This window comes from Trachinotus anak, unplaced genomic scaffold (genome assembly GCF_046630095.1).
Source record: "Trachinotus anak isolate AG129_WGS33_773 ecotype Australia unplaced genomic scaffold, CSIRO_AGI_Tana_v1 ptg000009l, whole genome shotgun sequence".
NCBI lineage: Eukaryota > Metazoa > Chordata > Actinopteri > Carangiformes > Carangidae > Trachinotus > Trachinotus anak.
The window spans coordinates 7,509,265-7,650,163 of NW_027273860.1; the positions used below are offsets into that span (position 1 = coordinate 7,509,265).

Genomic DNA, 140,899 nt, shown 5'->3' on the forward strand with positions numbered 1-140,899 from the left:
GTCTTCACATTCAGCCCAGGTTTGGTCTAGTGAAAAATATATGGACGAACATAGATAGCAAAGATATAATAAAAGTGTAAACAAGCCACTAAATAATTACTTTACATGATATTTTAGTCACAAACAATATTTTGCCATAGAGGTTCAAAGTATCTTATTGTGTATGTTGGAAAAGAATATTATCCTTATTCTCCTCTCTTCATCAACCATCCTGATGTCCCTGGTGACATTGAAATGTTCTAATTAAAATGGTTATTAATCTGTTTAGTGGTCCATTATACCATAAGAGTACTTTTACTCCAAAACTTTCAACATCTCTACATCTCTACAAAAGAAGTAACAAAGCAATAAATTTAAGGACAAAATGGTTTAAAGTTTTCAGGCTGGCCAGCAAACTGCATAGCCTATAAAAAGTTATCACGTCTTAATTTTGGCTTTTTAGGGTTACACCTAAATCTTTGCTACAAAAGTAGTATGCAATGCAATATCTACCATCTGATCTGTCAGCTTTACCTATTTTGTCTAGTTTCTTTAAGACAATGTATATTTACAGCCCAGCTCATAAGGGAAAAAGTAGCCTATGCTTTGCAGAGTGCCTGTTTGTCCTTCTTCTGTTTCAAAAATAACACAATACATGTATGTGCTCTTTCTAGATTTGTCTTTATGTTAGTTTAGTCCATAACTGAGACCTGCCACTGTGATAATTTAATCAAAATCAGACAAAATTTATATTTTTTTAATTACAGGTAACAGCTCGGACAGAAAAATCTATAACTGAATGAAGCATTATCAAAGGCTAGCATTATTTTACCAGCAAAAATAATAATTTTACCAGCTAAAATAATCATCTTTTGTGTTTGATTAGTGTGTTTCAGCTTGGTTTTCAGTTCTGCTTTGTGTAGTGAAAATTTTACCTGCAGCAGAAATGTTATACTTCTATAGCATAATAATTTTTCATATGAAGACAAAGTCAGATTCATGTAGATAGTCACTGTGTTTTGGCTGGACAATGTTTCTTCATACAATTTAAAGCAGTTCCTATGTTTAAGCCGTCCAGTTGCACACATACAGACAGACGGACCGCAGTATCACCTCCTACGCAGATCTATTCACTTTATTTTCCCACAAGGTTTTTTCTGTAATTTGTTGCTGCAATACATTCATTCAGCCAAGACGAATAATAGTGAAAGCACATAATGCACAGCATTCTTAAGCGGTCAGATCAATAGTGAATGGTAGACCTTGACTGAATGGATGAGTGTGTGTGGGTTTAGTGGGATGATGCTGTCAGTACATCAGTAAATGCATGTTAATTGACTGTGCTGCGTCTTCTTTTCTTTTAAAGCCCAGTCTTCGTGGAAATCATTGCCATCGACTCATTTACTAATTGGTTGCTACTAATCCGAGTGACGTAAAGTGTTGAAACTCATGGCCATGCCAGACACCAGGTAAGACAGCTTGAAAGAAGACAGGAATAGTAATGATGGATATTAAAAATGTATACAGGTGGGGATCACTCCCAAACTCTGTGAATTTGTTCTTGAACACAAATATTAATATTCATCTCTTAAAGATAACTTGAATGAACTGCATGTGCATGGCTTGTTTTGTGGTGTTTTTTAAACCATCTTTCATCAGATTTCAGGTTTAACATGGAAAGGATGTACCTGTACGCTCATTGGTATTCATTCATGAGCAACAACACATCCTTTGCAGAGCCACACTGGTCACCTATTATCCCATGAGGCCATTGTGCTACACTTACTGCAAGCTTAAGTAGCAGGTTGAAGTAGCAAGCTGCTAATGAGGTAGAAAATGTGACAGGTGGACATGGCTTAACGAAACAAAATACTTGACCAAGGAAAGCATTAATGATCACAAAAGAACTGTTTGGATGCATTTTAATGTGATTGCAAATGATTAGAAGAGAGATGTGTTTATCAGTTTATACTTAAAATATTCCAAATAAAAGTTAATGCCTTTGTATGACTTTTAGGTCTTTGTCTTTATTGAAAGTTTAGTCAAAATGTCCTTGTAAGAGGTTAATTATAATTACTTTTACAGCAAAGGTCAACTCATTTTAATGGGGAAAACTGATATTAACCAAGCTCTTCAGAGACCGGATGGAACTTAAAATACATTTAAAAGGAAAGAGACACAATTAGTGGCAAAGGTTTGCACCATTTCTTCATAATCCATGATCTATAACTCCATGACTGTAATCCAAAGCAGACAAGTGCAATGGCAATTTCAAACTTTGCAAGTTTCAGTCTAAAATAATCAGACCAATATGTTATTTTCTGTTGTTTGCCTTGTTTGCCTGTTCATGAAGCTTTTTAACAACTTGTATAGTAGTGTGATGCAAGCCAATTTTTGTAGATGAGCATTTATCTCCAGGCTTTAGTGCTACCATCCAAATAACATGATCCAGTAATTAAAAACAGTGACATTTGAACTTTTGTCTGTTGAGAGAACAGGCTGATGTCCAGCTAAACTCATCAGTTCCTCTTCACACATAATGAGATACTATGCGTCTTCCAGCACAGCCTTTTAAAACTAATTTTTACTTCAAGAAAAGTTCTTTTTTATCGTCAGGATATGTGTCAGTATCCCACATTAAGTATTTTTGTATAGAAAATCAGTATGGTCTTTATTTTATTTTCTGAACTGCCTTTGTTGATGTAAAAAAAAAAAAAAAAAGGTGAAACGAGAAAGTTTTACAATTTGCAGCGTAGATATCCTTCAAAGTATTTGATGCAACCTTTAACCACAAATCTTTGTCAATGATAACATCAGTGCGTGAAACAGCTGTGAACAAAATGCAACATAAGAACACTTAATGGTGACATCTGGACGTCAATCTAAACTAGCAACCATGTCTCATGGTGACTGAATGTTTCATGCGATTTGGAGTAAATGATGAAATGATGAAAGAGATTTTAAGAAAGAAACAGTCTCAACAGATTTATTGACAATTTTTGTGATGAAATAAGGCAACAGTAGATGAAATAGTGAGCAAGTTGAGGATTGAAGTTAAAACAGCTTTTAAGATTCATGAGCCAGTACTTCTTTGCTGCAATATTAGTGGATAAAACAAGCATATTCCATGAAGGTATAACATAGAAATGTATGAAGCATTAGAGCATGACACATATCCCCACATATCTCCATACAATGTAACAGTGCATACATGATATAAGACTTGAGAATCATGAGCACATCCATGTGCATTATACATAGCATGAGAATAACACACGTGCATAAGGCATAATATTGTTTGGATACCAAATTTCAAAACCGGTTTTGTTTAGCATATGTAATTTATTATATCCACAACGTATTGCCGTACAGCATTCAGTAGAGGTTTGAAGTAACACACGAGGAGAATCTATGCATTATTAAATTGTAGCCAAAGGCAGAGAAAATACATATTGTATCTTCTTTATACTCTGACATGTACAGTCCAATCATTACAGACAGCCTCCTCAAACATAATTTGAAATTTGCTACCTGATCTCTGGCACTGTAGGCCACTCACAGTTAATGATTTCAGTCGCAGTGAGCTGATTGAGGATGACAGACTCTGTGGAAACTGGTGACAGTGAGGGAAACTACAGTACACACACACACACACACGTACATACACACAACACAGTGAGATCCTTGTTGCCCAGCAGGGAGGCTGCAGGGAGAGTTGATCTGTTCTGCTCTGCCTCCAGAAATGCCAGCAGGTCAAAGCGAAACAGCTCTGAAATCCCATGTGTTGCATGTGCATTGTGAGAGAATGTATATTACATACAGGCTGTTTGCTGCTTTTACTTTGTGCAGTGACAGAGATGAACACAGGGTACTGCTGTAGACTGGACTACACTTCCTGAAGTTCACTTCAGGAATGAACTGATCCAGCCGACAAGAATTTTTTATGAGGCCAAAGCCTCAAGTGACCTTATTCTTCTGTGTCATAGACCCCCTCTGTTGTTAAACTACTGTAAACCTATCAGTGAGCCACACCATTGCACTGGGTGACATGTTCTTTCATTACACTGAGCTCAGCCACCACAGTTTAGTTTGAGCCACTTCCACACACCTTTTGGTGCCGTAAATATCTACTTGGTCAGTAAATCTGCAGCTCAAAATAGCGCCTCCTGTCTGAGTAATGTTTGATTTAAACTATCTAGCCTTTTTTTCCATCTGTTCATCATTAGGTAACAAATGCTGCTTAATAAGATCAGGTATGTATGCACATGCCCAGTGTCATCTAATTGCGCTGACAGGGATATATGAAAATACTGTGGCCTCTCACGCTGTTTTCTGCTCTTTTATGCAAACCTGGCAGTCAAAACACGGGGGGAAATGTGTCCATTCACCTTGATCGACAATGTGGTAAATGCCAAAGACCAATTAGCCTCCTGTGGCCATCACTGCTGGGTCTTCCACCAACAGAGCCTTAATTCCAATCAAGCTCTCCCTTCCTCAGCCTGACATCCAGTTCAGCCTCAAGGCCATCAGCAGCACTATTGTACTATATCTATAATATGTGAACATTGTTAAAATATAAAATCAGTAAAATATTGTTCCTAGTATTGCGTCACTGTTCTATTTTTCAAGAAAATGACTCCCTGACATTGATGGAAGCAATATTAGCCAAAGGAAAACATAGCACTCCATTAACTCACCATAAAGTGGTGATCTAATCTTTGGACTGATCACGATTGAGGTTGCACTGCAACCTCTAATTAGCTCGTTCCTGTCTGACACTAAGCAAAACTGAGAAGTCTTTCATAGACTATAAATATCCATCAAACAGGAGAGGGTCAAAAAGACCAGACTCTGAGGCTGTGTTAGGTGTTGACTCACTGTGGTGCTGCTTTCTGAGACAGTAGGTTGTGATATCTTATTTGTATGTGCAACCACTACAACCACTTTTCATCATTTTCCTTATCGAGCTTTTAAACTTACAATGTAATAATGTCATGAGAGTATTATGCTTCCTTAATCAGAGGCATTTTCTGTATGAATGAGCAGGATATAACACCAGGAATGCATCATTCACAAGTTTAAACCAAGGGGATATCTAGTTAGGTAGTGGAAGTCTGTTTATGTTGGGGCAGCATTAATTAACCATCACAGAAGGTTCAGTTGGTTGGAATTCAAGATATCTAACCAATTAAAAACAAATCTGTCTCAGTTAACAAGTGTGATGTTTCCAGTATCTGGTCATGCTTGTGTCCTGTATTGATTAGTTACTCTGTTTTCTGTTGTCCAGACTGTTAATAGCAAAGAACTGAGACTGTTTTCCCAGGAAGAACGACAGCATCAGTCATATCGTCACAGCGACATATGTTATCTTCTAGCAACAGTGCTCTGCAGGGACCACAGCAAGTACAGTCAGTACAGTGACGATGTTATAGAGCCGCAAAAGTTGGAGACTGCTGTCTGTCTTTATTATTGTAAGCATGACTATGAAGGTCTTGATTGAGTGGATCTTGTGCCTAAAACTAACCAACCCTTTACCATAGTATTGCCACATCATAAAACAGATTTAATTTTGAACTGTGATTTTTTTTGAAAGATGCAGATAAACAGTGTTTATCTTATTTTGCTTTGTCCTTTGGAGGATTTATTGTAGACATGAATTGTTATCGTAGAGAGACTAATAAATGAGACTGAATATAAGACTTATAAGACTAAAGTAATAGCTTTATTAATGCTTTAAACAGTTGTGAACCATTAATAAGAAGGTTATCAGGTTGTAAAAGATGGCTTATAATTCATTTGTAAAGCTTTAGTAAATGATTTACTACTCTTTGATGGATACTGTCTAATAAACCCTTGTTGACAGACGTCTTCAAGGTGGTGCTTTTCACAGGTAAGAGACAATTTGTACTCTGCTTGTGTGATGTTGTCTGAGCTGAGCAGGAGCACCTTGGTAGCTCTCAATCATGTAGACAAATATTTAACCTGGTTATGACATTTACAATGTCAGATATGCAACATTTGCTGAACAAAGTAGTAAAGCTGTAAGAGTTAACTTCTCAGTCACACACACGGGAACATCTGAAATCAGTTTGATGATCATGATGATTTTTTAATCAGTGTCACAGATAAGCATTCATTGTGCCTGTCATCGTCATCTAACAACTTAAAGATGTTACGTTGCTCAGTGATTCATTTCAACAGAAAGGGAAAAGGGATGAGTCCTGTATGCGTCATCTTCAGTGCAGCATGTCTCCGTCTCCTCCGAATATTTTGATGGTAACGCTTGCAGCATAATGAAACCCTGAACTACAATCTGATTGGAGGATGGAGAGTAATAGACTGCCCTATCATGGCTGTGATTGACAGAATAAATCAGACAGTGAGCATGTGCCTGCCTCTCAGACTTTAATGAAGGTAATGAATGGACATGAGCAAATTACCCTGCCCCTCTCACTGTCATGGCCCTCCTCTCACTCTCGCCGCCCTCCCTCCTTCATCTCCATCTCCATTAGGGAAGATTCAGTGTACCTCATGCAGCTCCACAAGCACCTGATCCATAAGTTACATCGAAGCATCGACGTGGGACCACCATGAACGTATTGAGCATGTGAACAGATATGTTGCTCATAAAAGTGTCAAGGTGTCACAGAGATTAACGGACACAGGGAGACAGACAGACAGCCCTGTCACTCTGAAATTGCGTTTTAAACATGAAACATACATGATTCTTGCATTATCGATTTCATCTTGTCACTTTTCCTGCAAATAACTCACAGCCTCAGAAAGCTCCTCAATAAGTCACCTTAAAGGTGTTTTAATTGATTTAAAATCATGCATTTGAGGAAAGAAAATGCTTAACTTGTTACTTTTTGTCGAATATTAATGATAATAAGTAATAAGATCTTTGCCCAATTAGTTATATCTGTAATTAGATATCTTGAAAATCAGAGGAAGGCTGCTATTAACATATTTACCCCCAAGAACAACACTGCAGCATAATTTGATGTCACATTTAGGCAATTAGTAAAGCAGCTATTTGCAAATTCTTTGACCTCCACTGATGCAGGTTTTCCAGCATTTAACAATGATAACCAGCCTAATGAGAGGAGGTTAAGTATCAGTGTTTTTTCTTGACACTGAATGCCACGTCTCGGGTGTGTGGCCGCTGCCCATGTTTAGAATTGCAAAAACGATTTTTTTCATCACAAGGGAGTTTGGCAAATCTGTTGGTCCCAGCTTAGAGATGAGCTGAACAGTTTGTGGCCTTCACATTTAAACATCTGATTTGACAAAGTTGACCTGGAGCCTTAAGATTAACACGAGAAGTTATGAATATAATGTCTTATTATCCTCACAGTTTTTTTCTCACGCCTTCATTTGCAAGTTTATGTGTTTTAGTAGTAACTTCCACATATCGTGTCTCTGAACCCTTGGTCCAAATGCAGCTTCACTGTTCTGTTTTTGAGATGCTGCAAGGTCGTATCGTAGGTGAAGCTCATTGTGAAGAGCCTGCCAAATGATTTCACACAGAGAAGGGCGCGCGTCATAAGGACAGGAACATTTTTATCGCTAAATCATTTTGACGGTTTTATTCAAATCCTACCCTTAAGCTAAAAATTTGTGAGGCATGTATAACCAGGACGCTGCTAGCAGACAGTGAAGGACTCCAGTCTGTGCCAAGGCCATCAATATACCATGAGGGCCTGTTTCCTCTGTGGCCGGTGGCCAGCTGAGAATACAGATTTCTGTCTGACTATATAGAAAGTGCTGCTTTAATACATACTTAATGGAAATTAACAGGTCAGTGAGAGGAGGTTTAGTACATGGGATGTTGTGTTTGCCATGTTTAGGAAAGTTTTTATGCTTTTTTTTAAGTTTTTATGTGATGAGAGATACATTGGGTTATGTTTTTTTTCTTTTTTTTTTTTAAAAAAAGGCTTATATCTTCAAGGAATAGTTCAACAATTTGGTAAACATCCTGGTGGAGAGTTAGATGAGAAGAACAGTGGCACTGTCATGTCTCTTTGATAAATGTGAAGCTATGGCGCCAGTGCCAGCGGCTGGTCGGATTAGCTCAGCGTAAAGACTGGAAACAATGGGAAACAGCTCATCTGAAACAGTCTGGCACATACTGTGACCTGTTTCAACAAAGCTCCCAGGGACAGAGCTGGGCTGTGAAGAGGGTTGAACATAGTGGCCAAACCAAGTTACTGCAACTTCTGTTGGCCCAAAAACATGGAGGAGTGAGGAGGGAAACATACCATTGTTTTTGTGCTTATGCACCAAGCAAACAACATAAATTGGAGCGTCATCTTTGTCTACGTTATCCAGTTCTCCTTGATATATCCATTATGCTGCACTCTTTCTAGCCTTTGTGTTAAGATAAGCTGAGCAGGTGCTAATATGCTCATTACCCAAAATGCTGATGTATTCCTTTGACAAATGTAAACATAATCCCTCAGCTGCTACAGTCTGACAGGCCTCCGAAACAGAAGTCTGTCATTTCATCTCAGTTTTCCCACAGCTGAAGTGTTTTTTTCAAGGAAAATAAATGAAAAAAAAAGTTGACAATAGTTGACAATACTGCATGTAGACAACAGATTTTCTACACTGTGCTTTGGTATCTTTACTCTGTTTTTGTGCCAAACTGTGAATCTAATAAAGCTTTATACGACTTTCCTAAAGTAAACAAACCCTGAAGAAATGTTGGCCTCTATTAAATCACATTAATGTGTAGCCTGTAATATTAACTGTTGACATGTGGGAGTGTAGTGCTTTAAATTCCATCTTATTTTTGTTACTATTCCTCTAGTTTCAACCTCTTTAACTGCACAGCAATCACAGGTTCTGCCTGCTTTATCTGCGGTGTACAAATAACTAACAGTGCTTAATTGGGTTTTCTTCACCTGGAGATCAAGAAATTTTAAATCACGGAGAAGTATTTTATCACCTTAATCAATTATCAATCCCTTTTTCAGTTACAGCCTAAAGAAAGACCATCTGACAAGAGAAAAGAAAAGGCAGATACATTAAATTATGTACAATGAGACACACTTGAAGCACTGCCAGTTTCTGTAGACACGAAGAGGAAGGATGACATTTTATTTTAGGCTTCAGATATCACATGACGCCATGATTTGCTATAACAAACCCAGATGGTGATTGATGATGATCTACCAGACAAGGAAAATCTGGTCTCAGGATTTCAGCCTCTAATATTCTTCCACTTTCATATAATGGCAAGATTCACATCAGCTCATCAGTATACAGTGAGATTATTCAAGTGGGCTCTGCAGGGGAAAAAGGAACCACAGCTCAGTATTATTAAAATGTCTGTGCGCCTGCATTATCCATAGTGCTGTGAGCTTGTCTTATGAACACATTATGACCATTAAATGAGAGTGTGGAATCATTCAACGTCATTGTTTATCACCAAGAGGCTCTGATGCGGTTTGAGAACTTACTGTAGCTTCATAAACACAAAAAGTTGCCAGGAGTGAACTTTTAAATTCAAGCTTTATAGGGAGATAATAACCTGACACGATGCGTTCGAAAGAAGCATAAATCCTTTCGTAACTTCATCAAATATTTACTCGTTTTCTCACAGTCATCCCTGCTAACACACGACAACATAATAACTGAATTTGAAAAAGAAAAAAAAAGTTATTTAGCTTCCATAGATTAGAACAGATGAGAGTTCGAGCCCTCTTGATTGTGGATCATTGCTCCCTCAGCTGTAGGGTTCCTCACTCCCGTTGCCCATAACAGTAGTGAGCCAGACAGGAGCAATTATTCACCATAAAGCAATGTAGCGCTGGCTGAGAGTAAATTACAGAAAGAGCCTCGACCAATTACCTCTTGTAATGGTGAGACAAATCTCATTTGACACTACAACAGCCTTGCATTGAATTGACCAATAATGAGAAGCCCTCGCCCGTACAAAAAAGAGGGGAGAGAGAAGAGGAAAACACTCATCCTGGTTATGCATCCTCTCAATTAAGAGCTGCATGAAGAAAGGTTTCTGACATAATTACACCAAGCTCACTGAGGCTTTTATTACAGGCTTTTAATGGTATTTTTCCATTATTCCTTTCTGAACTCTTATAATGCGGCGTAATTTACACTACGGGTCAAAATGACAGCTGGTGGTAAAACGCTGACTGAGGGGGGAGTATTTTCTCCTCCAGGTAGATTTTTGTTTGATTGGATACCCTTATGGTATATGAGCTGATGAAATTCGGGGTGAGGTGAGGGCATCGTGCCCCCCTCGTGTCATTAGAGGAGTCATAAAGTCATTCCAGTGCACAAATGAAAATGTCTCCCCAAAAACACACACACCATAATGAGCGCTATTAATAACCCATCTACCCTCTGGATCATGATATTACCTCGGGGTCACATTGTGGTATGAACTTTAACTATATGCAATAGTTATTAGTGGAAAGAGACAATATCTATGTGGAGCTGGAGGCACATTTGTTGTCAGTCAACCTTGTCTCATAAACTTTCCATTAATAAGACAGAATACTTTTCAGCTTTAAATGCATTTACCTACAGTGTGGCCGCATTATGAAACCACTGTTATGTTCTGAGCTCTCTTTCTTTTACTCTAATGCTACATGAGATATTTAAAAAAAATCAGTTTTTGTGTCATGTCATGTTGATTTCATTCTGAATCAAAACAAACAAAGCAGCTACATAAATGAAGGCCTATGTATGTAAGCTTTAAGGTGACGGCCAGTGAAATAGTTAGGTGACAGTTCTTCACTGAGTATGTTGCAGGTGCTGCATATGAGACACCGATATGAAATGCCCATTTGAAAAGAGAAAATTATATAGTACGTACTGTATGTGATGAATCACAGAAAATGAGAATATTCTTCAATCTGAGAGGCTGCACGGGACCAAGCCTCGAGGGTCTCCAACTTGAATAATATTTGAATAATGCTTAATGTGTGTATTGATTCATGGTGAATCCATAAAGTAATGATGCGCTGTGGGTGCAACGTAAGCATGTTCTTAGCTGGTGTGAGACCTGCTAGTAACACTCATTTCTGCTGTGGTGAAAGATATAAAGAGGGGTTAGTGATAAGAATTCATCATAGGTTTATTAAATTACACAGAGTGTATTACTCAGTAGGTGATATATGTCTCAAACAGTAAGAGAAGCAAAAGATCCCAGGAGAAAGACGGGGCCAGTGTGTGTTTGATGAAGTGTCATTTTCATAAATGTGATGCACAGATTTGGTCAGTGATTTTAGAGGAGCACCTGCAATTTGCCACAGTGTGCCCCAGCAGATGTTACCAGTGCCATCAGAGACGTGGGATAAGTCTTGACAACAGGGTTCATTTTTTATGTTACTTTTTCCAGCTCCTTGTTGTTCAATCAAAGTTTAATCATAACAACATTCAGTGTAGTGCTTCCTAAAACACTTTAAGCTCAACCACAGCTCCTCCAGAGACGAATCAATGTGCATTATAATGGACCCATTAGCAATTGTTGTTCACTCCATCCTGATATCTGAATCATAGGAACAGCCTCATAATTACTGACACTTTCTCCTTAATAGAAACCTTTGGCACATAAACTCAAATGACAGAAAAACCTCATTACACTGTTTTAAAATGTCTTTTTAAATCATTAGCAGATGGAGGAAAAAGCCAGAGAACATATCTCTTTTTCCTCTCAGCTTATCTTTTATTTCATGGCCTTTACAGCATGATCATCTATCTAAAAAAAAAAAAATAAATCTATCTATCTGGCATTGGATAATGTTGTCGCTCAAATATATGACATTATTAGATTGCTTCAAATGGAGCACCAGGATATAAGGAAGGACAGAAAGTACATAGGATGACACCCAAGAGTGTTGCCCCTCCAGAAACACTAAGAAAAAGGCTGTAGTGAATGATTCAGGGCTGTCAGCAGATAGACACGCTCAGTCTTTTTTAATAAGCTCAGAGCGCAACAGTACGGCTCACCGTTAGACAGTAATGGTGCTGATTCTGACATAAAGGGTTGTTTGTTGCTTGGCAATGAATTTTTCGGTGTGTGCAGGGGACAAATAAATAAGCATCATCCATTTTTCAAGACTTAAAGCTTCAAGGATTTTTATGAAAGGAATACAACTTTTTCCATCCTCACACATCTTTAAAGTCTCCCGCTGCTGGGTTGCTGTGTTGTTCGTGGTGTTCTCTGTTTAGGATGTCTTATTTTGGCTCCATTTTTGTGCTACAAAAAGATGATGTCAATGCTTTTCTGGTTTTTCAGTCATGTGCTCGGTCCCTGCTGCTTCATCAACACTTCCGCCCTGCAGCATTACCTCAGGAGGAATCTGAGGAGACAAGAGCCTCTTTTTTTCAGGAGCAGTCACTGTCTGCTAAGATGAACTGTGAACAGCTAAAGATAGAGGCTCTATTTTAGTAACTGGAGATATTAAAGATACATATGAAACAGAGGAGAAGATGAATGAGAGCATACTCATTCAGATTGTGGCTGATTATAAAGCAGCTTTTATTAAACACCCTAAGGTTATCTTCAGTCAGTGACCCCGATTGTAATTATGGATGTTTAATTGACAAAGGTTAGTTAGCTGCTGATTAGCAGTCAAGCTGCAAATTGGACCAACATCTGAGAAACAAACCTGCCTCTGTTTTTGGTCATTAACCCACTGACTCATTACATAAATCCATTCAAATCAGTCCACATAGCTTTTTCAGGGCCACCCACCAACATAATAACAAGGAAGTCTGCAGACTAGCAGAAGCTCTAAAATTAGCATCAAGGAAATGTAAACCAAAGGCCCAGAAAAAAAACAAAACAAAAACAAATGTTACTCATTTGGCTGCATTGCAAAGCATGTTAACAATGTGTAAAATCCAAAGAGGGATGAATGACTCATTTACTTAACCCTGAACAGGATAATATTCAAAACAAGCTGTCTAATCATATATGACAGGAAATTAATTTCTTCCACAAAGCAGATTGTAATGGGCATGCAGCTATTGCTCAGCTAATTTAGAAATATGTTAATATGCTTCAGTCATATCTAATTACCTTTCTTATTCATCACCTGTTTATTTATGTGTCATTACAAAAGTGGCCGCTTAAAAGGGTTAAAGGAATCCATGAAATTTTATTAGGCTGCCACTCACTTAGGCAACCAGGAAGACTGATGGAGGAAATTTCCAATGAAGATGAACAGCAGGAGCCTTTCTTGAAATGCCAGCCAAAGGCAACTGCTGCACTCATGTGAAGTAAGAACAATGAATGGTCTTTTTATAGAATCAGTGCAGATTTGACCATGCACATTTATAATGATTAGATAGTCCAAAGATTTACAGTACAGAGCTTTTGTTTTTAGAAAAGACATAGTATGAACCATATGCGAACCGCTGAAACAGGCCGCACATGATTAAAATATTAGCATAACCTTAAAGCGCCCCCGAATCAATACTTTTGTATTAAAAAGGGATGGAATAATTATGTATAATGAAAAAAAGAGGTTGCTTGTAGTGAATAACTTGCAAAGTATGGAAAGCATAGTGTCCATTAAAACATGTTTTGATACTTTAATACATGATCAAAGCTTTTCCCACAAAAAATACAGCACTTTTTGACTCATATTCTTTTAATTTGTTAAATATTCTGCCTGAAATAATGAAATGTCTATTTGTCTTCAGGTAAGAATATGTTTTCAATGGGCTGCAATGGGACAAAAGAATGTGCCAAGAGAAGTGTGTGTACAACTGATGCTCTTTTTTTAAAAGATGACTGAATGCTCTATTCTGGTAGCGTATGATTTATCTTTGCTTGCAGTGTACCTCCTGCAACACGAGAAGACAGGTATATCCACGTCAGCAGAAGTGAGATAAATTAAGTCAACCTCTATCTTTAGCAGGTTTTAAGGCAAGCAGCTGAACTGATTTATTACCACCTTCTCGTTGGTGTCAGATGAATGATGAACGTCTAGATATGAAAACCACCACTTTATGGACTTGTTTTTCTTTCTTTTCTTTTTTTTTTATGACCTCCCAACACAGTGGGCTGGATCATACTGTAATGTGCAGAGAGGTGTGTGATTTAACTGTGTACATATCTGCTAAATCTACCAAAATATCTGTGACCTCCTTCATCCCGTATGCTTGCAAAGTTACAGCCACTGTCCTTTCTCTGTGATGATTTCATGAGGTAATACAGTGTGCTAATGGATAGATCGATACTGTGATGTTAGTGGATGCATATTAATGGCGCCGTGGCCTGTGTGTGTGTGTGTGTGTGTGTGCGCGTGCCCAGTTGAGCCTTAAGACCTACAGTATCTCTAATGATGTGAGGCAAGAATGACATCAGGGGTCAACTGACAGCCCAATAATGAGTACAATGTTCAGTCCAAATCTGGGAACGTGCTCCTCTACCTCTGGCCTTTGAACCCAGACATCCATGACGTCTGAGCCAGGAGAATGCTAATTGGGCTCTGATGTACTGTGCAGTGTCCACAGAGAGAGGGAAGGTGGACGAGTAACATGAGAAACGGGGAAGGGTTTGAGCTGCAGATGTACAGGTTTAAAAAATAATATGAAAATAAGATTCTGTGAATTCATGATTTAGACATGAGTCGTTCTTCACACGGCTTATACGCACCTAGAGGCATTGTTGTTAATAAAAACTACATTGAATGCCTTCAGCAATTAATGCCTCAGCTAGAAAGGTGGGATGAAAAGCAAACATTTCAACCTGATTTCAGCTCTCTCTATTCCCTAGACACTAACAGAGAAGACACTAAGAGACAAACACACACACACATTCTGTAACTGAGACTACTGCAAACAAATCTCCAGCTGCTTGGCCTTTATCAAATACCACATATTCACCCGCCATGTGGTCCACTTCCAATATAAATACAAATACAATCTGTTCAACCTGCGAAATAATGTCATTTAGTTGTTAAATGCTGCTGTAAATCTATGCATGGTGGCCACAAATAACAAAAACAAGATAATGGTCAATTCAAACATATATTGTAAAATGCAGCATACTGCCTGTATATGATATGCATCAATACAACTGCACCCAATCTTTTCAATGTGTGCAAGTGTACAAACCATATCAGGATGTGCCACTGTCCTGTTTCCCTAATGTACGTCAGCTCTCCAGAAAAGCAACAATTTTATCACATCCGGCTGACAGCTCCATCTGACTCTAGGTTGCGTCTTCTGTGTGCTTTGGGTGTCAAGAGATGTGTGACGCAGTGCGTGTTGCACATAACGCTCAAGTCAGCAAACTGGCTTAGTAATGTCAGTTACACAACAATCTACCTCAAGTTTTACCACTGATCATACCAGACTAAGTAAGGCTGCAACTGCAAAACCTCTGAGTGTGTTGAACTGAGCGAGGCTGCCTTTTGTTGCAGAGTTTTATTTGTAGGTGTATAAATTGATTTTTTTTTTTCTTTTAAAAGTTAAATAGACTCACCTCGTGGAGGCTTTTTCATCTTAACATCAAGCTGATTTTTGTAATTTTCTGGCATGAATATTTTTAAATTTAAAGAGATTGGCATAAATGTGAGGTGGTTCATAGCTTCAGCATATCAGTGGAGACAAGACCACGATCTTTCGGTAGCATTGGGCAGTGAACACTAAAAATACAAAAAACCAAAAAAAAAAAAAAAACATTGTTACTGAACTGTAATTATCTGGGGAATTGTCCAATGTCCTTGTTTTTTTTTCCACCTATGGGATTGAACACATGGTGAAATTGCATCATAAGTAGAGAAAAGTCAGAAGTTAGTCAACAAACTAACATTAGCCAGCATTATCAATAAACTGGTGGTCATACCAGACCAAGACAGACTGTAGCTACAAACTGCCTGATTTTATTGAATTGTTTTATTGGTATGGATGTAAAAAAAGGGTTATTTCTTCTTTCAAAATGTATTTAGTCTAACTTTGATGGAGGCCAGAGATTTCTCCATGTTTAAGAATGGACTAAAAGTTGACGTGAATCAGATTCTTCTCATCTCCTCTCATGAATTAGCAAGAGAGAGTTAACTGTGTCACTTAACTGTTGGTTATTCACAGTTTCACTACTATCATATTAGCACTGTAATTGGCCTTAAAAAACTAATCCAACCCAGGGTTGTTTTTCGTGAACCTTGTCGATTTAACCTCAAACCAAACACATCAGATCCTGTTAACTCTCATGGAGAAAATGTCTCCTCCCTCCAAAGCTAGAAGATGATGGAGCCAAAGTCCACCCACATAAGAAATTAATTTCTCTTTCATAGAGGTTTGACATTAAAACAGTGACACACTTAACTGATGTAAATACAGCGATAGTGTTCCATAATGGCTGAACTTTTGCACTGTGCTGCAGTCAGTCAAGCAGGGCCCAGGGGGAGGCAGTGATGAAAGGGCTTCATGTGGATTCCCCCTACAGAAACCTGTCACTCACACAGCCCCCAGAGGAGCAGGGGGGATCCTGGGTTGAAGCTTGGAGTTTGGGCTGTGGAGTTTTGAGCGTGTGAGAAAGAAAGTCTGAGTATTTCTAGCAGTTTGCCAACAGCAAAGTTGGTTTCGACCATAATAGAAACAATGGTGAACAAGGGCATCACATACTGTACATTTCAATATATTTGCTGTTTGATTATATTACTTGTATCTCAGTTTGAATTTGTTTTGGTATAATGTGCTCATATGATAAAGAATTGCAGTTTTCTGTGGTTGAATGGAGTGTTATTGCTTCAAACATTGGCTATTGTTCGAGTAGTTCCAGTTTGAATTTGGGGGTCAATCCTGCTCCCATCTAAAATGTTTGACAGGAAATACTAAAAAGCAAAGACATTAGACTTTTGCACAATAGGCTCTTGGCTTTGTTAAAAAAAAATTTGTTATTGAAAGTGGCCTTAAAAACTGTGCTAAAATACAGAGCTGAATGGGCTTTCTGCTTTTTTCAATGATGTGCTAAAACATAATCTTTAAATTCTCTCTACAATGATCAGAATTTTTTTTACCTTTAGCTACTCATCTTGCTGAGCTGTGTGATTAATTAATGAAAGCATTAGTTACAGTGTGTGTTTACGTCTGTGCAGTTTTATGAATCACTACACATTAGTCAACCTCTGTTTTCCTCGCCGAGAGCCTATTTATCAGCCCCTCCCTGCAACTTGCCATTGCAGCCGGTAAAAGACAACATAGCTGACACTGAAGCCATCTGAATGAAATATATCCAACGTGATCTTTTGGTGCCCAGGAAGGCCACCGGCGCCCTGCCCACTCCCATCGCATCCTCCTGGGAGCGGTTGCATGGCAACAGTGGCTGATTGGGTTAGCAAGGTTAAGAAAGGGTCTGGCACGGGCCGGAGGAATCAGATCACTCCCATTGATCATCTCCTGTGTGTGCTCCTCTGAGAGCTGAGGCCGTGGCCACAAAATCAAAGCCCTGCCATCATGTCTGAGAGGGGGTTATTACGCACACAGGGGAGCAGACTGAGACACGGCAGGCTTTGTGTGGTTTCTCAGTCTGACATCCCATACCGCACATCACAGTGTGATGCTGCAACTACTCACAGTTGCAAGTGATATGATTGTAATTGAAGCCTTAAAAGAGATTTCAGGTACTAAATATGGCAGGTCTAGAGTATTAAGGCAAACTGTTAATGTCTAGAACAGGTCCAGCTCTGCGACAACTTATTATCAGATATTATGAGATATGGGGGATATATTTAAAGTCATTAACTGTCATTTGGACTCACAGACTTGTGTAGAGATAGAACAGTTGAGAGGTGGTGGTATTGCAAATTCCACCCACTGCAACCACAGTGTGGGTAGGTCTCTGGTGTTTGTTTTTTTTTCATAGGGATTATAGCATTATTCCACTTTTAACAATCACATGTACTATGTATATTTGACATCCCACTCCTGCTTTTGGATGAAAACCAAAATAAGCTTTAATGTGGGCTCTGAAGTCTAATAATCAGACTTCATTGCCATTTCATCAACACTGAGGCAATGTTACGGGTAGAAAGTTTACAGAGACTATGATATTAATGTTGTTTATACAAAGAAAACCGACCTTTTTCACAGCAGATATTTTTGACTCGGCACAGCAGGAAAATCACCGGCGTTACAACAATAACATTAACAATGACTCAGTTGCATTATGTGTCACAGTAAACCCAGCGAATACTAGACCCCTACTTGAATGAAATACGGTTGTTATTGATATAAATTGCACCTGTGCTTTTCCTGCTGCGACATGTCAAATTGCCCTGAAAAGTCTGGTTGTTGGTGAAATGTTTGGCTAACTAAACAATGATGCACACCAGAGAGAGAAAGTAGCTAAACCACTTCTGTATGTGGCTATTAAGGGACACAGTGGGCCCCATTGAAAGTTTAGTCACTGTAATTTATTTTTAGCTAGCTAATATTTGCCAGATAGCTAGCAGGCTAAATTAGCTAACTTACAGTGTAGTTTCTGTTGGTCCTGCATTTACTCTTCAGCTATCATGTTCGTTAGTGTTTTCTAACAGGGAACGGGCCCTTATCTCCGTATTTGTTTTCACAATGCAGAGAAAAACAGATAGGATGAAGGACAGAGGCAAAATAATGTAACCAAAATGTTAGCAAAAATGTTTGACAGGAAATTAAATGGCTCTTCCAGGACATGTTTGAATATTGCTTCATATTTGGTATCTTTTCTTTACCGTTAAAGCATTAAAGCCTGTTTTTGCAACTGTTTATCTGGATATAGCAAGAAGTCTTCATCTGCTTGAACTGACCCAGAGCTGGTGAAGGACCCGTCTGCTGGTAAACTGATAATGTGCAAAGGTACAAGACGAACACCTCTAAAATCTGTGAAAACATGGGAATAAATCAAAGATGAGAATTTTAAACTAGACCTTTATGTAGTTTATGTAGTTTATGGGGCATATATTATGTATTTTACTGGCACAAATCTAAATGGTGCAAAAGCTTCACCCCAGCCTGACACCATTTTGGACCATGTAAATATCTATAATCCTTCTCCTTTATATTTACAAAGAAAAAGACGCACATAAAAAACACAAAAGTTATGCTTAGTAATAGCAATAATTGCAGTGAAGGCTTTCTGGGAAAAAGTGCCCCTCCTGCATTCCAGGAGCAGTTGTACCACCTCAGATCATATTTGTATGAATGGACATAAAAATGTACATTTCCGTCTTAAAACATGTGGATATATGTATATATTCCCTCATTTCTGCACATTTGGTTGAAACCAAGCCTGCATCAGCTCTTTTGCTTCACGCGCCGATGTTGTTTTTGGCACAAAGTGAATGTACCAGTGTTGGCCAACTGTTCCACCAGTACTTCAGGCCTTTGGTGGTGACTGCTGAAGTCCCGGAGAGGTGTAAAGTGCAGCGAGGCAGTGTGTGGTGCGGACTGGGTGATCCCTCCCACGTCTCTTTACTCATGCTGTCCCGAGGGGAGGTAGACACCCAGCCAACTGGCGTCACCGTTCTTCCGCCAAAGTGACTGAGTCAGTATGAAAATTGGGGCAGGGACGTGAATCTGTTGGTCTGCCTTTCACCAGCTGATCCTTTGTTTCTGTGGCTTACTGATTTATTTTGCAACATCTTGCAGTCATTGAGCGTCCACATCGGTACAACACAGTAACGCCCACACTGATGGAGAGACAAAAATTAACAGATAGTCCTCTTTTTTTCAGGCTATTATGTGTATACATGTGACTGTGCTTTGAAACTGATTTGCAATATGTTGCTTTGTGGTGTCTGCTTGTGTTAGGTTAGGTTTTTTTGTTACTCATTTGCATCCTCTTAAATGTGTCTTGACGTAAAGACTTATGATGATATTGGCTTCAAAGATAAGACGAAATTTTTGTTGTTTACAAAAATTTATTCATACAAATCTTACAACACTTTTTTTTTTAACATTTATTGACTTGACCTTTGCAGATCGTCATTTGAAGTAGTAATCTAATATTCACTTTCGACACAGTAAATATATATATATATTTATCTTTGAAGAGTATTTCATTTTAGTAAGGCTATTGGCGCTTTCATTATCATACATATAATGTTTCATGAAGACGGGAAACTGATCCTTCCCTCTGTTTTCACAAAAACCTAATCTAGTGCTCTAAAAACAAAGTGCAAAAGAAAGCAGTGCAAGCCAAAACGCTTGACATCTAAGCTGGATGGTACTAGAGATCCTATCAAACGTCTGTGCAACACAAGAACAACAACAAAAGGGTGAAATGTAAGCTGATGATGTGCAGCATTGTAGGGCCACTAAATAGCCATCTGTGATTCATGGCGATTTTAAAGTCGATGCAAGGCACCACAGCCGCAAACTGCTTCCTGCGTCACAAAGCCTAGAGGAGAATGCAAAATTAAAGAAAGATTGATACAACAAACACAAATCGAAAAACTTTACTATGCTGTTTAAAAACTAAAGATCAACTTGGTTTTTTTTCTGCAAAATTGTGTCTGATGTATCGTTATAGTTTCCTCAGGAGCTGGGAGAAAGTGTACGTACTACTCTCTTTTAATGGGATTTGTTATCAGTAAGTTTTCAGTTGGTTTTATAAACTTTGCCTGTTCTCTCAAGCATGTTCTTGGTCTTGGAGCCCACCCTCTCTTCCTGAATTTGCTTTTGACTGATATCTCTCTAACTGTGTTTTGTTCTCATCTACTTTCAGCTTGCCCTTCCTGTTCTTACTCATGTCAATTAAATTGTGTTTATTATGGCAGTTTTCGTGCTACACTGCAGATAAAAGTGATAGAAAACGACCACTTTAATTGTCCAATCACAGTTTTCTTTTTTTTTCTTCGTGTACAATTTAACAGTGGGTTACAAAATCTCCAGCTGGTTAAGTAACAGAGGCTAGACATTAGACTGAGAGCTTCTTGCCAGCAGTGAAGTACATTCAGAGTAATTCTTCAATGGAGGACAAGGTTCAACATACAGGTTGTGTAGAAATGTCAGTGAGGAGAACAGAACACAAAACAACATCTAGAGATGACAGATATATATGTTTGCAGTAGTCAGAAAGCAAGCAAAACCATCTAGTTGGAGTCGTCTGCACAGATGCGGTGGCTAGTGCAATTACTTTAATCATGCAATCTACTGTAGTTTTTACATTGGTTCACATGACAGAAAAGGGAAGCACAATAGACCCAGAAGGTTCAAACACAAAAGTTCAAACTGCCTCATATGTCTCTCACAAAGAACAAATCGATGGGTAAGTTACCATGTAACAAGTATCATTTGTTGGCTTTTTTTTTTTTTTTTTATGCTTTTTAAAATTTGCCTGATGATGCTTTAAATGTTAGTGATACTTATTATATGGGCAGAGAGACATGAGAAAACCTTCAGCAGAATCAGAGGTTTCCAAACACACAGAAACCAGTTGATAGAAACACAAGATTGGCACTTTACATGAGTCAAAGGTGTAAGCTCACTCTGTAAACACTGCGGAAGAAAAGGACAAGAAAAACCTCAAAAGTACTCTGGTCCTCATCTCAGATTTGGGATTTTTTTTTCTTTTTTTTCTTTTTTTTTTTCTTTTTCTTGACAACCGTCCCATCTTGACTTTAAAAAATGGATAACTGGCATTTTGAAAGCCAGCAGGGCTCACATCTGGTCTAAACCAGATCTAATAAAATAGTTTTTGTCATCATAATATCATCCCTGCATCCATAAACAGGATGCTGATAAATCTGTACCTTTCAAATCAATCAGCGGTGATATGTATAACATATCAGTCTAAGCAAAGTCTCTCCACATTCAGCCTGTATGCACGTGGCTATACAGGTGGGGGTAAAGGTAAAATCTGTGAGACTCTAGAGAGACAGGAGCACAAATGAGGTGGAAGAAGAGTTGGATTCGAGTGTTTGGAGCAAGATCACAAGGTTAAGAGTTAAAGGTGAGAGGAAAAAAGGGGAGGGACATGAGACGCCCCCTGCAAGGACATGGCCTCAGGAAAGAGCCTGAAACTCACCGGGAATTCGGGAGAGAACTGTTTCAGCCAATCTCCCAAAAAAGCCTCAAACTCATCCCCGTCCGGGAGGGCTTCAAAGTCTATGTCTTGTAGGATATGGTGAATACCTATGTCTTCAAGGCTGTTGTGAATAAAGACAACTAAACTCTTAATGTCACTTTACAAAAAGCAGCATTCAATACATTGATTGTCTTTTAAACTATTTATTTTCCTCACAATCATATCTCTTCACTAAATGTTTAAAAGACAGGGCTGTTGGAGCATATCGTCATGTGAACAATTGTCTCCCCTCAATAAATAGGTCTAAGAAAAATAAATCAATGAATACATAAATAGAGGCTATTTTTTTTATATAATGAACAAAAATTAGTCCACAAAGTAGATATGTGTCCTCAAGTGCTTTAAGTACAAAATAAAAAACAATATTATTATCAAAATATTCATTTTAATGGCTTACTTCATACATAAATACATGTTTAAGAACACAAAAGCGATCCACTGATTGTTCAGATCTCAAAATGACTTCATCTGGGGCAGCACACACTTAAGTTTTTTTTTGTTTTGTTTTGTTTTTCAGGAGGGGAGGGGAGGATGCTACAAATATGCCAGCCGGCGTCCTTTGTTTCTAATTCTCTGTCTATACCTTTTCCCAAGGACTGCTGCCAGGTATTTCTTGACTGCCATTTGCTTTCGGTAGCGGCTGTAGCTGTCTGTGAAGATCCCGTCTGAGTGTCGCTTGGACAGGGGCTCTGAGCTGTCCTCCTCCATGTTCCCCCCACTGTGAGAGACACAAGAGGAAGGTTTCACTATACAGTCGCACTGAGGCATGTGATGTGCATTCACATGACCTCTGCATGTACAGATTTATGGTGCTGAGGTGAAGCCTCTGGACACTTGAATTTTGATCTTTGTGTCACCATCTGAGAGGGGAAATAATCAGATAATGACAAAAAAAAAAAAAAGACAAGTGCATTGTCATTTTGCAAAAAGAATCCTTTCAAAATGAGCTCAAAGGGGCTTTTATTTTGGAGTCATATTCTCTCTTTGTTTAACTTTCAGCTCATCCCAGGACAATTTAGTGCATATTTTCGATCTACAATATGGCCTGCTCATGAGTAATTGCATCCCTCCCCTCTTCCATCGGGAACCACTGGGACTCAAACCTATAAATTATTCATATGGAAATAAATTTAAGCCTGTGCGGGTTAATTCCTCACTCTGCGCCTTCACGGCACAGCAGCGGGCTCAGAAAATGACACTTCCCAAATCAATCAAGTGCCCGTTTGTGCTCCCCCCCCCCCCCTCCCCGCTTTTTATAGCATTAATAAAGGCTGATTCAGAGGGCGGGGGCGCCAGATATAGCGGCATGCTGGGAGATAATGGGACCACAGACATATACAGTACTACGTATAACAGCGTGAAAAGAAGAAACAAAAACGCACATAGGACAGGAAAACGTTCAATAGAAAAGAAGAGGTGACAACCAAGAAGATGTTCTTACCCTACTCGTTTTGCCATCAGAGAATGCAGATATTTCCTTGCTGATAACTGACCCAGCGCTTTCCTGTAGGCTTTATTAAACATGCCGTCTGCATGCCTTTCCGTTCTGGGATGATAGATAGCCACACAGTAAAGTCACCACACACCCAGCGCAAGAGGCAACAATGTCAAGTAGCTGAGAAATATCTACCTCCACATTATCGGGCCTTAAAGACAGGTTTTTATAAAAGATTTCAGATTATTTCACTTCTCGTCTAATGATGGATTTCCTGAAGGTTTTTAATGGGCCCAAAAAATACTCTACCGTGTTTTACAGTTTCTGCTGAGACCGCTCAGTTTGGCCAAATGTTTCACTTTCACAAGAAAAATATTATTCAAGGACTGTGAAAGACTGGATGACTCCTTCGTTCAGCAGCCAGATTGCAATAAGTTTTTTATTATTATTATTATTATTCTTTTTCTGAAATTTGGAAATGTGCATTTAAGTCCATTCTTCAGGGTTCAGTTTAAAAGACACCAGACTAATTTGACGAAAGAAAAAAATAAATCCTCTGACATAAAGAAAAAGTAAAAGTGATAATGAACTCTTTTCGTGTTGGTACGTTACATTGATTCACACGGGACGGACATGGACAGAATGAGATGTTTAACATGGAGCTCTCCACAACGCTGCGTTTGGGGGAAAACGGAGATGATAGTCACCTTTTCTCTGGTGGGTAATACAAAGTGTAGACGTCGTCAGCGACTGACTGGGGGCTTCTCACATCCATTTGGTCTCTGTCATAATCCAGGGACGGTAAGGAATTTCCATCCTCATCATAAACCTCACTGTCAAGTCTGAATGAAAAAAAAAAATGAAATAGAAATATTAGTCTTTATAAATGTTACTTGTTGCCAGGTCTACATAACACTTCTTTAAATAATGTACAAAATGCATTTTTCTTTCCAAAAAAAAAAAAAGAAAAGTCAGATTTTAAGCCTATTTTTCTATACAGAAACGTTTTGTATTAATTATCTCATCACATTATTTGGTCGATTGGTTGCAGCAGGTCAGATTGAGACACTATACTTCACTGCCTCAGTAGCCTAAATTACATTACAGCCGCTCCCTGGTGAATGTTTTTCCCCAATTATTTCTGTGTGAGCAGCCCTGTCAGATTCTGTTATCCCGTAATCCAATAGGCTTTTATAGCCACAGACATAACTAACTGTGAGGCAGATGTGGTCTTTACTCTGTGCCCTGCTGCTGCTGCTGCTGCTGCAGGTGTTGCTGAATGCAACAACTCCTTCCCATGCATGCCAAAAAAAAATTCAAAAGGAATGAACACCTGAACACTTAAATGATGAGTAAGGGTGTACATACCTAACACTGGGAAAGCTAAGCCCCACAGGTGAGCAGTTGACGCTGTAATGCATTATGATTCCATAGATGAGTAATGCTAAAGTCGCTTTACTAGACATTGTCCTGCTGTAAGAGAAGAAAACGACATTCAGTGAATGCACAAACTACTCAGAAGGATAGTTATTTGATGCACTGAGGCGGATTTTATTTTTTTTCCTGTGATATTTAAAACTTTCGCAACACACCAGCGAGTTTCTGAACACAGAAAACAGCCACACCTGACTTTGTCCCCACTTTTACGCAGCGTAAAAAACCCCGGAAAGTTGCTTCCTCTTACCCAGTTGCGAGACGCTGGACGCGATCCGCTGAAGACCTCAACTGAGATAGGATCTCTATCTCAGTCTCTCTCTTTTCTCTCTCTCTCTCTCTCTCTCCCTTCCTCTCCTCTTCCTCTATTCCTTTAGTGGAGCGCCTTTTCAGTCTTCACTCTTCTTAACCGAGGGTGCAGCTCCTCCGTGCGTCCGCAGCTCAGTTCTCGGGGATTTCTACGTGTGCTCGGTCATGGGCGGAAAGAAGAGCGCCGAGCATGAGTCTGCGGAGAACTTTCCTGCGTCCTGAGACCTTAACTCCTCTTGGTTTTTTATTCATGAATCCGAAAGGCATGCCTTTTTCACTTGTCACGTAGGGAAGGGTGGGAGGAGAGGGGAGGTGGGTGGCTGCGTCATCGCCCCCCCCAAACACACACACACACACACACACACACACACACACACACACACACACACACACACGCACAACACCCCCCAGTCCCATTGGAGTGCATCTTTCTTCCGCGTCAATGAAAGACCCAGAGCCAAGTCATAAAAAAAAAAAAAAGAAAAGAATGGATCTTGGTTTCAAACATTATCATTAATTATATTGTGAATTAATATCGAAATTTGACGTCACGCAATAAATAGGATCACATGGTCTTTGAAGCCTGGTGGGATGGGAGGGAAATTTTTCCTCCCCCTTTTCACCTGCCCACCTCTGTTAAGGCCAGAGGTCAGGCTCAGCTACACAACTAGGATCTGATAGAAGAATCTGGATTCATGAACTTTTTAATTCTGATGTTTTGGTTTCTGGTCCATATGGGCTGACTACTGTATCCCTGTAAAATGCCACTGTCATGTGAGAACCACACATCTCCAAAATATCAACTCAGACTTAATAGATGTAGGATTTATTTCAGCTTCGTCATCATGTCATTTTCAAGTAAAGATGGTTTATTTAACTTAACAAGAAGGGGAATTTTCTCAACCCATAAAAAAAACGATTATTCTGTTTGAGATAAATGGTTTTCAATGGAAAATGCTACTGTCTCGGGAGCTGTCCAGTGCTGAAATACAACCGACAGTTTCTCTGCTGCTTAGGCACCAAAGAGACGTCTCTGAGGCTGCTGACTTTATTGATCAGAATAAGTTTCCCATGTCTTTCCTTGTTAGACTGATCTTCCCAGAGGTCAGGCTCAGTTGTAGAATCAAATACTTAAGTCATGTACAGACTTTGAACCTGAGTCATATGGTTGACGGATGTCTCTTTAACCTCTTTCCTTTCCTTGCTGTCTCTGATTCGGAGGCTGAACTGCTGTATGACACATACAATTCAAACCATCAGTGATTCACTGAATCCAGTGCTGGAAAAATACCCAGAGCATTTACTTGTGTAAAAATACCAACAATGCATCAATAGAAAAAAAACACTAAAGTAATTCCTATTAAGGTCAAAGTACATAAGTTTTATTACCTAAAATAGCACTAATCTTTGCCTTCTTGCAAAATATTGGATACTTTTAATGTATTTGGTCCTCAAACACTCATTTAAATAACCATCTGAACAGTTCAGAGGGGAAATATTTATCTGGTGGAACTGTTACCAACTTGAAAACATCTGAAACATGACACTGCGCCCCAACTAGGCACTGCCTTTGTGTAAGGGGTCACAATCCCAACACATTCAGAACCACTGGTTTAATCTTCAGTATCATCATTTTCTGTTTTTACGTAAAATCCCAATCTGAAAATTAATAAGTAATTACAGTTGTCCAATAAATGTAGTAGAGTACATAGTACAATACTTCATTCTGCAATTTAATGGAAACATTAAGGTACAAGTACCTCAATTCTGTACCTATAAGTGCACTACTGCCATTGCTTGGATCAAAATCTAAATTTAAATCTAAAACAATTTTTAACTTTTGTTTTTCTGCTTTAATTGTCCTCATTTACATGCTGTCATGACTGTGTTTCTGGGCTGGACAGTATTCATTAACAATCCGCTGTGTCCTCTTTCCACACAGGTATAAGGACCATATGTTGAATCTTTAGTGGGTGATTCAGAGCAGTCAATGCTTTTCTGCCTCTGACGTCATGTGACAGTTTGCTTAGCACAAAGAACACTTTACTCTGAATTCTTAAGATGCTGAAGAAAAAAAAAAATTCTGCTGGAGATGGAGTCCTTATCTTGATCTAATAGAGCACTGCACCCAAGTGGCTATGAGAAGAAAGTGCACTGTAGTGTATCAGCAGTCTCCAAGTTTTGGTCCTGAACCCCAGGTAGAGGGGAACGAAATCTCAACAGAGAAACACCATCTGAGAAGATTGCGTGGTTGAACGTCACCTAATACAGAAATGCATATTAGTCTGAACTTATTACTGAAATTAAAGGCTGCATAATCATCATTTTACAATGATTAATTGCAAAAAACTTATTAGGAAAATTGAGTTTATCTACTTTGTTTTGTTCATGGACACTAGAAGATAAAGTTACAAGGACATAATGATTTTCAAATGGTCAAATTAAATGCAGATATAACATTTTAAATACATTGCAGAAAAAAATGTTTCCTTTTCATAACAAAGAGCTGTGTGTCTAGGTGTGATAGCTTTTTTTTCTTTTGGACACTGGAGTGTGCAAAGTGGAAAATAATTATGATTAACATAAGATAATCATATAATCATGATTGCCTGTTGAACATAGTGTAAGTAATCACAATAAAATGATTAGTGATTCAGCTTTGTTCATCTCTTAATATAATTTTTAAAATGTCTGTACTGATGTTGCCAGGATATCAGTTTTTCTTAATCTAATTACTGAGAACATAAATTTGATAAGAATATTTATTGTGTAATCGCCTGATGCTTGACTCATAATCAAGTGCCTTCCTGTAATAATCCTAGGGGAATATTGATAAACCTCCTCTGGTCTCTGCAACCATTTATAGAAGCATTTTATTCTCCTGTTGAAAGTTGATTGAAACGCTTGCTGCTTTTCTGGACACTCTCTTATTATAATAAATGCCCATGTTGATATAACATCAGGATTATTGAGTGAAACTGATTACAATCTGATAAATGTAACATAAAATCCTGATAAGGTAAGTTTTAAAACTGGCACCTTACAGTAACTCATCATTTATGTTGTTAATGTCAATGATATTGTACTGTGTAATATGGTAACAGAAATTTACTGCAGTTTGTTCAGACCCATCTGAACAAACAGCAGCTTCCTTAAATTCACACTGTTTAATACCTTTTGCTTGGAAAGGGTGAGTAATCAAACAAGACCTGCAGTGTGTGAGTGAGATTTATCACACCAAAGAAGACAGGAGGAGAATATATGACTCATTCTAATTTTAGCATTTGTTGGCTTTTTATAGCACCTACCAGTGTTGACATGTGGTGTTAGAAGAGTAGTATTTATGGTTCCAATCTCGAGACTCAAGTGTTTCAATACTCAGCTTTTACAGTACAGAGTGTTGACAGAACATGGCCTTTTATATCTAATTTGTAAGGCGCATACGTGCATGTGTGTGTGTGTGTGTGTGCATGTCTTTATGTGTTTATGGACAAATTTTAGTTTGAAACCATCATAGTGAGGACATTTCTGCATTATGAGGACATTTAAGTCAGTCCTTGTAAAACTTAAAGGGCCTGATTTGAGGGAGTGGTTTTAGGGTTAAGGGTAGAATTAGGTTTAGACTTAGGTTAAGGTTTAGGGTTTTGGATTAAGAAGTTATGTCAATGAGAGTCCTCACAGCTACAGAAAGACCACAAAGGTTGACATTATGTTGTTGGGATATAAATCTGTTTATACAGTCACACTATGGGGACTCTGCCTTTTGGGCACAAGTCATAATTTAATAATTCAGTTTTGGGGTCAAGGTTGCTAGGCACTAATTCCCATGGATGTTTATTGCTGCTCATTGCTCATTGCTGTGAATAAAAACTGTCATTCTTAAATATTTTACATGTGAAAACTACATGTCTTCAAAAGGCAATTCTCATTAGCTATGCATCTATTTTTTATATAATCCTATGAATTTGTAGTCATTTATTTACCAATAATCCCATAATGAAAACTTAATCCTTCAGTTTATCATTAAAAAAACCCAAATCAGGGAAATTAGGAGATACAGACAACAGACGGACAGGGACTCACAACTTGTAAATTGTGTGACACGTGTGATTATGCAATTTGTATAAATGTCATTGACTGAGGTATAATAACGTACATTCTCATTTTCTTTTCACTTATATACTGTTTTTATATTAAATACACAAGATTGCAGAAAGTGTTAATCATCTCTGTAGCAGCACTGGATTTGTTTTTATTTAAAACTGGTTCATATCTAATAAATACTTTTAATATTAATATTATTGCACATTAAATTACAGGGTATGACTGAAAATTGCATGCTGTTGTTTGCCAAACAAGTAGAAATTCCTGGTAGAAATGGCACGATTAAAGCAGGATACGCAATCAAACAGAATCTGTAAAAGAGAGAGGAGAACTGTTGTATTGAAATTGCAGGGCACAAGCTGAAGAGGGTGTAATCACCAGTGCAATAGTGTTGACACTGTGAGTTTCACAGATTACAGACTGCCCCTAACTCAGTGGTACAAAAAGCTGCCACAACTACATAGAAATATTTCATTACTGTATTATTTGGCTGTATTTTTTTTTACTGTTTTTAAACTAGCTTTAATCTCAAACACATGATGCTGACATTGTGGTTTCAAGCCAATAATAGAAAAGGTTTTCAAAATATACAGCAGCCTCAACCAGAAAGTGGGGTTGGAATGAAGAATAGCACATCCTGTTTTTACAAACTGGTATAGGCTAGGAAGAAAAGTGACAACATTACCTCTCTTCTCTCGTCGGAATAATGGCCCACTAAGTACAAATTTTACAATCCAAATTATCATCATTTTTCTTAAAGGTTGAAAAGTTAGGCAGAATTTAGGTTTTAATGGCAAACTTAATCTCTCCAGGGACACACTTTTAACATTTAATTTAGTTTAGGTGTTTGCAGGTATTTATTTTACAATGAGGAAGGTTTTAGTCTAAAATCAATGATGTTGTTTTTAGAAAAAGTCAACTCCATCACTTTAGTTCTGAATGACACAGACAATGGTCACAATTGGTGCAGAGATATTTTGACTTTTAGTCTCTGGTAGACCGTAGGTTAAGCTCCAGAAACACATTGGTATCTTTTATCATACACTTCCTGTCTGATGGATGCCTGTGTTTTTTTAAACTCCACTCCCATTTCTAGCACTGGTATTCTGCTAAATTCTATGTCTCATGTTGACATCATTAGGGTTATTTTCTGAGATGTGAAAAAGCTCCTCTGGGCGTAGGCGCAGGATGAACTGCCACTATGCACAAAAAATCTAGAAAAATTCCCTCCTTCCAAATCATCAATACAAAAGGCCTTGTGTATTTCAATATTTCATCCAATATAACCATAATGTAGCTTCAGTGGAGGGTTGGAACAAGCAGATGTAGTCTGTCAGACTCAGCCTTACTTTGACGCTACTTAAGAAACAATATTAAAAGTCAGAGCCTAATTCAGTTCAATGCAACTTTATTTATCCCTGCAAGAAGAATTGTACCACTCAGGTCGACAAATAGAAAGAGGTGCACAATTGGTATTAGCTAATTATATATGTATATATATATTAAATATATAATATGTGGTGTTATTTCCAACATAAAATCAATCAACCAATCACATTAATCATTAATAAAATCACTCACACACACTAGTGATATTGCCATAATTGTATTGTATCTATAAATGTAATATTCCTAAAGGCCAATATTAATAAAGCTACTTGTACTTGCAGCGGTGAGTACATTGCATCCCTGTGAAATCACGATGCCGTAAAGCTGTCCTTTCACGGCAGCCACACCCTGAAAGGTGAGACCTCCCCGAGCTGCAGATGTGCCCCGACAGCTGCAGCACCAGCCTTACGACCAGCAGAGGGCGGCAGAGCTCTGCGTCTGTGGCTGAAACTGGCACAAGCCGGGGACGCTCCTTTTTGTACGAGAGACCATCCTCCACTCGCCGGGTCGCTCTTCTCCTCCCGGTCTCACACTACCCTCTTTCTGTTTATTTCTTCATGCAGCCGGCTCCCCTCTGCCGCGGCCGTCTCGTCTCCCCCCTGCTGCCCTCGGATCGGCCGCACCGCACGGATCTGTGTCTGCATCTCCAGCTGTGTGGCTCCGGTCCCGCAAGGCAGGGTCGGCCATGTTGTTGTGTGGGGGTTGATGCAAGTTTAGTAGTAGGAAGTAGAGGCTACAAAGAGGTGGAATACTTTAGGATCTCACTTTTTTTTTTTTTTTTTTTGAAATCACTGTCATGCTGCTGCCGGATTCCTCCGCTCTGACCTCTCCGCTGTGAAAACAATGACTGACTGCTCCATCAGCTCCGCCATCCTTAAAGACTGTGACACTTGAGCTGCTTTGATTTAACTTCAGCACTAAATCTGACCACAGTTCCTTTGGTGGATGGATGAAGTGAGGATGAAGGCGGCTCGGTCCCGGTTGGAATAACTCGGATTTCTTTTTTTTTTTTTTTTTTTTCCCGGATCTGATTCAAGGGGGGTGGGGGCGGTTTGTGGGAGGAAAAAGGAGAAAACACCCGAGGAGGACGCGGATATTTGTGAAGGTAAAAGCACAAATTAAAGTGGTCTTTGTCAGAGCTGCAGGAGCAGATGAGGATGGGCCGAAACGCAGCAGCTGCTCGCCTGTCTGATCTGTCACCAACAAAGGAATGAAGCAGACTTATTGTGATGTAGACATATACCTGTCTGTAGGTTGTAGTTTGTACTGCGATTTTTCCTGCAAACCAGGAGCTACTGAGAATTAAATGAAATCATTTCTGTAAAGGTAAAAGACATCAGTGGATACAGAGCATGTGCTTAAAGTCTCAGTGGAATATGAGTGTAACCATATCGGATAGCAGATAAATACTTTAAAGTAGGACAAGGTCATTACTTTACAGTAAAATGCCATTAAATATGTTAAACAGATCATGAGAGATGGTTTAAGCATCATAAACATAGAGGTTAACTTGTCAGTGAAAGATTATGGTTGTAAAAGAAAAGGTTGAAAGTTAAAACGTCAGTAATAAAAGGATTTAATTGTTCTTCTATGGCATTTTTATAAATATTCTCAATTCTGTTTTGACCGATGTTAACAGAGGGTTTGCTCACTTATTGTTCTGATTAAAAGTCCAGCTGACCTCGATGAGACCCAGACACAAGAGGCACAAGTGCCACCTCAGCGTTTCAAATATCTAACCCTGTCTTTGACTCATGTTGATTCCGTTTATTCATGCTGTATCAGGCTGATGAAGAGGAGGAGGAGGAGGAGGTTCAGGCCCTTTTGGTGAGGCCGTCAGTTTGCACAGTCTGAATTTAAACTTACTGATTAAACGGCTGAGTCACAGTTTCTGTGTGTTCCTCACTCTGTGCCGTTGCTTTACTGTTCATCTACAGTAGTTCCACTAATCCGTTTCCACTTCCATTTCCACTTTTAGGGCAGGGACTGGGGAATTGTCCTCATTACCCACATAGTTTTATGAAGCCGACTCTCAGTAAACTCACCGACTGTCGCTCTTAAAGTGCATAGACTGATATGCCCTGTAAAAGATACAGCTTATCCCAAAGAGTTCTGCGCTTCATCTGGTCTGAAACTTCCGGTGAACTAGGCGTGAAGGAAGTTAAAGAGTAACACCAGCATTTTTAAGATATATGTCAGTAAAGTATAGTGTCAGTACGGACAGTGAAAGGGCAGGGACTTATTTATTGTGCATGCACATACAAGTTTCCTGCCTACATGGGCTTATAACACACCGAGAAATACAATTATAGTGTTGAAACATTTGTCAGTCATGAACGTAACTTATTGCATTACATTGCAAACAAAGAGCTTTGTCTCCTGTTCCAGTTTCTCCAAACAGAATCAGCTACACAGAAGGTTCCCTTCATGAAACACAGCTTGCTTCTAATCATCCAGAAGAACTCATCCCATAACATAACAAATCACACAACTCATAAGACTTGTGCGTGACTGCTTGTTCATATCGCTTATCACTACAAGCCTGTAGGTTATACACTTTATTTAAGCCTGACGGTGCAGTGCAGCATGCTATGGTTCAAAGAATACAGATGCACTGATCCAGTTTTCTTTCCCAGTAGCTCCACTAAGGATATCTGCTGACAAGCCGATACCATTGTTATCTTATTTACAAGAGGCACTCGTAACCTCCTCACAAACTGCTGTCAGAGACCCTTTGAGCAAGGCAGCAAACCCCTAACTGCTGAAGAGGCTCTCTAAACAGTGGTTTTCACCAAGAGGCTCTCAGATCGGAGCAGCTGTATGCTATACTCTTTTAAATTCACATTTTAGTGAATAGATTTTTCCAGAGAAAACAGCCCAATCCAGGCTACCGCACGGGGTTTACGGTCACTCTATTAGATGTTGACACTTCAAACACCCAGCCCAGTTACATGCTGACAAACAGATGATTGTAGACACACTGATTCCCAAAGTAGCTCATGTTTACCCAATACTCAGGTGCCAGTATTCAGGTATTCCCATAAGAGCTGTTATTCTAGAAAATGTGTGATGTCTGATGTCTGGCAGCACAATAACTGACACGAGTGCAACCACAAGCTGTTCAGTGAAGTTGAGTGTAGAGATTTCTTTTTACACAGGACCTTGTCAAATAAGTGAAATCATATTAACTCGAAAATTCTTGACAGCTTTCCCCTCAGGACTGAAGTATTGATGGTAAAGAGAGCTGTGGAGTTAGGCTGCTATACTTTGAATAACAATAGTCAAGCACTCATAGTCCGTGCGTTCATTTCCAAGGGGGATCTTCTCCCTGTATTTAGTATTTCTCAAATCAAACTCCTTTACAAGTCTTTCCTTGCCCTCAATTTGTTTTTAAGCCTCGGGATAAGTTCTTGCAACAGAACTCTACACCCAGCACAGTGTAAATCTCATTATGAACCATTTATTGATGTTCCTCTTGACGCTCTGAGGTTTTACATCCATATCATCACACAACATTTCTCCACGCCCCAGTTTTAACCCTTTGGCATCAGAGGAATGTGGTGGATGGTGGCGGGCAGCATCTGTTGCAGATCTGAAGCCCAGTAAAGCTCCAGAGACCCTCCCTGTCTGCAGCCGTGGCGTCAGCTGCTAACAGCTGTCCAACGAGACGCTGGGCAGGGTTTCACTCAGACCTCTGGCTGACGGATGGAGGAACTCCACCATCATACTTCCTCTCAGCTTGTCTGTCTGCCTCTCAGCCAGCCAAACGTCAACTTCATAAAAGTCTAGATCATCTAGACCACAGGGGAGTGGAGGCTGTTTGATCCCGTGAAATACTAAAAAGACTCAAATATATTTTAGAACCATTAGTTTAGTTCATTTATAATTCATGCTCTGCACTTTTAAAATGAGCCTTGCAGTCTCAAATCTAAAAAGGAAAAATCTGAAATACATGTTCAGTCAGTTATAGATAAGATGACACACAGTGTGTACTTCACTATCACATCTTGTACTGTAACTTTACCCATTTGATTCCATCAGTGTTTACATAAACTTTGTAATTTCTTAATGCTTTTGAGGCTGAAACCTAAAAAAATTAAGTTAATCTACAGGGTTTCACTTAATGATAGTTTTCATTATTGATTTATCTGTTGATTATTTAGTGTTGTCTAACCTAAGCAGCTAGTCTTCACATTTGAGGAGGTTTAATCAGTGAGATTTTAGCCATGTGGCTATAAGGGATGGTAATCAGTCTGTCAGGATCACTCCACCATTTTACTTGAGCACAATCCCCACAACCATTAGATGGATTGGCACAATATGTGCAGACATTCATGATTCCCAGAGGATGAAATCTCATTACTTATGTGATCCCCTAAGTTTTCCTCCAGCACGAACATGAGCTCAGCCCCAGCTGTAGCACTGTGTTTCATGCTAATTAGCAAAAACCTATAATGGTGAACGTGGTAAGCAATGTGCCTGTTAATCAACAGCAAGTTGATTTGTCCTTGCAGCCGCGCAGCAGCTTTGTCAACCTTAGCATGTTAGCATTCTGATGTTAGCACTTAGCTTGAACCACCACTGTGCCTAAATGCGGCACCATAGAATTGCTAGTATGTCATTATTGATTGAGCTGCCAATCGTTAACTGTTGATTAACCCTTCAAAAAATTGTTATTTTGTCCAACTAACGTCATTGAAAATGATAAAAGACAGGAAAATGTAGCATATCATCATATTTGAAATGCTGGAAACAGTAACTGATGAATCACAATTAAAATTGTTGTTAATAGATTTTCAATAGATCCACAGATTAGTCAACTAATTGTGTATTCTTTTGAATTGAGCATTAGTAAGACACAGTAAGACTGAAGTTATCTCCTGACCATCAGAGCTGTAAATGCAGATAGTACCTCCCTCAGATAATCCTGTAACTTTACTCATCCCAACTTTGTCTCTGCAGCCTTCTTTAAAATTCTGAAAGCACCCAAAGTTTTTCACTATTCTACTTATCAGAGAGCGAGAGGGAGAAAAAACTGGGCTCTCATCTGTCTTATCAGCATTTTGTGAAGCCTGTGTGGAATTCTCACTCTGTGGTCGGAGCGGGGGGAAGGAAACTGTAGGCAGGTCAGGTGATAAGAAGGGTGCAGGTTTGAATTATAAGTGTAACACAAGAAAATGAAAAGTGTTGATTTCATATCTGTAAGACACACAGAGAGGTGGTTTGAATGGCTGTAGTAAATGTTTTTTCTGCTACAGCTGATGGGGGAAGCTGATTCAGTGTGGTCTGCTTTTGGTTTAGCTCACACAGCTCTCTCCAAGCCTCTGTTAAACAGTTCATATAGGTATGCACTGGCTGAAATCAGGCTTATATGAGCCCACATAAATAAAGTTGACAAGTGAAAACTGAACAAAGACTCTAAAGCTTGTAGAAATGAGAGCATGAGAGGATGCCTCTGAAATAGTCCATGAAACTGCCTATGTTGTAGGCGAAAACAAGTAGGAACAACGGGTCAAGGGTCACAAGAAACCTCAGATGTTCATGGGGGACTTAGTCCCTCAGGGGAACATCTGGATCCTTCTCAGATGTCAACAAATACATTAGTTTTTTTGTTTATTGTGTATTTCATGTGATACTTGTGATGTAATAGCTGATCTCCTGAATGGAAGCTTTCATAATGCATAGGCTGATGTTTCAAAAAAGAAAATCCACTTATTTCAGTAGTTCAGTAAAGTAGAGCTGCAACAATTAGTCCATTCCTCAATCAGAAAATTAATATTTTATAATGTTTTATAATTCCTTTTTGTCATTTTTTGGGAAAAAGGCCAGGATTTCTTGTTTCCAGCTTCTCAAGTGTGAGAATTTGATGCTTTGTGTTATGCATAACAATAAACTGAAGATCTGTGTGTTTTGGACTGTTTGTCAGACAAAAATATGCCATTTGAAGGTGTCAACTTGGGCTGTGGGAAATTGTAACAGGCTTTTTTCTCTATTTCCTGATATGTTATGGACAAACAGATCAGTCAATTAGTCTAGAAAATAATCGTTAGTTTCAGCGTTAGTCAAAAGGCTGCCAAGTGCTCACATTAAAGCATAAAATTCCCTGTCCTAGTTTACTTGGTGTTAACCATAACTTTCCAGTTCAAAACAATTATAATCATTTTCCAAAACGTTGCTGTAGTTATTGTTTTTCAGGGACGCCACATGTGAGCAAGACCCTGAATCCCTACCAGCTATCGGTTCTACTGTAGCTTACGGGTTGATCTGACCTCACTGGAAGAGGAACATAAAACAAAGATAGAATCCAGTCTGTGGCACATAAAACGATAGAGATTGAAATTATTTCCAGGGTTTTTGTGTCCTGATCGCAAATACTTCTGCATTCATTTTTCATTTTTCTGTTGTTTAAAGAAAATGCTTCTGTCTGCATTGACTTGCATTGAAGTCTTACACATTCCTGCATGAATACATCTTTGTTTGCACGATTTCAAAGGATTTCACAGTCAAGACGCCTGAAAAAAGAGAAATATTTGCCTTCAGCTGTAATTATTTCAGTCTGTACCAAATCATGATGCTTTGATTGAAAAGTCAGGCTCGCTTTGTCCTCATTTTGTCTCTATCTGCTGCACTAAAACAATAGTTCCCTGTCTTTCCAAATCAGATAGTGGAAGGAGCTTCTGTATATACATGCGTTTGTATCTTCTGCGGGTGTGATGACATGTAAACTTCCTCCTTTCAACTCTTCACCTTCCTCTCTCATTGTTTCTTTATAATGAAGCACTAACTGGTGCAACTGGAAGTCCTCTTGTGTTTGCATGCGATGTGCTGTTGTAGGTCATGTTATCTTCCTCGGGGCAGTGGATGGGATGTTGTCAGCAATTAGAATAAGTTGCTATAAATAGCAGCAAGGCAGATTTTCCTTGTGGTGTCATGGCTCCGCTGTTGAGGAATGATCTTGTTTTGAGGCTTGGATATAAAAGCCAGTGAGACATTCTAGTATTTAAGATCCACTGCAGCACAGTCTGGCTGCACAGTTTTGGGATTATGTTACTTGTTATGTGATCTCTCGCGTGTGGAATTTTATTTATTTTATTTTTTTTCAGATATTTTCATTATGACTGCTTACCTTTTATGCCCTTAAATGCCATGCAACACACATTATTTTTTGTTGCATCATTTTTCAGGAATCAGGCCGTTGCATTCTCACTTTGGTGCTGTGATCTGATCTGTAGACATGGCCCGTGGTGTCATTATGTGGTGGCTGGCTGATTTAAGCGATATGGCACTGATAGACGGCTAGCTGAGCTGATTCAGAGGCTCCGGGAAAAGCCAGTCTGCATCGTGTCATCACAGCCAAGAGTCCTTAAGAGCCCTCTGACAGAGATCCCTCTGAGCTCTGAGAGTCTGCGCACTGTTTGTGCTTTTCACATGACAAATATTGAAGGTCATTACAGGCCAAAATGGCATGCGCTGTTGTAATCAGGGGTCAGCTGTGTTTCAGCTCCAGGCCCTGGTGGTCACTCCTGTTTTTTTGTGTTCTGCTATTATCCTCTTAGGTTAAATCCTTCAAGCTGGTAGAGCTGCCACTGTCTGCCTGGGTGCCCCCCTCCTTCTTTTATTCAACCAACCTGCTCTCTCTCTCTGTTTCTCTCCATATGCAGTAAATCTAAATCATTTTCTTCATGCACACACAGCCACTAGTGAGAATTTTATCTGCATTATTCTTTTCCACTGCCATTCTCTACTTATCACTCTGGATTTGACAGGATTCTGGAGATTTAGATATTGCATAATATCTGGGTATTAAAAGTAATGATTTGTCACAGGTAATACATATTTGATATTATTTATTCACAAGAGTTTTTTTCATTAATGCAGTAGAGTGCTGTTTTAGTTCAGCTATTAGTAAAGATGGTGGACCATATAGCCTATGTCTTTTTACTGTCAGTAGAAATATTGCAAGGGAGCAGGTGTGTCTGCTATGATGTAAAAAATGCTCTTTTTGTCTTGCTAATGCTTCCATCAACCCATAATAAGGTTGCTTCTAATGGTAACTTTAACTGGATGTTCATTTAATCTATAAAACTGCTTCCTTGTGCTGAAAAGAGGCGGCTTTTCTTTGTGAAGCTGTGACAAGGAAGTGATTTCACGCAGTAAACAACTGAATGACTAAACGTGTTGACTTTCAAATTTAGAGCATATCTTATAGGAAACAAAGCTAACAGTCTACAGCCATGGCCGCAGCTGTGTGAGGCTAAACTTTGGCACCGCGGTTGTTTGAGCTGAATGCTAACATGCTCACATTGAGCACATGCTCACATTGAAAATGCTAACGTGGATGTTTGGCAGGTATAATGTTTACCATGCTTACCATCTCCGCTTCACATGTTAGCATGCTAATATGTGCTTATATGCACTGAGCACAAACTACAGTTGACACTGATGACTCATGCATTTGGTCACAAATCAAAGTACTAAAATTTTGAACCAATAATGGTGCTAGATGAAAAGTTAGTGGATCACCAAAACTTATCACTAAGGGATCTTGAATATGTGTAGCTTAAAGAATTTCGGGCAATTTGTCCACAAGTTGTTGTCAGACCGGCATTGCCATCCCTGGAGCCACACCACTGACTGACGCATCTTGCCCTTAGTAAAACTTTAACTGAAAAATAAAAACTAAAAGTATTGTTTTTTTTTTTGTATAATTATTTGGGGGCATGTTTATGCCTTGCATAAGACTTAACTTGGTCAGTAATGAACTTGAAGTCTCTTTAGAAGGTCATATTTCTACACTGTACATGTAAGTATTTGTGTATTTGTGATGATTTTGGAAGAGTGATGTCACTTTATGAAACGCCTTGTGTCTCATTTTTGAAAGGGAAAATTGTCTCAGTTTAAAATACAAATATTCCCGGGACACTGACCAGTGGTTTATAGCGCGGTAAGTTCACTGCTGACCCGACGAGCCAGTCTCTCCTCTGTCTGATGATGAAATACAAGCCCGCCATCGTTGACTGAGCTACTGCGTGAAGCCCTCTGTTTTCCACGACACTAGTTTTGTTTCAATATTAAAGGAAAGGTTGGCTTGGAAACTGAAAGTCTTTTTTCCATGCCAACATTCTCAACATCTTGGCTCCAGATCCAACTTCGGAGATTAGATTTATTGGCGTGCTCTTTTAAAGCGATTTTTCAGCAATCTGTTTCATTCTGACACATCTCCAGTGACTAGCCACTCATAAAATGGTCCTGTGGAATACGACCAGTGCTCAGCACGAGCTGTAACCTGCAATTTAACCAGTAGTGCGCTTTTATTTGAGCAAAGTCTTCTGAATCTTTGGAAGGCTTCTGTGGTTTGTCCCCATTTTCTTGATTTCCTTGGCAGTTCAGCTGGAGAACTCGATGAACTCTCGATTACACCCCTCCCTCTCTGATGAGGAAAAAAATCCCTCCCACCTCCCAACATCAAGGCAACTGTTCCAACATCAATGAAAGATGTGTTACTGCTCCAGCAGATCCTCTTCTCTTTAACTGATGCATGATTGTAACCCTATAACTCAGTGAACTGCTTCCCAACTGTGCCGCAGTGCTGCTCAGCTGCACCAGGTTTCAGTCTGTTTCACACTTGACATCTTCTCTGCTCTGAATAAAAGCTTCTGTTTCACTTCAGTCCTGTATTGTCTTATTGTATTGTAATGTGTCAGCGCCAGTTATCCAAGACCAACTCCTCAAGCAGCCGCTGTTTTTAACGAATGAAACCGCTGTGATCTCCCTGAGCTCAGACTTCTTTACGAGCGTGTCTGATTGTCTCCACATTTTCCAGGCCCTCACCTCACAAAAGAATGCCCTGGTGACTCCGGCCAAATATTGTTAGAAGAAGGAATGACAATCACGCAGATGGAGACGCACCATTATTTTAAAGAATTTTAAGGTGGTCAGGTTGAGACGTGGGTGGCCCCTTACCCCATGCATATAGGAGCAAGACACCCGACATAAAAAAAAAAGACTACATCAGTGTTTGTAGTCATTTTGTGTGTTTTTCACTAACAATTTGCAGATGAACCAGAACTCTCAGACTCAGCTGGTTGTGTTTTTGTGTCTTTGTGGTAATTATGTACAGTATCTTTCCATTTTGAGTCTCTGCGTACTCATTTTGTATCTGTGGTTATATTTTGTCTGTGCAGTTGTCTGTGCAGTTTTGCATTTGTTTGTAGTTGCATTATGACTTGTTGGAGTTGTTTTGAGTCTCTTTGTAGTTTTGTGTCTCTTTGTGGTCATTTTGAAGAGGCTCTGGCCCAGAGGCCCCCTGACATCTTATGCCTGTGACTGTGAAATCTCTTGATGGAACAACAATGATGTAATATCACAACAATATAAACTGATAATCAGCTTTTTATTCGTGCGTCTTGCATTATCATACTTCATAACATACAGTTGAATCTACATGGCCACATTTGACTTGTGAGTAGCGGATTTAGCATTTACCCATATGTCCCAGTTAACACATGGCTTATAGTCTTAACGGCTGCAACAACAACAACAAAATGATTCACAGGATAATATCAGGTCATTCCATTTTCATTTCTTAACGCATGTTTCAGCTAAGATGTTGCTGTTGTTAATCTCGTGCTTCTCTTGGCTCGTCACTTTATTTTGCATCATAAAGGCAAAAGAGAAGCTGGAAGCTATTTTTATATTCTTCAATCTGCTGGTATTAAATTGAAGGCTTTGTGTTGTGTCTGTCCAGGAAGGGTGAGACGATGGGCTGCATTAAAAGCAAAGAGGACAAAGGTCCTACAATGAAGTATCAGCCAGAGAATTCCCTGGTGTCAGACCCCAACACTGCCGCCACCACGCCTCACATAGGCCACTACGGGCCGGATCCCACCCAGCTACAGCAGAATCAGCCTCCCTCATCCACATCTGCCTCTGGGGCTGCAAATTTTAACCACACCCTCACACCATTTGGTGGATCCTCATCTGCCATAACTCCCTTTGGAGGGATGTCGTCCTCCTTCTCTGGTCCTGTGTCTAACTCATTCTCGGGTGCTGTCTCAAGTGAGTAGTGTTTTATTTTAAGATATTAATGGTCTTTATGGAGAGGATTACCCTCTGAAAGTCACACTTAAAGAACGTGAGTGTTTTTTAATGTTTTAGAATATTTGCCTTACTGCTTTTTGAATGTACTTTTCTTATCTTCCAGGCAACCACTCTTAATATTTCTATTCTTCAATCTGCTGTCTGTGATAGTATTATTATTATTAAGTTGTGGAGACTTGGGTTATTGACCGTAGAGTTGAATTTTTATGCCTCTGCACCAACAACAGCTGTGGCCTTGCGTTTTCAGGTTGCATTAAAGGAAACTGAAAGATGAACTGATTAGATTTTGGTGGCTAAAGGGTTAAAGGTCAAAGGTCAAGGTCACTGTGACCTCACAGAGCACAGTTTTTACCTTTTGAATGTGATTTCTCAATAACGCCCAAATGTTCACTTGGACTCAAAGATTAAAATTGGGGGGTCAAAGGTCACAGTGACCACACAAAAATATATTTGGGCCATGACTCAAGAATTCATACACTAATCAACTGCAGCTGGAGGCGTACAAACCGTGAGGCAGTAATTCAAGTTTATTGTTGTGGTGAAATGAATGGAAATCAAAGGCTGGAAATTCACATTTAAAAGAATAAATCACTTCAGTTTGCTGGGGCAATTGTCAACAACAGTAAATTAAAGTATAAATGTTTTGTATTACAGAAAACAGTAAATGGACTTCAACATGCAAACATACTAAACACTGATCTTAGCTTGATCAGTATGGTAATCCGACATGTCGATGTCACGGCTAATGCCATAGCCATTGTTATTTAAACCAGCTCTTCCTTATTAGATTCAGCGCAGCTTCTGCTATCAACTGTGATCACTCCAAACGCGTCTGAGCATCTTACAACAACCCTGAGAGCAAAGAGATGAGATTGAGATTGAACCCTCCTGTTTAGGTGGGATTTAGGTTGTAATCATCCTCCATGTTGGATTATCTGCTCTCAGAGGGGGGTGAAGGTGGCATTGGTATTTGCTTTCTGCAGGAGATAATGGGATTACTATTGACAGCATTGTTGTCAGTGGTTGGGATATGAATGTCATCTGTCCGGGTGAGTGGCTGCACAGTAGGCAGAATGGGCACGGGACAGAAAGGTGAGTTGACTTCCACTATAATTTACTGAAGTATGTATTGTAATATTTCATTTGAGTGCTTGGGATCTAGATAATGACAGGGAGACAATCTTATCAAAAACTGGTTGATATACTGTGTATATACGGGGGCATTGCTTGTCTTCACAGTTATATTTTCATGCAGGAGAAGTACTCAAGCTATAAAATGACAAGCCAAAGAAAATCAATACGGTCAGAGCTCTCAGACCCTGGCGAGACAGATTTATCACCTTAAATTGGTCTTTAATCAGTCACACACAAACAGACCTGCTGCTTCCTGACTTGTTCCCTCTACACCACCATAATGTCCTGTCCCTGCATCACTGTCTGCTACTGTGTGTACAGTTATCTATTATTTTGTGGGTCTGTTCTTGTGTTTGTAGGTGGTGTTACATTCTTTGTGGCCTTGTATGACTACGAAGCCAGAACATCAGATGATCTCACGTTTAAAAAGGGAGATCGCTTCCAGATTATCAACAATACGTAAGAACCTCTCTAGTTTCTCTCTCAGTTTAAGGGACATTTATTTTATTATGTTTCCACACAAGCAGCGCGGTGATTACGAGATGATGTTCTTTTGAGCGATAATGCTCAGCTGCACCTGTTCAGTGTCTGTCTGCCTTCATGAATGAGTTAGATTGCTACTTGTTTCCCGATGCTGCACAGCACTGCTGGGGACCTTTGCTCTGGCAGAGATGTCGCCTGAGGTTATGGCATTATAATGTAAAGTAGATGTAGATAGTAGAAACATATTTTAAAGACATTTCAACGTTTTTTTTTTTTAAACAAATCTGGAGATTTTTGCAAAACAAAAAAGCTGAGGATGAAACAAAAAGATTTGAAATATAACAGGTTTACAGGTCAAATGTTTTCCATAAGCCACAGAGGTGTATAATGTGTGTATGCTTTTATACAAGGCAGACTTTTAAATTATTAACCGTTTTTATTCCTGGGATCACTCATAGCAGGATATTTAAGTACCTGTCCTTGGTCAAATGTTATATGAACAAACCATTCGTCTCATCTCTCCTGTGTCATTGTCCTCCTGCAGAGAAGGAGACTGGTGGGAGGCTCGCTCCATCAACACAGGGAAGAAAGGCTACATCCCAAGCAATTATGTGGCCCCTGCTGACTCCATCCAGGCTGAAGAGTAAGGCCTTGTTGCTGCCTCTAACCTTATTACTCCATTTACGGCAACTGCACCAGGGCACTAATGGCACTAGCATGATTTCATCTCACATGGCTTGCATCAAAGCACACATGTCTAACATTAACAGCTTCACAAACCTGGAAGAAGCATCATAATGTGATTTTGATGTTCTATGCCAGGACATGTAGTTAATATCTTAATGATTTTCAATAGTAGGCTTCTTGATCTGCAGCTGCCTTTCTTTCATGTGTTTTTGCAGGTGGTATTTTGGTAAAATGGGCCGCAAAGACGCTGAGAGGTTGCTGCTGAATACAGGGAACCATCGAGGAACTTTCTTGGTGCGAGAAAGTGAAACTACTAAAGGTGATGATGGCTTCTTTATAAAGTTGTTTTCTGTCAGTTTCTGGATGTTAGCCTGCAAGCAGTTTAATGCTTGGATGGACGCAAAGCTGAGCACCAGCAGCACTGTGAGCCTGTACTGAAGCACAACAGGGCTTTGAGCAAATGTCTGCATGCTAACATGCTCACAGTGACTATGCTAACTTGCTGATGTTAGCAGGTATAATGTTGACCATGTTCACCATCTTAAGTTCGGTGCGTTAGCATGCTAATGATCGGAGCTGAACACAAAGTACAGCTGAGTTCATGGGAAAGTCATTTGTTTAAAAATATAGAAAAATTAAAATTTTGACTGGAAAATGGCGCTAGAAAAAATATTCTGCGATCAATGATGTTTTTAAAAATCATTCTGAGGAATTTCCCCAGCATCCAGTTTTTGGGAATATTTCAGTGACTATCAGTGGTGAACCAGCCAACCAACACTTACATGTTCTACACTGTCTTTTTGGAGCATTTAAAGCCATAGAAAAAACTTCTCTGAAAGAAAGAGCTTTCTATGTTTGAAATGTAATATAATTAAAAGAAAACTGTGAATTTATACTGCTACAATCATCCCACTTTGCCACTCTTTTTGCACCACAAAGTCAAATCATTAACACACAGATGGATAAAGGACGTTTCTTTTGCCACTTCTAGGCGCTTATTCTCTCTCCATCCGAGACTGGGATGAAGCCAAAGGAGACAATGTGAAACACTACAAGATCCGCAAGCTTGACAACGGGGGATACTATATCACTACACGAGCGCAGTTTGATACATTACAGAAGCTTGTCAAACACTATACAGGTATGTGGTGGACAAAGCTTCCCACTCAGTCTGTTTTTCTCTCTCCTCTCATTCATTATTCATCACAATCTTTCATCACACCTCCAGGAATTATCCTGAAAATTACTCTCAGTCACACCCGCTGCTCTGTGCCACCACGCAGTTTGCTGTGCTACCTACAATGGGCCCCAGAGTGTTACCAAGGGAGATGAATAGCCCTTAATTTTAATAACAATTGATGGTGCGTTTATGATTTTGAGCCTCCCACCTTGTCTTCAGCCTGAGGAGGTTGAGGTTCAGTCGCTACGAAGCCACTTTATTTCAGAGTGACTCTGGAGAGGGTTTTGGTCTGTTAAAATGCAGCTTAATCTCATTTATATTTCATCACAGTTAGCATAAGAGCGTCTAAATTCATCAACATCAAATGGAATGAATCGATGCATGAAAAAGACCTGCTTTAAAACGCTGTATTGAGCTGGTTCAAAGACTCGTGGGTGTGTGTGGCACTGGTGGGTGTAATGTAGCGTTATGATCTCTGTGTCTCACTTTATCGCAGAGCATGCCGACGGGCTATGCCACAGGCTGACCACAGTTTGCCCCACGGTCAAGCCTCAGACCCAGGGGCTCGCTAAAGATGCCTGGGAGATCCCACGGGAGTCCCTGCGACTGGAGCTCAAACTGGGCCAGGGCTGCTTTGGAGAGGTCTGGATGGGTAAGAGCAAGACAGACAAGTCACACAGGAACATGTTGAGAAAATGCTTTCTGGCATCATAGACTTGTTTATTATTCATTGGTAATAATCTAGACCGGGACATACAAAATCCGCCCAGACTTATGTAGGAAATGCAGACACGATGTGCATAAATCAAACACACACAAACACTCCGAAGCCTATATTTATTGTGTCTATTTTAGTCCAAACTTATCCACTTCCTGCAGTAGCTTCCTCTGTTTGTTGTATCCTCTTTATCTCCAGAGATCAACTCAGTCAGGAGGACAGCTCCAGCCAAATTTATGTGTTCCTGGTTGAACTGCGAGCTTGTATCTGCTCATCCCAGGGATATTTTTGCAAGGAGTGCACGCATGACAGCACATGTCTGGGCAATTACAAGAGCTAATTAATGATATTGTCTTGCTCCCAGCCCATTAACAACACTGATTACCCCTGTGGCCTATGGGCTTCTCTCTCCCTGTCTTTGTCTCTGCAGGCACGTGGAATGGCACCACCAAGGTGGCCATAAAGACGCTGAAGCCAGGAACCATGTCGCCTGAGGCTTTCCTCCAAGAGGCTCAGATCATGAAGAAGCTCAGACACGACAAACTGGTGCCTCTCTACGCAGTGGTGTCTGAGGAACCCATCTACATTGTCACAGAATACATGGCTAAAGGTGATACCTGAGAAACATACCCTAAAAAAAACCCACTAAAAAGCAGCAGAGTGGCATATTTGATCAGCGGTTAAACTGATTTTCTTCAGCCCTGGAGAATAACAAAACTCAGCTGTTTCCTGTTACATGACACAGATGAGGTCTATTTTTAAAGAAAACCTAAACAACATCAAGCCTGAGCCCATAGACCTTCCAGGCACGAAACTGATCACGCAGCCTTGGTTTTTCAGGCGCAGCAGTGATGTGAGATATATGCACGCTCATTTCCTTAAAGGAAAAATGTAAATTTTATGGACGTTTTAATTAATACGCAGTACAGATTGAAAGTCCTTGAAAGTCCCTTGTGGTTCCTCAGGGTCTGAAACTGGGATGTTTAATTGAAAACTGCAGTAGTTTTGTGGGAGGCTTTCATAGCTTCAGCTGCAATGCGTTTTTTTTTTTCAGGGTTTTATGAGTAATTAGATTTATGTGTGTAAATGTTAACTCTATGACATATGCCTCTGTGTGTGTGTGTGTGTGTGTGTGTGTGTGTGTGTGTGTGTGTGTGTGTGTGTGTGTGTGTGTGAATGCGTGTCTAAGTGCCTGCAGTTTGTTGATTTACAGTGTGTTGTGATCTCATAGAGCAACTGCTTTAGTATTTTCCACAGTGCCTCTACTCCTCATGCAATATTTCCTCTGATAGACATTAAATGAGAAATATTGACTAGATATCACTATGAATCACATACCAAATTACAGTCACGCTTAATGTAATATTCAGTTTAATTCAAGGGATCTAGGGCTTAATTAAAATATTTAACATGTCATATAGCAGTGTATTGGTATGCAGCTCACTCACAGTCCCTTCAGCTGCACCTACAGTGTATCATGGCTGCACTTTATGACCACTCACTTCTGCTGTTTTTATAGGAAGCTTGCTTGACTTTCTCAAAGAAGGTGATGGCAAATTCTTGAAGCTTGTCTTGCTGGTGGACATGGCTGCCAAGGTGAGGTGACACGAGTGCAGAATTTGTGTCAGTGAATCATAATGTTGACTTTAGAGATCTATTTTAGGCCTCAGATTTTAAAAAAGGAACAACAGCCCCAGGTAAACATGTCTCCCTCTCCCAGATTTGGCACACTTTGCTTTTGTTCTTTCACTTTTACTCTTCTTTTTATGTCTGACAAAGGGCTTGATGTTCGGGGTGTAAGAAGCTAAAAATGATTTACTGAAGCGGCAGTCGTGAAACGCTGTCTAATTCTTTGTTTTTAGATCGCTGACGGCATGGCCTTCATCGAGAGGATGAACTATATCCACAGAGACCTGCGTGCTGCCAATATCCTTGTGGGTGACAACCTGGTGTGCAAAATCGCCGACTTCGGTCTGGCCAGGTTGATAGAGGACAATGAGTACACAGCCAGGCAAGGTTGGTGTATTCACACTCACACATAAACACACACACACAGACATAGGCAGTCTGAGTCACAGGTGAATGAGGTGTCAAGGTAGAAATGGATAGAGCAGCGATCTCACAGCTACGACGACTCCCTGTTGTCTCCTATCATGGTGTGTTAGGCTAATGGTGGAAACCAGATGCTCCTGTTGCCTCTGATTAGTTGTGCTTTTCACGCGCTGAGAGAAATCATCTCTGCTTTGTCTGCTGCTGAAAGGGCTGCATCACCAAATTACTAAAAAAAAAATGTTTTCTCACTCGCTGGTATCTCTCTGGTATTCTGGTATTATGTGTCCACATTTTGAGATTTTTGTCTTTGACATTTCTTCGTCCAACCAACTGCAATGGAGGTTTGGTTCAGGTTCAATAAAGGTTCAAGTCCACTGTCTGCTTATAAGATTTTTTACTGGAAGCAACTGTGAAACTGAGAAAACAGTGCTTGACAACACATGAATTATCAGATGAAATAAACAAGCGTTAGACCAAAGGCAGGCTATTGTAACCAGAGCTACGCTAATGGCTGTGCTACATAGGCACTGTGGCGATTAAGCTAAATGCCAACATCAGTATGCTAACTGGTTTTGTTTACAATGACAATGCTAACATGCTGACGTTGAAGAATGTCTCTCCATGTTAGCTTGGCTTGTTAGCATGCTAACATTTTCCAATTAGCAATGAAGCACAGCTGAGGCTGATGGGAATGTCATTAGTTCAGCATGCATTTGGTCATAAACCAAAGTTTTGGACAAATTACAATTTTGACCCAATGATGGTGCTAGATGAGAAGTCAGGAGATGAGCTGTCTAATAGACCTTGTTCGCCGCAGGAAAAGCACATGCAGGTGAAGAAAATTGACTCAGTTAAATCAAGTGTCCAAGTGAACTGTTAATGTTATCAGTTACATCTGTGCCTGCTTGCCTGCATTATAGGAAAGTGAGAAAACTTTGTTTTTTTCCATATTTTGAGAGAATCAGCTCTTTAAACACAAGCACCTTGACATGGCTCTTTATACTTACTTATCATGTATTCATAACACTGACAGAGACTATTTAACTTGTTTGAATAATGCTCACTACAGCCACAAGTGACAATTAATGGATAAGAGTAAATGTTAAAATGTGGTGTCATTAAGAGTCTCAAATATCAGAAAGTCAGAAAAATAACTCAGTTCCCAGTTAAATTGCAATATTTATCTAAAGTGTGCAAACATCAGCTAACATTAGCCACTGAAAGCTAGTCCTCATATAAGACCAAGTAAGGCTGTGTCACAAAAACCTCTGAGTGAATTAAGCTTAGCAAAGATATGTTTTATTACTCATTGATTCAACTTTTGGAAGAGAAAGGATGTTTTTTGTCAGCAAGTTGCAGTCTCTTTGAGATATTAAGACTTTTCTGTGAAGTGCATTGACGTGTCTGCACGAACCACAATGATGGAATCAACAGGGAAAGAAAACTGGTCTTCATGATGTAATTGTGGGTCACTGTGGTTTCCTGTAAATTAAGCCAGAAATGAACACATACGCCCTCTAGTGGGATCACCTGACCCCCCTTTCCCTCTCCTCTCGTCCTCCGTCACACTCAGGAGCCAAATTTCCTATTAAATGGACGGCCCCAGAGGCTGCACTGTACGGCCGCTTCACCATCAAGTCAGACGTCTGGTCCTTCGGGATCTTACTCACCGAGCTTGTCACCAAAGGCAGAGTGCCCTACCCAGGTAACTGCGCACACACACACACACACACACACACACACACACACACACACACAATGATGTATATGCCAGATGTGGAAGAAAAAAATCACGATGTTGGAGGGTGGTGAGTCATGGCCGTAGTTTTCAGCTTTCAGTCTGTCAGTGGACGTCAAGTCAGAGGATGAAGTAAAGCTGCCTGTCTGACATTGTCTGTGCTGGTTGTTTATGCCTCTGCAGGGGTAACACTGACATCTACACACACATTGATACCTTCACACACACACACACACACACACACACACACACACACACACACACATATTTGGGATTAGATGAGACCATCTGGTGGAGAACGATCAGGAGATTGAACACCACTCTTGTTTATAACCATCTGCCAGACTGGTACTGCCCTGGGGAGCGGCGCCCACAGTGTTCTGCACTACTTTCACACAGCTCAACTTTATATCTGACGTAGTGCTGAAAAGATCATTAGATTAGTCCACCGACAGCAAATAAGACAAAACAAATTTGATAGTTGATTAAAGGAATAAGGAAATTAGTGTAAGGGCTGATAACAGGGGGAAACAGTTAGCCTGGCTCCATCCAAAAGTAACAAGCACCTCAAATGCTCAATAATTTGCACATTATATTTTGTTTGATAAATCAGCAGATTTAACAAACGTGATACAACATGTTACATGTAAATTTGTGCTGCACCACTGGACAGAGCCAGGCAAACTGCTAAGCTAAGCTAATCATCTCCTGCCTGTAGCTTCATATTTAGTGTAGAAACATGAGAGTGGTATTAATCTTTTCATCTAACTCTCAGAAAAAATGCTAATAAATAATTTATTAAGAAACAAAAAATTAATAATGATAAGTATAAATATATATATTTTTTTTAATTTGCAGGTTTGAGCCTCTCAAAAGTGAGAATTTTCCACTTTTCTCATTATATCATTGTAAACTGGACTGTTGATCAGAGAAATTCTGCAGTCTGAATATAGAAGATATCGTGATGGGTATTTTCTTTCATGTTATATACTAAAAAATCATTCTGAGATAAATTAATAAAGAAAATTATCATTAATTTCAGCCATAATGTGATCTTTTGCACGATCCTAGCTACTTCCTGTTAGTGATGATTTTAGCGATGCAGTCTGGACAACAAGTTTCCTTCTCTCATCACATCATTTCTTCTTTTTTGATGACCTAAGCCTGAAAACACTGTGTGTGTTCAAAGGTTAACACTAACAGCCACTTCCACCTCTGTCCCGTCTCCTCCTCCTCCTCCTCAGGTATGGTGAACCGGGAGGTGCTGGAACAGGTGGAGCGAGGCTACCGTATGCCCTGCCCCCAGGGGTGCCCGGAGTCCCTGCACGAGATGATGAAGCTCTGCTGGAAGAAGGAGCCAGACGAGAGGCCCACTTTCGAGTACCTCCAGTCTTTCCTGGAGGACTATTTCACCGCCACCGAGCCACAGTATCAGCCTGGAGAGAACCTATAGCCTGTCTCCACGAGGAGACTGGACGGTCGACTAGAAAACAGGATGATCAGTCGCATGAACCACTACTTGCTCCGCTTTCTCCTTATTCTTGGTTCTGCGTCATGTCCTCCAACGTTTTGTTGTGTTTTCAATTTTTTTTTTGGTTTTCATTCATGGTACTACACAAGTCTTAGCTGTGTGAATTTTTGATTTCTCATGTGGATTTAATCATCATGTACAAAATGACAGACTGTGGATATTCATTTCAGCTGTGTTTTGCATAGACAGCTCATGAACACAGCACTGTGTTGCTGTGAAATAAGCTCTGATAAAGCCTCACAAAAGAAGCAGGTATTATTGAGAGCAGCAGGCCTTTAGTGTGGAGAGCTCACTCTCCGTGTTTCGCTAAATCATAGTCTTTGTGGTAGATTAGTAAATTATGCATCAAAGTGATTAATTATTGATGGAGATAATATGCTAAACTAATAGGGAGAAGCTCTCAGGGTGTTGATGGTCATTATCACAGTCCATTTGACTGATTATTTAAAAGCAGATCACCCAGTTTATTTACATTTTATCAGTTACAGTGCGATTTTTTATTTGTTATAAATGTGTGACTAGAGGAAGACTGACAGCGTCTTATTCCTCTTTGCTTTTCAATTTCCCTTTAAGAATTTATTATTTCAAGAATTTATTCATATCACGTGGACCTGGTTTTATAGCTTCATTTGAAGTCTTTCCTCACTGTCCATCAATGTCCAGAAATCTCTGATAAGACCTTTTTTTTTTATAACAGTTGGTTGTATAATCTCACTGTGATGACTACAGAGACATGCTTACATAAAATCTGTCTGTAAAATGTGTCACCGGGTTTGGTTTTACAGCAAAACAGTTAAACAATGATGAAACTCGTAGACGTGTGGCCTCTTGCCAAGCTGGAATGACACTACACATATGAAACTGCTGCCAACCAAGCCTGCAGGAGGATTTTACCGGCTACAGGCTGAAGACGGAGAACATGAAAGAAGCCTCCACAAAAGTTGGACACGACCATGTTGTCCTCTGAAACGTGACTGCTGAAGAAATCGTGGACCCTCATGCTCCTGTATCCGAGGTGGCTCTGCAAAAAGCATTTGTACAGCAGTGATGACAGTTTTTTCTTTGCATTTTGTTCCTGTATGGACTCATCAGGACATTATTATGAAGGAATAATTGATGACTGAGCTTGTAAAGAAGGGCTTTGTATATTATAAAATCCTCATTTTATATTATTATTAATAATAAAATGGACAAGATTGCATATTATATTTGGGAGGGAGGAATGGGTTGAGGCGCATCTTAGGAATTTGTACAATAAAAATGTGATTTTACACCTTTTTTTTTCCTCTTCTTGTTAGAAATCAGAAGTTTTGATATGTCCCTTTAAGTGTCCACATTAGGCAATGTTTAAACCAATGGCAGGTTGAGGTGGGTGGGATCAACCCATACAAGTCACCTACGAAGAAACAGGGTCTGAATCACAAGACAAACGAAATCTCGGTGACAAAATGTTGCACAGGATCATTGGTCTGACAGTGAGGGATGTGAGATTCCAGACGTCTGTGGAGCAGCACGGCTCAGATGCGATGGTGAGAGAGTTTCTGCAGCTCTGTCTATTCTGCAGATGCACTTATTTCACTCGTATTCACACCGACTCTGTAACTTCCCACACCGCAGCACACTGACCCGGATTATTCAGCCGCATATGTGGTCATCGACACGGACAGCGGGCTCAGAGGCTTCGGCCTCACATTTACTTTAGGAAAAGGCACCGAGATTGGTAAGATTCAAAACACACACAGTGTAGCCAAGGCACTTCCGAAACTTAACACTTTCACGACATGACCACAACAACACGAAATCTTGGTCACATGTGCTGCTGCGTTCAGGAGCTCGTAATAAGCTCGGTTTCCTGAGGCACGAATACAACTTTTTCCAAATTCGGGGGTTTTGCCAAAACATTGTTGACAGTGATTGCCATATAAAATATATGGGCCAAAATCAGCTGATTACATTGAATTGTACTGATAAACCAGTCCTTTAATTAGGCTGCAAATAATAGTCTACATACACGAGATCGCACAACAAAAAGCATGCAACATGAAGCAGAAACATAATACAGAACAATAAACCTATAATGCCAAAATACTAGTTGATAATGAAACATTATGCGTGTATCAGAAGGGTTGTCATGTGTATGACTGTACCTGAAGCTAACACCTCTTTTTTTTGTCTGTCAGTGTGCAAACCCTCTACCTCCATCTAGTGGTAATGTTCGGTAATGTTCGGTCGTGCTCGGTAATGTTCGGTCGCGTTCCGCTGATCTTTGTCGCCTCTTACCGCTGAACCCCGCAGTGGTCGGTGCTGTGGAGGCCCTGGCGGGACTGCTTGTCGGGAAATCCTTGCACGATATTGTGAGCGACTTCCGGGGGTTTTACCGCCTCCTGACCAGTGACGGACAGATGAGATGGGTAACAGCAAGCGCACCAAACACTGACACACAACCTAGGATCAATAAAGTATTTTTTTGAATCTGTTATCTTTATTTAAACTGGTAGGGGTTTTTACCTGATGTAATCCCTGAATGAGATTTTTTTTTATCCTGCCTCCAATTATTCATTTACACTTGTGTTAAAAAGACACCTGCCTTCTGTCTCCTCATCCAGAACATTATACTTAACTATATCCAAAAATAAGGGCCACATATATCCGGTTTGGTTATTGATTGCATTGTCTTTCATCATTTTGTTGCTGCTAGATGTATTTTTTGCTGATGATATTGTTAAGACCCACAGGTCCTCAAATGCTTTTGTTCAAAGCACCCTTGAATCGAGGCTTTTCTAGTAGAAGACTCTTCATATACAAGAAAAAGCTATTTGTAACATGTGGTAAAGATAACAAAATGTGAAAAATGTAGGTTTTGAAGATCCCAAACTGTGTCCCCCCAAATAGTATTTTAACTTTTAGGTCTTCATTTAGCTGTCAGTTTTTCACATACTGTTCCTTTTTTCTAAAACTCCAATTTTGTATTATTTCCAGCGCTATTTATTTCATGTTGAATGTTTTAAGGAGATGTCAAGCGTGGCCTCTTTAAATCTTTTGTCTTGTCTGAAACAGTTGGGACCAGAGAAAGGAGTGATCCACCTGGCCACTGCTGCAGTTCTGAATGCAGTGTGGGACCTGTGGGCGCGGGCGGAGGGCAAGGTGCGGCCATTAGATGAGTCGTTTTGAGAAAAACACAATTTCCTCGACAAGTATGACACCTCATGACTCACAGTCTGTTGTCGCCATTTTCTCTGCAGCCACTGTGGAAGCTGCTTGTTGACATGGTGAGTCGCAGGAGATTTAGATCAAAGATTTATGCCCTGGATGTGGCCACAAGGGAGACGTCATGCTTTATGTGTGTCAGTTCAGGATCCCAAGCAGATCGTCTCATGCATTGACTTCAGATACATCACTGACGTGCTCACAGAGAAGGAGGCTCTAGGTGAGACGGGGTTAGTGGCGTACAGTTTGGGGAAGGAAATCCCTCCATTCTGAATGCAGTGTGGTCAAAGCAACAGACTCTTCCTGCTTCTCTTTTTTAATTTAGACATGCTTGTGAACGCACAGGAGGGCAAGAAGCAGAGAGGTGAGCACACCAAATAGAGTCATAAATTACACGGCTGAATGGGATTTTGTGGAACGAAATTGCCTCTTTAGAAACTAACAGGGGTGCCATTAGCCTGCATAATAGGCCCCTACACTCCATGATTGCTCTATTAAAACACACTTCTCCTCAAGTATTTATTACCTGTGTGGACTCTTTCTTTCGCCTGCTAGAGGATCAGATGCTGAAAGAGGGTTATCCTGCATACACCACCTCCTGCGCCTGGCTTGGATACTCAGACCAGCAGCTCAAACAGGTCCCTGCGCTATAAAATGCATGACATATCAGTAGTTGGACAAGTGGCTTTTTAATGACAGCTGCGCTTTTCTGCAGCTCTGCACAGATGCACTTAAAAGCGGCTGGACCAAGTTTAAGGTGAAAGTCGGCGCCGATCTGGAGGACGACATTCGCAGGTGTCGACTCATCAGGCAAATGATTGGACCAAATAACACGTTGGTAAGTTTGTCCTGAACATTGTTATTTTAGGAAATAACAGCATACTGAAGTGTTTTTTTGTTGGTTTTTTTTTTGCGTCAGATGATAGATGCCAACCAGAGATGGGATGTAGCCGAGGCCATCAGCTGGGTGTCCAGCCTCTCAGAGTTCAAACCTCTTTGGATCGAGGAGCCAACGTCTCCAGATGACATCCTGGGTCACGCTGCTATCTCCAAAGTAAGAGAGAAGTTTGATTTCCCTTTTTTTTTTTCCCCCAGCTTGCTCACGTGTTTGAAGACATGGACAGATTACAAGAGAGTGGGCACAGACATGTAAAAGGCAAGGCAAGGCATCTTTATTTATATAGCACATTTCATAACAAGGCAACTCAATGTGCTTTACATAAAAAAAGAAAAGCATAAAACAGCATAAAAACAAAATAAAACATAGAGTTAAAAGCAGGGGCAAAAAAGTAAAATAGAAGAAAATAGAGTTTTAAGTTCTTAAAAAGAGCTCAGCTGTAAGCACATGAAAAGAGAAATGTTTTTAACCTGGATTTAAAAGGTTCCCCACCCCTCCAACACAGGAGCAAGACACTCAGACTGAAAGAGATACAAAACGCAAAAACCACGTCTATTTGTAATAGTCTGACATGTCTTTCTGATCATTTATTTGTAGTCCATTTGACTTTTTGTAGTTCTTTTGTATCTCTTTTGCATCTTTGCCCATTTTCAAGACTGATAACAAGGTGTTTGACTTGGTTTTTCAGGCTTTGGCTCCACTCGGGATTGGAGTGGCAACAGGGGAGCAGGTCAGAGCCCAAGTTTGTTCCAGGCTGCATACTCTGTCTGATGTTGTGATGCAATGAAATGTCTGCTTGGCTGACTGTTTCCTCTGCAGTGTGCCAACAGGGTGATGTTTAAGCAGTTCCTCCAGGCCTCGGCGCTGCAGTTTGTCCAAATAGACAGCTGTCGGCTGGGCAGCGTCAATGAAAACCTGGCCGTGCTGCTGATGGCCCACAAGTTCCAGGGTAAGAGTTCAAACACGACAACAATCACAGTCATATATGGAGTTCTTAAAGCTGTTTTAAGTCAAAAATATATGCATCAATACATTAATCAATAATACTATTAGTTAAATAATAAAAAATGGCAGTTTAAGTCTATTGCTTTATACTTTCCTCTAACTCCCAATATTTGGTAGAGAAGAGAGGTTTTTTTTTCCTTTTACCTCCAATGAGTTGATCAAATAAATTAAATTATTATTCTCTGCTTTCCCTGTGCAAAATTTTCCATTTTCAGGACCAACCACCACCCTGTAAAGTAGCGGGTAGATAAATGATTTAAATATGTGCTAATACCAAGGAAATGGGAAACTGAGGAGCTGGAATTTTAAATGACTCATTAGAAGATGAAAAGACAAGCAAAGTAAAGTTTTATCAACTATTAGAGGTATAGGAAAGAAAATTATTTTTTTCTTTTATCAAGTGAAAGATCAAAGTATAAACTCCCTTTAACTAAGTGTATTGCTGACTGATGTATTCAGTTATAGTTTCAACCTGTCTGACAACATGGTTATTGCAATTTCCCCTTAGTGCCAGTTTGTCCTCATGCTGGAGGAGTCGGCCTCTGTGAGCTCGTCCAGCATCTGATTCTGTTTGACTACATCTGTGTGTCTGCAAGTCTCAGCAACAGGTAAGAGCAGGATGTGTTGTTGTTCCTGTTTTAAGCTGTTGGCAGTGTCTGAGCAGCACATTATCATCAGCATCACCACTTCCTCTCCAGGATGTGTGAATTTGTGGACCACCTCCACGAACACTTCACAAGTCCAGTGGTGATTCAAGACGCCCACTACATGCCCCCAAAGGTACAGAAGTGTAAAGTACAAAACACAAAGTTAATTGACACAAAAACTCTCTACGTTACATCAGTCGCAGTTATTGCTTGAGACCGTTTGTACACACTACTGTTCTCAGGATCCAGGCTACTCTTGTGAGATGGTGGAGTCATCAGTGCAGAGACACCAGTACCCTGAGGGAGACGCATGGAAGCTGCACATGAACAAATGACAAGTTTATCCTGAAAATGTCACAGAAGGCTTAACGATAATTTACATTGACGAAATCCAGCCAGCTGTAATTTTTAAAACTACATAACGTCTGTTTTACACTTGTCCAATGAAGCAGTTCTGCTACTAGTTTCCAGATGTCAATAAAATTACTTGACAACAAATGTAACTTTTTATTTACAGAAATGCAAAATTAAACACATTTTAGAGGCACTCAATATGTCAGCAGTTCAACTACAGTAAATCCAAGTGTAGATTTGTTTTTCACGCCAGAGGTAAAACTTCTATGAGAAAATGAATAAGAAAATGATTTTAACTCTCAATTTGCCAAAAATCACAAAAAAACAAACCCTTTTTTGGTGATTTAGATAAACTTTAAAAATGTTTGTATGATCTTGGTAATAGAAATGAAAGTCAAGCAGATATACTACAAATGTGGTAAGTGAATCTAAAGCACTATTTTCCTCCACCATGCACTGCATTTATGCCTTATGGCCTTTACAGTGGGACTGTTACACAGCCATCTGCATCTTGATGGTGGGATGGGGGTTGTAGTCACAAATCTCAAAGTCCTCTGCACGGAAATCATCGATACTCTCCACCTTTCTCAGGATCTTCAGCTTGGGGAAGGGGCGGATCTCTCTCTTGAGCTGCAAATTTAGACAGATGAGCTGATGTTCAGTTTAAAATCCAGAGAAAGAGAATGCAAAGATTTAAAAATTGTTTTCACTAACCCACCTGTACTTTCAGAGGTTCAATGTGGTTGATGTAGATGTGAGCATCGCCCAGGGTGTGAACAAAATCTCCAGGCTGAAGGGACAGAATACAAAACACATGACAGCTGAGGTCACGGGATACGCCACAGTGACGTGCGAGCTTCGACATGAAGACACTGCTCTTACCTTGAGTCCTGTGATGTGGGCGATCATGTAGGTAAGAAGTGCATAGCTGGTGATATTGAAAGGCACTCCCAGACCCATATCACCTGAGCGCTGGTACAGCTGACACGACAGCTCACCATCACACACGTAGAACTGGCAGAGGGCGTGGCAGGGGGGCAGAGCCATGAGGGGCAGGTCTGAAAAGACGTGTGCAGGCAGAGATTGAATTTTCTAACTCGTCATTCTTCAACAACATGAGATTTAAGAGAGCTCCAGGCCAGTCTGGGATGATTAAAGTGAAGTTTAATTGTAGTATCTGCCGAACCTTTGACGTTCCAGGCGCACATGATGATACGTCTGTCCTCTGGATTCTTCTTGATGGTGTCGATGACTTTCTGCAGCTGGTCAACACCTTGTCCTGTGTAATCTGTTGAAGGAGGGAATCGGTGACAAGGATCAATAAAGATCTGAAGCCCAGTAATCGTTTAGGTGTGTGTAGCGGCAGCTGTGCCATCTGCATACCAAATATGATCTATTTAAAGGAACCATCATTAACAACGGGATGTACACTTCTTATTTCCTTTGGTAACTGATTAACCATCTCAAGCGAAATGCTAAAAAATTTGTTGGCCTCTCAAATTTGAAATTCTGTTTTACATAATTGTTAACTGAATAGTTTGAAATTTGGACTGTGGGTAAGACATAACAAGACATTTGAAGAAGCTACTTTGGACTCTGGGATGTGGCACTATGATGTCATGCTCAGAGACAGACTGTACCTGCATGCATGTTTGTGTATTCTGCACCAAAGTGCCTCCACTGGAAACCATACACAGGTCCCAGGTCGCCCTCCTCTCTGTCTGTGAACCCAAGATTGTCCAGGAACTCCCGGGACCCGTTGGCATCCCAAATCTTCACCCCTTTCTCCGACAGCTCCTTGGCATTTGTTGATCCCTGTGACACACGTCAAAAAATATCAAAACCTCTGACAGACATGCTGCATGTGAACTTATAGGGTCAGATCTAAATTGCAGAAAAGTCATATTTTCTCAGTGTTTTAGTTGACCAGGTTTTTGAGATTGAGTTCTTGGTGCTCTAAAACATTCAAAACCAAAATATCTACAGTTTTCATAGGAACTATTCATTTGGTAGACAGTGTTCCAAGGAAAACTGTCACTTATTAAAAAAGAATTTGGTGAATTTACCCTTTCAAAAAGTAAATCCTTTCTCACCTTAATAAACCACAGCAACTCTTCGAGGATCCCTTTCCAAAACACCCTCTTGGTCGTTAGCAGGGGAAACTGGTCTACAAATCACAAAAAGAACATGAGCAGGTTATTTGACAGAATATTTTATAGCCTCATATTTGTGAGGTTTTTTTTAAAAAAAAAAAAAAAGATTTGATTAGATGAAATACATGATTCTTTTGTCTTTTTACATGAACAAACAATTGCATTATTATTAAACATTTGTAACCAAGATATGCAGTGGAGATGTAATGGAAAAGTAAATGTAAAATGAATTTGTCTGTGCCCTCTGGTGGACAAACTATAATCTGGTGACACCATTTCTTAGTGAGTGCAGACACACCTTTGGCATTCCTTTACTTCAGCTGTACTGCTTCTATGTCTCTGTTACTCACCTGTAAACCTGTGAGTGGAAACTGATCATACCAGTTCTGTACTTTTACTTTACTTGCGTATTTTCATTTCATTTCCACTTTGAACTCCCACACCACTAACATTCATTGCTGATGGGAAATACTGTACTTATTTAACTTTACTTATTACTCTGCAGAATTTACAAACAAAACAAAATCATAAGACTTGTGCTTTTGCAGAATAAACAACCCACTGTGTATAAATCAGTTAAACTGACCTCAACCTTACCCAGTATTGCATAAATAAGTATTATCCAGCAGTAAATATAATGATATGACTTTCTGAACAATATACTGTTGGTACTTGAGGCAAACTTTGCAGATACTTCTGTGCTTTTCCCTCCAACAATTTCCCATTGCAGGACTTTTATTCAGGAGGATGTTTGGACAGTGGCATTGCTACTTTTACTTCGCAAAGTAGTAGCTAGTGGTGGGACCTGAATAGAGCAAAAACACCACAACACTTGGAGTAAACAGAGTAAAGTTCAAACTAACTAACCTCGCAGACTGTATCTGGCCTGAGCACCGAACACGGAGACGACTCCGGTCCCGGTGCGGTCCCCCTTCCTGCGGCCGTGCTGCATGATGTATTCAACCTGGTCCAGATAACCGCGCTCATCGCAGAAAACCCCAAACGTCTTCTTCTCCGCTGCGGGACTCACTTCTGTCTTCTTACCGCCGTCCTCTGCGCACACCTCCCCGGTGTGTATTTCTGAAGTGGCGGGCATTTTGCGGACGAATGCGTTGACTATTCCAGCGCAAAACCGGCCACAAAAGCACTTTGCTGTCAAGTGTCTGAGTGAAATTTTCCCGGGTGATTTTTAACGCGCCTAATAAAGTTGAAATGTGAAGACCCAACTTCCGGTTTCACAAAATCTCGCGAGATGACAGAAAAAGCCTTGCCACCCCCTTTTTTTTCTTTTTTAACTTTACACAATGACTAGAAATAATATTTCCCTGGCTTTTTATAATATATAAATAATATAGTACTATAACTACTAAAAATAAGAAATCAAAGAATAGTAATTAAATTAAATTAAAGTAATAAATAAATAAACTTAACACAATAAAAGTACAATTAAATGTTACTTAAGAAACTAATCACAAAATGCGGGAAAGAGGAGCATTAGTTAACAGAAGATGATTAACAAATAAGGTTTAGAGGTCTATAAAGTGCATTTTCAAGTTTTTACAAATATCAGCTTGATTGCTGGACTCCATGTTCAGCATCTGAAGGAACAAAATCTAGTCTATGGTTTATTATAGTTTTTTCTGCCCTCCTGCAAACGCCATCTGTTTGATTATAATCAAAAAACTGTTTGATCTATTTATTCTGTCATGACAGAACAAACTATCCCCACAGCTAAATATATATTTGCTCTTATTGTCTGGAAACAGATATCATCCACACTTGTTTGTAAGGTCTTCATATTTTCCAAAAAAAAATTACTGTATTAGAACGTCAAGATTGTTTTGTACAGTTATAAAACATTGTTCCAAAAAGTAAAGTGAATGACTCAATATAAGTTTTACATAAAATGATAATATTTAATTCAAAATTCAGCATATCGTAAATGAGGTCATTACATGGACGTATGACAAGACAAAAAAAAAAAAAGAACACTAGAAAAGAATGATGTGAGTAGAGTGTACACAGTTTTACTGCAGAAATGTTTTAAACCCTAAGGAATAACACAAATAAAAAGAATATAAGCTGTGCATGTAAAGGTTTAGAGGTCTATAAAGTGCATTTTCAAGTTTTACAAATATCAGCTTGATTGCTGGACTCCATGTTCAGTATCTGAAGGAACTCTGTGGATGCTGGAATCACATCTTACTCCATTCCTGAGTAGAAAAGAACCATAAAACCATTTTTAAAGAAAAAATATAACCACAATTTAAACTGATACAGATGTACAGATGGTTGATTTGTACGCGTCAATATTGCTGTGGCTACAGATACCATTGCATATAGATCTATTTAATCCTTTAGTACAAAGTCAATAAAGGAAGAAATTTATCATCATCGTTCTTACATATAATCTATTTTGCACTGTGTCTCAATGAATAAGATTTTGCTTGCAGAAATGCACAGGGATTTGTCACAGTGTAGCTGACAGTTTCACAATTCATTTTGCTGAAATTCAGTTTGGAGCTCTGCCAGGTGACGCTGGGAGCCAAACAGTTTACTAAGACACAGCACTGCCTGGATCAATACCTCTAATCTGCTGTTTATGTAGTGTCATAGCCTCTTGAACTGCATATTGGATGAAGGCAGGGTCATCCACCTCCAAATCTGCTGGGACCATTACAGTAAATGGGGCAGAGTCCAGTACGGTTACAACCACACTGCTGTCTGGTTTAGGTCTGATGTTCTTCATCTGTTCCGGTGGATTCACCTGAAAAGTGAGATGATGTGAAACTGCATTAGCTCGTTGCTGAATGAAAATGTAGATTCTAGTGATGACACTAAACACTGGGGTTTTCAAGTGTCGAAAATGTTTATTTAAAAAGTTTTAGTATTTTATTGGCATGATATTAACTTAAATGAACTTTCTGGATTCTGCCACTCAGAATAATCACATACATTTTTATGCTATATAGAGTTGGGTAAACATCCAATTAACAGGATAGGATAAGGGTTTTTATAGTTATTTTTACATGTAGTTTTCTCATTTTATGGATGAGGTCTGTTATCTACGACATAATTAAAATAACAGGATTAGTTTGAATGATCTTTGCCAAAAATCAAAGACTCTATTAAAGTAAGAAATTCAAACGTTACAGGTAGGATCAGCAGTAATCCTTGTTGAATCATCTGTCAAATAGATGTATTAAAATGATTTTGGCACTTAACAACCCTGATAACGACCTCCTTGACGATTTGTCAGACTTTATCTCATAAATCCTACGAGATAAAGTCTGACAAATCCAACATTACTACAAACATACCGTGATCACATTGAAGATGTTGTGTGGGCTGGCTGTGCTGTCAGACAGCTGGCTGACCCAGCCGTACTTGTCATCCATGCTGCTGAGCCATCTCTGCGTGTCCGCTGTGTGTCTCTGAACCAGCTGCAGCCTGTCATCGTACTGCTGACGGGAGGCGTTCAGCAGCATGTGCATCTCCTCCATCTCAGAGTGCAACTGCTGGACACTGGGACACTCTGTAAGTGCACATACAGATATATGAGCATCGATCAAGGTATGCGTGGTGAAGGTGTACAACCACATTAGTAAGACCTTAATTGGCGTTTGCATATTACTGTGTCAGCATTTAAGGGCCAGATTGAAACATATGACAAATGTAACCGTGTGGTATGATGAGCTGGACAGATCAGAAACCAAACACACAGAACACACACCTCTGAGCCAGTGATTTACCTTTCAAGAGATAATCCTTGCATGTCTCACACAGGTCTTGGAGCTGCCAGCACTCTGATGCTTGTCTGCGGAGTCGTCTGCACATATATCTGCTATGGGATTGACCCAAAGCAGAGAGTGATCCTGTGTCTTCGGAGATATACATATAAGAGCAGATGTTACAAATGATGTTGCTATCATTATTTTATGTGGGAGTAAATGAAGCGAATACAAATGTAGCTACAAATAACATCAGATACCTCTGCCTGATTGCTGAAAATATTCCTCAGCTTCTTGTATCTCCTCAAACACATCAGTCACCGTGGAGCTGAATTCTTCCAGCACATTCCTCCCAAAGTCATAAACTGAATCAAGGATGTGATCCAGATCTGCGGTGGTGAAGAAGCCTGCAGTCGAGCCGCCCTGGATGCCTGACAGCGAGCTGGGTTGGAGCTCTGCGGTGAAGGCCGCAAAAAAGGAATGACCGAGCCTCTGTTGCATCTTCTTGGCCAGAATGATGCTTTGGTTGTACAGGAGGCTGATGTTCGACAGCAGCTGGCTGAACGATGCTTCTGCCTGCAGGAGCTCCAGTTCGGCTTTACCCTCTTCAACCTCATTCTGAGGTGAGCTGGTCCGACCTGTGTCCTCCTCGTTTTGATTGTAAACATGCTCGGTAGCTTCCAGCTGGTCAGCCATTTTTCTGAAAAACTCTTCCACCTGCAGAGGGAGATTCATGGTGGGCCCAACATGTTTGGTGCATGTTACAAACCATTCCTAACTCTTACACTTTTGGACATCTGAGACAGTTATGAATGGAATATGCGGAGCTCAAACCTTGAATGAGAAAGAAGCAAAGCCACGACGACATGTGGAGGTATAGAGGGCCTTACAAGTATCTTCAAGACAAGGCCGACATTCCTGAAAAGATGATTTGGTTAAATCTTGACACTGTTGTTCAGCCTCCTCAAGTTTCTGCTCTGTTTCCCGGGATAGTTGCATCGCCCCCTGATGGAAACCCAGAACAAAAAAACTCTGTCACAGATACATTGCCTCTTAATAAACCGGAGTGGATAAGATGTGGTCTAGGGGGGGTCTATTCTGAAATTAAACAGAAAACAGATTAATCTACAGATAGTTCATTTATCCTGACTGTTGCAAAACTACACCCTCGACTCCTTGAACCAGCCCTATACTCCCACATTCATTATTCACTGTCTGCTTTGAGGTTTCTCCATGAGGCTTTGTGTGGCTTTGCCTTTATGAGGCAGAAAATATGTGGTGGGTTTCAGAACAACTCACAGAGACTGGCATGTAACTGTCCAACTATAATGGTCATGCTCTGTGAAAAGTTAATGTGCTATGTATATAGTTCAATGTATGTCTGCAAATATAAGTTTGCAGATGTTAGACATATAATAGGAGTCACATAAAAGCAAGTTACCTTCTTCTTGTCACTGCTGTGTCTCAGGGCGTCCATCAGGTGTCTGTGCTTGTCCTCTTTTTTCTCCATCATTTCCTTCACCTGCTTCACCCCGAGTAAAGCTCGCTTTATTTCCTCATTGACATACTGCTCTCCTGCTGCAGACAGCTCTGCACACACCAGTGAAACACGATGCAATTAATTTCTGAAGCACTCAATGCTGATATAAGTTAGCAAAATTACAACAAGTGCTTGTCTCTTTTTTTTTTCTTAAGGCCTCACTTTGCAGGGTGTCCTCGCTCAGTGGAGAAGGGTCAGTGGCACACAGCACGACCTCAGAGAGTGTGATGCAGAGAATTTGAACAAACAGCCTCCTCATCCTGTCTTCAGCTCTGCGGAAAGTACAGAACTTACTCACTATTCTGCTGTGGAGTATCATAAAGTACCACATCTTAATACAACTGAAAGGCATGCTTTGCACTATTATCATTTTAAATCATGTGTTCAAAACATAAACCTTTCACAAGGGGGCGCCATTTCTCAAGCATTTCAAGTTAGATGCACTTCAGAAATAAAACAATTATTCCAAATCACAGAAATATTCATTCAGTTGCATGGAACAGGACATCTGTGTCAAGCCAAACAAACATGCTTAACCCATTAACGGAAGCTACTAGAGTCAGCTGTTTTTTCTGGGGTGTCACATTACATAACAAGGATAATAACTGTAATACAGTACAACTGAATTATTCATTATAATTTAACAACATTACAAAAGCTCAAACTGAGGACACTAAGAGCCTGCGCATTAAGAAACATTAAATAATTGTTATATGTAGTGTATATCTCACATGTGTGTATGGGTGCATATCATTCAACAAAATTAAAAGAAAGAAAGAAAAATAGACTAATAACTTTGATTAAATTAGCACAATATGCTACTGAATTTACTTTATTCAGCATGCTGCACATAGAAAAGATTCTAACTGCGTTTGATGCTATCTTTGAAGAAATGCTTTCTTAAAAGTGTAGGCCCTCTGTTAAACACTGGACTGTGTTGACCCCACGTGCAAAAGAGGAAATGATAAAACATGCATTTACCTTGAGAGCTATGAAACCATCAGCCTCCAGAAAACACGAGTAGCAGTTGGAGAGAAGAGTGAGAGAGAGCGAGAGAGAGCCGCCTGCTTCCTTGAAGGATTGTTCTATTTTTATGGATCTACTCAGCAGCACAGATCCTATTAGTGTGTTTGCACTATTTATTGGTTATTAAGCCTTACGCGCACAGCATACTTACCAATCAGCTTAAGACGGGCTTTAATGCATGGTAAACATAACGGGTTCATTTGTTTGCAGGTCTATCTCACTTAATTGTCTCCAGCACACTGCTATGCAGAGCCCTCCTCAGGTAAAACTTTCTGCTCTAATCTCCATCACACTGGCAGTAAGCCTGGCCCTCCTGCAGAGACCTAGCACACACTGGCATGGTCTTAGTCATGGGCAAAGCTCTGCATCTCTGCACCACTCCAGGAGCAGGAGGACTGCAAGTGCATGAGCATGCTGTGCAAACCAAGTTTTAGATTTTTTTAGATGTATTTTTTCATTGGTCTCCAGTCATGTCTGTATGATATGAATTCTAGTGGCAGACACAGCTTCCTAGCATATGGTTATTTTCACATTCACCAAATCATTCAATGACCTTTCCTCTCATAAAAATCTGCATTTCTTATGCTCCTAAACTCATTTATTTCACTCATTTAAGTTTTTCCTTTGTCGCCTGTCAGTCTTGGGAAAGTGTTCAAAAATATATTCAGAACTGTAGTCATATTAAACGCTAAAAGTTACCAGCCGAGAAACTCATGACAAATGTCACAAATCTTCCTAATATATTAGGAAACTAAACTTCAAGAGCAGTTTCAGACTTACTTGCAAGTTCTAATCTAAAACGTCCTTTATAGCTACTATATCAGCAGTGTATGAAAAAAGTCGATTTCTGCCTCCTGTTTCTCTGACCTCTACCAGCAGCAACTCCCTCATGCTGCATATACGACGATCAGAGTTGCCATTGTTCTTATCATGATATCTGAACATGACAGCAGCGTGGTAAATGCGGAATTCCTGTGTGCTGTCTCAGTCCTCCTGTTAAGCTGAGCCCACTGCTGAAAGCCTCGACCCAGCAAATGAGGTCCCAACCTCTGAATGAGGACCAGCAGGGGCCCAGCTGTAAGATACCTGACCCTCAGCTGCTTTTTATCAGCTTGCCACGATCCCAATCCGAGCCCTAATACCAGCCTGCTGCTCCAATTATGCCAGACAGTAAAATAACAGTTTTGAAGCCTTTAAGAAAACAAGTAATTAGTCACTTTATCATCCCAGGCTGCTCTGGAACCTAATATGTGTTGGACTGGGTCAAACCTGTGCTATTAGCATGGAGCCTGAGTTTGGAGGCTCTGTTATCCAGAGACAGAGGAAAAACAACTCTGAGTTTGATGACTTAGTTGTGTTTTTTTAAAACTCAGAGGATTTTAGAGATGAAACAGTTGATATTAACTTTATCTTTTCCCGTAAATCATTTGATTTGAGATGAGTGTGTGTAAAAAGATTAGCATCGGGGCCATATCATGTAACCCACTGACACTAACCTGTACTGCAGAGACATGACATTGGGTCTGTTTAATTTCTTTGATGTTCCTCATTAGTCTGGGAGGATGCAGCTGTTTTCCGCCTTTGATCAGTGATCTGTATCTGCAGGCCGGAGAGATTATAGACACAGGAACTGTTGGAATTATCACTGCACCTGGAGGAGTTAAAGGGAAATGGCCGCTGGTCAACCTTTAAGGCTCATTTTGATAGATTGTGCTCAGTCTTCGCTGCCATTGGAACCATTTTGGCAGAAAGTATTGTTCAAGAAATGCATAATTATATTATATCATATATCATCAGTAAGAGGGATGCAATTTATCACAGAAAACTATCCCAGCTTGTTTCCTTTATCAAACATTAGAGTGACACAAAGAAAATGGTAAACGTATATGCCCGGAACAGACATTTACATTTACATTTTATCAATCATGTCATTTTTGCATGTAATTTAGTCTTTAAACTCTACTTTCTCGCAAACAGAAGACAGATATATGGCAGCGAAATACATTACATTCATTTGTTTCCTCTTGAAACAGGGATCATCTGTCTTGATTTTAGTGATTCAACATGTCTTGTTTCCTAATAGAGACAATCATCTTTTTGCATTTCTTGAACTGCTTTAAAAACTGCTTGTATTAGACAAGGTTTAAATAATCTCACTGTACAGGCAGATTTTTTTTTCTATTGACATTTTTTGCACTGCATTACAGTAATGTGGGATTATTGTAATCAATCATATGATAAAATACCCCAAACCACATAATTAACCTATTACTTAGTACCTCGGAGAAGCCGAAATGTGTTTATGAATGGAGATGAACTACAGGCAAACGCTCCCCTCCACCTCCCCAAACCTTTGAAATGATCTTAATGAGGACCAGGTTTTCACCCGGGGACGCGATTGCCATCAACCCCCAGTAACTTCATCTCATCTCCGGCTGGATTACTGCAGCGCCGCACGACGTCCCGGGCCGTGTGCTGTTGAAAGCAGCCGCACCTCCTCTCTCCCTCTTCTGGAGGGAGGAGGCTGTCAAAATAAAAGTACTGGCCTTTGCTTTAGGTGGGAAAAACTATCTTACTGATGGGGCTGAGAGAGGTAGCTTCAGCAGCAGTGTTTTCTATAACAAATGAGAAGGTTAGAAAACTATTATATAGTTAAAGTACTTTTACTCAAGACCTGTGCTGAAATACAAACTTGAGATAGATTTCATCAGCAAATTTTACTTCTGTACATTTGTCTAATAGTTTTAGTAACTGGTTAGGGCCAACCTTACCAATTAAAATTTTTGTTATGAATCAAACTACCCAACAGCTTGATAAAAGTGCAGCTGAACCGATTAGACAGTCACCAGAAATGAGTTGCTGACTGAAATTCCTGCAAAATGCAAAATATTTCTTGCTGCTTTTCGTTTTTTTTTTACATTTTTACAAACTGAACAATCTGTTAATGAATTTGCCAGGTCCCAGTCTGCTGAAGAGTGCTCAAATCATAGGAAGGGCTGTTACCACTTTCTAATAAATCACCTTTAATAAGAGATATACGTTGCAACTACCACCATTGTTAATGGTTTTTCCCACAAAATTAAGCAACCAAAACGATTTAATTCTGAAAGCAAGACCGGAAGTGCAGCTTGTCATTGTGTGTAACTTAACAGCAGTAGTGACAGCGCTGCTGGACAAGGCTCCGCGAACATCACATCACTCCTGCAGAAACTCCTCTGAGCCACAGCGAGCAGCAGAGCAGAGACCATGGGATTTTAACCTGGACACTCAACATGAAGACTTACCTGTAGTTTCATTATTTCTTGAATTAGTGTGTGTGTGTGTGTGTGTGTGTGGGAGGGGAACAAGTTTACACCTTTGCACTGGATGCTGAGATGCGCAGAAAGTGACAGGGGTCCTCATCTCTTCTGCTGACCTTTACGAGCTATAAAACGCCATGAAAGGTACGTAGCCTGCGTGAAGCTGACCGTTAAATGCATGTTTGTTTTATTTTAATTCACATATTCAGACTTGATTCAGTCTGTTTCTTTGTGGTGTGCGAGTCACATCTGGATGACATTACATTACTGCGGTGCAAAAGTTGTGAAATACTTTTTTTTCCCTTCCCACTCCTTAGTTGTGTCCCATTGAAGGAAATAAAAGCCCAAATCTTGTTTGCGCCATTAGGGAATCTCCCACTGTAAACGTGAGAAATCCCACATGAAGCTGTGTTCATCTGTGACACCGAAGAAAAGAGAGGTTTAGATGCAGATTATTAAAAAAAAAACAAAAAAAAAACAAACAAACCCATAAATAACAATAATTTAACATGTGATAGAAAAAGATTTGGTGTTGACTACTGAGCACCACCTGTAGTGCATGTGGTTTGCACAGTTTCCTTCCTAACTGCTGTGTTTGTGCTTACACACAAACAAGCTGCCAATCACAGAGTATTTGTAGGAACCAACATTTACATCATCTCACAAGAGAAACTGAGGTGAAATAACACGCGGGCAGATCGGATCCACTTGGCATCACTGGCTCTTCATCTAGTCTCACCCCCTCTGACTGCCCACCAACAAACACACACTCAACTCAACCCTCCCTGTCTCCCATGGCCCCCCACCCGACCCCACCCCCCTGGGTCCCATCTGTTCACCATTACCAGTGATGTTCTTCAGTGTAGTGTAGCAGAGTGTAATTAGGGTTTACTATCAACAACCCAGAGAAACCGCAGCCTGTGGCTTTTACAGTTCTCTGGACCTCCTATCTGCACACACACACACACACACACACAGTACAGAGATGATACTCTCACTATCTCCAACATTAAGCCTTGTTGGCTGCCTCCACTCTCCTAAACACAAATCACTGGATTTAAGGCTAATATTTACACCATATGAACTTTTGGCTCTGTGCAGCTGCCATGTAGTGTTTCTCTCTGTTGTTTTACTTTGTTTGTGGAGTCTTTACCGACTGCTTTAAACACATTGTGCCCCCAGTAGCGTGCGTATGACCTATTTCTGTCATATGTTTCTGATTATGTCACGCAGACGACTTTGCAGACGAGGAGGAAGTACAGTCTTTTGGATACAAGAGGTTCGGTGAGTGAAATTTTTTTCCTTTTTCAAAGGGTGGAGGAGAGAAAGGTCAGCACGCTTGGAGCTCTAATAATAAAACTTTTACTGTTTTGAAAATTAGATGTCATGAATTAAAAGGTGCGTGTGTGGGCTTGACTCTTCTCTGTTGCCTGGAATTACCTCTGTGTTTATGGGGGTCAGGTCCAATTAAAATCTCTAGTTAACACAAGCAACTTACCTTTCATATCAGAGCAGACAGGAGGCTGTCAGAGCCTCATCTCTCCTGATATTAGTGCTTCAGTCACTAACGGTTTTGCTTCTCCCGGGCTGAACATAAACGCGGCTGACAGTCTGTGAGGTCCAGCTCACCGCAGGCCCAACCACTGCTGACAGAGTTCACCAGATCAAGAAGATTCAGAAACTCTCCTCTGTCTTTTATCCGCTCACGCTGACTCACACAATCGCGCCGAGGCCCCCGAAAATGTGGAGCTACTCAAACTCCGAAGCTGTAGTCAACACGCCGCATATCTGATTCTTGTGGTGCGACTCGTGCAGACAAGAGTTCACATGCATTTGGTTTGTCTACTCATGCATGTCACAGAAAGCAGCCAGGAACTCCCTCTTATTTGCTCAAAGGCCATCTGGAGAATTAGGAATTTTGTATAAGTTTTCCCAGCTGACTTGCACCTTGGTCGTGATCCAAACAAGACCAGAATGATAAGGATTAAAAAGTTTGAAAGGGTCAGTTCACCCAAAAGACAAAAAGCTAATTTCTCACTCAGCTCACATGATATCTAGTCATGCAAATAGTTTTGATTTTACTTTCTCATTCCCACATTTCTGCCTCCACCTCAATACACAGGCAGTGATTAAACTTTGTTATGACTTAACTATAAAAAAAAAGTATGTGACTTTGTCTCCAATTTTGCAGAACAAGCAGCATGAACACAGCAGTGTTTTGGACATCTTCTCGGTAGCTTCTTCTCTCTCAGTCTTGCATTACTTTATGTATCTTCTGGGTCTGTACTTGAACTCACTCATACTGCCTTATGCTCCATCTCAGCCGCTGTGTTCCTCCAAGGAATGTCGTCTGGCGTGGCCACCCCTCACACGAGGCAGTCGCAGTCCAGACTGTTCTCGTTCTCGGTTCCAAGCTACCGACTGCTATCAGAGCAGGGGTGTCTGTCTCTATCTTCAGGAATCGCCTTTTCAGAGAGCGCCTCCTCTCCTTACACCTTTAACATCCTAACATGCCTAACTAGCACTTATTATGTACCCGTACCTCTATCCTTGCACTTGATAAACAGATGTAGCACTTCGATCTTAAGCCAATGTGTCCTACTGCCCTGAAGCTTTAGTGATGTCGCTCACTTGTACGTTGCTTTGGATAAACACGTCTGCCAAATGCGTAAATGTAATGTAATGTAATTTATTGCTGCAACTACTCATGCAGACAGTAATGTCCATTCACTGGTCATTAAACTACATCTTTGATTCTGAAAAAATAAAACGCAACAGCATGTTTTCCAGAGGAAGTGTCCCCATTACTCAGGATAATCCACAGACCTCACTGTCAACACAGCTCACTGGAGTTTTGGAAGTTTTGGGACTATTTTATGCCAAACAAACATTTCCCATGAGTAATACATCCTATAAAGTGGAAAATGATGTCTTCTTATAATTTGGTTGAGTTGACCCTTTAAAATTAGGTCCATCTTTTCTGTCCTGCCAACTCTACTGTGGTCTGTTCTGTCCTTCCCCTTGCCTTATCTCATGTAACATGCTTACACATGTTTACTGTATCTTTCATAAGTTTTTTTCCTTTCACTCTTTCTGCCTTTCTAAAGATCCACAATCTCTCCATCGCCAGTACCTTTTTGCAGGAAAGATTTGCAGTCAGCTTGTTCTACAGCTGTTGCTCATGACTTTTGTGAGGCAGTATGTTTGCCAATTACTGCATCACGCTTTTGGGAAAAATAAAAGAAAAAGTGGCAGCAAAGGGCAAACGCTGTGTCACACACACACTCAAACACATCGTTATTATTCTCCTTGGAGACAGAGCTCAGGCTCCATCACTGCTCTGTTGATTCAACATTGATTTGGGATCAGGAGCCTGTGTGTCTCTGTATTTAGGGTGTTGCTGCAGTATGACTCATTCACACACAGTTCGGCCGAGGTCCATGAGAGTGGATGTTAGGCAGCGGACAGCGCTGTTGAACCCAGCGCCAGCAGAGATGAATTCAAACTGTGTAAAAACACAATCTCTTTCATCCGAGTCACCCGAGTAGAGGCATCCTGTTTGTCCTGCTCTGTGGGCGCGTGTGAGTCCTGCTCATGGATTAGATTAGAGAGCTGTGGGGAGGGGAGCCAAATCCAGCTCACTTTTAACTTTATTCAAATGAACTCTTGACATTCGGAGGAGTAGGAAGAGAGAGAGCTGTTGAACTCTGAGCTGAGTGTTGTTGGTCCTCGCAGGGACATGGCAGCTGTTTGGAGTGGTCGGCTCCAGGGGTTGGCCCCCACTCCCCCCCAGAGTCTTCATTGTGCAACAGAGCTGCATTCATGCAAACTATCGCAAACTCTCATTCTTCCACTATTAGCACTGTAATCTCAGCACTCAGGGGGAAGCAAACAGTTATTTCCTCTCTGAATGTTTTGCTTTAATTCATTGCGGTCTCCCCGGGGACAGAGAGTGCTTAAATTGTTGTGACATGTCAAAGCTGCGAGCTCAAGAAAGGATGACTTAACACAGGAACAGAGAACACTTAATCCTGCTGGTTTTACAAAGTGAACACAGGTAAGAAATGACATACAGAGTACCACTGGGCTTTTGATTGTCTTTGTGCATTTACATACACATTGCAGGTACTTTGCACATTTGGACATCCAGTGTGAGCAAGTCAGCTGCTGAACAGCATCTTGTCTGTGTGAAAGAGAACTGTAAAGCGCTGTGGGCAAAAGCACCTTACTACAACAGCAAAGAAATCAAAAATCAAAAATGGACGAACAAACAGAAGACTGGGACAAGAACTTGGTCAGACTATTAGGCCGCTGAAAATTTTGTAGTTTCAAGCACTTGAACATATCACAAAGATTACAACTGTATGACCACAGGAAAATGTAGAAGTATCTAAATGTTCACTGTCTATTTCAAATAAGTTTCAAGACTCTGCAAGTTGATTATCAAGCCTTACTGAAATGACTAGAAGTCGATGGTTTCCATCAAAGAAATCAATGTTAAAATATGTGATATGCTTTGGACGTATATGTGATTTGAAGTTAGCTGGCTAAAACATGTGTGAACTCCATTCATCAAGATGCTTCAGAGCTGTGGTATAAAAACTCAGGAGCTTTGACTTTTCACTGTGAAGAATGCATTAGGAAAGATAAAGAAGCAGTGAAATGCCTGTTGGCCTCATCTTCCAAGGAGGTTGTTTTTCAAAACCCTCCTCCCATTCTTCAAATTCCAAGATTAGATGCAGGGATCTCAGTTTTGTAAAAATACACTAATGGACTTGTAATAAAATAGACGCCGCGTTTCCTCACCGATTTGGCTGTAATTCACCAACAAAAGCAAATTCAGCTGTGCCTCCAGCCATGCTGTAAAGAGTAAGGTTTGCATTAAAAAGTACAATTTCTAATATCAACACACATGTTCAAGTAACACAGCGAGCATGTGTTGAAATATCTTTAAAGGTACCTTTGGGGGTGTTTGTAGGTTTGCTGACATCCAAAGTAACGAGTCAGCTTTCCAATGGTCAGGAAAAAGCCCAATGGGAACACACACACACACACACACACACACACACACACACATTTTGAACAGACTGAACTGTTTCTGATTCTGTATTACACAAACGTCACCCAGAAGGCATGCACACATCATGTATATTTACACTTTCCACTCGCTTGTATACAAGTGGAAATGCACACACACACACACACACACACACACACACACACACACACACACACACACACACACACGAGTACAGGCACTGAGTGAATTCATATGGTAATCCCATCTCCCTCCCTGCCAAGTTGAAGCCAGGCCAGAATCACTTCCACAGTGCTCAAGGTTTAAACATATTTGTTTTTCTGAGGAGGGGGGGTTGACATAAGAAGGCCATCGGAATAATAACAAAACCTACCTGAGCTTTGGCTGAACTCCTCCTCCAGTGCTGGTATAATAATTGGTGACTGGCAGTCAACAGCTGCCCTTGACCAGACTCAAACCGTGAACCCACAAGTGACAAAAACCTTGTCACTGTAAAGTTTGTGTCACATCTTTGTTAAAGGCAAAAAAGAGATCAGTAAAGAATGGACTCAGACAAGCATTGCATTGAAATCTCCCCAGTAGAAAATGTGTAGGGTTCAACCTTGACACACAAACCTCCCCCATTTACCAGTTGCTCACCAGTGAAGGAATGGAGGTCCACAGGACTGTGGTTCGCAGTCAGTTGTAGAACACAAATGGATGTTAAATGTTTTCTTAGATTAACTGTTATGATATTAACTGTTATATAAGTGCTTTTTTCCAGCTTCACTGCGCATTGAAGAAACCACTACTGGTTTACTCTGTGTTTCTTGACACACAGCTGTATTATTCTGTTTAAAAAGGTGACAAGCTCAGATTTCTTTCAATTACAGCTACAAATTAGTTTAACAATTACAGTTATTGGTGCACATCAGGTTGGGGTGTTAGTTATTCAGGATCAGACTGAAGCAGCCATATTGCTTTGAAAGTTGTTGATTTAACAGTGGAAGAAGAAGTTAGTTGATCCACAAATAACAGCTTCAATAGATCAGAATGAAACACGGCCAAGAGACATAATAAGTTTTCAGTAATGTTTGGTGTATGATGAAGAAAAACCCCTTTATGACTGCACAGCAAGTCAAGATTGCTCTCCAGGTTGTAGATGTGATTCCTTCTCAATGATAAGATTTCAGGAGCAGAACCTCAGAGGATTCACCACAAGATGCAAACCCCTGGTAAACCTCAGAAACAAAAGGCCAGGCTGCACTTTAGAAACACACGGAACAAAGTCCTATGATCTGATGAAATAAAAATGAAGAGAGACGTGCAGAGAAAATAAGGAAGTGCTCGTGAGCCATGGCCGACACCTCATCTGTCAAACATGGCTCTGTTATTGCTTGGGCAGGTATGGCTGCCAATGGAGCTGGCACACTGGCCTTTATAGCTGAGTCCACTGCTGACAGAAGCAATGGGATGAATGCAGAGGAATACAGGAGCATCCTGTGCTCAGACTGAGCCAAATACCTCAAAACGCACAGGACGACATTTCATCATTCATCAGGACAACAGATACGACCAAAGCAACCTAAGGGGGAAGAGGGAGAATATCCTCGACTGATCTCAGTCCAGTTGAGCTGCACTCCACTTGCTGAAGACCAGATATCAAGCAGAGAGACCTCACAACAAGGAGAAGCTGAAGGAGGCTGCAGTGGAAGGTCTTGGAGAGCATCACCGGGGGAGAAACAAAGCTGTGGCTGAAAGACTCCAGGCAGTTATTGACTGGATTTTCCACAAAATATTAAACATGGTGATTGTTTTACTACATCCAATAATCTTTGAACAACTAGACTTTGGGCCCTGTGTGTTAAAAGGGTTATATCTCCCACACAGTTCTTTTTATATTGATGTAAACCCACAGAGACTGGCGCTCACAGTTACAGAAATGGCATTCATCACCATCCTGCGCTGGCTCTCATGCCATACGAGGCTGGATGGTAATACTGGACTCAGGAGGGGTTTTACTGGAAGCCTTGCATGTTGGTCTCCAGGTAGGAGTCAGGGCAAGTAATGAAATAAATGAGACCTGATTGCTTCGTGCCGCAGGTCGTCATGGGATCTACACTGATGTCTAGATGGGGGTCTTACTCCCTTGGCTGCTGTGTCTGCTGTTCCCACACATGTGGGTTTTGAGAGGCCGAACTCAGGAGGTTTGTGGCCGGTGTGGAACCCAGAGTGCACTAATCTATTTCCTGCACTTGTTATGGTTTCTCCAGCATGGCCTGGAACATTCCTGGAGCCGAGCACGGCGTTGGGGTGTCTGTGCCTGGAACCAGCTGTGTCAGCACAGCCAGCACTCGGTCCGGTCCGGTGGGTTTCTCTGGCAAAGAGCACTCCCCCGGCTTCACAAGCACCTTTAGCTGTACTCATAATGACAGCTCGCCCACCACCTCATCCATCCTGGTTAACATGGTCATGTTAACATTACTAGCCTGCGTTTGTCAGGCACTGACACATGTAATACAAACTGTCATGTGAGACTTTGCAGTGTGTTTGTCAGGGTGTTTGATGAGGATTTTTATGCACTTTGCTGTGGCTCTTTGGCCTTTTCACAGAGTTGTGTTGTGGTTTTCTGAAATTCTGCCTCTCGGGTCTTTCTTAAAATTGCGTGGCAGATTTTGATCACTTAATACTTCTCTAAAATGTACAAAGATTTCTTCACGGTCTGCCATACCACTGTCAAAAGATTTCCTTTGGCCTTGAGACTGCCTTTGCAAACATATTTATTATCTGTGTGGGTGTGCACGTGTATTAGGCTTCTCTTCTCTCTTCTTCTCTCTATGCTGCTGATGTTTGCATTTTCTGATTCTCATAGTCCACAACTTAACATTTCTTATTCACAATTACAGTTAGCGAAATTGAATTATGTCATTTAAGCTATGACAATCAAGATTTTTTTCATTTTAATAATGTATCAAATGTATCAGGGACAAATTATCACCCGACTCTGCAGTTCTCCTCAGTTTTAGCATCTTTCAGCTCATTGTTTTGGTTATATTGCTCACAACTTTACTGTTTCAGTCTCACTGCTGTCACCAGGAAACGTTTCACCAAAAAAATAAAAATAAAAAATACAAAAACACACTGTATTGTACCTGAACAGCTCCGCACAGCAGACTAGCATCTAGATGGTGAACACAGTGAAGAAAATATCTCATTTATCAGGATTTGATAGAGACCAAAACAGAGCTAAAACAAGAGGGAATAAATAACATTTACTTTCGATTCATCATGCGGACACAAACATGATTCCAAATGAATGCTAATGTTGCTCCATATCAAATACAGCTATGTGCTAACAAGTTGAAGTTGAAAGTGACTTAAAAATATGTAAATGTTTTTTTTGCAGAATCCAAGCGGCCAAATCAGGCGAGCCATGTTTAAACTGCTTCACAGTGACCTTGTGGTGAAATGAGCTCTTGTGGAAGCTCCAGACTCAGATTTACTTAAGGCTAAACCTGACCTGAGCCTGCAGCAGGTCAAACACCTGCTGTAGAGAGCAGACAGAGATGGTGAAACACTTACTGAAGTCTGCTGCTAAAAAGGACACAGACCAGCAGTAAAACAGTTTGTCTGGTTTGCCTGGTAAAGATCAGGAACTCAAATATGGCTTGTGTTCAAACACAGGCTTTGATATCCGAGTGGTCTCATTTTTAACTCGTTATCTTTATGGGGAAATCATTTTAAAACTCCTCCGATATAGAAATAAATATCTAACACAGGGTTTTCCCTCACATGTTAGATACAGATGTAGAGTGGAGGCATACTGATACAACTGGGTTCTGTATTTTTAATGAAAACGCAAGACAATTAGAGTGGTAGAAGTTAATTTTCAAGCCTTTTTAAGCAGGCAGAGAAATATTTTTTTAGTCGCATTGAAATGTATCCTACCCCTTTAACACCTGTTTGTGATTATCTGTGATCTGCTGCTCCTCACCTGCTGCTAGTTCACTCATTATGCTCATTCAGTATAAACACACGTGTGTGCTGTTGCTCTGTTTGGCTCTGTTTGACCTAGAGAGTCACAATGTCTGCTGCACTTCTTGCACTTTCAGCATCTCTTTTTTTTTTTATTAAAAAAAAAAAAAAAAAAGTTTTGTTTTGTCACAGCATTTGATTTTGGCTTCTTTATGCCATCTGGTATCATGTACAGGAGATTCTGTTTTGGGTTTTAATGTTCATACCCAAAAGCTTTTAAAGTATGTTAAAAGCCCCAGGAGACACCCAAAAACTCCTCAAAGCACGTTAGAGAGAGAGAGAGAGAGAGGGAGGGAGAAATGAACATGGTGTCAAAAGGAGAAATAGGAGAACTAAGTGTGCATGTTTGTGTGAGAGAGAGCAAGAAAAATGTCAGCCAACACTGCAAATTAAATTTCCCAAGGAGACAGCCAGAAACAATGACGTATAATGTGATTAAAAAAAATAAAGTCAGTGGCTTACAGAAACCAGCGGCATGTCTCAGTTTCACGTCAGGCTTAAGTCTTATTTTTTTTCTGAGCAGAGAGAGGAGAGTTCACCCAGAGATTTTGAAGTGAGCTGTTAAAACTGAGGCCTCAGGGTGTAAACAATAAGATGATGTGCAGACCTGGGATGAGGGATTTCCTGATGTCTAGTTTTTGGGAGAGTCACATGCCACAGGACAGACGGGAGGGGAGATAACACCAAGATGCTGAATGAACAAGAGGAGCAGGGGGGCGCTGGGCAAGAGGGTGGGAGGGGAGTTAAAGAGGATGTGGGAGAAGGTGGAGGAGATGCAGCCGGCTGCGAGAGAAGAGCAGGAAGTGGATGGATGACTTTGGAGGAGCATGAGAGGAGTTCTTTGTGAGGAGATAAGGCTTCGTGTGAGTGTGTGCGTGATGGTAGTAGATAAAGGAAAAGAGGGAGCTGGAACAGTACGAGATCCAGCTGGAAGTGTTTATCTGAAGCACAATCTACACACCTTTTATGACATAAGAGCATATGTGCTCACATAAATGCAATTAGAAAACAATTAGCATAGTGCTGCAGTTTGTCACAGACCCCCACTCCTCGAGCTCGCAGACATTCACAGAGTCTTATCGCTGTTATAATTCAAACCTTTCAACCTGGAATCTGACAGAAATGTCCGAGGCAGCCAAAGGGGAATGGCAGCCACTCAGAGGAATGTTATGAACACATCACACATCTTTCCCTTGAGTTTTCAGCTGTTCATCATAGGTTGACTGCAGCAGTGATGGAACAGAACTAAGTACGTTTACTTAGCTCTTATACTCAAGTATAATTTTGAGGCACTTTTACTTGAGTCTGTCAATTTTACACGACTTCATACTTCAGTCTAATACATTTTTTGACAGCTATGGTAGAATAATATATTTTCTGTAAAGCATGCATCAGATGACTACATCTAATGTAGATTCCCAGGCTGGGTAGTTGTCAGGGCTCATTAATCAACTTAGGCATGTAGTATCAGTGGAGTGTCATTTCAAGCAAGTGATCTCTAATACACGTTTCACGACTGGACAGCAGGCAGAGGAACTCCAGCACAACAAATGGTTTTAACATCAAAGTCAGTCCCGAAAGATCCTGTAAACTTTTGTCCAAGTTTTCCACCCCCTCCCTCTCTTTCGCTCTCTGTTGCACGTTCATTAGGCTGAATGAAACAGCAGTAAGATGACCCCAGGCGCTGAATGCAAAGAGCAGGCGTCGATCGGCGATGTTGCTGCCAGAGCACATGTGCTGGTAGTTAGTTGCTATTTTCAAGCCGGCCTGTGATCATCCGAGTGTCAGCGACTTTTCTGACTCCCCTTTAAGAGTGAGGAAAAGCAGCAAAGCCCCATGGAGCCCCCGCCCCCTCCTCCAGCACTCACACACTGTAATAACCCCAGTGTCCTTGATGTGACCCACATGCAGATGTCAGGAGAGGGTTTCTGGAGTTCAGCATCACCTCTGTTTAAGAGCCTTTTAGGGGGTTTTCAAACAGGGGGTCTGAGTCATAGATTTAGTAATTAAATAAAAGAACAGCAGAGCAGAGGGAAGGTGCTCCAAGACACCTGTGTTCCCTTTAATGTCTCCTGTGGCTTGTGTTTGGCTTTGGCGAGCTGCAGCTCTTTGTTCTGCAACGAACATGCTTCTGCATTAGACCTTACATTTGTATTCCCTCCAGTGTGTGTGCATGTGTGTCTAGTGCATGTGTGTGTCCAGCCTTAGAATAACACACAACATCTCACTTCAGTATTACAAACTGATACTTTAATGTGTGTGAGTCTCCCGTGTCCACAAACACTAAAATCCCTCCAGCACCTCCGGCAGCCGAACACACAGGCACACTTTTACAATGAATTTGGGGATTCTAATTCCTCCTCTTTTAGTATCAGTAATAAAACCCACTAAATCTGTTCCTCACAGTCCAAAATGTTAATGAAAGGGGGAGGGGGGGGGGGGGCAACTGCGAGGGTTGCCAAGATCAACCTACAGCTTCCTGGTTTGCAAAAGGGAGTTGAAGTGGAGAGAAATGGTGTTCGGCTCCAGAACCCTGTCAGATGCATAATGACTATCACATTTTCCATGTGTGGCTGAGCCTGCAGACAGAGGGAATTCACTAAATTCATTTTCTGGCACCTTTCAGAGCTCTGCACAACGCTTAACACGCATGCATATGGTTTTTTAAAACATTTCTAAAAGAATGGGTTGTACTACTTTTCTGTTGTTCTTGCAATCGTCATGTACCTGATTTACCCGTGTGCTCCATTTTTGCAGCAACACTTCATCCAGGGAAGTGTTGGGTTAATATTCATGTTCACAATAGTCTGTATACAGTGACTCCATGTGTTCAGTGCTTCTATCCCATGTATGGGAGCGCTTCAGAATCAGAGTAATTTGCCAAAACACAAGTGTTTTTGTGCAGATACACAGTAGCAGCACATCATAAACAGACATATTAGTTCTCTTTGTGTTGAGGTATGAGTCCCAGCCAAGATTGCACTATGCAGACAAACAGATTAATATCATTTATCACTCTTGTTTGGATGGAAACAAACTTTTGACACATTTTCTAAAGATGTCAGATGCTACCGTTGAAAAGACGTCTGAGTCAAATTGTTCCCTAAAGTAAATCCCATCATGCACACACAAATATTTGGTTGCAGCTGTAGGAAAAGATCCCAAAGGCACAGTAGTTTGATTCCAACTTGTTTTTTGGTAAACAGATCTCACTGTTTGGAGCAATAAGCATAATCACTTGATGACACCTGGCGCAGACTCAGTTCCTTCACCTTCAGAGAGGAGCTTCTTTTTAAATCAATCAAAACAAATTGTTGTGGAGTGTCTTTTAAAGCCATTGTCTGGTGTTGATTAGTACTTTCAGTAATGGTATTGCCTCCATGTGATTCACTACCCAGATGTCAGACAGCTCCTCCTGCCTCTCGATGCTTCATCTCCCAGACTGAGGTAGAGTATCATGCCACCCTCATGTCTGGAGTGTGTCTGTCTGAAAGGGATTTGGCAGAAAATCATCCTCTTCTTCCTGACCAGGGTGGCTTGTTGTCATTCAAACTGACATGCCACGCCTTCGCATCTGACACAGATGTGCTGGGCCACCCAGAAGGAACTCCCAACACCCGTGATGCTGCATGCAACAGAAGGCATTTCCATTGTTACCCACCACAGAGAGCATCCCATCAGTCTTTTAACCTGCTCCTTTTTGGATTTTATCTTGTTGATTTTGGAGGTTTGTCAGCATTTGGAGGAAAAGTGCATCACTTTGTAACTGAAGACCCTGCATGTGGTTTGCGCTTCTATATATGAATTATTGCGCAGGGCAAGTCGCACAAGTGGTTGTAATTTCTTTGTTTCCATTCTGAGGTTTTCCACTTTATGAGCAGTGCATATTTTCTCCAAAATTTCCTTCTCTACTTACATAGTATTAACAATACTACACTGATACTGTGCTAGGCTTCACATTGAAATAAAGGGGATTAAAAATTACCTGTAAAATTTCTTAATATAAAGATTATATAACCCCAAACTACACCTCACAGCCACTTCATTATGATAATACCTATTTACTTTACAAATTGTTTAACTGATTTCATTTTAACCATTTTAACTGTCAACCACCTGTCAACACACAGACCACAGTCCTATTCATATTTTACAGCCCTTCATGTCCTCTCAGCCACTGTTAAATGATAGAGCCTCTTATTACAAGCAACCCTGAAATCACAGAGCAGCTCTCTCCACCATGACCATAATGTTGTACCAACATTACCAGCAAGTGGTACAAGTGGCAGCGGGCAGAAACCATTGGCTCGGGCAGAGATTGTCGTTCCTCAGTGGATATGTCAGGGAGGAAACATGTTCCTTCACTGGTTTCAAAAAAGACAAGACGTGCGTCGGTAAGGACCAGTGCTGCGTCCATATGGCAGAGTTAGTTGTGGATGTGGCCAAACGTGGGGATGAGTTTAGCTGATGTGGGCACAGGCTTTAAAAGAACTGTCCCATGGAGATTTTCCCCGACCAGCTTCCTGTTACATATCCCAATAATGTGCACAGCTCTTTTGCTGCTTTAAAGTTTTATCTGGCGACGCCTCAACTGAACAGGAACTGCAGTTCAGTACATTTACACTTCAGACATTGTTTTAGTAGGACATGAAGTGCAACAGTGAAACATCACAGCGACTGAAAAACCCTCTTTTCTTTTTGCTGAATCTTTTTAGATGTTTGAAGCAGAACAATGTAAAGTTTTATCAAACCAGAGTGAAGATAAGAATCAAACACAAAACATCACACTTTCCTGTTTGTCTGGGGATCTGTAATGTGTGCATGCATAAATGTATGACCGCACTGATTTAACTGGATCCTCATGGTTCAGTCACTGCAGGCATATGGAGATGTTTTATGTCGTGTTTTTTTTTTTTTTTTTTTTTTTTTTTTTTTTTTTTTATGCTGACTGCTGTGCATCCGTCTCTGACTCTCTTTGCTTGGACACTGCACATACTGCAAACGTCAGAGGTGACAAAGTGGTCGCACAGTTTGGACTTTGTTGTTACGACAACAGGACAGTGGAGAGATGAGCTGCAGTGGGAGGATCAACCACAGCTTGGTCGATGGGCATGATGGGTTGAGACACCTGTCAATCAACAAAACATTTCTTTCCCTCATTTCGCTACAGCCTGAAGCCAACATCCAGTGGCTGTTATGAGAATTGCATCAATACGCTACACTGATTGGCTGACACACACACACAAAAAAAAAGAGGGATACGTGTGCATTACAACATGCTGTCTTTTCCCATAAGAATTTCCAAAATCACCAACAAAAAGAGCCTGCCAGAGTCGGAGAAGGTCATACCTCAAATACCTTTTTGTGGTTTATTATCCCAGCTGCTCATCAGAGGGAAAATATCACATTATTTGTTTTATTTCAGCTTTTCTTCAACTGGTTACATTCAGCTGTTTATTTTTCCTTGAAGTACTTGCCAGCACTCAGTCGGCACTGAGGGTCTTTGTAGTGGTTTTCCCATTTTGACTGGCACCTGAACCAACCAGCGGGAGAGCTGACCCTTTGGGGAGTGGACATCGATCAGATGAGGTTTTGGAGACAGAAACTCTGGTCCAGGTCTTTACAGCCGAGAGTCCCTGCAACTTTTTCTTCTGTTGTGTTTTTGTTTAAAAGATCATAAGCTGCTGATTCCAAAGCTGTATGAACATATTGTGCAGCTCTGCTCTTTGTGAGCATCTTTTACACTCGAAGCCTTTGGATCTTGTTTTTCTTTGGATAAAGTGTTTCTTTTGTTTTTCTAGTCCTGCTTTCCTGCATTCTCACTTAGAACTCGCTTCTTTTAGGTGAGGGTGTAGTTGAGTGTAGGCAGGCTATCAAATTCTGGATGCTAATGTGATGGTCATTAACCAGTGGGCCACACACACACACACACACAAAAAGAAACACACACTTACTAGAGAGCTGCAACGTTTGAGGTGCTTAAGCTCTGATGTTTTGCTTTGTAACTAAAACCCAAGTCACTCCATGGGCCCCAAATCCCTGAGCTGAGCGAGTCCATTCCTGCTCTCCACTCCATTGTTGATGTAGTTTTCTGGAAAGACGACCTGTTTGTGTAACTGAGTCTGAGCAGAGTCGAGTGGGGCCTCTGGGCTCGTGGGAGGGGGTGGTGCTGTGGGGCAGGAGATGCCATGGATGCTGCCGCAGCCTGCGTGCCTGTCTGACCACAGCTCATCTGAAAAGCATTTTGGCAATGTTTATTTCTCCACCTTTACTATCAGGTGGTGAGACGTAGTTGTGGTGGGATGAGGCGTGGGCAGTTTGGCCCGCCCTCTGTGTCTCACCAGTGTTTCGTAAGATGAAGAACTGTTGGTGTAGATTCTTTTCTTTGTTCATTTTCTTGAACAAACCACTTTTTTCCACTCAGGATTTGAATCTTTGGTAAGACAAAAAAACTGCAACCTTTTACATTTCCTCATGGCCCATTTGGAAAGTTTATAGTTATATCATGTTATCAGTGGATCAAATGCGTATGTGTGACTCGTGCTTTCAGCTCCACAGAACATTTTAGCATCTTTGAGCTCATTTTTTTGGTTTCCACAACTCCCCTCTCATCAACCAGACAAAGTTAGCAGCTAGCTGGTGAATATAGTAACATTTAAGGGCAAAGAACCAGATACTACTCTTACGAGGTGAAACAGAGAATATTGGACTGACCTGAAATACAACTCTAAATCAATGCTAATGTTACTGAGGATGTGCAAACGTTCACCATAACAACTTTATAAGATGATAAAGATGTTCAGTATGTCTCCCAAGTGGACAAATCCTTGCAGCTTTAAACATGTCTTGTACCTATTTTCTAAGGCCTTAAAATCAGGGCTGTGTTGCTCTTTACAAGCTCAGACATTTTACCATGTTGCACTCCTCTTATTCACTGACATCAGGGTGTGCGTTTGGCTTTGTCAGCATCATTTTATGTTTTCTGCAGATTTTCGAAATATTTCCAAATTGCGTCCACTGTGGCCCCACAGCGAGGTGGCAGACAGCCTTGGAGAGCTGCTAGATGCTGTAATCTTGGTTGCCTCACAATTTGACATTGCCTTTTGTTGGATGTGATAGCTACAAAGCACAGTCAGGGATATCCTGTCAGAGAGGCACCAGTGTTTTTTCTCTTCCAGTTCTTACATCACAGTCTTGTCTCTGTGTGGGTGATTGTGACAAGCGTTCATCCACACAGAGTTCATCCATCACTGCTTTCTCTCCACCTCTAAGATCTTTTAAACCATTTTGTTTCCCCACTGTCTCTTGTATTTTTGAACATTTTGTTCCTCGTCTCCTGTGAATGAGGGTGGGCCCCGTCACTCCTGTCCTCACTCCTCCTCTCACTTCACCTTCATTCACATCTAACCCTGACCATCATGCCTGCCTGTCTCCTGCGATGAGGCGCATGGTTTCCATCGCATGTAATAAAAGAGATGGAGCCTAAATCAGGCCACACATGGAGCGGGGACGGTGTCAGTTTCCTGCAGGGCCCCAGAGGCATCCCATGAACTCAGAACCCTTTGGCTCCAGTTCTGCACTTCCTCTGATTACATCATTGGCAGGTACAGCCTTGAAGTGAGTACAGTGGGCATGCTGGAAGACAGTATACATTGTGTCCACACTGTTACAGCCAGTTATTAGATGGAGTAACCATCCAGCCTTAGTTCACACCTAAAGCACTCTAGGAAATTTTTCCACAGGGAATCACCAGCTGAACTAGATGTGTCCAAGGCAGGCTGAGAGTGAGTGAGTAAACTAAAAGATGTAAATTAAAACCACTCCTGGATTACATCAAACGTCACAGATTGCTAATATTTAACAGGAGTTATTTTTCTTTTAACATTAAAGCTGCAGTTAGAAGTTACTGAACGTCACTGATTTATGTGCACAAACACCGAAAGTCATGGACCAGTGCACTCGCTCGCACACATGAAACAGTGCAGGCCACCTCACCATGCCACTGAGAAAGCCGAGCTGCGTATGAGTCATTCACTGGGCCATCATCTCCCTCCTGACTGTAAAACATCTTGGCTTAGATTACAGTGTATCAGAGATCTTGTAAAACCTATTATTTCTGTTTGAGTAATGAAGGACAGATGGCACGGTAGATGACTGCTTTTTGAAACAACCAGCTACAGGTTGGAAAAACCTTATTTCACAATCAGCACAGATATGTTGGTTGAAGTTGTAGTCGGCAGCTGCCTCCTCTCTCTGTAATGTAATGAGAATCAGAGGAGTAATTACTCCTGTACTTGACTTCACATTTGTATATTTTTGAGGCTTAGGTGCCTAAAGCCACTTGGCACAGATTTTTTTTATTATTTTGTCAAACCCTATTATTTCAGCAGCTTTCAAATAATTTTAAGAGCATTACAGTAGATTTTGTGAGCAGAAAAACTACCGCTTCGAAACAGCATGCATCGCTGTTTGTCACAGTTCTTTTTTAGATACTGCCACAGGGGGCACCAAAGTCAAAAATGATCACATTTTACTTAAAGCAGCTTTACAGCAGCTCATATCCATATTTTAATATTAGCAGCACAATATTTGCAGCACAATGGAGCATTGAGCAACTAAAGAGCCAGATGGAGATGGCAAAGAGGTGAAACAGAACCAATATTAAGACTTATATTCATCAGGTGGCCAGAAACACGATGAAAAGAATGCTAATTTTACAGCCCATCTCTCTATTACTTTATCTCTCTCTCTTTCTTCAACTAATCAGAAATTGTGAAAACAAATCTCTCCATCTTCAAAATGACTGCAGTATATAAGTTGTGTGTGTGTGTGTGTGTGTGTGTGTGTGTGTGTGTGTGTATATGTATGTATGTATGTGTGTGTGTGTGTGTGTGTGTGTGTGTGTGTGTGTGTGTATATATGTGTATATATGTATATATGTGTATATATGTACAACTTGGAGCAGAGAGCTTTAAGATGTAACAGAAGATATTCCCTTCATGTTTCTCTTTACTTTCCTGAAGTCCAGCCGTTGAGGACTTCATCCACTGCTGCAGCTTTTCTTGAACTCTCTCAGTCTTTGGTGCCAGGTATAATTCACTGATTGCCCTCTTGGAGTAGAAATGCACTCTGGTTACTGGAAAGGGTTGAGTGTGTGTGTGTGTGTGTGTGTGTGTGTGTGTGTGTGTGTGTGTGTGTGTGTGTGTGTGTGTGTGAGGCAAGGCAGGGATCCAAATCACAGCTTGTGTGACCTCAGCTCACAGCTTTGTGTTCTCATCCGTTACTATAGCGTCCCTTCTGCTATTTACAGTAAATAAACATTACCTTTTAATGAGCAAGGCCCATGTATCTGTTATGCTTAACTGTGGCCTCCTGGACATTAGTTTGGCATTTCGGGGGCAGATTAATGGCCATGTCGAGATGAAAAAGATGATGTTTGGGTAATCCTTTGTTTCATGTAACGAGGCTGATGAAATACACAGGCTTGGAGACACTTTATTATCACCAAGATGGACACTGTCCGGATATAATTTCAACATAGATTTTGCAGGAACAATGGGTGTCTTTGTCGAGCCAAAGTACACAATAACAAAGGGGATCCAAACCCACTGGTGTGTTCTTGTTTTGGAAAGGCCCTTTGTATTCGGAGCATCGTTTTTGTTTTGCCATGAGCAGTAAAAGTGTTGTTGTCAGCCTGTGGTCTGAGCATCCTGGAGGATGGTTGTTTTTGTGGTTGTGGTCAGTAAGATCCAACTGCGTCTGACTGTGGAGGCGAAGGGGAAAGATGACGAATCAGTGTCCGATTTTAATGTCAGGCAGCCAAACTCAAGGAAACTGAGTCTCTCTGATGTTAAATTGTGAACAAGGAGGTCGGTGATCACGTATGTTTTTCCACAGTCTGCTTAAAGTTCTCATTTTCCTTATTTTAATATTTATTGAGAAATCTGTCCCCCCACAGAAGCTTTTTTTTCACTGTATCATCAGGCCTGAACTTATTACTCCACATGTAGCCAAACTTCATGTGCTATAAACCTCAAGTTATTTTATCCATGTGTTAGAATTCATGCATCTGGGTTCTATTAGTGTGACAGATATCTGAGAATGTGTGAAAGACGTTCCTCCTGACTGTCTTATATCCATCTGGCCATTTGTCATTTCAACAGCCGGTTGCTGTAGAACGTGGAGCCATATCACATCCCAGGTGTCTCTGTGTTATTTAATGATTAGGTCTGGTTTTCCAATTGTATTTTAATTTGGGATCAAAACCTATTAGATACTATTTGTCTGCTGTATATGTAAGCCATACTATATTGGCTTCAGGTTGTTAGCATTTATTTGTTTTGAAACCAAAACTGTGTCACATCTAGCCTGAAATAACTTTCTCCTCCTGCTAACAAAAGCAGCATGAGTAGGAAGACATGACGATATAGTTTACAAAGCCACACCCCGGTAAGTGTGGTTTTGGTAATTTGCAGGTTAAAAGACCTTAGAAAAGCATCTAGGTTAAAAATAAATGAAACTAAATTTGGTTGAAAAGTGGTTTAACAGGATTTCAACGCTAACACTTAAATGCACAATTCAAATATTACACATTGAAGTGTCATCATTTAAATACTGTTGAAATGATAGTTAGAACCTGGACAGTGACATTTCAACCCAGACACTAAGAATCCTAAGTGAGAACCTTAACACTTTTTAGGTTCACACTAAAATGTTTGCTACACTTTCAAGTACTGAAAGCTGGCATCAAATGGTTGGTCTGTTTTTGATCAAGCAGTCTCTGATTCCATTATTTATTTATATTGTATTTTTCATCTTAATCTCATTTTTTGAAACTTCAATATCAGCCTCAGCTTCAAAAATCCAGTACTAGTCAGGCTACAACTTAAAAGTTGATATGCAGGCCTGAGCATAATCTAGCTTCTGACAGTAACTCACTCCCCACACTCAGCTCAAGACAGTGGAAATATAATCTGTGAAAGTTAAAAAACAACTTCTTGAAAGACGGAAAACAGGCCCTGATATCTTCAGCTACGCTGATGATGTAGTTGTATATTTAAAAAAAAACACAAGGAACAGTGTAAAAGAGGAAAAACAGATGATTCACACAAATAAAAATAAAAAATACACCAGCATTATCCTAGAGCTTCACTCAGCAGTTCAGCCCAGAATTTGTCTTTTTTCCTTATTTGCCCTACACATCCAGGAAGTGACCCACTGGGAAATGAACAGCAAGCAGGTCGTGACCCCTGATAGAGCCTTAGACAGCCCACTGGTGTGTCGACACTCGGGGGATGAAAGGATTACAGCTGCTCCATCTGATGTCCATCTCTCTGTGCTCATAGAGGAGCAGCGAAACTGAAATCTCTCCTTTTTGTTGTTGTGTTGTCAGCCATGTGTTTTTTGTTATGCCAGGTGTCCTCCATATTTGACAGCCAACCCAAAATTCTCCACTTATCCCCCGAGAATCTGAAGATCATCACTCAAGTGTGCAGTGAAATGGAAAAGCCTTTTGCCTGTGTAATCATTTATACCCTTACAAAGTGTTTTGGTATCATTTCAGCGCAGAAGATTTGTAAACACTGTCAGTATGTTTGGATTGGAACAGCAAATTTGGGCAGCAGCACTATGATTACTGCGAACTGATGAACTGATATGCTTGCTTTATTATGGAAGCATGCACAAGCTGACACTTCAAACATGTCAGCAATTATGAATGATTCAATGCAATCATTTGTCGTGGCTGTATTCCCAGAGTGCAGTTCTCTGCTTGCAGTTAAACCAGTGGTGAGGGAAGACTTTGGTAACTCCTGATGTCTTAAACACAGCTGTGGTAACCACTGTGTGCTTAGTAACTTGCTCCACACCCAGAGCTGGAGCTGTGTTTTTAAAGACAAATGTCTCTCAGGCATGAATGCTTGTTAATACATTTTAAGGAGCCTATAGAGGCTCTTTACGTGATTTGGACATGAGCATCAGCCATGTTTTGGGGCTCTTAACAGCTGATGTCACTCAAGTGTGTGGTACAGTTATTCAAGCAGAAAACAACTACAGCAACACTGCAACATTTCCACGATTTTCACTCTTTCGTTGACTCGTACCTTGCCTTTCCAGTTTCTCTGTCTCCACTTCTATTCAAACTTTTCCTGCCACATAATGACCTGTTTTCCTTTGAAGATGTGAACACTTTGGCAAGAAATCAACCAAAGTCACGAAAAGCTGATTTGGTTTATGTAAAGATGACATGCCTTCAAACAGTTTGATTAAAGGTATGGACTTCTACATTGCCATTCTTGGGAACACATGTTCAAGATAAGAAATATTTACAGATTTTTCAGTGCAGCTTTAGGCAGAAAAAGGAGGCAGTGGCGTCATCTGTGTTGACAAAGAGTTGGAACTGTGGATGTGAACATTTTTTAACATTCAGTTCAAAGCTGCTATAATCAATATTTTGATATTAAGAATTGGTCAAATTATTATGTGTAATCTGATGATAACCTCTTGTCTTGTAAATGCAACGATAACAGAAGCTTTTACCAGGACTGTTAATAAACAGCTGTTAATGCTAACTCTGGCTATGTAGCAATAGCAAAACTGACAAATAGCTTTTTTAATGCGAAAAATCTCTATTAAAATGAGTTGGCCCAGAACTAAACGACAAAATGACAAAGTTAGCAACTAGCTGGTGAAAACAATAAAGCATTTAGTTGCTATAGAGTCACATATTTTCCTCAGGAGTTGGTGGAAGGCAAAAAAAAGAGATGAAGGTGACTGGACATTTGCCATCTTGCCTTAAAAAAAACTCCAAATGGATGCTAGTGTTGCTCTGTATCTGCTAACACGTTCTCCATATAAACCAACAGCTTTAAAATAAATTGAAGGTTTAAAGATGTGAAGATCAAGGTCAGAGCTGACATAGCAATGGTGGTGCTGTTTCTAAATTACCTTAAAGCTAGTTTGGCATTTCTGTACTGCAATTTCTTGCTACTTTTTGGAAAACATATGGTGGGGTCCAAAATTCTGAGAATGGGAAAGTAGTCTCACACTTTTGGACCCCATTATACCAATGTATTTGTAATAAGCTAATATCTGTCACTTCTTCAGTCTTGGTGTTCTAAAGATGTCATGCTTGAAACTGTGAGTCTCTGAGTTTAATGAGTCATTTTTTGGAACACCATCATTTTTGGGAACACAGATGAAATAAAGTAGGTCTGTTATTTGGCCTGCGAGGCAGTGGTGTCATTTGAGTTGGCAAAGAATCAAAACCATGGAAGCAGTTTACTCAAACCCCCATTTTTTTTTTTTTTTTTTTTGTCTTTGCAGAACTTGCCTGTGCTCCTTACGGTAAATCTCATGTTCTCTCAGGTTGGCTGGGTGCTGAGGAGACCTCCCTTCCAGCTGGATTCAGTGTTTAACTGAGGTCTAACACTTAGTGATGATTAACAATCCCTTCACACCCATAAGAACGAGTCAAGTTGTTAACTTTGGCTTGTAAACTCCCAGTGAGACCCGCACCAGCCAATCAGCAATGCATTTTTAATTTATTTAAGAATTACCTCATCATTTAAAATACACTTGAACTGGATGTGTGGTGAAATATTTGGCACTAAATGGTTCCTGCACTTTACAGGTTTGTATATGATGATAACAGACTGGTTTTCTGGTGCATGGTGTTCCTGTTCATCTGGATATGTGACAGCCATGTACTGAACTCTTTGAGTTCATGTTAAATAAGACCTGTTCCTTTTTATTTTAAAGCATGTGAAGTGAGTTTGACTCCAGGTGCATGAAAACCAAAACCCCCAGTCCTGCACACACAGACACACTCTTCCTGAACTGAGAATTAAACACAGCTGTGTTACTGTCAGCACTGTGGATCTTGCCACTCATCTGTCATGAAAGATATCCTTGGAAAGATATATTCCACAAGTGTCCCCTCTAGCCGAGGCCTTCCAGTTTGACTCCACTGTCTGGTGATGCAAGAATAAAACTTAGAAGTGCAGATTTACAAAGATGCAGCTTTTTAGGTGGCACAGAAGTCCATTACACACAACTGACTTTGAGTTCTACTTGTACAACACTCACTTGGAAGGAGTATTTGTGCACATGAGAGAGACAGCAATTGAAAAAGAGGCAGTTTGTTGAGTGAAGACTGAGTTCAGGAAAATAAGCATGTCACTGAGTGTAAACAAGTCAGTGGGGGGGATTGTTTTTGTGTCCCCTGCCCCTTCACCACCTGGGCCCTGAGGGAACTGCTGCACTCTTTAATGTAGACTCCAGAGCTGTTTGTCCAGATGTGGGGGTCCTGGACGTGGAGAGTCCCTAGTGGTCCGCATGTCCTTTTTAGACCTTTCTTCTTCATAAAAATTAATAATGTATTGAATCATGTGGTATTCTTCATTGTTTTTACACAGGGATCCAGGAGGGCACCCAGTGCACTAAGTGTAAGAATGAATGGGCGCTGAAGACCTCCATAGCTCTGCTCTATGTGCTGTGTACTCTCCTCACCATCGCTGTTGCTGTACTTGGATATAAAGGTATGAAGTAGCTCTCCTCTGAGCTCTCTCACTAAACTACACTCTACTCTTCTGTCTCTGACCCGATTGGTACAATCAAACATTTCTAAACAACACCACGATGTTGCAGTATGTCTTTTTAAAGACATACTTGAATGATTCAGTCAGAGTGCTTAGAGAAGGGGGGCATCCCAACAATTACCAGATATTTGGTTTCTCTTCATGCTGCTAAGAAATAAAAGCTCTGCTGTTTGATCAGTTTATGAGTACAGTGAGACCTCCTGTGTTTGTTTGGGGGACGCAGCTCTTTGTCCTTTTGCGTGCCCATGAAGCATGATATCACTGTGCTTTGGTGACATTTCTTTGTCATTATGTACTGACTATAGATCAGTAATGGAAAATATGAAGAGAGAGCTACCACACCTACTAGAAAAAAGTCTGCAGTCTTCCTCTCAGGAGTCACTGGTAGATACAGTTCACCCCAAAACATACATTTTCTTACTAAGGAATAGTTTTACATCATTCAAACTACACTTCTTTGCTTTCTTACCAAGAATTAGATAAGATTGATAGCAGCCAGCAGCCGGTTAACTTAATGTAGCTTAGCACAAAGGCTGGAACCAGGGGGGAAACAGTCTATCCAAAGGTTAAAAAAAACCCTACCTGTGTCTCTACTGTAAAGCAAACTAATTGACACTTCAACATGTTTCCTTTGGACAGCACTAGGGTAGTTCTGTTTCCAATCTGTATAGCTTTGTATTTACCCTACAGACATGAGAGTGGTATCAGTCTTCTCATATTAATCTTGGCAAGAGAGCAAAGAAACATATTAGCCAAAATGTCCTTTAACATGTTGTTCAGGTTTTGATAGATTCGTTTCTGAGATTTCTGCTTTTGCCCAGTACAATTGAGATGAATGAAAGCATACAGAGCTTTGGGGAATTACATTTAAAGGATTCCTCAGCAGTATTTCTTTTCCCATGACTCATGGCCTCACTGTCTTTAGTTTTTATAGGGACAGTTTCTTCTGTAGAAAGTTGGTCCAATGAAAACCGTTCATAGTAACCGAGGCACAGATTTTGGAAAGATGTGTTGCTCTCAAGTTTGTACTGTGAGCACCACAAATTAAATTGTGTTCACCTTCTTTATGTTGGAGAAGAAGGCAGAAATGAAATGATCTAAACCTATCTACATGTACCACTGTGAGAAAATATGTTTCTTTGTAATATGGTTCAACAGAGCCTTCAAGTTTCAACCTCATTGGTCTATCTTTCCCCTCTCCCTGTGCTTTCCCCCTCTGTCTCCACCACACAAACTTGTTTCAGTTTATTTTACCAACACCCCCAAAGCTCACACCAACCGGGGAAGGTCTTCAGGCTTTGTGGAGCTGAACTTCCTGGTTGGCTTTCTTGCATTTTTTCCAGGTTGTCTTTCAGAGAATTGAACTCTGAATGTTCCTGCCATAATTGTGCTAAACATTCCCATATGCGACTGCTTTTTGTCCCCCATGTCTTTTCAGTTTGTGAAAATGACATGAAGTTAACATGTTCAGGGGTTATCTGTGTGTCTTGAGTACATTAACAATGATGTCCCCTCGCTCTCTGAGCTCCCTCAGTCCTTCTTGTTCCATGCTGCATGTTTTCATGCAGGCCTAATTGATCCCAGATGAGCAGTGAGTGAACTCCATGCAACTCCAGCAGAACCCACTGAAATTGGGTTTTTACTGGCACTGAAGCGCTGCTCTGTCAAGGGAACCGCAGCTCAGCCTAAACACACTCCCAGCTCCAGATGGTTATGTAGTGAGACCCAGAGTCCTCTATGCACTTAACATGTGTGCTCCTCTCTGTCCTCCATCACTGACCCAGAGAAACATCCTCTATGTGTCTCTTTTGTTTTGATGCAAGTTAACCCGAGAAGTTTGGCAGGGGTTCAGTGACCTCTGTCTTCTCTCCACAGCCTTTTGTCTTGATTGACATGACCAAAGACAATATGAGGTCATTCTCTGGGCTCTTGAGGATTTAAATCCCATTAATTTCCTCAAAGACTATAAGAAAAGTTACTGGAACAGGACATAACCTGCGCATTTTAACCCCCTGTCTGAATGTCTCTTTATTTTCAAAGACTAATTCATTTTAAACAGGCACAGTGCCATTGAAGCAAAGCATCCTGCAGAGTTCAGTAATGTGGCAAAGAGGAAAGTGAATGACCCTTGTAGCTATTTTCATATCTGTCAGAGGGAGCTAATGTTTAATTAAGTTTGATGCCATAAACTGAAAATCCGTGACTTTCTCGTACAAATGAAAAGTAGCATTCGTGAGCAATTAAATGCACCCTTGCTCAATTCAATGCACTCAGAAACCTTACTTCGCTGGGAGACATATTTGTTGTTTACAGCTCACATTCTGCCAGGCCATCTAGTGATGAAATCTGACTTTAGCAACGGATTCATTATGCCATTATCCTCTCATAATGTCCTGATGTCACCTCCAGGCTCTACCAGTTTCTCTCATCGATCTCTCTCAAATAAAATGAGACACATACCTTGGGTTTACTATCAATAAATACGTGTGCTCTAAAGTTTTTGCTATTAGAAGCTGAAACTTTTGTGATGTTAATTAAGTTAAATAACAGTTAATTTTGCATTTGCTTTAGCATCAGTAAAATACCTGAAAATGTGCAGAGGGGTTTGGGGATGTTTTCTAGCCCTGAGTAACGCCTGCAGGCAACCACCAGTAATCAGATGCTGGAGCTGTAGCCACTATGTAGGCATACAATGTTTATCCTCATCTTTCCAACACTACTATTTGTGTGGTAGAAGCTGTACATTGAGTTTTGAGATGCTTGCCCTGTGGATCCACGTATTCTCAAATAATCAAAACACTGAGTTTACAGCTCACTCACTCCATAACTATTTTTACTATTTCTGACTTTATGCATATAAGGAAATTGGATTTTACGAGACATCCCGGACGGAGTCAACACACAGTTTCAAGAACCACCCACACAAGAGCTGGAAAGAGTTCATACTGGGTACAAAACAGCTCATTTTTACAGCATTTGAACCCATAATGTCTCTGCCAAAGTAACTCTTCCCTCTGCAGCCTTGTTACAATCTCAGATTCTTTGTATGTGTTTTATGGTTAATTTTGCTACAGGATGATGCAATTCTGCTTGTGTTAGTTTCAGTATCCAGGACAGTTTGTGTAAGTGTCGGTGAAAGAAACAATGTGCCATCGGTGTAACCTGTGGACTGAAAGTGTTTTTTGTGCTCTGCAGTTGCGACTGCACATCCTGTGTCTGGAAATATGCCCCATTTAGTTTTCTGTGTGGAATATTTCCTGTCCAACTGACCATTTTCTCTCATAACTAAAAATGTGGAAATTCGAGGATATTTTCATAGGTACATATGGTTTTAAATCTGTTTATTTGTTCCATGAGATGCCTTTGGGTGGGTTTCTAGGACTTCGAAGAGGGTGATGAAAGGAAATAAAAAACAGTTTTGACCATTTTGGTTAAACATTCATTTTCCAATTTGAAGTTTCCCAAACATTTCACTGTCAATTACTCCAGAGGTAATTTTTCCATAACAGCAAAAGATTTTCTGTATTAGCAGTTTGGAGACAAAAAATTGTCTTTTGCTGGTGAAGTCTTAAAGATTTAAAGTAACAGTTTCACTTGCTTTCTAGCCAAGAAGCAGATGAGAAGATTGATATATTGATATATTGATTGCTATAGCCAAGAGATGGTTACCTTAAGGGGGAGGTGGTAGCCTTGTGACTGAGCTGCTGTCTTAATGCACAGCTGGGATGCAGCGTCCCAGCAGAGGAGCCCATGCAGTTCCCAGTCAAAGGATGTGTCCCCCTGGCGAGGCTGGTGGTAGAAGTGGGCTGATTCCCTGGAATCCCAGACACATTCCAGAGGAAATGAACGCTGGTGTCGCCTGTGGGGGCGTAAAGAGTCTCCCTGCCACAGCGTCTGTCTCCTCTGGGCTGTCTTTGATCTGCCTGTTTACTGAAGACACCCCCTAGGTCACTTCCTGTCCCCTAAGGCCCTAAGCAGTGTCTCCCCATGCATCTCCAACCTCGGTCTCTGTCATTGACCGACCCACTCCATCTTTGCTGAATCAAAGTTTCTTCCACCCTCCCCCCCTCGTCTTTTTTTCAATGCCTACCTTTTCTGTCTCTCACCCTGAATTTAACTGCACTACAAGTCCACATTCCTCTTTTTTCAATATCTTTTTACCTCTGTCACACTAGAACTGGACTAACCAAAGAGATTATGTTAATCAATTCCACCATTACTACATGCCTACAAGATATGTAGACACATCTCATAGGTTTCCTCTCTGATCCTTTTTATAAGTGATGTCTGTGGTTGCAGGCAATTCTGGTCTGTTGTTAAAGGAGCCTGTAATGAGACTGACAATAACCTTTGTCCTACCTGTCCTGTTTTGTCCCAGTGGTGCAAAGAGTTGACAGTGTGTCTGAAGGTATCGCAAACTATGGAGGAAAGATAATAGCTGTTGAGACCGATTTGAAAAAGCTAGGTAAGTTTCATGTACAGTATCTGGGTTCATATTGAAGTAAAAGCTACAGTGAGCAGATAAAAAACATTTGTAATTTATTGTACAAATCTCCATCTTCAGATGATCAAACAGGGGAGAAGTCAGAGAATACGACCACAGAGATCCAGACTTTTAAGAACAACATCAGGACTCTTCAGAGGCAACTGTCTGCGGTGGAGGAACGCATCCGCAGCGATCAAGTTGAGCTGAGTCAGCTGCACAGCATTGGCTCAGACATTCAGAGCAGCCAGGGCTCCATCCAGGGACTGCTGAATACCAACACAGCCACCTTGCGCTCTGTAAATGGCACCCTGCAGTCTTACGGCAGCATCATTGAGGGTCTGCAGGATGACACAGCCAGGCTGCAGAGAGACCTCCAGCAGCAGGTGAAACTCCAGAACCAGGCGCTGATCAGCATCAGCAGCCTAAACCTCACCCAGGCCCAGCAGAGGGGTCTCATTGCTGCTCTGCAGCGCTCAGTGGATGACACCAGCCAGGCCATCCAGAAAATGCGCATTGACTTTCAGAGCCTCGAGCAGACGACCCGACAGACGCGCTCTGATACTGAGTGGCTTCGAAGTAAAGTAGAAAACTTGCAAGTCTTGGCTAGTAATGCTTCAGCTCTAGCAAAGGCCAACAACGACAGCCTTGAGGATGTGGGCTCACAGCTCACTTTTATGGCCAACCAGCTCCAGAACACCAGCAGCCTGGCTGATGCTCACGACCAGACCTTGAGGGAGATTATGGATCAGCAGAGGGACTTCGGCAACTTCACGTCCACCAAGTTTGACCGGTTGGAGGTACGGCTGGATGAGTCAGAGCAAAGTATGGATCGTGTGACTGGCAACATCAGCTTCACAACTCAGCTCCTGGGTGCCATCAACCTTAACCTGAACGAGTTACGCACTTGTTCCGAGACAGTCGGTCGTCACTCAGACTTCTTATTAAACCTCAACAGCAGCGTGACAGATGTGAGGACAGATGCAGCCAGCCTGAGGTCCCAGCAGGAGGATTTGGCAGCACGTCTGGACAAGGAGGTCACCAGCCTCTCTATCGTCATGGAGGAGATGAAACTGGTGGACACCAAGCACTCACAACTAATAACCAACTTCACTATTTTACAGGGTGAGGGATTTATGGCTTTGTTGTGTGTGTTTGACATTTTGACAGTTCTTTGCTTACTTGCTAAGAGTTAGGTGAGAAGATAAACACCACTCACGGCTGGTACAGTAGATATGAAGCTGGAGCTGGCAGCCAGTTAGCTTAGGTCAGCACAGTGGCTGGAAACTGGTGGAAAGAGCTAGCTAACATTACCTTTGTGAAAAGGTAACAAATCTGAAGTTGTAGTTTGGCACTGGGGCTGGGATTAGACTATTCAACTAATCAGCTGTTGGCTGTAGCTTCAAGAGTGGTGTCAATCTTCTCATCTAACTCAGAAGAAAGCTGAAATGTGATTTTTTTTTTTTCCAAAATGTGGCACTATCCTTAAAAAAAACTTCAAAGTTTGTTAAACTAGTTTGCTTTATGTTTCAGGACCCCCTGGTCCCAGAGGGCCAAGAGGAGACAAAGGACCTCAGGGACCATCTGGTCAGCTTGGCCAAAAGGGAGAGAAAGGGGAAAAGGGTGCTCCAGGGATACGAGGACCTAGAGGAGAGCAGGGTATTCCAGGACCACCAGGTCTGCCAGGCTTAAAGGGTCTACCAGGCGTACCTGGCAGCCCAGGGTCCAAGGGCTCCCGAGGGTCAGGTGGCAGGGCCGGACCTCCTGGAACTAAAGGAGAGCCAGGTACTGCCGGTTTGCCCGGAAGAGACGGACAGCCCGGCCCTCAGGGGGCACAGGGTCCACCAGGTATCAGAGGCTCAGTGGGACCAGCTGGGGAGCAGGGGCCCAGGGGACTACCAGGACCAGTGGGGCCTCCGGGGCCAGCAGGACCACCAGGACAACCAGGAATCCCATTCCAGGGTCCAGTAATTCCTTTGGGCCCTCTGCAGGATGAGGCAGTAGCGTCTATGCTATGGGCCCCCGGTATGTCTAGTCCTATATTCAGTTTTAACATAAAATTTTCATATAATTTGATACAATAAGGGGGAAACAGCAAGTCAGGCAAAAAAAAACCTACATACAAGCGAGTTAGGGTTAGGGACTTTTATTTATCTTCTAATCTGACTCTGAGCAATAAAGCAAATAAACCTTGGGTCTAGCACCACTTACAATAATGCAATACATTCTGATTTATTTGATAAAAATTGCTCATTGTTTTGCAGGATGCCCTGTCGAGTGGGTAAATTACAGAGACAATTGCTACTTTTTCTCCAAAGACCTGCACAGTTTCGATGATGCAAAAGCAACGTGTGAATCAAAGGCGGCTTCTTTGCTGATCATCAGTGATATGGAGGAACAGGTGACTAATTATGTTTGCATTTTTATCCCTTAACAACTAACCAAATCCCCTTAGTTGACCTGTTTACTGAAAGTGAAGTGTGTCATGGCTCTGTAACAAGTGAGGCAACTTCCTGGTGAATGACTCATTGCTTTCTCTGTCCTCATGTGACCTCAGAGATGGCTGAAGAAGCAGATATTTGGAAAGGGCTACTTCTGGATGGGCCTGACCGACAGGGAAGAGGAGAACGTGTGGCGCTGGCTGGATGGGACTGAACCTGCTTTCACGTCAGTATTAAAGCAAAAACTTCTTTCATAGGGAAGATTTTCTGTTCTTGGGATGGATATTTTGTTTCAGAACAAAATCTTGCTTTCCAACAATAACAAGCAAGGAGCATAGAGTACCATTAAGCTGTAGGTTTTCAGTTACATGAAATTACACCAAATAAACATTCAAATTCTTATGAAAATCTCAACTTTCTGGTACTTTATGATTGCATTAACTTGCATTTAAAACTCCACGTCTTGATTTCTGCTGCCTCCTCAAACAAAACAAATTCTTTGTAATTCGTTCAACCTTCATTTATACAAGGACACCCAGTGAGAGCAGTTCACTTTCTTTGTGTCCACTGGACAACGAAAGCAAAAAATTCAACATTAAGACTTTAAAGCATTGAATTAAAGCTTAAAACACTATATATAAAGGAAAATTATGAAATACATGAAACCAGTATTAAATAGAATCTGAGCACAGCATTGGGACAGAAGCCTTTTTAACCTCAATGACCTGTGTCTAACTATTGCAGATGAAGGAATAGTCAGTGGTGGAAATTTCTATCAGGTGATCCAACTTGTATTTCTGAGGTTTATTCTCTGTCCCACCGCTGTGGTTTTCCACCAGAGCCTTAGATCAGATCATGTAAATCTGATGTATGATCGCCCCCTGTTGTTTGCCTGCAGGAAGTGGAAGCCTGGTCAGCCGGACAACTGGGGCCATGGGCATGAAATGAAAGGAGAAGACTGCGCGGGTCTCATCCATGAAGGGTTATGGAACGATTTCTTCTGTGAAGATCTCATAAGCTACATCTGTGAGAAGGAGATGGAGGCCTGTATGTCCATTTCTGTCTTGTTCTGCATGTTTTTTTCTTCTTTTGGCCTTTCCAAATGCCACTGTTTTCTGCCTGCTCAACAAATATCATAGGGATATTTTCCTCAGAGATATCCTAATGTCACTCTGTATCTTTTCCTGCAGCAAGATCACTTGGATCGTAGCGGTGTCTTGAAAGCGAGCTTGCAGTGAGCAGCTAGACTTCACCCATGTGGGACCGGTCCACTGACACGGCACATGGAGAGTCCATACGGAGAGAGCAAAGGGACAAATTTGAAATGAGCCCAGGGCTGCAGCAGCAAACGTCTCTCCAATGCTGAAGAGACGCCTTTCTCCTCCAAAGTGAAGCCAGTCCGACTTTACCAGCAAGTGCAATACAGCAGGGCAACCAAAGGAGGACAATCTGTTTTTTATTTTTATAACTAGCAAATCATCCATTGATATAATGGTTATTTGAAATACATTTTATAAAACTGTATTCCATGTGCAACTGAATATCTGAATGTATATATCATTATGCAACTTTTATAGGACAACATAAATTCTGAGGCCAAATGGACTTACTTTAGTGCTTTTCATAACATGTAATTGTATTAAAATGAGAATAAAAGGTGCAAAATGATGCACAAAAAACATGTTGCTGATATGCTATCTTTGAGGACCTGTTATCTAACCTCATGAATGTCTATATAGCATTTTCATTTATATGCGTAAGAATAAATGAAATACTTACACATAAATACAGGAAAAAAATGCCACATTCAGCTTGAGTTTTGGTTCAAAACTGCAAGTTTACATTTAATACAATGTGTATGATACAGTATTTTGTGATTATGAGATCTATTTTTACTTTCTAATAATATCTATGTTTATATATAAGAATCTGTGGATCCTACCTACAAATAGAAAATGTACCATTTTCTGCACTCAGGTATTTCCTGTTTAAAAAAAATAACACTTGATTTTAAACACTATGAAAGATGAAGGAAACACTCAAAAATAAATATGTAAAACCCAAGAGATGATTGTTTGTTGGCTTATTTATACATTTTAAACACAAATGCAGATAAACAGGTCTCATATGAGATGGAGGATATTTAAATTTCAGTGTAAATCAGCGTGAAGGTCATCACAAAACTCTCCACAGTATTGTAGAATTTAGTTTATTGGTTATGCACAAAAAGGTATTTTCACATTTCTATTGCTCTTCTTGAAAAATAACTTTTCCAGTGATTGTTTTGACATTGACTTTTATAGTTTTGCTCCTCTCTAACCCAGATTATAAGCAAAGCGGTTGATTTTTCTTAGATAACCATGGGCTATGCAGTTCATTGACTAACATTTCCTCTCAGTCATTTCACATCCTGTTTTTCCTGCTTTAGGTCAACTCCAATCACAGTCACTCCTTCAGCTGCACAGAAGATTGAAATGATCTTACAATAGCACCTTTAGTCGGAGGGAATCTAACTACCTCTCTATCGACATGATCATCAGATTCTGTGTTAAAAAACAAACAAATAGCGACTGAAGACTGTGAGCGCTCACATAAATATGAAGTCTAGCCTCACCTACAGCATTCTAGAAAAAGCGCTGCTACTTTTTGAAGGCTCAAATTAGTTTAAGATGCACTCCTGTAAATGAATTTGACAATAGTAAACATCAAAGCAACATTAAAGAATGCAGGAGCTGAGCCAAGCAGACAAAACGTTAAGTTCGAGCTGTGCTTGCTCTAAGTGATACAGTATGTGAATAAATTATCTTTAAGAAATATGCTTTCTATTACCTGCTTATTTCACATTGCATCATTTACACATAAGGTACAACAAACATACACAAAAGAAGAAGCATATTGTCTAAATGTAGATTTATTGTTGAGGTATGATAGAACTATGAATATTTTCTCTTTTGCAACCTTCTCTTGTACAGCCACACTATATTCGTATAAAATCTGTGGTGGAATACATCTTTAAAAAATAATTAAAATGCCAATTGTGTAGGCTGGGCGATGACGTTGGGACAACTCAATAGACACAACTTACAATCTTCTCCCCATTTTTCATTTCACATTTCCCTGGAAGCCTCTCGTTTACCTCTTCCTCCTTCAGGGTGCAGTGTAGTGGCTCATATTTTTCATGATCAGTGCATGTTTCAGGCTGTGATGCTTCAGTGCAACAAGATGTGGTAAGGCAGGTGGGTGAATGAAGGACTCAGGATCTCTCTACGCTGAGCCACAACGCCGGGCTTCTGTTTCAAGCTCCAGCAACACTGGGACTGTAAACATGTTTCCAATATTACCATTCAGATCCTGTGAAGACATACTCAGGATCACTTGTTGTAATTATTGCTCAGTACAGATGAACTCCTTTTTTTGTAATTTCTTCCTCATTATCGCTGGTTGTCGCTTTTTGTCAAGACAGGTCGTCATCTTCCTGTCCTGTGCGGTGAAGAATGGAACAGCCGATGGTGCTAAAGATGAGATGGAGACGAAGCGGGGGGAGGAAGGGGAGGGTGAGGGTGATGTGGAGGCAGGCTGGCTCAAACAAAGGCATGAGATGGTGCTTCGACTAGTCATCCTTCTCCACAATGACCTCCCCGTGAAGCACCCTTCTCCTCTGCCGCAGCATGTGGAAGTAGAGCTGAGGAAACACTGGGGAAAAGAAAGACAAACAATTTAATTTTTAAACAGTTTTATTATGTGTCTGTTATAATTATTAGTGGGGCAGAAAAAAAAAACACCACACAGCACCAAAGGCTGATGAGGACTATATCTCAACCAGGACCTAGACTTCTGTACTTTGAACAGACACAGTACAAACAATAAAAAATGAAATACACGATCATAGATTAGCATCCACTCCTGGTTTACAGCACAAAATAGGAAAATCCCTGGTCTCCTGTTGTGAACAGTCCAGGCAGCAGTATTATCTTTGCAGCAGGAAAAAAGAGGTTTACAGGGAATGTGGGCTGGTTCCCAAAGCTAAAAAAGTGTCCAGTGTCTGTCAGTGGAAAATGTGATGGTTCAGTCACTTTCAGACTCTGCTGCACATGCCTTTAATATGATGTGCACATGGTAGAACAGAAAATGCTCCTTACGTGGGATGTAGGACAGCATGACGATGATGAGGCAGTAGTAGTAGTCAAACGACACGTTATATTTGTTGGGAAGCCTCATGGAGTACATTCCAGTTCTGCGTACAAACGGTAGAGCAGCATAAATGGTCAGCAGTTCTCCAACAACTCCCAGGGGGTACAAGACGATGAAGAGGTTGTATCTGGGAAGGAAGAGAGACGGATGTCTTAAACTCCAGCAGTGTGATATACGCAGTCACACACACAACTGCATCCACACAGTCCTGCAGTTACAGTCAGAGGATGTTAATAGTGTCCCATGCATGAAAACATACAATACTACTCTAATAATGTGAGGGGACTCCAAAATGCAGTAGCTCACACTGTAACAAATGCTACGTTGAAAAATTCAACAATAAACACATGCTTCCCTAACTCTGCAAAGATTTTATTTTTCCCACTTGCATAAGCAACCAGTTATAAGAAACAAAGAACCACGTGGAATATATGGATCTTGTAGCCCATTAAGAGGTACTACCAGCTTAGCAGCTAGGCTAGCTCCCAAACAGCAACTGATGAAGATCTATGAATGACTATACCTTTCATACAACATCCCTATGTGCTTACTGTTTGTATTCAGTGTTCAAATTTACACTAGAATTGATCATGATTAGAATATTAGTCAGTAGCCAACTCTCAGATCGTAGATATTGGACCTTCCCATCACCTGAAAACCAGCTGCAGCCAACAGTGTAGGCATGTGCTTTGTAGTAAAGAGCAAGTAAAGGAGGAAGATGAGCAAATGACCAGACTTTGCAGGTAGAAATATAATAGAAGAGAAAAGGAAAGTGAGATTCTTGAAGAGTTTTGATGTTAAATTGGTAAACTCTATAAAGCTAAACGTAATTTCACAGATGAGGGGCCAAAGTAGAAAGACGCTCAGGTCATCAAAAAGAAGACTTCACTCATATTGTGACCTACTGGAGAAAACCAACTGGTCAGGAAGGATCTCCAGTGCTGATGATGGGCGATGACTAAAGCTTGGTCAGAGAGCTGGGCTTCCCCACTGAAAAAGGATTTGGTTTGGCACGAGGCTGTAGTGGGCAAAGCTGCAGGATCAGGTTGTTGCTGCAATTTGTGCCTCAGACAACTGTGAGCAACTGAGTCAGTGGTTGATTACTACAATGACAACGGATACATTTTGATAACTTGGCATAGGGACACTTGAATGCACATACAGACTCCCAACTATGACATCAACTAGTGCTTTATTCAGTCCAAGATGGCGGCGCAGATATGTGCAGCGGCGCAGCACTCTACATTTTGGTACTCTTTAATTAGTTTCCTGACAGTCTACATCTTATAAACTGCCAAGTATGCTCAGGCATACATAAAATACAGCTGGCATGAACTGCTTGTCATTGGTTCAATGCCCAGAAACTGTATTTTCAACCAGGAGGACCCCAGACCCTGAATTTCATTATATGTTTTTGTACAATGACAATGAAGAAAGAATCTCATCTAGAATCAGTCGTCAGAAATTATTCAGCTGACAGCAAGTAGCTTAGTGTGCAAGTTGGCTTTACGTTTATAGCTGGGTAAACAAATTTAGGAACGCCACATCAAAATACAGTCCCATAAAACTCAGAAAAGAGCTATTAGCATTGAGGAGAATAACTCAGTGTGCAGCTAAATATTATTCAAACTGTCATCCTCTTGTCTTTCTACTGCAAAGGTCTCTCACTGCACGAAAGCATGAGATAGCCCTCGTCCCTTTGTAGCGACTCAAGGTCTCTCCAGTACGATATGTGCCATGACTCAGGGCTATAGGGATCCTGTATTTAGTCAGGACCACAGCAAAGGCTCGGGGGAGCGTCTCAGCGGATGTGAGAGAAATGTTGGGCGAACATTCCATGACCAAAACAGATGGTCTTAAAAACAGGAGCAGCTGAACATGAGCCCCCTGTCCGGGGGCCTGGCGTCTCCTCCATGCTTAAAGAAAGACGTGAAGGGTGGAGGGCAGGGAGGAGGGGGCCGGTCAGTGTACGAGATCAAGACCCAAAACAAAAATAATAATACAAATAAAACAAAACTGGACTGTCTCGTGGTGATCACACGGCACACTGAAGGGGCAGGAAGATGCACACGTTGCTGTTAAGCCTCTGACAGTGGTAACCCAGAGACAGAACAATGTCCAAGCCTGTAAATGAGCTGATGTAATACATAAACGTCTCTATTCTGAAGCGAGATGGCCCTCTGTGAGCTGGAAGATGCCAAGCCTGTGTGTTGGACAGCTATCAATGTGTACAGCTGACGTCCCTCCCAGGGACTCCAATTTCAGCTGAGCTACTGTAGCGCTGGGACACACAAGGCCACACTGCCACGTCACAAGTGCTCTTCATACAGTAGTGAGCAGGCATTATGTCACTCTGCAGCCGAGAAATGAGCTGATCATCACCACATTTCACTGACATAATTTTTTCATAATTTTTTAAGGAAAGTTATAATCAATAATGTGGATGTATGTTAGGACAAACATACATCATTATAAACCATATTTCATTCTATTTTCAATCTACAATTTAAAAAGTATTGATAAAAATACTAGTAGGCCTTGAGATGATTAAATGTCATCTTGTCTTTTTAGCATCTGCTTCGCATTATCAGTATTGTCAGAGCACAATGTTAGCAGTTAGTTCACCCACCATTAGCAGAGAATGGCTAACGAGGTGCTAATCAATAAACACACACATGCTCCTTCTCTCGGTGTGAGTCGGGTGATACTTAATACACACACAGGGCTGAACTACTTCCTGATGTAAAGCCGGTCTAGGCCCGGGGCAGGGAAGCATGCCAGGGGTGAAATCGCCAGATCAGGCTGACATGCTCAGACACAATGTCCCACACTGTAATGACAAATCAAGCTCATCCCCAGCCACGGGTGATGGCATCTCCACCTGGCCCATTTGATGAAGTACGGCAGGTGGTGGAGCAGGTTGAATGTGTAGTAGGAATATCTGGTAATCTCTGTCATCGTCCACACAACCAGGAATAGGATTACGCTTTCTTCATTCTGGATCTTCATTAAAGTCAGAGGGAGGAAGACGTAAGATGTTTACATGACAAATGCTGCTCTTACATGTCTTGTTACCTGTGCGTGGGGTGTGTGCAAACGTGTGGGAGCAGAGACATGATTTGTTGAATACAAAACAAACAAAACTGTGATGAAGCACACAGTAAAGAAGCCTCATTCGATTAGATATCCTCCCGGAAAGCCCCATGAGTAAATCTTGTGATTAAAACATTCATTTCTCACTGAGACAGGAAAGAGAATAACTGAGAAATGCTGCTGTTTTTCATTTGCTTTACCTGTCTGATGCTGTTAGTGATGAACCAAACCATGAAAATCCGCGAACACACTTGAACCCCGGTTACAATCACAGAAGTCCTCACGATTCCTGCAGCAGAGCAAGAGAGAAAAACAGTTAAGAGTTGCACAGGTGTTTGCACGCGTGAAAACTTTTATTTTAACACAAGCAAAATCCTTACATACCGATGGCACAATGTCCCACCTGTAAGACGACACACATAACATTAGTTTAAATAAATCAGCACCACCTAGTTAAATCGCTGTCATTCCTCTCTCATCCGTGCAGCCGTGCAAGTAACAGCGAGCGCTATTCTACTCGAAGTCTTACCTCAACTAATGCAAAGGTCTGGAAAAACTTGAGTGTCCTTGCTATACTTCTGTACAGACCCTTGTGTGTGCCTTTTTGGATGTAGAAGCGCATCATTGCAATGGCCAGAACCAGCCACCTGCGAGCGAAAAAAAGACAATAATAGATAAAGGCGCTGTTTAGCGTGAACAGTTAATTCCTCAAGATGCCTGAAAAGACGTCAGGCAGTGTGGGGCATATTAGAGTATACCAGAGTGTCCCACAGAGGCTGAAAGCTGCTTTAATGAAAGCTGAAGTGATACTCACACGATATTATTCAGGTCTGTGTGCACCAGTACAGTAACAACTGGTATGACTGATATGGAAAATGCTCATTTATGCAAAGCTCCACCTAAAGCTACCTTTCCTCAGCTCTTTTTCCTGGGCTCCTGTCTCTATTTTTGCAGTTTACGTTCAGTATAATTTAGATCAATAACAGATACACAATAAAATGGTGGTGTGGTGCTTTATATTTTCATGCCAAAAGGAGAGGTTTCTTCAGATCTACAAGCTGCGGTCTGATGACGTCTCCTGCATTAAATCTTGTTTTTGGCTAGGGACACTAAAACACAGGGGCAACACCACCTGAGGACATTTGGGGAAGCGTGCATCCTCATAACTTAGTATAAATAGAGAAAATATACAGTTTGTGCCACTGAAGTGCAGGTAAAGTGTGAACTAAAGATTCACTGATGACCTTCCAAAAATGACCAATGTCATAAGACATGATGAATGGAATGAGTTGGTTGACACATCTTTAAGGGTTGAGGTGGAAAGAAAACCCAACTATTTCATCAAGAGTGACAGCTGACAGAAGCGTCATTACTTCACCTTCAGATTTTCACTTTTTAATCATATTTTTTACAACAACTCTGCAACATTTTAGTTTAAAGTTTCCCTTTTTTCTGACTTGCAAGTCAAGTTTGGATACATTAATATACATACAAGTTTGGATACATTAACAGAGAAGAGCAGAAAATACTTGGAAAAGTATGTGTTCGGAATTTTCCTTTTATAAATGACTTCAATAATTACTCAATTATCAAATCAAAAATGTTAATTTTCAGTCTGTAAACTACAGACTGTGTTGATAAAATGGATGATTACGACACCTTAACAGTTTCCTCCTGGTGAATCTACAACTTGTCTCGACAGATTTAAGCACGTATCATATTTTATAGCCTAAACTTTAATGTGAAAGGAGACAGCAGCAGCTAAAACCAGATACTGGCAAATTACAGCAGCTGAACTGTTATGAGGACTGACACTGTCACTGAGCTTTTCTGGATGTATGGATCCTAAAAATTAATCACAGCAAAATTAAATTAATTTAAAATTAAGAAAGCCTTTGAACAATTTGTGCATTGGCATTAATCTGAGCCCGGACTCAGCAATGTGCAGTACACCTTGAAAACATCCTTGATAACAAACTAAAGTCAGGAAAGATTACCTCATAGCTGTTTACACACCCACTGGTATTAACAATTTAGTAGGTTAATGGTTGGATATAGATATATAAATCCAACCTATAGTCAAAGAAATATTTAGTTAAGTTTCATATATAAAAGCAGAAAAATGTTCACATTTGAGAAGCTGAAACTGTAGCTTTCAAGACAAATCAATACTAATCAATGAATCGACCATTCAGTTCAGAACTGGATACTTTAATTTTCAGTTGCTTTGGGGTTAAAAGCCTGTCTTACATAGTGTCATCAAATGGGAAGTGACATTTAAAATGTTTCAGCTGATAGTTTGAAATCATTGCTTTACTGCTTTTGCATAAATTGAAACAACAAAATTTCAGTGTTTTTCAGTAGTAAGACTTTGATATGATGGATGACAAACCATGAATATTACCCACTGCTTAATATTGCACAGCTGAACTAATATTGCCACCACAGTGTTAACTCACATGATAAGTATTGGTAGAATTATGTATTAGTATTAGTATTTTAACAATAAAGTCATTAAAGTTTGTCTGACAGAATTATAACAATTAGTCCATCATTTATTGTTGACTGACTGATCATTTAATCTGCAACTATTTTGATAATCGATTAATTGTTTCAGTCATTTTGCACGCAAAAACTCCCAGACACTCTTACTTTAGCTTCTTTACAGTGCGGATGTGCTGATTTGCTCTGTTTCATATATAAACTAGTCAATAAAGAAGATATTCGTTAGCAGCAATATATATCTGTACAGCATCTGTGATGGATGGTAGCGACAGTTTACCACTGTGTTACTGACTAGAGAGGCACATCAGTGTCTGAATGAGTGAAGCATGGGTTGAGATTCAGCTGTAAATAAAGGTGTCGTCACTTCTGACGCACTGTGCGTTTGGTCCTCATTGAGAGCCACTTGCTGACCTGGCAGAAGTGATATGAGCAGACAAGTACTGTTTCATCTATAAACACGGTAGAAAAAGTCTGTTTCCAATGCAAAACGTTGTGTTATTGGAAAAAGTGCCCAGTGAGCTCTGCGCTGTCCCGGCCCTGAGCTCCAGTGTCAGCGCACCCCGGCTATACTTATCACTGCAACTGTCGGGAGCGCTGTGGGCCTTGACGCTGACACCCTGCAGTCAGCCCTATTTGGACACGGCTGCAGCGCCAGCCCGACACTTTAACCAAACGCCATTCATTCATTTTCCACCTCTGAGATTTAAACCGCTTCTGTTTTTATCTTTTTTTTTTTTTTTTTCTTTTACTATTAAACTGTTCACTCTAATTTTTCCCCAACTCCGGTGCGGCGGTGCGCGGCTGAATCCAGCGAGCTGAACAGGCACTTTCGACTGGACTCAGAGACGCACAGTCCTATAAACAGCAACACACGCCGCTCACGGCTGTCAGGGAGCGGCGGCTAACTTATAAGCTTTTCTTATTAATAGGCGACGGGGGCGCAATAACACACGTACCCGGCGGTCATGGCGATGTTGTAGAAAGTGAGCCATGCGGTGGCGAGGGCGCTTTTCGTTCTCTTCTTGTTGTTGTTTTCCTTCTCCTCAACCGTGCCGTCCTCCTCGCTGGACGCCATGGCACCGGGGGCAGGGTGGGGAAGTCAGGAAGGGAGCTGACAGCTGGGGCTGGTTGGGAGGGGAGCAGCGGGGTCATCCATCCATCTATCCGCCCACGGATCGCCGCTTTCTCGCGGGACTAGTGCTGCGACAAGTGCGTGGCCTGCCGGTGAGCCGGGGGCTGGTAGAATAAAAAAAAATAAAAATTTTAAAACTTAATCAGCTATTTTAAACGGGCTTCGCTAGAAATTGTGGACCCCCTCAGGGAATAATACCCCCCAAATACACTGGAAGTGGATCCTCCCACAGAAGGCCATAGCTGCGCATAATTTCACAACTGTATCCAACTATTTTCTCAAAGGAGACCAGTCTGCTTCATTTTGCATCTACTACTCAACTGCAGCTGTAAAGAAGAACTGGGCTGAGGATTTAAGGATAGATATGTGGCCCTTTGAGGCCAGCCTGTGAAGTCAAATGTAGAAATAATAAATTGTGTTTTGGTGCTTCACATTCATTCACCAAAATAATCCACACTTGTTTTAAGTTTGCCCAAAACAGTAAACTTTAGTTGTCCTGTAGTTAACCTGCTCATAACTGACTAACATTTTATATATGTATATATACATGTATGTAACTGCAGATGACTTTTCTTCTTTTAGGTATATTCTGTGCTCTGTGACTGTGATGGAAGGAAACTTCAGGAAGCCTTCAGTCGGAGCCTTCTGTCGATGCAGTAACATCAAAATAAACCTGAGGAAGTAGAAGCTTTTTTTTTTTTTTTTTTTTTTTGATTTTAGGGTCCTATTCAGAGCTTGTCAGTCTCAAGTTGACAACATTTTATCAGTTGTAGAAAAAATCACCAGCTTCCTCATGCAGGGTGCTCAATACCTTAACCATCAATTTCATCATTGTTTTATGTGTTTCTTTTTTTTTCTTGTCTTGTCAGAAAACCTCTCTAGGCCTGGGTGCACTGGTTTTGGGAATCAGATCTTTAGGACTGCAGCTCCAGTAGAGTGGCTGTACTCCGAGCTCCAAGGGGCAAACACAAGGGGAAGTTTTTAAACACAGGTATCAATCTGACCTAGTCTGAGATATGCGTCTTATGGGGGCCCCGGCTTTTGAAACTGCATCAATGCAGTATCTAAAATTAGCTCTTCTAATGGCACCGCGTAGAAATGTGTGTAAACTAAAGACAGAACCAAATATAGTTCAGACAACCTAATCCTGATCCAGTTACCTGATCAAGTGTTCAGGTGTTTGAGCTTAGCACAGTGTCCTGCTGTTTCAGGTTGTGAGCTTCAGACAAAACAAGTCTGAAGCACCATTTTCACATCATCATTAGCTTTAATGGGCGTGAACACAAAGGGTCATATCAGAAAACTGTGTGCCGAATGGTGTTTGAACTAAAGAGAGCACTGATAAAACCACTGGATACCTCATTATAGCTGGAGCTTTTGGCTTTTCATGCCTTTTTACTGGCTTTTTGTGAAAAAAAACTGTTAATATTGTGACATGACAACCCGTTATTAATTTATCTGGATTTGAGAGAGAAATAATATGTTGAATTGGCAGAGGTAAAGCTGTGATATTACACCACAGATATATTTCTATCATTTGTGACATCACTGTGCTTCTGACATTTTGCAGGTGTAAAGTTTTGCCACTAGATGGCGATGTAGAAATGTGAGAAGAGCCTCAAGTGCCTTTGAGTTTTCTTGTAGTGTGTGTCATGGAGTCACAGCCGCAGGTCTTTGGATGCTGCTTTCAAGTTGACTTTTCATTTTCCAGTTTTGGAAACATGTTCAGGTTAATTATAAGGTTTAGATAATCCAAAGTCACATGTGTTTGATATGCTTAGAGTGAGTAGGTCATCTGTTGATGAGATTTTAATTATCACTCAAGTGTTATTTTGAAGATGTCTGAATTACATACATATCCTTCGACAACCTTTGTTTATATCCTACATATAAAGAGTGTAAAGGGCCAGTCACATCATCGTCACACCAAGTTACACAATGCCTAGTGCAGTGTAAGCAGTTGGGTGAGCAGAGAGCCAGGGCTGTGGTGTGTGGAAAATGCTAGTGGAGCCAGACAATGCACTGGTCCGAGGCCTGACCAGCCCTCAGAGGGACAGGGGTCGCCTCACTGCGACAACAGCCCCCGTCTCCCTCCCTTCTTTTTCTTTTTTTGAACTGCTACAGCATGGGCTCGGGGAGGACGCTGAAGTTCGCCCTGTGCGAGGTGCTGCAGTTTGCAGGCCTGTGTGTGCCTCTCTTCATCGTCATGCAGAGGTTCGCCGTCATCGTAGCAAAGGTGAAAACCTCAGCGCAGCCTCCTGCCGACGGCGGCACAGCCTACTGGTTGATCGTGGCCTCCTCCATTGCCTATGTCACCTCCACTGCCCTGCTGGTCTGGGTACCCCTGAAGTACATGGTCTTCATGAAAAAGAAGTTTCTCATTGGGAGAAAGAAGTGGTGAGTTTCTCCTGCTTTTGTCCTGGTGTCAGGGGCCTGAGGAGCCAGAAATGGAGGTCCAGCTCTGTTTGTTGCTGTGTATGATCAGCAGCTGGGATCCCAGTGCAGCACTGACTGAGACCTGACCAGCTGGTTTGAGCCTGAACAGGCCTGTAGCTGGTTTGGACTGCACTTGGCTGGTGAATATCATGATTTAGCAAGTCCTGCAACTGCCTTTGCCTTCCTTCCTTACTGTTTTTTGTCTTTCCCTTCCTTTGTCTCTGTATCAGGAGGCCTGTGGCCCTCGTTTATGTGATCCTGTCCACATTACCCTGCTTTGCCTTTCTCATCGCCAGCTCTGAGGTACATGTTGCGGATCGTTTGTCATTTGTTTTATTACATTAATTTATCTGTATTCTGATCATACGTTTTCTTATCTTCTTATCTTACTATAAGAGTTTATAATAGACCACAACATTTAATGTCATTATTTAGACCCTTTGCAGTTGTTATGGATGGTTGTGTTTATCATCCAAAGAAGTTGCCTGGAACTTGGAAAAATACCTGCTACAACTTTACCAACTTTATATTTGGGACCAAAATGAGACATATTTTTGTAGATGAGAGGAATTATGGGGTAAGGCCTCTGCGGCTGATATAAAGGTGATGATTTGTGAGGAACATCTTGGTTCTCCAGGGAGAAATATCCAGCTATATGGATAAGGAGCTACTGATAAGCAGCTTGGTTCCTCTTCCTGTCTGAGCTGCCCTTGTCAAATCATCTGTCCATGAGGCACATTTTCACTTCCTTGCTGGCTGCAGACTAGATCCTTTGCTGTGTTATGTGGCCCTTTCTAAAGCACAGCCTGACCTTTTAGCCTCTGCTTATCTGGTGTCTTTTACATAAGAGCCATAAATTCTACTTAGACCACCAGCTTGTCTGCTTTGTTCTGTGTCCTGCTGGCATGAAGTCCTGACTCAGGAAAATACCAAAGCTGCAAGTGCTTTAGCCCAGAAACCCAGAACTAGAGGAGGTCACAACTGTAGACAGTTCAACGTAAATGCATTGTGCAAAGTTCCATTAATATTGTTTATAGGTAAATTTATAAGTTCTATATTGACAGGAAATTAGTTGATAATTACATTAAATGTTCTGGTCAAAATGTATGTTCTACTAATTCTTTTCTGGTTGGTTGCCCAGGTTCAGATAAATAACAACATGAAACATGATACGTTCACGGAGCTCCCTGTTTCACTAGTCCTCTTCTCTCTCATCTGTATTGACGTTGTGGAGAGGATACGCCACTGCAGACTGACTGGCCAGGGTGAGCGCAGCCATCTGAACACATTACACAAATCACTCACTGAGTGCTATGTGTCCTGAACTTTCCTCTGCCAGCTATATATATAGTGATTCCTGCGTGGCTTTACATTGCAGGAGCTTGGAGGCAACAAACACAGCAAACAGTTCTTTATATGATTTATCCGGAATAATTTGGAAACATGATTGAACCTCTCATTCTTTGGATCTGTGCCCACAGTTACAGTTAAACATATTCGTTTAACTGAAGGAAATGAGCAAGCAGGAAATTTGCTAACATAGCTGACTTCTTGAAACAGTTATGAATTGCCGTAACTGTAAGAAATGTATTTATCAAGAGAGGCATTGAGGTGGTTTGAGTAAACTATTGTTGAAGTTACTTGGAAAAACCAATGGGAATTTTTATGTAAGCTGTTTCATGGAGCCGTCATTCCAACTACACAGCAGTTTGCATTTTTATAATCACAAGATCTGGTCGTGTATTATACTGTTTTCTCATTATGTCTTTTCTCACAATTTTAGCCAAACAACATTCAAAATAAAATCATTCTAAATATTATGATTCTTCTCACATTTGGTAAATTAAAAACAAGACCAGCAGGATAAACAATTGTGACACACACACAAACAAACGTGAGTAAATGTGATTTCAGATTTGTTTTGCTCTGTACTCTTGTTTCCTTTTGTCTCTCCAGCTAATGACATGGAGAGAGATGCTGACATTCCCTCCACTGTCCTCACACATGTGGAACCTGTAACTCCAGTAACACCTATCACTCCAGCTGCACCAGGGCCAGCTGTGCCCGGGCAAGGTGTTGCCACTCCTGTGCAACCAGGGGCAAGCCAGACCAATGACAGGAACCAGAATGGAGCAGGGGCTCGCCCAGAGACCAACGGGACAGTCCCTGGGATACCAGGTAATCCTGGGAGACCATTTAGTATCTCTGGATTGAGTTCACGATCAGTGAGCACCACAGCGTACCACATATCTCCGTACGCCTACACGGGTCCACTGAGATTCCTGTGTGCTAGCGACGCCCGAGCAGACGTGTTTGTGGACAGCTTTATGTTCTGGATGGATACGGTGGAGATGGTGCGGGTGGCAGGACATCCCCTGGTGTACTACTCAGGCTGGGTGTTCCCCATCTATATCTTCAGCTACCTGTCCTGCCTGCGTGTGGTGGTCATGCCCCACAGCCCCCTGCTTTCCTCACTTGGAGTAGCTCTGCAGGATTTGCCCTTTTTCTTTGTGCGCGTTGGCATCATTGCCTTTTTTGGCTTTGTCACACCCCTCCTCTATCTGATGAAGAATCTGTTGGTGTGTCTGGCCTTTGTCTATTTCAACTTCATGACCAAGCTGAGGGTCTTCAACACAGAGAGGATGTTCTTTTAAGACCAACACTTCAAGCAAACATTACAACATTTCATGGGAGCAATAGATTGGCACAATCGGGAACTGTTGGATTCAATAGGGGGTTGCACCAGCACTTCAGGAATTCATACTTAGCCAAATGAAGTGTTAGTGGCGTTTCACTAAATTTAAACTGGTTGCATTACACAATCTAGTTCTTACATAGAGATTTGTTGCTAAAAGTTTTCACCCAGTAACTGCCAAGGATGTAGCTGTCGTGTACTTTTAGCTAATTCAATTAGCTAACAACAATACTAACACGAGCTTGCTAATATGTGACCTGTTTACAGTTAGAGGAAGTCAATATGGTCAACACATTTGACAAAACAGGTGATAAAATGATGTTTGAAAATAATCTAAACTGTGAGGATTTTAAATTACTTATCAAAAGTAACAATAAAGGCTACCTCAGTTATAAAACTTTACGCTAATAAATAGCCTAACCAATAAAGTGTCAGTTTGGTTAGTATAATCAGATGTTTCCTGCTCATTATAAAAAAAGTATGAAGACTACCAACTGATATTTTTCCATGCATGCATATAAAGATGAAATAAAGTAATTCGTACATTTGCAAAGAATTGGCTCGTATGTTTAATATATGGTTTGCCCCTCTAAAAATGTTATTTGTGACAATTATATCACAGTTTGTGATGCTACAGTGACTCGTTTACATAGTTGATTTTCCAGCTAAGACATTTCTTAACTTACAAAACTGTATTAGAAGATAAGCTACTTCACATCTTGAAACACACTTGATTATGAATCTAAGAATAACTGGTGCAACCAAACTAAAGTATGATTTTGTGTATGTGACACAGACAAAATATTTTGATCAGATGCATGATGGTACTTTTCACAGGCCAAAAGGGAGCTCTTAGGCAATGTTTTCCCATAAAGGATATTATGTGTTAAATAACTGTTATGTTATATATTATTTACTTTTTTGTTCAAATGTATTTTTTTACCCCTAAAAACCCCTCACCCTCACCACGCATGGCACTTTGGGAATGTACCTGTAATGTCACTTGAAATTTTTTGGCAGACTTTTTTCTACTATCATAAAGTGCAGTGAATATGTAAAAGCATAAATCTGTGATGTTTATATTAGGTTTTTCTTTGCTAAGTTACATTCTGAAAAGAAAAACAAAGCGTGAGTTTGTATCATTGATACATATATTTTGGTAAGATTAATAAAGACAATTCAAATATTTTTTATGTTTATTTGTGTGATTTGTATGCAGAATGCACTGACATGAACTGAAGGTACATACAGTCTATCTGCATGTTTTTGAAGCTCATTTAAATCTTTTACACTGGAATTTATCCAATTTCTTCCCAATAAGTCCTCAGGAGAAAAGGTTTCCTGTCATTATTCTGCAAAACATCATAACTCCCCTTCCTGAAATCCTGCAGAAACATGGAAATTATCATTTACATGGTAGGACAAAATGGCACAATGGCAAAATAGATATTATTTATTGCTTGGCTGTTGTACTGGATTGCATTAAATTGGACATGTGTTCATGATATTATTTCCACTTTCCAGTAAATGGTAGTTCCACTGATATCTACTACTATTCCTAATGTCTGCTCATGTGTACTTCAATGTCTCAAGCCCTGACATTACCCCTCTTAGAAAACTGTTCAAATAGGCAAAACGTGCAGTTTTCACTATGACATACTCATATCTGTGTGTATTTTCTCTTCTCGACAAGTTTGTTGTTTACCTGTGTTTAACTTGAAGGAAAAGTTCAACATTTTGTTGTTTCAACTTGTTTCCAGTCTTTAAGCCAACATGTGTTTTACTTTGAAAAGTATTATTGTTTTTACATGACAAGTCAACAACAGTCAACAGAGCACAACCACCTGCTAAGGCTGCAGAATGCGCATCAGAATCATGTTCATGTGTGATAATATTAGAGCCTTTAACAAGAACAGAGTGCAAAATTTTAAATGTCATACCCTGTGCGTAAAGTTTTCTATCTTTGGCAGCACCTGGTGGCCATATCAAAAGAGAAACCATGGCAAACAAATAGACAATCAACAAAATGGACACAGCCACACTTTCCCACTCTCAAAGGTCAGAGGATAAACCATCAAAGTTGTTGCAGTCTGCACTTATTCAATAAATACACAGTTCTTTGTTAGACCCTCCACACACAAATGCACACAGCTCATATTCAGAAACTGTGCCTTAAAACGTGCTGTCAGGATATTTGTAGTTTTGTGATGTCACAAGAACGCAGTTACCGCTCTCACCAACAGCCCACCTGGACCTACTGTCCAACCTTTTTTTGTTCTGCTTGTTGTTTTAACTTTGCTTAAAACATGGCACCAAGCTGAGCTAGTAAGCAAAGACAAAAAAATTATGTCAGGAAACCACTATACAGTATCATTGCAGAGCCTTCTCTTGAATAGTAATATCAGTGGCTGAAGTTTATATTTTTCTGAAGCACCTGAGCATTTTAGTCTTAGTTTGGGTAATTTCAGCACTGAGTGAGCATCACTTTTTGCATTTGGAGGTGATTTTTACCAAGCTACAGTAGTAGACTACAGTCTATTATCTGTGGTTGGCCTGGGTTTACTCCACACAGAAAATAGTCAGCCAATCAGATGAAAGGCTCAGAGACCAACACAAAATGCTAGAGCTCCAGAGAGAAGCATGAGAGAGAAGATGTAAAACTGTATTGAGATGCTTTTTGGTTCTTAATACCACAAATGTGTCTTCTGATGGACATCAAAATCTAAGAAGACACAGGCCCTTTAAAGTGACCAGGTTTTATTTTTGCAGGTATTTTATAGGTATTTGTCTGTAGCTTGTTTGTCTTAGCAGCACCATTGGGCATCCCTGCAGTTTAAGGGCAAAGTGGTCAAATCTCCACTCACTTCCCCCAATAGGAAGCAGGATTTCCTCCTTTCCTCTCTTTCTCCTGACCTGTATCATCGCTGCGCTCCTCACCCGAAGCCTCACGGACCTCCTGGGGGCTACTATCCCACGAAAAAAGTCACATCAGCAAAGTGCTGCAAACCTCATTTAATCCTCATTTACTCTGGCACTCCCTATGAAACTGTCACATTCCTAATCAGATGTGATTCACCTGAAACTTCTTCAGTCAGTCTTGTTGAAAGACATCTATTCTCTGGGTTCATTATCCAGGCACAGATTTAGCACAGACTGAAGGGCTATTTATAATAGATCAAAAAAAAATTTCAGATAAAGGCGATATATTGAAACTGAAAAAACCCTGCTTGGATAAATCAATCCCAAAATTCTTCATCCAGTTCCACTTTTTTCTTTGATTTATTAAAAATAGATTTATTATCCTACCCTGACTCTGTGACTTTCACTTCTTGTTTAATTGTGAGATTGTATTACTTGCTTCCGACATCCTGTCTTCCTGAACTCAGCTAAAACTTCTGTGGGGGGGCCAACCTTAACCACCCATGTGACAGGATATCCATCAGAGTGATGAAGGGGGAAAATGCCATGTCTCTGTGCCTTTGTTGCTCAATGTCATATACCTTAGTACGCACCAGACCTCTTCTCTCATGACTGGAAAACTCTTGCAACACCTCTTCCACCACTGACTGCAAGCGATACATCAAGCATGATGTTACCCTGTTCGAATTTAGCTGTGATCCTCTGTCTCCTGCAAGTCCTCTGCATTACTGCTGACATAGGTATGTAACCCTGACACATTTTTTATTCATCTTGCTGTGAAATTATGAGAGTAATCTTGTAAACTTTTTTAATTAGTATATGGTTTTTGAAGCTGTTCTATTCTGTTTCAGACAGTGGCTCCTTCCTGATCTTCAACGAGAACCACAACAAGTGCATTAAGGTGGAGAGTGCCACCTCATTAACTGTGGCCCCTTGTGATCCTCATGCCAAACAGCAGCAGTTTCGTTGGGCTTCCCAGTCTCGCCTCCTCAGTCTGTCCCTCAAGCTCTGCCTGGGAGCCACAGAGATAAAAGACTGGGTGAAGGTGCTCCTCTTCGAATGTGATGAGAACAGTGACCTCCAGCATTGGCAGTGCAAGAATGAGACTCTCTTTGGCCTAAAAGACCAGGACCTCCACTTAAACTGGGGCAACCGCAATGAGAGGAACATAATGATCTACAAAGGCTCGGGGCTCTGGAGTCGCTGGAGGATATTTGGCACTCGGGGTGACCTTTGTTCAAAGGGGTACCAAGGTAGGAATTCTGGGACTACAATTCATTTAACAAAAGGCAAAGTCATAGTAATGTCTACAGTGGTATCTAAACTGGAATGTGCTTTAGCTTTCTAGGAAGATTGGAAGTGTGACAAGGGGTCTCACGACAGTGCTTTATGATATTGTGCATGATTTCTCCATGCTTAAAAGATCATTGCCAGGTCTTTGTGTTTGCAACAAAAAAACACATTATATAGAAATAATACTACATTCAGAAAATACTTTAGTTCTTAGTACTGTACAGTTGGAAGTATCATATTGTAATTTTTGTCATGAAGACCATGTACAGGTGCTATCACTATAGGTTAAATGTTATTTAATTCAAAACAAGGTTCTGTTCAACCATCATCATACCACTGTCTTAACTGGGAAGTCAAAATTTATAACTGACCCGATTATAAAGATATTTATGAAGAAGATATTATTCCAGCAGTAAGTGAAAAGGTAAATAATCAATACTCTTGCAGCCCCCTTTTCTGAAAATCTGGATATAGCTTTTAACTGTTACAGTAGAATAAAATAAATAACATAAAATAAAGTCATCATGATAAATACAGCATTGAAGGAAAACATCTGTAAACCCTAAGACACAATTGTGTTTAAACTGAGGGGCTGATTCTTTGGGGCGCGTAGACTACTTGTCCATTTGTTGGGGGGTACACATGCCTGCTCAGAAATAAGTGATAAGTGATGTTCAAGGCATTAGCAACTTCCAGTGAGCACACTCAGATGTCATGTGCTTGAGACTGCTGAAAGTTCACTGTCCAGAATGGCACAGTTGGTAATGTGTCACAATTACCAAGCTTTGTTTGATATGAAGGGACACACTCCAGATAAAGCATACTGACCTTTGTAGGGCAGCAAATCTATAGTCTGACTGTTGGACTAATCATTTTTGTAAAATAGGGCGCGCTAACAAATTTATCTACAGTGCTGTAGGCTTCATGTTCAGAAAGTGCTAAGAGCAGATCAAGCCAACACATCATAAATGGTACATTTTACATTTTAAAAGTGTGTATCTATGTACTTTTGTGTACTTTTAGCCTGGATTTCTAAAGATTTTGATCGCCTCCTTAGTTGCAATTGAGCTGCAGATTTGCTGTGATATTTTAGACAACATTAGAACACCCCCATCAAAGTGAAGTCCATAGAAATGACTGCTCTCTAACTTTGGTATGGGAGAACCTGAGTCCTAACCTCAACCCCATCTAACATGTACATCAGTAAATCACTTCACTAATGCACTTGTGGCTGAATGGCAGCAAATCCCTTCTGAAATCTTGTGGAAAGCCTTCTCAGAAGAGCAGAGGCTATTATAACAGAAAATTAATGCCGATAATTAACCATCACAAATTGGTGGAATGATTACATGTCCACATATTTTTCCTGATTTGTCTCCTCAGAGATTTTCACAATAGGGGGCAATGCGTTTGGAGGCCCTTGTCAGTTCCCCTTTAAGTTCGGGGAGAAATGGTACGCCGAATGCACAAAGGACGGTCGACCAGATGGACAGCTGTGGTGTGCCACAGAGAGAGATTACGACAAAGCCAAGAAGTGGGGCTTTTGTCCCACCCAAGGTAATTAACAATAATAATAATAATAATTTCATTGTATAGCACTTTTAAAAACATGGTTGTTGACAGGCAATTAAAAGAACTATTTATGATGTCTATTTTTTGTGGTTAATCATTTTACAAAGAAGTCAGAGGCCGATCCAAACAGATCACAATGGGTTTTTTTTTTGTTTGTTTGTTGTTTTGTTTGTTTTGTTTTTTTTTACCAAACCAAGAATTATCTTGTCTTTCTGTAGTTTCTGTAAGTGCTATAACTGACGAGGTCAGTGCTGACAGGTCTGGTTTCTGACCCCCTCCTCCTCTCCCCCACCAGAACAACAATACCACTTCCTCTCATGAGTTGTCAACACAGCACTGTCCTTGTTTTCCTCTTCTCACCATCCCGTCTTTCCCCTGATGCTCTAAAACTGGGTCAGGAGAGGAACAGGAAAAGAGAGCTTGCTCACTTTTACTATGTTTTTTTTTTTTTTTTTTTTTTTTTGGAAACAGGGCACAGTCCAAGATAAGAATATAGATGATTTTCCTCGATCTTCAGTTTTGAGAAACGTATTGTCCTTAAGACCATTTCGGGTCTGATAATTTCCCAAGTTTTATCATTTGTGGTGTTTTGTGTCTTTGCCATAATCCAGCATCCTCAGGTTGGGACACTGACCCAGTGACAGGGGTTCAGTATCAGAGGAACGCACAGTCAGTGTTGACCTGGCATCAGGCCAGAAAGAGCTGCCAGCAACAGGGAGCCGACCTCCTCAGCATCGTGGAGCTACACGAGCAGTCATACATTTCAGGTGCTAAGTTAACCTTGCATCAACTACCCATACCACTCAGTGTTATATTGTTAAATATTAATAGCTTTATAATGCATGTGGTGACACAGGGTTGACAAATACTTTGGGAACATCTCTGTGGATTGGACTGAACAGCTTGGATTATGAGAGCGGATGGCAGTGGAGCAATGGAAACCCATTTCGATATTTAAACTGGGCCCCAGGTGAATAAAAATATAGACAGTGACAGGACATTATTGTACAGTATGTCATGTTTTCATTTTATGAGATAAATCAGCAGGTTTGTTAAATAAATAAATATATGTATTTATAATCAAATACAATTATGTTTCTAAATGAAAAACAAATAACACGTATATGTTTCCAACAGGTCATCCCTCATCAGAGCCTGGGCTCACCTGTGCAACACTAAATGCTGCAAAAGCCTCAAAATGGGAGAGCAGCGCTTGCACCAAGAAGCTTGGTTACATTTGTCGCAAGGGAAACTCTACCAGCCTGCCCCCACCACCAAGTAAAATAATATCATAATTCAAAATGATCAGACTCTGGTTTTCATGTCTCAGTCCTCGTGGTCCGAATCTACAACTGAATATATTTGCATCTCCTCTGGCCTCTATCCACAGGCAGGGACCAGCCCAGCTTCTGCCCTAGTCACTGGGTTCCTTATGCAGGAAACTGTTACTACCTGGAGAGGAATAAGAGGATGTGGAAGGACGCTTTGGCTGCGTGCCACAAAGAGGGAGGGGATTTGGCCAGTATACACAATATAGAGGAGCAGAGCTTCATCATATCTCAATCAGGATACTGTAAGTGTGCAATAAGTCTTTTTTTTAACCACAGAAATATTAATTATGATTTTATTTTGTGTGAATAGTAAAAGTAACTGATCTGAATTTTAAAGGAATAATTAGACATTTGGGGAAATGCTTCTTCCCTTTCTTGCTGAGATTTAGATGAGAAGATTAATACCACTATATCCGTGCATTAAATATAAAGCAGGTGGAAACAGTTAGGCTGGCTCTGTAAAAGTAACGAAATCCACTGAACAGCACCTCTATATTTATCGAATTAACACATCTCTTCATCTTGTTATTTTCATCTGTACAAAAAGCAAAATTTAAAAATGACAGATTGTGGTTTTCTGGAGGGCTCTGTGCCAAACTGCTTTGTTGGCCAGACATAGTAACTTCCTGAAACCTCTGCTGGTTGCCTGGAAAATACATGGTGATAACAAGACTCTAATAACAACTTCTCCAAGCCAAAAGATAGCACACAGCCCCAGTAAAACTTTTCCGTATGTATTCATGGAAGCACATTTCCACCACAGCGATGAAAAAAGCCAAAATAATGACTTAGTACCTCAAAATAATTTAACTTTGGCCATCACCGCATCACCTGCACTAGCTAGCCTTTTCTCATATTAAACAAACAAAATATAAATTGTTAGTTAGTGTTAGTGTTAGTGTTAGTAAGTAGTTTATGTAGTAATGGTCTGATGGCTGTAGCTTCATATTTACCACACAGAAACAAAACTGGCATCAATCCTCTTATCTAACTCTTGGCAAGAAAGCGAATGGGTATATTTCCCAAAATGTAAAACTACTCATCTTAAGAACAACAAAACTAAATGCGGAAGAGGAAAAATATGAGGAACTACACTCTATGACCACATTAATGTCTACATTCAAAACCCTTAGTGCCGACAGACCTGCTCTGGATTGGCTTGAATGATCGGAGGAACCAGATGCTGTTTGAATGGTCCGATCACTCCCACGTTACCTTCACTCAGTGGAAAAGTGGTGAGCCATCTCATGCCGCCAACTTCCAGGAAGACTGTGTCCTCATCACAGGAAAGGTAACAGCCATCATTCACCACTTATAATATTAACATTGTTGTATTATCATATGAGTTTTTAGCGTTGATATACTGATCATACAGGATGGGAGGTGGGCAGATCACATGTGTGAAAAGACGTATGGGTATATCTGTAAGAAGAAGGCCTCCACTACACCAGATGAAGGTACCAAAGAGGAAGCCAACCCTGGATGCAAGCTAGTGAGTGATGTCATTTCCTTTTAATTTAAGTGTGATTGTACAATAAAGCCCTCAGATCAGATTTAGACTCATTGTGTGTGTGTGTGTGTGTGTGTGTGTGTGTTTTTTTTTTTTTTAAATCATCTTAAGGGTTCAATCAGGTTTGGTTCATACTGTTACAACATTGGAGTGGAGACAAAAACTTTTGATGAGGCAAAGCGGGCATGCTCAGAGACTGGCGCCAACCTGGTGGATGTGGCTGACAGGTATATTTCCATATTTACGTGGTGTATGTAGATTTTTTTTTCTCTATAGTTCAGTGATAAAAATGATCTCAAACACCCATTCTCAAAGGATTACAATCAATATGATCACCTTAAAACAAGTGTTGAAGGGTGGGGAGTCAGTGTATTGCTGACCTTTTCTAACTTTATATGTTTTCATGCAGATATGAGAACGCCTTCCTGGTCAGTTTGGTCGGTTTAAGACCAGAGAAGTATTTCTGGACTGGATTTTCCAACACAGAAGACAGAAACACTTTCCAGTGGACCACTGGAAGAAAAGTCATGTTCACTCATTTCAATGTGGGAATGCCAGGTACAGCAAACTTCTCTTGAGTTGTACAATATATCTGTGCTTCCTAATGATTATTACGGTATCAGCTGCAGCTTATTATGTCTGTACATGTGTAGATTATTTATCAATTGGATTGCCAGAGTCATGAATCACTATATGTGGTAGATTTGGGTTCCATGGATCTTTGGATGGCAATGTTGTTTGTTTTGGCCCAGACTGAAACAATTACGGATTGCCATTGAATTTTGTGCAGACATTCATGGTTCCTATATGATATATCCTAATGACTTGGGAGATTCCCACAACATTTCCTCTAGGGTCTTGTCATAACTTTATATTTCTTGTTGTATATCTTTTTTTTTAACGGCACCAACATTCATTATTTACTTCACGACACCTCAGTGTTTGGATGCACTGGTAACTGATTGTAATCTTGACATTTTTTGGAGTCAGTTTACCTATATTTTTCCCATTTCTTTCTGTGTGTTTTAAATAAAAGACAGAAAACAAGGATGCGTTGCCATGACAACTGGGGTTTTTGCTGGATTATGGGATGTTGTCAGCTGCAGCAACAAAGAGAAATATATCTGCAAGAAACGTGCGGAGGGTGTACAGATGACAACTGTTCCACCCACCACCCCGGCCCTGAGCTGTGCATCTGGGTGGACCCCTGCTGCCAAAAGGAACGTTTGCTACAAAGTAGGTGCACAAACTGAACTAGTATGTGAAATTTGTGCTGTTTTAAGAAGATAAAACTTAATACATTTTTCTTTTTCACTCATAAAAAAGCTATACAAAAAAAAGGGGGATCTTAAGAAGACTTGGCAGGAAGCGCAGGACTTTTGTAAGGCCCTTGGTGGGGACCTGATGAGCATCCACAGTATGCAGGACCTGAACAATGCTCGGTATGTGAATTTACCAGCTTGTATATGTCAGATTTTATATTATGCTAAGTCCCCACTGTTGGACTAATAAAAGACCATCATACCTTAATCAGAACTGGTGTTTTCCTAAAGGTTTCATGCCTCTGATGCAGCTTGGATTGGCTTCAGCTCCCTGGATACCAGTAAAGGTTTTGTCTGGACTGATGGGTCTGCTGTATGTAGCACTTCATTGTTATCACTAAAAGCTTTACTCACTGTCATACTCAGTCGTGGCCTAATAATGTGTATTTCCAACAACTGTGATCTAGAACGACTTTGAGAACTGGGGCTTTGGGGAACCAAACAATTACAATGACAACGAACACTGTGCAGAAGTCCAGTTTTACTACGGACGGCACTGGAATGATCGGCACTGTGAGGCCTACAATGACTGGATCTGCCAGATACGCAAAGGTAACGCCGACTGGTCTCATCATGGAGCTCCAGTTTACATAGAGCCATTTATCTAAACTAGTTATGTGACGTTACACTAGAGCTTTACACTGCTGTTTCGATTTTTCCTTTATGGTTCTTGTATTTTCAGGCATGACTCCGAAACCTGAGCCTGCCATAGTTGCAACAGGTAAGTCTTACCAGCAGGGACTTTGAGCTACAGCTATTAATGACCTACACTCTTTCCCTTTTACTAATTACCACATTAAGATTTAGCTCAAAACACCTCTGTGCAGAGGTACAGCCCTGCTGAGATGCTAGCATGGCTGTAGACTCACTTAGTCTTCTTTATACCAATCTCAAATACTGTCCCTGTGGACCACCATGTAATTTTTTTGTTCCCTTTACAGTATACAACACCACAGAAGATGGTTGGCTCATATACAATGACACGCAGTATTACATCAACAGTGACAACCTACCGATGGAGGCTGCCAGAGCTTACTGCAAAAAAAACTTTGGTGAACTTGCAGTCATCACAGGGGAGAGTGAGAGGAAGTTCCTTTGGAAACAGGCAAGAAATTCAGAATATTTTATGTTTTATAATTAAGTTGTATGTTCTAAAAAAAACCTGATGGCAAATGTACTGAAACAACACTTTTTAACTTCAATGTAATGTCTCTCTTATCATTATGTTCCAACAGATATTGAAAGGCACAGAAGGACAATACTACATTGGCATGGTAGTGAATTTGGATAGGTCATTTAGGTAACTCAAACTGCAATACTGAGGCAGAACACTAGAAATACCGACTATTTGACACTTGCCATTGATCAAAACTAGTTTGACATACGATACAAAACAGAAATGCAGATTTTGTGATGATTTTTTTTAATTAGCCGTGTCATTTTTATTTTTCCAATTTTAGCTGGGTGGACGGTACCCCTGTAACTTACACTGCATGGGAACACAATGAGCCCAACTTTGCCAACAATGATGAAAACTGTGTGACTATATACAAGGGCATGGGTGAGTCTAAAGCAGAGACGGTCTCTACTAAATATTACTATATATAGTATATTACTAAATATTAGCTAATGATTATTTTCTTCTTATTTACTCATTGTTCTCTGTTAACTCTGCACATGTAGGGTACTGGAATGATATTAACTGTGGTATGGAGCTACCCTCTATTTGCAAAAGAAGCAGTGGTTTTATCAATACAACAATTGCCCCCACCACTATTCCAAAGGGAGGATGTGCACCAGAGTGGCTATCTTTTGAAGGAAAGGTAATTACATATAGCTGTGTACAACACAGGTTACTTTAGTACAATTCTGACACTGTGCATAAAGTGCATATCTTTTATCGAGACGAAGGTTTCCTCCTGCATTCAGAAAGTCAATTAAATTCCTAGATGTACTGTACGTAAATCTGTTCTGATAAAATGTGTTCCTGTATTTTGCCTAAGCTCGAAAGGGCAGTAGTTATCTACTGTCCATTTGCTTGTTATTCTAACATACACCTCAAAGTCATCTTGTTTTTACAGTGCTACAAAATTGTTGCGGTGAATGACAACAAGAACTGGCAGGATGCCAGGACGTACTGCATAAACCAGGGAGGAAATCTGGTTTCTATCGTCAACGAGAGAGAGCAAGGCGAGTGATATGATCACCGTGTTCGTAATGTTCACACACCACTTTCCTTTGGGGTTATCTGTAAGGGTTACACACAGTGTGGTGATGAAGTCTTATGTAAATAATTAATGTTTCTTCCTTTTTAGCTTTCCTAACAACACAGATGCTGAGATACAATGAAGATTTTTGGATCGGCATGAACGACGTCAACTGGGAGATGCACTTTGTGTGGACAGATGGCAAAGGCCTTTTATACACCAACTGGGCCAAAGGACATCCAACAACAGTGCCCGATGGGCGTTATTCATTCGGGGATGAGGTTATTTTAAGTTCCATATCCAAAGCTTGTTCTGTACAGCTCTGTGTCTCTCCTACACTTTCATTCAGCACTTTCATCTGATGGTTCCTTGGATGTCAGTCTAGTTGCAGGCTAGTTGCAAAGAGGTGTGAAATTATCATGAATGACACCTGAAAAAAAAACAACTACTATCACTAGATATCCTGGCAGCTCTACCAAAGTCCCTCGTTTAACCTAACCTCAGACATCTGCAATCGTCACTTCCTTCCCCATTAATCATCTGACTGCATATGCATTACTGTAAATATGAAATACTTCAAATCAATATGCATATTGTCATTGAAAAATAAAGCATTTTTGAGGAAAAACCCTCAAAATGGTACAACCAAGCTGAACTAACATATCTCTTTCTGCCTGATAGATGTTTGACTGTGTGGTTATGGTGGGCAGCATCTCCAAACAAACAGGTTTCTGGAAAGTGGAAGATTGTCACTTAAAGAAAGGCTTCATCTGTAAAAGAAACATTGGTGAGTGAAATATTAGCAAGGCCAGGTTACCCCATACAGAAATGTAATATATGACATATACACATGTCCCAACATCAAGAGTATTATTGCCATATATGTCACCTCTAAGGGGTTCTGGTATCATCACCTATATATATCCTCTGGATATATGAAAATATAGGTTTATAACAAATATGAAACTTAAATTTGTACATATATTAAAAGTATCTATATGATGAATTTCTATATGGTATAACATGCTGTGACCATATATGTGAATGATATAGATTTAATTTATATATGCAACTTATTAAAACAACATACATGTAAAACATTCTATTTGCTTTTATATGGTTGTCTTATTAATTTCTTAATGATTTTAAAAATCTTTTGGAACCCATTGTATATAATATCAACATATACTGACAGGCTTTGGGATGCATAAACTGTATATTTATCTAACATATGTCTACAATATAAGCATACATGCATAAACATATTTGTATGGGCTAGACACATATGTCAACATATGAAATTGTTCCAATTTCTAATGGGTTTCATATAAAATTTAAATTTATGTTGGTTTTTTTTTATGCACATATATTTCATATTTGAAATTCAACATATGGACACATATTATATTTGTGTATGAGACAGGGTCTGGAGGTAAAGGTTTTTCCTATGATTGCAACTAACGACTGACGTGTCCTATTTACAAAGATTCTCAGATCGTGGTCCCAGCCACCACTGTGTTACCAAAGGCTTTCTACAAGCTTGGCAATGACTCCTACAAACTGGTGGCCCAGAAGATGGGATGGGATGAGGCAAGGAGGCAGTGCCAAGCAGATGATGCAGATCTGGCCAGTATCCTGAACCCCATTGCCCAGGCCTACATCACCTTACAGATTTCCAAGCATAATGAGCCTGTGTGGATTGGACTCAACAACAATGTGGTAAAGAGCCTTTAAGTTATTCTACACCACTGCTTCAAACAGGGTTCCAAACTAACACAAGGGCCTTCCTTGTAGCTCTGTACAAACTTTCATGAATGCAAGTGGTGACATCTTTTTCACAGACTGATGGTCGGTTCAAGTGGGTCGATAACTGGCTTCTGTCTTACACCAAATGGGGAACAGATGAGCCTAAAAACAACTATGGCTGTGTGTATATGGATGTGGACAAAACATGGAAGACTGCACCATGTACTAATACCTACTATTCCCTTTGCAAGAGGTCACCAGGTTAGATAATGCCCCTGTTAGTGCTCTTGCACTATATACAGCACATATATACATAATCAAACACTATGCATGGTTATCCAGCAGTCCCTGAGACTAAGATGCAGTCTCCTGTCTCTTTTTCAGAAATAGCTCCCACTGATCCCCCACAGCTTCCTGGCAACTGTCCAGAACCAAAGAAGAGAAAAACCTGGATACCTTTCAGAGGCCACTGTTATTCCTTCCTTAGCTCGATGGTGGACAACTGGGCCCATGCCTCAGTTGAATGCCTGAAAATGGGTATGCCAAGAAGAATTTTTACTGATAAATGATCATCTGTATGCATATAAAATCTAACAGTACGCCACTGTGGCTGTTTCATCAGGTGCATCTCTGGTGAGTATCCAGGACCCCCAGGAGGGTCAGTTCATACAACAGAACCTGGAGCTTCTGCAGGATGGTGCCAAAACCTTCTGGATTGGCCTCTACAAGACCCATGAAGGTGAGCATGGCTTACTGAAGCTAAATTCACGTCTCATTCTTGTTAGCATAAAACACTTCAGTGTGTTAATTTCTTGTACAAAATACTACAACATTAGTACACTGTATACTCTATGCTGTAAGTTTGCTGTGTCTGAGTGAGCTGCTTTGGTTGGTAAGATAACCAGTTTTCTTGCTTCAGGTGAGTGGATGTGGATCGATAACAGCGTTGTGGATTACACCAACTGGAAATCAGGGATGCCGAAGTCAGACTCATGTGTGGATATCAATTCTGAAAGTGGACAGTGGAGTACAAATAGCTGCAGTAGATATAGGTCTTACATCTGCAAAACACCCAAAGGTAAGTTTAATCAGCTGTTATGTAATTTGTAATCGTCCCATAAATAACTTATATTGTATAATTAGGAATTATATTTTTTTTTTTATCAGTTATTGCACCTACAGAAAAGCCTCCAGCTGTTGGTAAGTTATTTCAGATATCTTTTAAATATGACATTTCAAAGCTTAATTAAGTCACTGTTATTACTTCTAAATGTTTTGCCTCCATAGCCCACGTCATTGAAGAAGCTTCACATGGGTCTGCTGGCATCACTGTGGCTGTAGTACTGGTTGTAATTGCCATAGTTGGACTCGGTGCCTTCCTCGTCTTCCGCAAACGGATACCAACCCCTATCTTGGGAGAATGCACCTTTGACAACAAGTTATATTTCAACAATCCGATCCGAGCCCCTGTAGACACCAAGGGTCTGGTGGCCAACATAGAGCAAAATGAACAAGCATAGAAAGACATGAGATCAGTGAAAATGACATGATCAGAGATTCTAATCTTAGTTTTACTGGGAATTGAATCTCCACCAACCAAACATGTGTTTTCCTATTTTACAGAGGACTGAATGATTATCATAATTATTATTATACAATAATTCAAATAAGCACTGGCACTGCACTAAGTGAATTACAGACAGGATAATATAAGTTTACAATCAATAAAGAATTAACATGATTATGTGATTTGTGAAATGTGTACAGATTTTTTTATTTTACTGCAATTAGCCATATTTTTGTCAACTGTGTCAATTGTTATTTTTCTTACCAGCCTATTTCTGGCTTACGACAATGTAAATAGATGCTCAATAAAGAGAAAAATGAAATACATAAAACTGAATTGTCCTCTTTTAGCTTGTTTTTCTTTGAAGTGACCACAACAACAGAGCAACAATGTTTAACCACAAATTGTGGGAAACTGTAATGAGCTGCACTGTGGCATAGATAGAAGTGACTAAAGCAGGTTTTTATAAGAACAGAAAGAAACAAGAAACAGAGTTTGATGACGATCACAAAATTATCAATGGATACAAGTTCCTTACAACACCTGAAAGCTCTTCAAAGTGAGACTTGAACTTCTGCTCTGTCAAACAGATAGACAGATAAATAGATAAATCCATCAGCCTTCTTCATTAATTTGTTAAATATATAATATTGTTGTATAACCAGGATCTCCTTTTTTAAGTGATTACAGGATACCTTGATTAGCGCCTGTTGAGCTAAGAGCTTTTGGAAAATGCTGTTGTTTTACAAATCTTACCTGCCCACGTGACAAAATATCCATCAGTGTGATCAAAACCACTTCTCTCATTACTGGGCAACTCCCTTACAACCCCATCCACCTCTGAAGGAAAACTACACAAGAATGATGTTTCCTTGTTTATTTTTTCCTGTGGTCTTGTGTCTCCTGCAAGTGCTGATGAAAAGATGAAAGATAATCAGATGTGACATGAGATTCGAAAATATTGCTCTGTCAGGCGTCAGCCATTCAATCACCTCTACCAGCAGCTGCCCCCCCACCCCACCCCCACCCCCCTTACCTCGCTGCTGAAAATGAGGCAGTGTTCTCCATGGCAACCACAGCCCTCTAAGGCTGTCGCAGCTAATCTTCTGGAGCTTAATTCTTACTTCTTGTAAGAGGGTTTTACCAACAGCACCAATGCCCAAGAATTCTGCCCAAACAACTGGATCTTCTGCTTATCCTACCGCAGGAGAAAAACAAACCTAGTTACAGCAGCTGAGAGGAGCAGAAGGGAGAATGGTAAGCCTGCTTCATCCACTCAGCTTTTTCATCTTCTCTATCTCCGCTATAATGATGTAGCTTTCAGGATTTTTTTTCAGCAGCAGTTCTATCCTCTGCTTGCTCAGTCGAGTTGACCTGCAGGGTGCACAGTGTGGGAGGATGTTGGAAAGTGCTGCGAGAAAGCTTGGCATATTTTGTTCTGTATGTTTGAACTTTGATGACTCAGAGATCGTACAGTATAAGAGAACCTCAGATTTGAATGTCACTGGTGCTTTATACCCGTGGGGGGGTGGGGGGGGGGGCTTGTAGTCAATACTCTACATGTACTCACTCACTAACTCACACCAGCTCTTCTCTTGTTCGTGAACAATTGATGCTGCTAAATAAGGAAACTGGTTCAATATTTAGAACTGACAGCTTTGAAACAATGGAAGGAAATAAATCTACATGAAAATACAAAGTAAAGTGGTGATTGTGCTACTTGATAATTACTTCAGAAGACCCACTTTGTCTTAGATGTGGATCTCTGTCTGCCTCAAGCGTTGCTTTGCGTTAATAATAGCTTTTCCCTAGTCCCTAATTTTCCTCAGCACTAATTATTTTCTCTACAGTCTCCCCCTTCATGCCCCTTCTCCCTGCCCCTGTTCTCTCTCACTTGCCTGCACTAATCTTTTTGTTGTGGGCTGAGGGGCCCAGGCTTTGGCTGACCATTCGGCACTGCAAGGGTTGGTGCCGAGCCCTCCTGTCCTCCACCAGATCTGGCGGGCCTATTATTAACGCCTCCCTCAGCAGGAACACATCCGCAGCTCTTCTTTTTCAGAAGCTTTCTGTTCTATCTCCTCGTTCACCTTGATTCAAATTTCTCTCACAACTGTCTTTATGTTTTCTCTCTATCACCTCCTTCTTGTCCACAGCTCTTAGCCAGTCCTGGGAACTCGAGGGAGTCGGACATCCCCTATAGGAACATGCACTTCAGGAGCAGTGCTCCCCTTCTGCTGTTGCTGCTGCCCCTTTGTTTACTGGGCAGGGTGCTGGAGGTGAAAGGGCAGGAGTGGGGGTACCTGCAGGAGGCTCTCAAGGCCTTGGATCTTCCTCCGGGGATGGACAATGAACCTCAGCTTGAGAGGAACAAAACTGATGTCCTGATCACCACGCTTCTTCAGGCGGTGCACTGTGCAGAGCGGACTGGGACCTCTCGCGACATCTGTGACAAGGTACACTTTATGTTCTCATACATATCACACATATCACTATATGATACTGAACTTTTACATCCAGCATGCTAAGTACTTATTATGTATTCACCCCATTCCTGTCTGCGTATTCCATGAAATGTGCTTGTTATGGTTGGAATGTGAGTGAATGTGGAGGCTTAAGTCTTTGACCTCTATGGGGCATTCATGCTGAGTGGCTTTAGACATCCCTCACTTTGACATAATAAACTCCATACAATGGAGTTCGAGGTACTTCACATGTTTGTGCAGGTGGCCTGACAATGGGATTATGTGGCTCTCAAGCCTTGAAAGTGAGATTTGGAAATTAAGAGAGCAACTTTAAACATTTCAGCATTGCTTGTTGAATAGTCTGCTCTCTCTAGCAAGGAATAATGCTTCACTCACTCTCCTAACCTGCTATATTTTGTGTGTGGGTCTAATTTGGCTTGTATTCAATTCACCAAACAACAAACAACAGCACAAAGCTAGCCATTTTCTGAGAAGCAGAGTACTGTGAGTGCAAGGAGAAAAGGCCTTTTATCAAGCTGACCTAATTTCTGCCTTTTCATCAAATGTAAATCTAAGGTCACTCTCTTTTATAAGGTCGACATGACCTGATATTCTGAATCTCTGCCTTGAAAATCTCCCTAAAATTCCTCTCACTTGATCCTGTTCTCTTTACAGTGCCTGACACCGGACGTAGCTCTCTCTGTGCTAGAGGATGATGGGAAGGCTTACCTCACTGAGGAGGACTACCAGAGGATCTCGACTGTTCTGCTGTACTACATGATTAACTTGCAAGATCTGTGCGTGTCAAGCGCTGCCTCCCCTTCCTCCCTCTCCTCCTCTTCATCTGGGAACTATCAGTTCTACCTTTTGGCCCTCACCAATCTACACCCAGCTGAGGACAACCACTTTCTATCACTTGGTGAAACAGAGAGTATTCTGCAGCTCATCAACCAGCACTACGACCCCTCCAACCAAGAAACCTCATCCGTTTTGCAAGTAAGGGATTTTTATTTAGGAAATCTATCCTGTATCACCAGGTGCACGCCCAGATGTGATCATTTCATATTTGATCCCACAGTGTATTGATGCCACTCAAATACTTGAAGATGCTGACATAAAAGAAAATCCAGGTGCTGGTGAGTCTTCTGTGCCCAAAGTGGCTGCAGCCATCATCGGCCATATCCTGCAGGGCCACTGTTTCAGATGGAGGAACCTCCCATCACCTGCCTTCTTTACCGACTACATCTTTCAATCCCTAAATTGTACAAGTAACCTGCAGATTATAGGTAAGTTGATCAGTTCATTAAGCTTCTTGTGCACATCAAAACAGACATTTACATGTTATTTAATGTACAGATCATGTGGTCTGCTGCTAGTATAGAGATTCCTCACTGACTGCAGCTGCATAAATACTTGCAATAGAGTCCATTCTATTTATTATTTAAATGAACAGGAAGTAGCTGCTTTCTGGAGGAGGATTTTGTGACATTTGGACAGAGCCAGGCTTGCTGTTTCCTCTGTTTCCAGTCTTTATGCTAAGTTAAGCTAATTAGCTGCTCGCTGTGACCTCATATTTAGCATACAGACATGAGAGTGGTATTGAAATTCTCATCCTCCTCTTTCCTAAACTACTCCTTTAATATTTCTCTACTCCAGTCTTTAAATGTCATTGAAAGGTATTTCCTCTCTCTGCCACTGAATAGGAGGAATGAGTCACGACGTTTGAAAGAGCCACTGAACCTCCAGACAGATTTTCATTAGTCGAGGTTTATAGAGGTGATACTGCATCAAGGCTTTTCTGCCCTGCTAAAAAAAACCCCAAAATGTTTTATACAAATAGGATTAAATTCATTAATATTTGCGAACAATGCCGGCTACGTTCAGGTTCAATCCAGAATATCAGTACTGTATTGTATCTCTGTCACATGTTTTTGCTTTTAACTTTCCTCCTATCTTTCTTACAAAGTCAGACAGGGAACACGGGGTAATTTAGTCGAATATGACCTCATTATATACATCAAGTGATGCAACTTTTCTTCTTAGACTTAGAGGAGCTGCTGCATCAGCTGGGAGTGGGTCGCGAGGGACCCACGCTTTCTCATAACAGGAAGAGGCGGAGCATCACAGAAAGTTCACAGAAAGGTGCGGGGCATCAGGTGGATGGCTGTAACCATGAAACCGGGGGAGTGAGCAGAGACTGGGCACAGGTGAGGCTGAGACAAATATCTGATTAGTTTACAATATTTTGCCGTAAACTGCATGCTGCTAATGCTTCATCTGAGCCTCGGACTCATCCTCAAATTTGTCTTTTCCTTTGAATCTAATCAGGTATGTTTCTCAGCCAATCAGTTGGTGGATATTTTTGCTCTGGATCCTCATTTGCCAATTTCCAGGGAGCACTTCAGACAAATTTGCCCAGCCATTATTCAGCAGTTGCTAGGCAATGCCTGTGAGCCCGAAGAGCAAAAAACAAGAGGATCTCAGCCCACTGCTCTTGAGAGTAAGACATTTTACCTCATTGTCCCTCTCTACAAAACACAAGCATAAATAAATACAACAGATAGTAACTGCAACAAAGAAACCAGTCTGTGATTTGTGACTTTGTTTACTGGATAGACAAGGCCCTTTTATATACATTTCAGTCTAGGTCATCAATTGAAATACTTCATGAGGTTCACATTATTCAGGGAAAGACAGTTACTTACTAATCCACAAAAAAAAACAAAACAAAAACATACAGGAAATTAATTATGACTTACTTTTTAAGTTGGTGGTCATATCAGACCTTTGTCTATGTAAATCCAGTCCCATTGTTTGGTTTAATTGTTAGCACAAATCAAATAACAACACTAAAGACATCTCAACTCAACCAGGAATCAGACAAACAACCTCAGTGTCCTTTTATAAAGAGTAATTTCTATAGGATATAATAGGATTTCATTCGTTTTTTATCATTTATTCACTTTAGATTTAATTTTTTATTAATTTTAATGCTACGTCTTCATTGTACTGTATTTATTCTGTAGTGAAAATGCAAACAGTGCACTATTTTCTGCATTATTTTATTTCAGTGAGTCACTTTGTAGCAAAACCAACCATGTAAAATAAATATTCAGTCAAATAATTATTTGTTTAGGTTTGGTTCAGACCAATAAATACCACTAAAAAGTAAAACTTCAGTACTTATGACTTAAACTGAGCCGATTTTCCTTCCTTCTGTGTTGACTCAGGATTTGTCACAATTGGTCTCATGATCTTTTTATTTGGACGTTAAAAACGGTGTTTAAACTGAAAAGTCCGCCCCTCTCCCACCTGCAGAGTACGGCTACAGTACGGCTGCTGTCCTGCTCATCACGGTGGGCTCCATGTTCGGTATCTGCCTGATCTTCTTCAACTCCTGCCAGGAAACCTATACACTCATCCTGCAGCTGTTCGTGGGCCTGGCAGTGGGAACCCTCTCAGGAGACGCTCTACTGCACCTCATACCACAGGTACAATGCCACTGCACCATCCACTAAAACCGACCACATATGTGTCTTGAGTGTGGAGTAAATGTCTAATTCTTTCTTTTTTTGTCTCCTTTGGAGATTCTGGGCCTCCATGACGACACTCACAGTCATGTTGACGAGCACTATACTGAAAGGAAGGACTATCTTTGGAAGATTATGGGCATGATCGCTGGGATTTATGGCTTTTTCCTTATTGAAAGAATGTTCTCCATTTTAGTTCCTTCTCATGGCCATGTAAGAGGTTTTTGTTTTGTTTTTTTTGTAGATGTTATCAATTTAATGACTTAAAACTGGCACATAGAGCAAAATACTCAAACCATAGTGTATTACTGGAAATGATGATGTTCTTTACTTAACCAGATTTTGAACTTTGGAGTTTGTCATGACTACGCATGTGAGCTACAGTGGTCTCATGACTTTCTTTTGTCTGCAGAGTCACTCCGGTGATCTTCCCTTAGAGGTCAGCTGCAATGGTCAGTCACAGAGGGGCAAATCCATCTCCACCATACAATTGGTGAGTGTCATCACTACCCACGCTGAACTGTTGTGTTGTTTTAAAGTGTTCTTGGCATTAAGTCCTGATTCCTGTCATCATCCCTGTTATGTACGTAGTGATGGAGCAGACCACAGGGACCATAACAAGGCAGTTCTTGGAAGTGAAACGTCAAAGCATTAAAACAGTGCCTAGAAGAGAGAGGAAAAACATTAAGAACAAAAAGACATATAAAATGTTGTGCTTCCACCTCTGTGGTTTAGTCTGATGTACATCCACAGCCCGATCATATGAGCCCAAGTACCCTTTCATGGACACCACCTGCCATGCCCTAAATTCAGTCATTCAAATAGATTTTAAACACCATTTAACACTATTAATTATATACAAGTGGATACTATTAAAGTTATTTTTTATACAAGATCCTGGAATGAATTACATTTATATTACTATCCCTTGGTCTGGCAGAAGCTTAACATTTCAGCTATTTGTTTATTTATCAAGCTTTCAGTTACTTTTAGCTATCTGTCATAACTTAGTGTCCTGGTGTTATGGCTGACTCAGGTTGGTGGGATGCTTGTCCTTTGCAATTGGTTTATCATTGCTGGTAATTTGTTGTCTATTGTAACAATAAATATACTATAGTTCATCATCACACTATGTTTATTTGCCTCTTAAATATGCGGAGTTTTTTTCTTTATGACCAAACCATACTACTTGTGCAACAGAGGTTATTACACTCACAAAAAACAAGAAGCAGCTCTTGCCGCAGTTAAATCATCACATTGATTAAATGTTTTGTTCGCTGTGCTGTAGCACTGCCAGTGTAGTTTCATTCACCCCAGTGATGCTTCACGCCCACACTACTCCTCCACCAGTATTGCTGTGCTAGAGGGCACTGTTTACAGGAGGACAGCCAGTAAATCAGAACACACAGCTTCGCACAACCTTGGGGACAGTTCAGCACACTGGCCCAACTCTGATCCCATCCTAATCCTCATCAAAACGTTGATAAAGGTCAATGCGAATCAACTGAATTCACGTTTACAGTTCAAAAATCAACAGTAATTCTCTTGAATCTATTTTCCAGCACTGCTCTTATGTAACAGGAAATGAAGAGCAGTGTAGGAGGGAGTGAAGGAACAGGGCATGTAGGATGTTGCAGAATGAGAAGTATTGAATCATTCAGACAGCACTTTGTATTTGTGTTGAATCATGTACATACAGTACCAGAACTTTTTGGACACACAGACAGGTCACTCACGCGGAAGGTTTGTTGTGTAAACGGCAGACATGGACCTATTTTCCAACCATTCATGTTACATAAAAATGTCCTATTTTGGTGAATTTGTCTCTTCCAGGTCTTTCATTTAACTTCAAGAACCAACCTCAATTAGAATAAAAGGTTGAGGAGGTTCAAAAATATGTGCTGTAAATAATTATCTGGATCCTGCAGGGACCCGTGGATGACTTGGAGTGTGCAGAAGTATCTCCTGAACATGTAGACACAAGGAGCCCCTCACATCAAAGTAAGCTCCTTCAATATTAACTGCACACAGTCACACACAGATGAATGTGATGCACTTTGTAATTAGTTGCCTGGCATGACAGAGCGATTGTCATGGTCTGAGGATGAGCTTTAACGACACAGACTCGCTTTGTATTCCCAGGACAAGGGGTTCCTCTGCTGGCTGTGATGGTAATCGTTGGAGACAGCCTTCATAACTTTGCCGATGGCCTGGTTGTCGGCGCGGCCTTCTCCTATTCAGCCGACACTGGCATGGCAACCACCGTGGCTATCCTGTGCCACGAGATCCCCCACGAGATGGGTGAGAGTTCACTGTGCTTGCTGTGGCAGCACTTCAGTTGTTTTTTTTGGCCGAGGCCAGGAAACATTCTGTTTGACTGACTGACTTCTCTTGTCTGGTTTTTGTCTCAAAGGAGACTTTGCAGTGTTGCTCAGCTCCGGACTGTCAGTGAAGACTGCTGTGCTGATGAACTTTCTCAGCGCTCTGACAGCCTTTATGGGCCTCTACATTGGACTCTTTGTTTCCTCAGAGACAGAGGTGCAGCAGTGGATCTTCACTGTCACTGCTGGGATTTTCCTCTACTTGTCTCTAGTAGAAATGGTAAGGCAGCCTTATTAGAGGCTGTTGATATTCTATTTTTTTCTTATTGTCAACAGAGCCCATGAAAAGACCAAAACCAACAAAAGGTAATTGATCCTGGTATAGTTTATTTCTCTGTGCAACAGACCTCTATTGTTGTCCAAAAATAACTAAAAATACATCAGTGAGAAACACAGAAACAAGTCTCCAACAAATACACTTTTTAACCCTGAGTAAATTCACTGAAAACCACAATGCCCAGCTGTTGCAGGAAATTAAACTATATATATTCATGTTCCACTGTTGGCCATGCTCGTGGCATGACTCTAGGGAATATCAGTCTGTTGATCAGACTGCAACTATTTGATGGATTTCCATAAATCTGTGTACAAATAATCACGGCCTCCACAGGATGAAGTTTTACTGAGTTTTGAGTGGAATATCCCCACAACTAAATTAGAAACATACAGAATAATAATGCCAGCCTTATCCAGTCTTTCTATCAAAATGTTGAAGGTTTTGTTTTTAACCCTTCTTTTGTTTCTTTTATCAGCTTCCAGAGATGAATCGAGTGAAGACCGACAGACCATGCCTCATGTTTCTCCTACAGAACCTGGGTCTATTGATGGGTTGGGCCTGTCTTTTGCTCCTCGCGCTCTTTGAACATGAACTCAAATTCTAAGTGTACCTAGGTGTACATGACATACTGTATCTATTCAAACAGTGTTGAACTGAAACAGGTGTTGACTTGATTTTTAGTGTCCTCTGAGATTTTCTTTGACTTGTTGATTTTTATCTTCTGCTGTGCACAACTCTTTTTGTGCAGGTGTTAGTTTGTGCCACCAAAATGTTTTAACAAGTCATTATTGGTCAACGAGTGAGTATTTCATGATGTTGTAGTCTCAGCACTGGATGACACAGTAAATATGTCATGTATAGCTGTATGAATCCTTTCTTCTTTTATACATGATGATTTATTTTTGTATATAAGGTGTCATGGGTGCCTGTATCTGGACACTTGATGTCTAGTTTCAACTCTTATGAC

At 40.7% G+C, this 140,899-nt stretch overlaps 10 protein-coding genes and 1 long non-coding RNA gene across 22 annotated transcripts in view; 7 read left to right on the forward strand and 4 right to left on the reverse strand.

Moving 5' to 3' along the window:
- The window catches only part of LOC139625703 (uncharacterized), a 6,077-nt gene extending 4,093 nt beyond the window's left edge, over positions 1–1,984 (forward strand). Inside the window, exons 2-3 of the long non-coding RNA XR_011691985.1 lie at positions 1,346–1,448; positions 1,639–1,984. This is a non-coding gene — a long non-coding RNA (uncharacterized lncRNA). The remainder of the gene's footprint in view (positions 1–1,345; positions 1,449–1,638) is intronic.
- A 17,864-nt stretch (positions 1,985–19,848) lies between these two features.
- On the reverse strand, positions 19,849–25,466 carry adcyap1a (adenylate cyclase activating polypeptide 1a). Of its 4 annotated transcripts, XM_071484938.1 has the most exons (7): positions 25,156–25,466; positions 24,840–24,944; positions 24,179–24,313; positions 23,478–23,582; positions 22,620–22,754; positions 21,977–22,097; positions 19,849–20,347 (listed from the first exon to the last, which is right to left on the reverse strand). In XM_071484938.1, exons 2-7 carry the CDS (start codon positions 24,935–24,937, stop codon positions 20,339–20,341), a joined length of 603 nt encoding a protein of 200 aa, XP_071341039.1. In that variant the 5' UTR covers positions 24,938–24,944; positions 25,156–25,466; the 3' UTR covers positions 19,849–20,338. The 4 variants fall into 4 exon arrangements, with proteins under 4 accessions (XP_071341039.1, XP_071341041.1, XP_071341038.1 ...); XM_071484940.1 differs by lacking the exon at positions 19,849–20,347 and having other exon boundaries at positions 21,763–22,097; positions 25,156–25,298; XM_071484937.1 differs by lacking the exons at positions 19,849–20,347; positions 23,478–23,582 and having other exon boundaries at positions 21,763–22,097; positions 25,156–25,291.
- A 5,701-nt stretch (positions 25,467–31,167) lies between these two features.
- Positions 31,168–52,239, forward strand: LOC139625191 (tyrosine-protein kinase yes-like). Its single transcript, XM_071484941.1, has 12 exons — positions 31,168–31,812; positions 41,455–41,765; positions 43,301–43,400; positions 43,969–44,067; positions 44,327–44,430; positions 45,103–45,252; positions 45,788–45,943; positions 46,440–46,619; positions 47,529–47,605; positions 47,872–48,025; positions 49,635–49,766; positions 51,044–52,239. The coding sequence occupies exons 2-12, from the start codon at positions 41,468–41,470 to the stop codon at positions 51,250–51,252; spliced, it is 1,659 nt and encodes a 552-aa protein (XP_071341042.1). The 5' UTR covers positions 31,168–31,812; positions 41,455–41,467; the 3' UTR covers positions 51,253–52,239.
- Positions 52,240–52,700: 461 nt separating this feature from the next.
- enosf1 (enolase superfamily member 1) lies at positions 52,701–57,585 on the forward strand. Of its 3 annotated transcripts, XM_071484942.1 has the most exons (15): positions 52,701–52,859; positions 52,948–53,050; positions 53,626–53,741; positions 54,388–54,474; positions 54,573–54,599; positions 54,685–54,757; positions 54,863–54,901; positions 55,093–55,175; positions 55,253–55,375; positions 55,457–55,591; positions 56,124–56,165; positions 56,255–56,384; positions 56,949–57,048; positions 57,139–57,220; positions 57,330–57,585. In XM_071484942.1, the coding sequence occupies exons 1-15, from the start codon at positions 52,779–52,781 to the stop codon at positions 57,420–57,422; spliced, it is 1,314 nt and encodes a 437-aa protein (XP_071341043.1). In that variant the 5' UTR covers positions 52,701–52,778; the 3' UTR covers positions 57,423–57,585. The 3 variants fall into 3 exon arrangements, with proteins under 3 accessions (XP_071341043.1, XP_071341044.1, XP_071341045.1); XM_071484943.1 differs by lacking the exons at positions 52,948–53,050; positions 53,626–53,741 and having other exon boundaries at positions 52,709–52,859; XM_071484944.1 differs by lacking the exons at positions 52,701–52,859; positions 52,948–53,050; positions 53,626–53,741 and having other exon boundaries at positions 54,391–54,474; positions 54,680–54,757.
- tyms (thymidylate synthetase) lies at positions 57,581–60,828 on the reverse strand. Its single transcript, XM_071484945.1, has 7 exons — positions 60,462–60,828; positions 59,535–59,608; positions 59,082–59,256; positions 58,628–58,729; positions 58,324–58,499; positions 58,160–58,231; positions 57,581–58,071 (listed from the first exon to the last, which is right to left on the reverse strand). Exons 1-7 carry the CDS (start codon positions 60,688–60,690, stop codon positions 57,934–57,936), a joined length of 966 nt encoding a protein of 321 aa, XP_071341046.1. The 5' UTR covers positions 60,691–60,828; the 3' UTR covers positions 57,581–57,933.
- Positions 60,829–61,484: 656 nt separating this feature from the next.
- On the reverse strand, positions 61,485–68,381 carry LOC139625195 (clusterin-like protein 1). 5 transcript variants are annotated; one of them, XM_071484950.1, is made up of 10 exons: positions 68,171–68,381; positions 67,388–67,542; positions 65,028–65,137; positions 64,767–64,915; positions 64,160–64,330; positions 63,586–64,042; positions 63,347–63,475; positions 62,915–63,129; positions 62,181–62,361; positions 61,485–61,807 (listed from the first exon to the last, which is right to left on the reverse strand). In XM_071484950.1, the coding sequence occupies exons 2-10, from the start codon at positions 67,402–67,404 to the stop codon at positions 61,797–61,799; spliced, it is 1,440 nt and encodes a 479-aa protein (XP_071341051.1). In that variant the 5' UTR covers positions 67,405–67,542; positions 68,171–68,381; the 3' UTR covers positions 61,485–61,796. The 5 variants fall into 5 exon arrangements, with proteins under 5 accessions (XP_071341051.1, XP_071341050.1, XP_071341047.1 ...); XM_071484949.1 differs by lacking the exon at positions 61,485–61,807 and having other exon boundaries at positions 62,152–62,361; positions 67,388–67,490; XM_071484946.1 differs by lacking the exon at positions 61,485–61,807 and having other exon boundaries at positions 62,152–62,361.
- A 655-nt stretch (positions 68,382–69,036) lies between these two features.
- On the forward strand, positions 69,037–101,829 carry LOC139625196 (collectin-12-like). Its single transcript, XM_071484952.1, has 10 exons — positions 69,037–69,334; positions 70,424–70,474; positions 92,657–92,779; positions 97,218–97,304; positions 97,404–98,447; positions 98,856–99,347; positions 99,587–99,723; positions 99,880–99,989; positions 100,662–100,810; positions 100,954–101,829. Exons 1-10 carry the CDS (start codon positions 69,328–69,330, stop codon positions 100,971–100,973), a joined length of 2,220 nt encoding a protein of 739 aa, XP_071341053.1. The 5' UTR covers positions 69,037–69,327; the 3' UTR covers positions 100,974–101,829.
- Positions 101,830–101,956: 127 nt separating this feature from the next.
- Positions 101,957–110,737, reverse strand: hacd1 (3-hydroxyacyl-CoA dehydratase 1). The gene is made up of 7 exons (XM_071484955.1): positions 110,509–110,737; positions 107,577–107,694; positions 107,432–107,450; positions 107,248–107,336; positions 106,836–106,957; positions 103,903–104,081; positions 101,957–103,456 (listed from the first exon to the last, which is right to left on the reverse strand). The coding sequence occupies exons 1-7, from the start codon at positions 110,625–110,627 to the stop codon at positions 103,374–103,376; spliced, it is 729 nt and encodes a 242-aa protein (XP_071341056.1). The 5' UTR covers positions 110,628–110,737; the 3' UTR covers positions 101,957–103,373.
- On the forward strand, positions 110,657–117,004 carry LOC139625197 (transmembrane protein 236-like). Of its 2 annotated transcripts, XM_071484953.1 has the most exons (6): positions 110,657–110,776; positions 111,267–111,675; positions 112,809–113,081; positions 113,351–113,423; positions 114,262–114,385; positions 115,077–117,004. In XM_071484953.1, exons 3-6 carry the CDS (start codon positions 112,810–112,812, stop codon positions 115,772–115,774), a joined length of 1,167 nt encoding a protein of 388 aa, XP_071341054.1. In that variant the 5' UTR covers positions 110,657–110,776; positions 111,267–111,675; position 112,809; the 3' UTR covers positions 115,775–117,004. The 2 variants fall into 2 exon arrangements, with proteins under 2 accessions (XP_071341054.1, XP_071341055.1); XM_071484954.1 differs by having other exon boundaries at positions 111,267–113,081.
- Positions 117,005–119,300: 2,296 nt separating this feature from the next.
- Positions 119,301–131,411, forward strand: mrc1a (mannose receptor, C type 1a). Its single transcript, XM_071484956.1, has 30 exons — positions 119,301–119,474; positions 119,586–119,987; positions 121,411–121,584; positions 122,211–122,366; positions 122,456–122,569; positions 122,737–122,877; positions 122,990–123,172; positions 124,064–124,221; positions 124,306–124,422; positions 124,552–124,667; positions 124,850–124,998; positions 125,477–125,676; positions 125,767–125,882; positions 125,994–126,075; positions 126,170–126,314; positions 126,445–126,483; positions 126,704–126,867; positions 126,998–127,062; positions 127,223–127,323; positions 127,446–127,585; positions 127,844–127,952; positions 128,078–128,250; positions 128,651–128,756; positions 129,456–129,688; positions 129,811–129,976; positions 130,100–130,252; positions 130,338–130,454; positions 130,635–130,793; positions 130,883–130,915; positions 131,003–131,411. The coding sequence occupies exons 1-30, from the start codon at positions 119,402–119,404 to the stop codon at positions 131,233–131,235; spliced, it is 4,317 nt and encodes a 1,438-aa protein (XP_071341057.1). The 5' UTR covers positions 119,301–119,401; the 3' UTR covers positions 131,236–131,411.
- Positions 131,412–132,415: 1,004 nt separating this feature from the next.
- Positions 132,416–140,794, forward strand: LOC139625205 (zinc transporter ZIP12-like). 2 transcript variants are annotated; one of them, XM_071484970.1, is made up of 13 exons: positions 132,416–132,539; positions 133,436–133,735; positions 134,420–134,740; positions 134,823–135,030; positions 135,788–135,951; positions 136,073–136,244; positions 137,063–137,235; positions 137,332–137,487; positions 137,687–137,767; positions 139,203–139,275; positions 139,417–139,575; positions 139,688–139,875; positions 140,408–140,794. In XM_071484970.1, the coding sequence occupies exons 1-13, from the start codon at positions 132,537–132,539 to the stop codon at positions 140,534–140,536; spliced, it is 2,127 nt and encodes a 708-aa protein (XP_071341071.1). In that variant the 5' UTR covers positions 132,416–132,536; the 3' UTR covers positions 140,537–140,794. The 2 variants fall into 2 exon arrangements, with proteins under 2 accessions (XP_071341071.1, XP_071341072.1); XM_071484971.1 differs by lacking the exons at positions 132,416–132,539; positions 133,436–133,735; positions 134,420–134,740; ... (1 more) ...; positions 135,788–135,951; positions 136,073–136,244 and having other exon boundaries at positions 137,096–137,235; positions 137,361–137,487.
- Positions 140,795–140,899: the final 105 nt, after the last annotated feature.

Excerpts from the sequence above, each read along its gene's own strand:
- adcyap1a (XM_071484940.1), bottom strand. The coding sequence starts at position 24,937 with ATGTCTAGTAAAGCGACTTTAGCATTACTCATCTATGGAATCATAATG. Across the intron at positions 24,314-24,839 it reads CTTAGCTTTCCCAGTGTTAG|ACTTGACAGTGAGGTTTATG; the intron begins GTATGTACACCC and ends TTTTTCATTCAG. Across the intron at positions 23,583-24,178 it reads TATTACCCACCAGAGAAAAG|AACGGAAAGGCATGCAGACG; the intron begins GTGACTATCATC and ends CTATCATCCCAG.
- LOC139625191 (XM_071484941.1), top strand. The coding sequence starts at position 41,468 with ATGGGCTGCATTAAAAGCAAAGAGGACAAAGGTCCTACAATGAAGTAT. Across the intron at positions 45,944-46,439 it reads CTTTGGAGAGGTCTGGATGG|GCACGTGGAATGGCACCACC; the intron begins GTAAGAGCAAGA and ends TTGTCTCTGCAG. Across the intron at positions 48,026-49,634 it reads TGAGTACACAGCCAGGCAAG|GAGCCAAATTTCCTATTAAA; the intron begins GTTGGTGTATTC and ends CGTCACACTCAG.
- enosf1 (XM_071484942.1), top strand. The coding sequence starts at position 52,779 with ATGTTGCACAGGATCATTGGTCTGACAGTGAGGGATGTGAGATTCCAG. Across the intron at positions 55,176-55,252 it reads CAGACCAGCAGCTCAAACAG|CTCTGCACAGATGCACTTAA; the intron begins GTCCCTGCGCTA and ends GCTTTTCTGCAG. Across the intron at positions 55,592-56,123 it reads GTCACGCTGCTATCTCCAAA|GCTTTGGCTCCACTCGGGAT; the intron begins GTAAGAGAGAAG and ends TTGGTTTTTCAG.
- tyms (XM_071484945.1), bottom strand. The coding sequence starts at position 60,690 with ATGCCCGCCACTTCAGAAATACACACCGGGGAGGTGTGCGCAGAGGAC. Across the intron at positions 59,609-60,461 it reads GGCCAGATACAGTCTGCGAG|ACCAGTTTCCCCTGCTAACG; the intron begins GTTAGTTAGTTT and ends TGTGATTTGTAG. Across the intron at positions 58,730-59,081 it reads ATACACAAACATGCATGCAG|ATTACACAGGACAAGGTGTT; the intron begins GTACAGTCTGTC and ends CTCCTTCAACAG.
- LOC139625195 (XM_071484949.1), bottom strand. Across the intron at positions 64,916-65,027 it reads GAGCGAGGACACCCTGCAAA|AGCTGTCTGCAGCAGGAGAG; the intron begins GTGAGGCCTTAA and ends TGGTGTGTGCAG. Across the intron at positions 63,476-63,585 it reads TTTTCAGCAATCAGGCAGAG|ACACAGGATCACTCTCTGCT; the intron begins GTATCTGATGTT and ends ATATCTCCGAAG.
- LOC139625196 (XM_071484952.1), top strand. Across the intron at positions 99,348-99,586 it reads GTCTATGCTATGGGCCCCCG|GATGCCCTGTCGAGTGGGTA; the intron begins GTATGTCTAGTC and ends ATTGTTTTGCAG. Across the intron at positions 99,724-99,879 it reads TCAGTGATATGGAGGAACAG|AGATGGCTGAAGAAGCAGAT; the intron begins GTGACTAATTAT and ends ATGTGACCTCAG.
- hacd1 (XM_071484955.1), bottom strand. The coding sequence starts at position 110,627 with ATGGCGTCCAGCGAGGAGGACGGCACGGTTGAGGAGAAGGAAAACAAC. Across the intron at positions 107,695-110,508 it reads AACATCGCCATGACCGCCGG|GTGGCTGGTTCTGGCCATTG; the intron begins GTACGTGTGTTA and ends TTTCGCTCGCAG. Across the intron at positions 103,457-103,902 it reads CATGCTGTCCTACATCCCAC|TGTTTCCTCAGCTCTACTTC; the intron begins GTAAGGAGCATT and ends TCTTTTCCCCAG.
- LOC139625197 (XM_071484954.1), top strand. The coding sequence starts at position 112,810 with ATGGGCTCGGGGAGGACGCTGAAGTTCGCCCTGTGCGAGGTGCTGCAG. Across the intron at positions 113,082-113,350 it reads CTCATTGGGAGAAAGAAGTG|GAGGCCTGTGGCCCTCGTTT; the intron begins GTGAGTTTCTCC and ends TCTCTGTATCAG. Across the intron at positions 113,424-114,261 it reads TTCTCATCGCCAGCTCTGAG|GTTCAGATAAATAACAACAT; the intron begins GTACATGTTGCG and ends TTGGTTGCCCAG.
- mrc1a (XM_071484956.1), top strand. The coding sequence starts at position 119,402 with ATGATGTTACCCTGTTCGAATTTAGCTGTGATCCTCTGTCTCCTGCAA. Across the intron at positions 124,999-125,476 it reads TTTCAATGTGGGAATGCCAG|ACAGAAAACAAGGATGCGTT; the intron begins GTACAGCAAACT and ends TTTAAATAAAAG. Across the intron at positions 125,677-125,766 it reads AAAGGAACGTTTGCTACAAA|CTATACAAAAAAAAGGGGGA; the intron begins GTAGGTGCACAA and ends CTCATAAAAAAG.
- LOC139625205 (XM_071484970.1), top strand. Across the intron at positions 134,741-134,822 it reads AAACCTCATCCGTTTTGCAA|TGTATTGATGCCACTCAAAT; the intron begins GTAAGGGATTTT and ends TTGATCCCACAG. Across the intron at positions 137,236-137,331 it reads TACTGCACCTCATACCACAG|ATTCTGGGCCTCCATGACGA; the intron begins GTACAATGCCAC and ends TCTCCTTTGGAG.